At 37.4% G+C, this 112,627-nt stretch overlaps 1 protein-coding gene across 1 annotated transcript; it reads left to right on the top strand.

Annotated features, from left to right (window-relative positions):
* Positions 1-50,187: 50,187 nt before the first annotated feature.
* CARNMT1 (carnosine N-methyltransferase 1) lies at positions 50,188-93,222 on the top strand. The gene is made up of 8 exons (XM_043978155.1): positions 50,188-50,507; positions 56,436-56,631; positions 57,671-57,834; positions 74,850-74,990; positions 76,748-76,926; positions 85,215-85,328; positions 91,551-91,654; positions 92,344-93,222. The coding sequence occupies exons 1-8, from the start codon at positions 50,188-50,190 to the stop codon at positions 92,443-92,445; spliced, it is 1,320 nt and encodes a 439-aa protein (XP_043834090.1). The 3' UTR covers positions 92,446-93,222.
* The last annotated feature ends 19,405 nt before the right edge of the window (positions 93,223-112,627 follow it).

The following is a 112,627-nucleotide window of genomic DNA, read 5'->3' as shown; positions in this document are numbered from 1 at the left end:
TAAATGTCACTTCCTGATGCCAAAGAAAGCTGCAAGGCTTGCCCTCAGACGACTTCTCCTCATGGTAGAGCTTTCCTACAATAACTCTCCAGCAAGGTGGTGTCATTCCAATCGTTACAATTCACAGTCCAATTAGAATTTAAATAGTATTTTATTTGACACTAGGAAAAGTGATGCTAGCTGGTCATCTTGGAGTCTGCTTCTCACAGGAGAAGCCCCCTCTAATTGATTCCAAGCTCATGTCATTCTAAACCTATGTCAATACCTCTGTCTACTTCAGGAGACAGAAGGTAAAGAAACACCAGACCTGTGTTGTCTAGTAAGGTATATATGTAATTAGCAAAAGGAAGTACCCACTCTTCATTCTTCACTCTTCTCTCCCTCCTCCCTCTTCCATTGCAGAGTTCTGTCTTATCTATAATCCAGAATTTCTGGTAAACCGGTCAGGCAAAGTCCAGGAAAACATTCTTTTGTTCCTATCTCCAGTTTTAGAAATCAGAATGCTCACTTAAAATATCTTTCAAATGTCTAGTTCTTAAATCATTGAAACAAAATACATTTTTCTGGCAAATACACTTGCCTCCAGGTTTTTCTTCAATTATTTGGGTAATGTGACATATAGTCATAACCTCAGGCACCCGTATTAAAAAATATAATTATGGAGCAGCTAGGTGGCACAGTGGATAGAGCACCAGCCCTGGATTCAGGAGGACCTGAGTTCAAATCTGGCCTCAGATACTTGACACTTACTAGCTGTGTGACCCTGGGCAAGTCACTTAACCCCAATTGTCTCACCAAAAGAATAAATTAATTAATAAAATAATTACAACCTTTGGGTCAGAGACATCCTCAGCATGAAGGTCCATTTTAAGGATTGTCACATTTATCTGGATCTAGTCCTCACATTGCCCCCGCCCCAGTATTTGGGGAAATGTATGTTCTGGTTTGCTACTTTGTCCTATACAAGATTTAACTTCTCTCTTACAAACAGACAGATGTTGAAGTCCCAATAAAATTTTATTAGAATAGTAACAGTGAAATGTTAAACTAAACATCCTTCTGCTTTCTTTCTTGTCCTTCCCCTAAATGCACAAAAAACCCTTTAAAGCAAGTTCTCCAAATATAAGTTTGATAAAGAGAATTTAGGGTCAAGGGAGACATACCCAAACCCAAAGCCCTGTTGTCTGGGTCTATCAGAAAGCTCCCAAACCTGGCAGACTCCAACCATAAGGACATCCAGAATAAATTCACCCTCCCAGAGTCTAACTTAATCCACAGGAACCCCAACTTTTTTTCTTTTTGATTCTCACTCAAGCCTCCCTCTAATTATCCATCTCTCAATACTAAAAAAGGTCCTTAAGACTCTCTACTGATCCCAAGCACTCTTCTTACCCCACTTCCACCCCCCCCCCAACCCAGTCACTGGGAAGGTTTTTGCAAATCACTCTGGGTCTTTTAGATTCCTTAGTCACTTCCACTCACAACACATGGGAAGCACTATACAGAAAAGAGTTCTGAACAGGTTACATAATTTTCCAAAAACTAGTGGACAGACTGGTTGTTTGTCAAAATGATATCTAGTAACCTAAAGCACCTGAATGAACTCTCTGTAGGTCAACCACAGTTGATTTTTTAAAAAATTTTGGTTCTGAACTTTAAACTCAAAAAAAGGAGAAACATTTTCAAAGAACAAAAAAGAAGAATTATATGAAACTGAATCTCTATTACGGTTTGCCTTTTTTTTAAAAAAAAAAGGTACATAATAAATTTAACATATTTTCAAATCTATCTTGCTTGTCTATTTCCTCTTGAACTTCCTTTTATTCTTTTCTATGAATTTTTTTTAAAAGCTTCAATGATTCTTCTTTTTTTGGCAATACTATCTTCATCTGTTGCCCCTCCCATCTCTCCCTCATCAAAAAGAAAGTAAAAAGGAAAGGAAGAAAGGAAGAAGGAAGAAAAGCAAGAAAGCAATAAAGAAAGGAAGGAAGGAAAGGAAGGAAGGAAGGAAGGAAGGAAGGAAGGAAGGAAGGAAGGAAGGAAGGAAGGAAGGAAGGAAGGAAGGAAGGAAGGAAGGAAGGAAGGAAGGAAGGAAGGAAGGAAGAAAGAAGAAAGGAAGGAAGGAAGGAAGAAAAGAAAGAAAAGAGAGAAGAGAAGAGAAAAATATAGTTCTTACAACAAACAAGCATAATTAAGTAAAAGAAATTCACACATTGGCTGTGCCCAAAAATCTATGTTTCCTTCTGCACCTTGAATCAGTGACCTCTCTGCCAGGAATTGAGCAGCACACTTCTTCATGGGACCATTAATATTCTCACCATTTCATTCTATACTTTGTCTGGGCATCTCATTTGTTATGTTATTTCTTTGGTGAGACTGTAATACAACAGTGATTTTAACTAAGATGACTTCTTAACCTCTTTCAAAATACCTTAATGACATCCAAGAATAAGAAAGATCAAAAATCAAAGGAAGGGGCAGCTAGGTGGTGCAGTGGATGGAGCACCAGCCCTGGAGTCAGGAGTGCCTGAGTTCAGGTCCGGCCTCAGACACTTAACACACACTTACTAGCTGTGTGACCCTGGGCAAGTCACTTAACCCCAATTGCCTCACTAAAAAAAAAAAATCAAAGGAAACAAACTAAATCATCTTATTTTCTTTTTCTTTTCTTTTTTGCGGGGCAATGAGGGTTAAGTGACTTGCCCAAGGTCACACAGCTAGTAAGTGTCAAGTGTCTGAGGCTGGATTTGAACTCAGGTCCTCCTGAATCCAAGGCCAGTGCTTTATCCAATGCACCACCTAGCCGCCCCCTAAATCACCTTATTTTCAATGAATTCTCTCTCTTTTGGTGAGAAGTTGTCTTACCAGGGTTTGACATTGGGACTCACTTTTGACTGTTTTCTTGGAATGTCAAAGCTCCACGAGTCACAGATTGTCTAAGACATTCTCTTCAAAGCCTATCTTGCAACCCCTGGTAAGAGCAGGCAAGAGTATTACTGTGTGTCTTTTACTGTTCCTGGTATGAAGGAGGAACCAGGTTCAGGGAGGTCATTAAGAAATGCTTTCTTTAATGGAAAATTATTGGAGTCAGCGCAGTAAGGAAGAAAAACACTGGTAAGCTCTGTAAAGGTAGTTAGGTTTTTTAAAAGTTATGAAAGCAGGTTTGCACTTCCTGGTGTGAACTCCCTACCCTGTGATTCCACACCCCACCCCACCCCACCCCCCCAAAAAAGCCAGGAAAAGCAAAACTAAAACCCTCTGATAAGGTTTAAATGGCTCTTTAGGAAACAACTGATAACTGATCATCTCTCCCCACTCAGATTTTGTGGTAAAGGCAGGGAGCTAAAGGAAAGAACATGAGAACCAGTGGACAAAGTATGCATGCTCCACACTTAGTTGAGACCTTCTCACCAATGATATTCTCCCTGCCAAGTTATGATCGCAAATTTCAAGAAGGCATTGGAGGCTCTATAGTATTATCTGATTTATTCTGTGTTGACTGCTTCTTCTGGCTTGGATTGCTGCTCTGACTTCTGCTGGATGACTCTTGCAGAGCCCTCTGGGTGATCTCCCTCCTCATTTCCACCTCTTAAAAATATCCAGTTCTCTTCTAGATTTAGCTCAAGTGCTGCCTCCTTTGAGGCCTTTCTTGATTCACTCCCCCTCCAGGTGTTGGTGCTTCTCCTGCCTCCAAATCCCTCCTATTTACTCCTCTCTGTATGTATCACTCCTCCCTGCCCAGTAGGATCTAAGCACTTTGAAAGTCTGCTACATAGTTGGCAGTTGGGTCCTTGCATTTCTAGTGCTTAGAACAGTGCCAGACACATAATAAGTGTTTATTGAGTTAAATTGAGGGATCATGCTCAGGATCCACCACAGCATGGGAGGGAGTGGGCCAGGGGAGCATGGCTCAGCATTTTGCCTTTAAAATAGTATGCCAGGGGCGGCTAGGTGGCACAGTGGATAAAGCACCAGCCCTGGATTCAGGAGTTCCTGAGTTCAAATTCGGCCTCAGACACTTGACACTTACTGGCTGTGTGACCCTGGGCAAGTCACTTAACCCCCATTGCCCCACAAAAATAAATAAATAAATAGATAGATAGATAGATAGATAAATAAATAGATAGATAAATAAATAAATAAATGAAATAGTATGCCATTTTCCTTCTTAAAATTGTAATTAAGTTTTATTTCTTTCAGTTCACAAGGATTTGTTTTTTCTCCTTCTTGCCTCCCCCAAATGTACTCCCATTAGAAAGAAAAAGGACACCCTTATAACCCACATGCAGAGTCAAACAAAACAAATTCCCAAGTTGGCCATATCCAAAAAATATTTGTTTCATTTCGTTTCCTGAGTCCATCACCTATCTGTCAGGAGATGGGTCAGAATGATCTTTTTACCAGAGATTTTGTATGAAACAAACTGCTGTCCACTGTTTTCTACATAGTATAACCTGGACTGCTTTGTGTTGTCCTTTCCACCTGGCTTTGGGTTTCAGCCTTGAATTCTATTTCATGACTCCTGCTGAGCCTTCTTGATTCCCTTATGCCCAGTTAACTCTGACTGAACCTCAGAACAGTGTTATGATTACACTTTGACATCACACTTGGGCCTTACCCTTCTTTCATCCCAGCATGTATTTTTCTTAATCCTTTGTTCTACGATTTGTATTTAGCCACAGATACCTGTAAAATAGGGGTGGGTACTCCATACTTTCCTTTATAGTTCTCCCCCGCAGAGACCTCTTCCTTCTCTGAAGTCATAGAACATATTGCCTGGGCCACTCACTGACAATCCCCTTTCACCTCATGGCAATTGTTGTACACTGTTGTCATTATGATGAGGGAAAACCAGCCACAGAGAACAGGTGAAAGAGTAATTGTACTACTCTCTCTAGTAGATGTGAAGCTGAATGAAATCTTTTGGACAACACTGTGAATTAATGAAAAAAAAATCTTTTAAGTGCTTACTAAATTTGTTTTTTGTTCACTATGTCATGACTTGCAGTGAATTGGATTTAAGTGAGGGAGGACTATGCAAGGTTACCAACCTCACTCTCTCCTCCAGAGCCATCTGGGAACAGTGGCAAGATATACAACAGGACAACTGGAGATGGCCCCAGACATTTAAGGCAATTGGGATCAAGTGACTTGCCCAGGGTCACACAGATAGTAAGTTTCTGAGGTGAGATTTGAACTCAGGTCCTCCTAACTTCAGGGCCAGTGCTCTATCCACTGTGCCACATAGCTGCCCTGCCTACTAAGGTGCCAGGGCTATAAATACCAAATTATATCCCTCAAGGAGCATTATATCCTAATGGAAGAGACAACACATATTGGGGAGAGGTAGCTAAGGAAGGGAGTTTTGGTCTAGATAGACTGTGAATTGATCCAAAGGGCAATCAGCAATTGTAATATTGATTTAATGACTGTACCTGGAGAAAGAGGTAGAAAGTGGGTATGTGTTTTTTGAGGAGGATGGGGAGGTATCACATGAGTCATCAGGGCAGATGGCAAGATAGCCTTGGTAGATAGTTGAATGAGATGTGGGACAGCTAAGTGGTACAGTCGATAAAGTGCTGGGCCTGAAGTCAAGAGGACTCATCTTCCTAAGTTCAAATCCACTCTCAGACACTTACCAGCTGTGTGCAAGTCACTTAACTCTGTTTCCCTCAGTTTCCTTATCTGGAGATGAGGTGGAGAAGGAAATGGCAAACTATTCTGGTGTCTCTGCCAAGAAAACTCCAAATGAGGTGACAAAGGGTCAAACATAACTTGAACAACAGAACAAGGTATGATCATCTGGTCTGTGGCCATCTTGATATATAGCAGGCTAGGTAAATTTAGCACATTTAGTGGCCTGATGTGAAGATTAGTCCCAAGTGGCTTGCTTGACCTAGTAAGGGATCAAAGGCAGCCAAGAAGGAGAAGCAGTGGCTCATACATTGGGAAGTGAACTTGGTGAGAAAATTCTTTCTAGAAGTCACTTTCAGTTTCAGTCCACTCTCCTTAGGGACTTAATAGCATAGGGCAGGCTGTGGGAAAAAATGTTTGTACTTCTTGCTCTATTTTCTCAGGGAATATCCCTTTGTAAAAGCTCATTTATGTTAATTGGTTAAATGAAATGGACACTAATTACTGAGAGTTGGGGAGAACACATTGGAATGAAGACTTGAACCAATTGTTCTCTGCCATGGTCATCCTTAAGGTCAGGAACTGTTTTTGTCTTTGTATCCTCAGCCCTTGGCACAATGCTTAAAACATAGTAAGGGCTGAATAAATGCTTGTCAATTGATTGATCAATTTCTTTTCTGCATAGCATGTTGCTTTGCCTGTAGCTCATGCCTCCCTCGTTTCTTCTCAGTTTCTGGCAGCTACTGCCATCACATTTCTTCATGGTCCTGTGTATAATTTGAGCTTTTTGAAGTTCAGCAGTAGTAGGCCTCCACAAGTCACGGGTGGCCACACGGGTGGCCTGTGCAGTCTGATACAGGAGCCGCAGCTCCCGAGTGACTTATAACCAGTAACTGCTGCATCCCGTGTTGTATCTACCCCATAAGGAGTAGCTGGAGTATCCTCTCCAGGGCGCTGGCCTGGGCAGATCAATAAGGAAAACAAGCTGTTGCCCATGCAGCAGGTTTTCCCTCTCTTCGACATTGGTGGATCCAAAGGAGAGGCAGAGCCAATACAGTTTGGCACCAGTGCCACTGCAGGAGTTGCCAGAGGGATGTGATGTCCAACATCCAACTGCCTAAGAGACTCTGACTCCTGATTTTTCCTTGGGGTTAACTCTCGAAGCCTTTCCCATAAATGGGTATAGCCACAAAGCATCAGAGGTTTAAAATCAGGGTTTCCTTCCCCTAGGGTTGCCTGCCAAGGCTAACAAGCCCCACCTGCCGAAGAGACTGGTTTTAAGGCGCCAGTGACTCGCCTTCACCCCTTCTCCTGTTAGTGGAAACAGTTCCACCACGAGAAGGCCAGAAGTTGGGCTTTAGTTGTCAGAGGCTATTTGAGACGCATGCCATTGGAGCATTTTATAGAGAGTGGGAGCTTATCCCCACTCCCACCCCGGCATGACAAACCTTTGGAACCAGTTCCAAAGGTTCGGTAGCAACAAATAAAAATACATATGGCTATGAGTCCTTTTTCTATTTAGAGCATATCACTCCCCCTGAAATCCTCCTTAGTTCTAAAGAGATGGCACTATTTCCTTTTCCAGGGGCTCAACTCAACAACATGGCCTTGAAGCCATAGCATTTTATTAATTTTTTTTTTGGTGAGGCAATTGGGGTTAAGTGACTTGCCCAGGGTCACACAGCTAGTGTCAAGTGTCTGAGGCCAGATTTGAACTCAGGTCCTTCTGACTCCAGGGCCGGTGCTCTATCCACTGTGCCACCTAGCTGCCCCAAGCCATAGCATTTTAAAGCAGAGGTGTCAAGCACATGGTTTGACTCAGAGTCAAACCACATGGTCCACAAATGCCTTGGGAACTAGATTAAAATATAATTGGGAAATATGTAGCAAAGTAAATAACAAGCAATAGAACAGAGATAATGTTATTATGTGGTTTTCTAAATCAATGTGTCTTAGCATGGATCCTTTGTGTACAGTTGAGAGGCCTGGTTTCTACTTGAGTTTGACATCACTGTTCTAGAGTCCCTGTTGTGCCAGAGTCATAGTTCAAAAAGTAGCTCCATAGCATAAGAACCATCATGTTTGAAGCACTCCCTTGCAGTAATGTATGTTTTCCCCATCTATCCACCAGGAAGAGATATACTTATAGTCTAGAATATTAGAGAATGAACCTTAGGAAAGGATTTTTGAGATGATCTTGCTCCTATTTAACAAGTGAGGTAACTAAAGTCACACAGGTAGTTGGAGAGGGAACTCAATTTGATAAACACTTAAGTTTAGCCAACATTCAAATTACTAGAGCTCCTCCCTTTTATTAGCTCTCTTCCTTCTCTTTGCACCTTCCCCTCCTATTTCCCTGTAGGGTAAAACAGATTTCTATACCCAGCTGAGTATATGTAATTCCCACATTTCTGATAAGACTAAAGTTCAAGTGTTGTAACCCCTCCTCAATATTCCCTTCCACTGTATAAACTGTTTTGAGTCTCTTTTTTTCCCCCCAGGGCAATGGGGGTTAAGTGACTTGCCCAAGGTCACACAGCTAGTAAGTGTCAAGTGTCTGAGGCCGGATTTGAACTCAGGAACTCCTGAATCCAGGGCCGGTGCTCTATCCACTGCGCCACCTAGCCGCCCCCTTGAGTCTCTTTTATGTGAAATAATTTACCCACCTTTTCCCAGTTCATCTCTTTTTCTCACTTTTTAATTTTATTTTATCCTGAATTTGATGTTTTTGATTATTGTGCATTAGAAAAATTCCCATTGAATAATCTCACCCAAACAAATAAACCATGGTATGGGTTGTTTCTTAAAGTGACCACTTCGACCTTACCTGTTCCAACTGAATTCTCCTCTTTTGCTCCTCCACTCTATTCATCCACTATGGTCAAATAAAAATTTAAAGCATGAGAGTAAGGGGTGGTGGTGATGGTAAGGGTCTGTCTTATCTGTGCTTTTTCTTAATCTATGCTGATGGGTGTTTTCAAGCATCTGGTTTTTTTTTTCTCTATATCCTAATAATTCAAGGTAAGCTTTTTCTTTGGGCCTGATCAACCAATAGAAAAAGACTAAAAAGTAAAACTTTGAAAAGACTATAGAGAAGATAAATCCCTTTTCTGTTTCTGTTTCTGTCTCTGTCACTGTCTCTCTCTGTCTATGTGTGTGTGCCTGCACACGCACAGGCATGCCTATGTATGTATAGATGTATATAGATATACAAAGATATAGATATACAAAGATCTAAATCTATCACCATGTATATGGATATATACATATGTGTGTATCTATCTACATCTATACCTACACCTACATCTATATCTATATCTATTTCCAAAACTGGCCAATTGTACATTGCAGAGATGACAGAAAAAGCTAATAGAAAACTAAATTTTTTTTTAGTAGGGGTAATTTCTCTACTGAAAATTTCTAAATTATAATTTGAATATTTTATAAGTATTTTGATGAGTTTTTTGAGGCTACCAGTAAACTTTGCAAAGTTTTAAGAACTCTTTTATTGATTATGAAATCTATTCAAGAAAGATTCAGTAAAATTCAGAGAAATGTTAAGATAAGAAGAACTTAGGAAAATAGGAAAGGAGAAATTACAGTAAAATTCCCCTGAATTTAAATATTTCTACAATTCAGAATTTAAGACCCATCTATTGCTTACTGCTTTTAAAGTCTCATTTTTTCCGCTGAAAGATAATGCTGAGTTTTGTTGGGTAGGTGATTCTTGGTTGTAATCCCATTTCCTTTGCCCTTTGGAATATCATATTCCATGCCCTCTGGTCCTTTAATGTAGAAGCTGCTAGATCTTGTGCTATCCTGACTGGGGCTCCACAGTACTTGAATTCTTTCTTTTTGGCAGCTTGCAATATTTCTCCTTGACCTGAGAGCTCTGGAATTTGACTATAATATTCCTAAGAGTTTTCCTTTGGGGATCTCTTTCTGGAGGTGATCAGTGGATTCTTTCAATTTCTATTTCAGCTTCTTCTTCTAGAATTTCAGGGCAATTTTCCCTGAGAATATCTTGGAAGATGGTGTCTAAGCTCTTTCCTTGAACATGGTTTTCAGGTAGACCAATAATTTTCAAATGATCTCTCCTGGACCTATTTTTCAGGTCAGCAGTTTTTCCCAGGAGATATTTCACATTGTCCTCTATTTTTTTATTCATTTGGATTTGCTTTATTGTGTCTTGGTTTCTCATAGTCACTGGCTTCCATTTGTTCATTCCTAATTCTTAGGCAATTATTTTCGTCAGAGAGCTTTTGTACCTCCTTTTCCATTTGGCCAATTTGACTTTTCAAGCAGTTGACTTTTTTCTCATATCTTTCCTGCATCACCTTCATTTCTCTTTCCATTTTTTCCTCTACCTCTCTAACTTTATCTTCAAAGTCCTTTTTGAGCACCTCTGTGGCCTGAGACCAATTTGTATTTTTCTTGGAAGCTTTAGCTATAGGGGCCCTGATGTTGACATCTTCCTCTGAGGGTGCCCCTTGGTCTTCCTTGTTGCTGAAGAAACTTTCTATGGTCCTCACCTTTCTCTGTCGGCTCATCTTGCCTTTCTTTTACTTGACTTTAAGCTCCTTAAAGCGGGGCACTGTTTCCAGGCTGCAGTATCCCAAGCTTAAGAAGTCCCAGGTGATATGATTTAAGGAGAATCAGGTTCTTCACTCGCCTGGCCTGTTCCCTGGTCCTTAGATGACCCCAGAACAACTTGCTAATCAACCAGCTTTTTGTGTTGTGGTTGTTAGCTGCCTGTGCCCCTTCCCCACCTGGGCCACTGCTACTCGAGCCTACCTCCTGGTTCTCAACAGGGGTGTAAAATCCAAGTTCTGCCTTAGCACCAGCATAGACCCCTGTAGTCTCCCCCCTGCCCAGGGCTCAGCCCACTCACTAGACTGTGAGCTTAGTTCCAGACAACACTGATGCTTCAGCTGATTCAGAGGCTCTGGGGGTCTGCTTTTCTGATGAGGCCTTCCTGGGACTGGATCTGTGTCAGGGTGACTTTGGGGTTGCGCTCAACTCCTGCAACCTTTTGGGGTTGCAGCTCCCTCCTTCTGACCTTACAAGTCGTTCTTGGTTAGAAGATGATTTCAGCACATTCTTCTGTGAATTTTGCTGCTCCAGGCATTTTCCTGTGGTGTTCTGTCCTTCATTCTTGTTGGGGTTTTTTTTGTGTGTGAGGCAATTGGGGTTAAGTGACTTGCCCAGGGTCACACAGCTAGTATTAAGTGTCTGAGGTCAGATTTGAACTCAGGTCCTCCTGACTCCAGGGCCGGTGCTCTATCCACTGTGCCACCTAGCTGACCCTGTCCTTCATTCTTGAAGAGGACCATGACATCGGGGTAATGTCTTGACTTCTGCTCACTGCTTTTAAACAACCAATATGAAGACATCCAGCAAGCCTGGTTATTAGTTCCTACATTGGGACTCCCAGAATAAAGGTAAATCCCAAAGTGTACTGAGAGAGAAAATCTTGTTTTAAAGTGAGGAAACAATTTAAAGGTAAGTAAAGTTTCATGTTTTCTGTGAAGGATAAGTTGAAGTAAGAAAACAGAAGAAATGTATTTAGCCTTTGAGTGATTTTAAAGGAAATAAAGAAAAAGTTACACCTACAGACCTTCAGAAAATTACTGTCTCCATCAGACACAGGTTGGTTTGTTTGATTTTCCAATAGTGCAATCTCTGTTGGCTCTAACTGATCAAACTGTGTTTTAAGAAAAGCAGATACTTTAAATCTAGAAACTATTATGCTACAAATAAAAGGATACTTCAAAGGACAATCATTGTTGACCATCTGTCAATGAAGCAAATCTTAACATAGATCATAAAAAATAATTAGGGGGCAGCTAGATGGCACAGTGGATAGAGCACCGGCCCTGGAGTCAGGAGTACCTGAGTTCAAATCCGGCCTCAGACACTTAACACTTACTAGCTGTGTGACCCTAGGCAAGTCACTTACCCCAATTGCCTCACTAAAAAAAAAAAAAAAAAAAAAAAAAAAAGAATAATTAGGAAAAGTAATTGTGCAGGTTAGAGGTTGGAATGCAGAAATGACTGATAAAGCTAATGAGAACTGAAGCTTCTTATCCACCCTAAGACTGCCTGTAGGCAAAATTTAAATTAAAAGAGTCAGAACCTCTGGGATAGTATTTGATAATATTCGACCTTCCTCTCAAATCTATACAATAATTTCTTTGAAAGGAGAAGACAAGCCATGTGGCCTCGGGGTCTTCATATGTCAATATGTCGCTGTGTTTCCCTCCCTTATAGACCTTGGGAATTCTTGTGTGGTAGGTCATACTGAAAGCTGCATGAGGCCTTAAGAATACTACAAATTTTATGAAAATAAATTGATAATTCAATAAATTGAAAAAGTTGGTACCTTTGGAAAGACCTTCAGAGCCTTTCATTATTCTATATGGGGTACTAATGACAAAAGTTATAGAATCTTCCTCAGACTTGTACTGCTTCCCCAAATCCAATAATGGTACTACCATTATTCCAAGCATTCATATTTAAAATCTTGGTAAAATATCTAAATCCTTCCTCTTCTTTACCATAATACATCTAATCAGTTCCCTATTTCCAATCAATGCTAAATCTGCCCATTTCCCAACCCACAACATCGAACTGAATATGATAAAAGAAATTTAATGAGACAAATATAAAGGCTTATCTAGAGTTCACAAATTTTTACCCAGCATGGCTAGATAAATGTTCATGTGATAAAAACTGGGATTACAAACTTAATATGAGACCATAGCATGATAAAACAGCCACAATAGCAACAATAACAATAACAGTCATTGCTATTATGTCCAGAAGAAGACAATCAGGTTGATGAAAGACCTCAAGATCATGATATATGAGGATTAATAGAAGAGAGGGTTTTTGACAAAAGAATACCAGAGTTAGCAGGAACATGATGGTTTTCTTCCACTTTTTGAAGGACTTTCAAAGGGAAGAGGATTATTCATGTCTTCGCTTGGCAAGAAGTAATGGGTAGAGATTACAAAGAAGAAATTTAGGATTGATAATCCGTAAAATCTCCCAAACAATTAGAGTTCTCCCAAAGTAGAATGGGCTGCCCCCAGAGGTCATAGGTTTCCCCCACAGGCAAAAGTTGAATGATTCTTAGTCAGGAATACTGGAGATTCTCAGGGATTCTTCTTCATGTATCATTTGGACAGCATAGCCTTTGAGATATCTTCAAAGTCTGAGATTCTATGATTTTGAGAATTTCTCCTAACCATTCCTATTTCTGTCATGCCAGATCCAGTTTTTATTATCTCTTGTCTAGACTACTGTAATAGCTTCCTAAAATCTCCTCACCTCGAGTTTTCTCCTGATGTAAACCACCTTACATATGGCTTCAAGACTGGTTTTCCTGATACTCTTTAGTCCAATCCTTCAACTTTTAAAAATATATTATTTTTTCAATTAGAGGTAAAAACAATTTTTAACATTCTTTTGAAAAATTTGGAGCTCAAAATTCTCTCATTCCCTAACAGCCATACAAAACATATTTTTATATTTGTCATGTTACAAAAGAAAACACAGACCATAAAAACCCCAAACCAAGAAAAATATAGAAAGTAAGAAAAGTATGTTTCAATCTGCATTCAGGCACTATCAGTTGTTTCTTTGGAGATGAATAGCATTTCTCATCATAAGTTCTTCAGAATTGTCATGGATCATTTTATTGATGAGAATAGCTAAATCATTCACAGGTGATTATTGTTCAATATTGCTTTTACAGTATAAAATGTTCTCCTGGTTCTGTACACTTTACTTTGCATCAGTTCATGTAAGTCTTTCCAGGTTTTTCTGAAAGGGTCATCGTCCTCATTACTTATAGCACAATAGTATTCCATCACAATCATATGCAACCATTTGTTCAGCCCTCCCCCAATTGATGGGTATTCCCTTAATGTCCAATCCTTTGCTACCACAAAAAGAACTGCTATAAATACTTTTGTACATCCATATCCTTTTCCTTTTTTTTTAATCTCTAAGAAATATTGACGGGGCAGCTCAGTGGCACAGTGGATAGAGCACCAGCCCTGGAGTCAGGAGTACCTGAGTTCAAATCTGGCCTCAGACACTTAACACTTACTAGCTGTGTGACCCTGGGCAAGTCACTTAACCCCAATTGCCTCACTAAAAAAAAAAGAAATATTGACATAGTAGTGGCATTGCTGGGTCAAAGGATATGCACAGTTTTATAGATTGTGGTGTGTAGTTTCAAATTGCACTCCAGAATGATTAGACTTTTTCACAAATCTACCAACAATATATTAGTGTCCCAATTTTTCCATATCCCCTTCAACATCCTTTTCTGTCAAACTGGCCAATCTGATACATGTGAGGGTGTACCTCAGAGTTGTTTTAATTTTTTTTTAAATCATAAAAGTATTTTATTATTTTCCAGTTACGTGTAGAGATAGTTTTCAAAGAAGAATTAGAGCAAAAGGGAAAAACCTCAAAAAAGAAAAAAAAATAGAAATAGTATAGTTCAATCTGCATCTAGATGCCACAGTTCTTTTTTTGGGGATTTGGAGAGCATTTTCCATCATGAGTCCTTTGGAACTACCTTGGACCATTGCATTGCTGAAAAGATTCAAGTCTATCACAGTTGATCAATACACAATGTTGTTGATACTGTGTACAGTGTTCTGCTCATCTGACTCAGCATCAGTTCATGTAAGTCCTTCCAGGTTTCTCTGAAATCCACATGCTCATCATTTCTTATGGCACAATAGTATTTCATTACATTCAGATACCACAACTTGTTCACCCATTCCCCAATTGATAGGCAGCCCCTCAATTTCCAATTCCTTGCCACCACAAAAAGAGCAGCTACAAATATTTTTTGTACATGTGGGTCCTTTTCCCTTTTATGATCTCTTTGGGAAAAAGGCCTAATAGTGGTATTACTGGGTCAAAGGGTATGCACACCTTTATAGCCCATTGGGCATAATTTCAAATTGCTCTCCAGAATGGTTGGATCAATTCACAGCTCCACCAACAATGCATTGGTGTTCCAATTTTTTGCCTTTTTTTCCACAGCTTCTCCAACATGTTTTTCTCCATTTTTGTCATATTAGCCAATCTGATAGGTATGAGATGGTACCTCAGAGTTGTTTTAATTTGCATTTCTCTAATCAATAGGGAATTAGAGCATTTTTTCATATAGCAACATATAGCTTTGATTTCTTCATCAGAAAACTCCTTATTCATATCCTTTGACCATTTCTCAATTGGAGAATGACTTGGATCCTTATAAATTTGATCTAGTTCCTGATATATTTTAGAAATGAGGCCTTTATCAGAAATACTGGCTATAAAAATTGTTTCCCAGCTTTCTGCCTCCCTTCTAATTTTGGATGCATTGCTTCAGTTTGTACAAAACCTTTTTCATTTAATGTAATCAAAGTCATCCATTTTGTATTTCATAATATTTGCTATCTCTTGTTTGGTCATGAACTGTTTTCCTTTCCATAAATATGAGAGGTAAACTATTCCTTCCTCTCCTAATTTACCTATGGTATCACCTTTTATGTCTAAATCATGTACCCATTTTGACCTTATTTTAGTATAAGATGTTGGTCCATGCCTAGTTTCTGACATACTATCTTTCAGTTTTCCCAGCAGTTTTTTTTTGTTTGTTTGTTTGTTTTGGTTTTGTAAGGCAATTGGGGTTAAGTGACTTGCCCAGGATCACACAGCTAGTAAGTGTGTAAAGTGTATGAGGTCGGATTTGAACTCAGGTCCTCCTGAATCTAGGGCTGGTGCTCTATCTACTGTAACACCTAGCTGCCCCTTTTCCCAGCAGTTTTTGTCAAATACTGAGTTCCTATCCCAGAAGCTGGATTCTTTAGGTTTATCAAACCGCACATTACTAAACTCATTTACTACTGCCTCTCCTGTGCCTAACCTATTCCATTGATCCTCCACTCTTTTTCTTAGCCAGTACCAAATAGTTTTGATGACTGCCACTTTATAGTAAAGCTTCAGATTTGGTACAGCTCGCCCACCTTCCTATGCATTTTTTTCAATAGTTCCCTTGATATTCTTGACCTTTTCTTCTTCCAGATGAATTCTGTTACTATTTTTTCTGGTTCTATAAAATAATTTTTAGGTAGTCTGATTGGTATGGCACTGAATAAGTAAATTAATTTAGGTAGAATTGTAATTTTTATTATATTAACTTGGCCTATCCATGAGCAATTGATATTTTTCTAATTATTTAGATCTGATTTTATTTGTGTGAAAACTGTTATGTAATTGTGTTCATATAGTTCCTGGGTTTCTCTTGGCAAGTAGACTCCCAAGTATTTTATATTGTCTACCATTACTTTATTTTCATACTGTCTACCATTACTTTACAGAGTTGTTTTAATTTGCTTTCCTCTAGTCAATAGTTATTTAGAGCATTTTTTCATATGAGTATTGATAGCTTTGATTTCTTCTTCTGAAAACTGCCTGTTCATATTCTTTAACAATTTATCAATTGAATTATGACTCATATTCTGGGGTTTTTTTTTATCCTGCACCTTTGCTTGAGTTGTTAATTATTTCAACTAGCTTATTTAGTTGATTGTTCTCTAAGTATACCTTCCTATCATTGGCAAAGAGTCATAGTTTTTTTTCTTATTGCCTATTCTAATTCTTTTGATTTCTGTTTTCTTTTCTTATTACTATAGCTAGTATTTGCAATACAATACTGAATAATAGTGGTAATAATGGGCATCCTTGCTTCACCCCTGATTTTATTGGGAATACTTATAGTTTATCCCCATTATAGATAATGCTTGATGATGGTTTTAGATAGATATTATTTATCATTTTAAGGAAAGCTCCATACATTCCTATGCTTTCTAGAGTTTTTAAGAGGAATGAGAGTTGTATTTTGTCAAAGGTTATTCCTGCATCTATTGAGATAATCATATAATTTTGGTTGGTTTTTGTTATTGATATGGTCAATTATGTTGATAATCTTCCTAATATGGAACTGCATTCCTGGTATAAATCCCACCTGGGCATACCATATGATCTTTCTGATATATTTCTATGATCTCTTTCCCAGTATTTGATTTAAAATTTTTGCATCAGTATAATTAGGGAAATTTGTCTATAATTTTCTTTCTCTCTTTTTGCTCTTCCTAGTTTAGCTATCAGCACTGTATATGTATATATGTCATAAAAGGAATTTGGTAGGAATACTTTTTTGCCTCTTTTTTCCCCAAATAGTTTACATAATATTGGAATTAACTGTTCTTTTAATGTTGGGTAGAATTCAATTGTGAATCTATCTGGTCCTGGTGGGTGTTTTTTTCCTTAGGGAGTTAATTTTGGGCTCATTCAAATTCTTTTTCTAAGGTAGGGTTATTTAAGTACCCTATTTCCAATTCTGCTAATCTGGGTAATTTATATTTTTATAAATTTTCATCCAATGCTACATATATTGGCATATATTTGGGTAAAAGTGTTCCTAATAATTGATATAATTTCTTCTTTATGATGGTGGATTCACCTTTTTTCATTTTTGATACTAATAATTTGTTTTTCTCCTTTCCTTTTTTTGTTTTGTTTTGTTTTTTGTTTTTTTGGTGAGGCAACTGGGGTTAAGTGACTTGCCCAGGGTCACACAGCTAGTAAGTGTCAAGTGTCTGAGGCCAGATTTGAACTCAGGTCCTCCTGAATCCAGGGCCAGTGCTCTATTCACTGTGCCACCTAGGTGCCCCTCTCCTTTCCTTTTAAAAATGAAGTTAATCAATATTTTATCAATTTTTTCCACAAAACCAGCTTCTAGTTTTATCTACTAATTTTTATTTTCTTACTTTTTGTTTTATTAATCTCTGGTTTTCAGAATTTGCCATTTGGTGTTTAATTGGGGATTCTTAATTAGTTCTAGTTTTTTAAGTAATATTCCAAAATCATTGGTCAGTTCATTCTTTATTTTATTGATTTAAGCATGGAGAGACATGAATTTTCCCATAAGTACTGCCTTGTCTGCATGCCATAAATTTTGGCATGTTGTCTCATTTTTGGCATTCTCATTAATGAAATTGTTTCTTAGATTTGTTCTTTGACCTGCTCATTCTTTAGGATGAGATTATTTAGTTTCCAACTAATTTTTTTGTTGTTTTTTTGGGGGGGGGTGGTTGAGTGAGGCAATTGGGGTTAAGTGACTTGCCCAAGGTCACATAGCTAGTTGTGTCAAGTGTCTGAGGCTGGATTTGAACTCAGGTACTCCTGAATCCAGGGCCAGTGCTCTATACATTGTACCACCTAGCTGCCCCCCAACTAATTTTTAATCTAAGTTTCCATGGCACTTTATTGGATGTAACTTTTATTTCCTTTGGACCTGAAAAGGATGTATTTAATATTTCTACTTTTCTGAGTTGGGTCGTGAGGTTTCTGTGCCCTGATATATGATCAATTTTTGTGTAGGTGCCATGTACTGCTAAGAAAAAGGCATATTCCTTTCTCTTCCCATTCAGTTTTCTCCAGATGTCTATTATATCTAACTTTTCTAAAATTTTATACATCGCCTTAACTTCTTTCTTGATTATTTTTTTGGTTAGTTTTATCTTGTACACAGAGGGGAAAGTTGAGGTTCCCCCATTACCATAGTTTTATTATTTCCTCCCATAACTCATTTAACTTTTCCTTTAAGAATTGGGAAGGGGGAAGCTAGGTGGCACAGTGGATAAAGCACCAGCCCTGGATTCAGGAGGACCTGAGTTCAAATATGGCCTCAGACACTTGACACTTACTAGCTGTGTGACCCTGGGCAAGTCACTTAACCCTCACTGCCTGCAAAAAAAAAATAAAACAAAATAAAAGAATTTGGGATTCTGTACAATTTGGTGCTTATATGTTTATTATTGATATTACTTCATTGTCTATGGCAGGACTTCTTAAACTTTTTCTATTTGTGAACTCTTTTTGCCCAAGAAATGTTTACTTGACCCCAGGTGTATAGGTATATAAAATAAGCATACAAAACTTCTACTTTTGCCAAATTTTTAGCAACCCCCTCAAATTCAGTTACATAACCCCATATGGGGTCAGGACTCACATTTTTAGGAAGCTAGGGTCTATGGTACCCTTTCAGGAAACTGAAGTTTCCTTGCATATCTCTTTTGATTAGATCTATTTGTTTTTGCTTTGCCTGTGTTGTTTTGTTTTGTTTTGTTTTACTTTGGCTAAAGAATAATAGATTCAGCCCCAGTCCCTTACCTCTCCTCGCAGAGACACCCCTGGAAAAATTACTGAAATCCTGGAGACAAGGTAGCCTATAGGCTCAAGTGAGGATAACAATGGCATTTGCTGTTAAACTAAGTGAACACTGGTATAAAACTGATAGTTACACAGCTGATGGATTACTTTAGCCTGAATGTGATGGTTTTGAATATTGTGAGTTCGAAAACTGCCCACTGAACCATCTCACCTAAAACAAATAAACCATGGTGTGGTCTGATGAGACATGCCCACTAGTTCTTAAAATGCCCACTTTTGTCTATTCTATTCTGACTGTCTTTTCCTCTTTTACTCCTCTACTCTATTCCTCTCCCACTATAGCCAAATAAAAATTCAGAGCACCAGAGTAAGGGATGTTGATGATGGTTAGGATCAGTCTTACCTGTGCTTTCTGTTAATCTGTGCTGGCAGGAGTTTCCAAGTGTTTGTTAGTTATATGTCCTAATAATTCAATGTATGCTTTTTCTTTTGGTCTGATAAAACAGTAGAAAAAGAATGTAAAAAGTAAAAGTTTCAAAAGAATTTAGAGAAAACAAATTGCTCTTTTCTCTTGCTTTCTGACATCCATCTATATATCTATATATTTCCAAAACTGGTGGCTTTAAAAATTGCAGAGATGAAAAGACAGACAAATATAATTAGACACTAAATTAATTTGATTTTTTAAATTTATGGAACAAAAGTATTTCTATAACAGTACAATTAAAAAAACATGACTGGACATGAAACTGAAAATCTACTATGCACAACTTATTGTTCCTTTCAAACATACAACAAAATTATCATGTAAATTTTTTTTTCTTTTTTCTTACCTGCCGTAGAGATGGCTATGATTAGCCACAAATAGGTATAAACATGTAGTAGTAGGCTTCCACCAGTTGCGGACGACCATGGATCAGCACCTTGAAGAGCCACAGGCCACAGTGTGGCTGTGCAGTCCGATATGGAAGCCACAGCTCCTGCCACAAGGAGGACATCGGAAAACTGCACTCTCTGTTGCCCGTAGGTTTCTGCGTCTCATTCATTTTTCTTCCTCCCGAGCTTGAAGGCCTATCTCAGCTGCTTCTATATATCAGTTATTTTTCTCTGGATGCACATACCATCTTTCTTCATAGTTAATTTGAGTATTTATAATAGACAAAATAACATTCACTCAAAGTCAGGAATATTCCTGTAACTGTATACAATGTTTTCTTGGTTCTGCTCATTTCTCACTTCATTATTTTGTGCAAGTCTTTCTGTTTTTCTGTTTTTCTAAGATTATCAAGTTCATCATTTCTTATATACACAATCACAATGGCTCCTTCAGCCATTCCCCAGTTGATAGACACCCCTGCAATTTCCAGTTCTTTGCCCCCAAAAAGAGTGCTTTAAACATTTTATAACATATAGGCTATTTTCCTTTTTCCCAAATCACCTTTGGAAATACACCAAGTAGTGGCATTAGGTAGTTTAATAATTCTTTGGGCATAATTATAGATTGCTCTCTAAAATGACTGGATCATTTTACATTTCCACAACAACGAATTGGTGTCCCAATTTTTCCACATCATCACCAATATTTGTCAGTTTCCTCTTCTATCCTTTTAGCCAATCAGGCAGGTATAAAATGATATCTCAAATTTATTTTTCCAAAAACTGGGGAAACTCTAATAAAATTTTTTCAATTATGATTTGAATGATTTTATGAGTATTTTGATACAGTTTGGAGTTATTAGAAAAGTTTGTAAAGTTTAAGAACTCTTATTAATCATGAAATCTGTTCAAGAAAAATTCAGTAAAATTTAAAGAAGAGTTAAGATAAGAAGAACTTGGGAAAATCATACAGGAGAAATTACAGTAAAATTCCTGAAATTTTAAATAACTTCACAATTTAGAATTTAAGGCCTTTCTGTTGCTTACTGGTTTTAAACAACCAACATGAAGACATCAAGCAATCCCTGTTGTCAGCTCCTACACTGGGACTCTCTGATTAAAGGTGATTCCCAAAGTGCTCCCAGAGAGAAAAAAAAAGCTTTTTTTTATAAAGTAAGGAAGCAACTGAAAAATAAATAAAGTTTAATATTTTCTGTGAAGGCTATGATAAGTTAAGGTAAGAAAACAGAAGAAATGGACTTAGCTTTGAATGATTTGAAAGGAAATAGAGAAAAAGTTAACCCTAGAGCCCTTCAGAAAATTACTCTCCATCAGACATAGTTGTTCTTTTCAGTAGTACAATCCCTGTTGGCTCTAATTGATCAAAATTGTGTTTAGAGAAAAGCAAAGACTTTAAATCTAGAAATTGTTATGCTTCAAATCAAAGCATACTTCTAAGGCAAATCATTCTTGACCATCTGACAATGAAGCAAATTTTATTATACATCATAAAGGATAATAAAGAAAAGTAATTGTACAGGTTGGAGGTTGGAATGCAGGAATCCTGTGATAAAACTAATGAGGAATGAAGCTTCTTACCCACTCTGAGACTGCCTGTAGGCCAAATTTAGATTAAAGAGAGCAAAAACTTCTGGGATGGTATTTGCTGATAGTATTTGATAATATTTGACCTTCTTTCTAAATCTATACATTGGTTTGTTTGAAAGGAGAGAGAGAGAAGAGGTGATGTGTGGCATAGTAGTATAGCTTTGGAGTCTTCTATTCCAATATGTCTTTCCTTGTATGTCTCTGTGTTCCTCTATGTTGTATTGGCCCTGGGAATTCCTGAGTGGGAAGTCATACTAAAAACTTCATGAGGTCTTAAAAATATTGCAAGTTTTATATGAACATAACTTGATAATTCTGGATCACAGAGTTCTTTACCTTTGGAAACATTTTCAGAGTTCTTGATTCTCTCAGTTACAGTGAGAGAAGTTAGAGTCTCCTTCAGATTTTTACTGCTTCCTGAATTACTCATTTCTGTTAAAAGAAGTACCATTAGCCCAAGCATTCATATTCAAAATGTTGGTGAAATATCTGACTTCTTCCCTTTTTTCATCATAACACATCTAATCAGTTTCTTATATCCAATCAATGCTACCTCTGCCCTTTTAACAACATTATACTGAATCTGACAATTTAAAAAAATTTTAATGAGGATAAAGAAAAAGGCTTCTCTAGAATTCAAGAACTGACCCAGCATGGCCAGATAAATGTTCACATGACAAAAACTAGGAGTTTTAGTGGATTACAATTGTGTGAGAAAACAGGCCAAAAGAAAGTTATCGTGGGAGCAGCTGGGTGGCACAGTGGATATAGCACCAGCCCTGGATTCAGGAGGACCTGAGTTCAAATCTGGTCTCAGACACTTGACACTTACTAGCTGTGTGACTCTGGGCAAGTCACTTAACCCTCATTGCCCCACCCAAAAAAAATCTAAAAAAAAAAGTTATTGTCATATTGAGCTGCATGGAGATAAAGAATTTAGAAAAATCAAGGTGTAGCTTTCCTGTACTCTCTACTGGTTAGGCTACATCTGGTGTATTTTGCTCCATTCTAGACATGATATTTTAAGGACATTGATAATCTAGAGAGTGTACAAAAGAAGACAATCAGATTGAATTAAAACCTCAAAATCATAATATATGAAGATTAGAAGAAGAGAAAGTTTTTGCCAAGAGTATTAGACTCAACAGGAACATGATGGTTTTCTTCCACTGACTGAAGGACTTTCAAAGGGAATGAGATTAAACTATCTTTGCTTGGTAAGGAGCAATGGGTAGAGATTACAAAGAGGAAAATTTGGGATCGATGTCAGGAAAAGCTCACTAACAACTAGAGATGTCCCAAAATAGAATGGGATGCCTCCAGAGGTCATAGGTTCCCCCACAGACAAGGTCTTCAAAGTAAAGGTTGAATGATCTTAGTTAAGAATCTTGGGGATTTTTGTTCATATATCACCTGAACAGCATACCCTTTGAGGTACCTTCAAAATGAGATTCTATGATGCTGAGAATCTCTCTTAATCACTCCTATTTCTGTCATGCCAGATCTAGTTATTTTAATCTTTTGTCTAGACTAATAATAGCTTCCTAATATCTCCTCACCTCCAGTTTTCTCCTGATATAAACCTCCTTAAATAGAGCTACAAGACTGGTTTTCCTGATACTCTTTAGTTCAGTCCTTCAACATGTTTTTTAAACTTGTTACTTTTCAATTACAGGTAAAAACAATTTTAACACTATTTTTTTAAATTTTGAGTTCCAATATGCCCAAAGGGCTATGGGGCTGTGCATATCCTTTGACCCAGTAATATCACTACTAGGTCCTTATCCCAAAGAGATCATAAAAAAGGGAAAAGAACCTACATGTACAAAAATATTTATAGCAGCTTTCTTTGGGGTGGCAAAGAATTGGAAATCAAGGGAAGGCCCATCAATTGGGGAATGGCTGAATAAGTTGTGGTATATGAATGTAATGGAATGCTATTGTGCTATAAGAAATGATGAGTAGGCAGATTTGAGAAAAACCTGAAAAGACTTAAGTGAACTGATGCTGAGTGAAGTGAGAAGAACCAGGAGAACATTGTACACAGTAAAAGCAACATTGTGAGATGATCAACTGCGATAGACTTAGCTCTTCTCAGCAATACAATAATCCAAGACAAACAATTCCAAGGGACTCATGATGGAAAGTGCTTTCCACATCCCAAAAAAAGAACTGTGGAATCTAAATGCAGATTGAACCATACTGCTTCTACTCTTTAGCTGTTTTTTTTTCTTTTTTGAGGTTTTCCCCTATTGTTCTGATTCTTCTTTCACAACATGACTAATACAGGAATATGTTTAATGTGATTGTACATATATAATCTATATCAGATTGTTTTGTCTTGGGGAGGGAAGGGAGGGAGAGAGAAAAATGTGTAACTCAAAATCGTATAAAAATGTTGAAAACTATCTTTACATGTAACTGGGAAATAATAAAATAGTTTTAAGACTTTTTTTCAAATTGAGTTCCAAATTCTCTCCTTCCCTCACTCAGTTGTGCAACACATATTTTTATATTAGCCATGTTGCAAAAGAAAACACGCATGAAAACCTTTAAAAAATAAGAAAAAATAAGTGAAAAAAGATCAAGATTCAATCAGTTCTTTTAGTGGACAGCATTTTTCATCATAAGTCCTTCAGAATTATCTTGGATCATTGTATTGCTAACAATAGTTTAGTCATTCACAGTTGATTACTGTACAATATTGCTTTTACTGTATCCAATGTTCTCCTGGTTCTGCACACTTCACTTTGCCTCAGTTCATCTAAGTCCAAGTTCTTCTGAAAGGGTCCTCCTCCTCATTGCTTATAGCATAATATTCCATCACAATCATATGCCACCATTAGTTTAGCCATTCCCCCAAATGATGAGCATTCTCTCATACAATGTTTTGCTACCATGAAAAGAACCGCTATAAATATTTTTGTACATATTGGTGCTTTTCATTTTATTTTTTATATTTCTTAAGAATATAGACATGGTAAAAAAAATTTTAAAAAAAGAATATAGACATGGTAATAGTATTGATGGCTTAAAGGGTATGCACAGTTTTATAGCCCTTTGGACACAGTTCCAAATTGTTGTACAGAATGGTTGGACTAGTTCACACCACCAATACATTGGTGTTCCCATTTTTCTATACCTCCACCAACATAATTTTCTATCATATGAGCTAATCTTATATGTGTGAGGTCATACCTCAGTTACACTAATTTGCATTTCTCTAATCTATCGTTATTTAGAACATTTTTTCATATAACTATAGGTAGCTTTAACTTCTCCTTTGATTGTTTATCAATCCAACAATGATTTTTATTCTTGTAATTTTGATTCACTACTCTATATATTTGAGAAATGAGGCCTCCATTAGACAAACTTAATGCAAAAAAATTTTCCCAGTTTCCTGCTTTCCTTCTAATCTTGGCTGCATTGTTTTGTTGTGGTTGGGGGGGGGGGGTTAGTGCAAAACCCTTTTAATTTAATGTAAACAAAATTATCCATTTTACATTCTGTAATTCTCTCTTGTTTGATCATAAATTCTTCTTAATCTAACAAATAAACTATTCTATGCTCCCCTAATGTTATTATGGTATCAACCTTTATGGAAAAATCATGTACCCATTTTGATCTTATCTTGTTACACAATGTGAGATGTTGATCTATACCTAGTTCCTTCCAAACTTCTTTCCAGTTTTCCCAGAAATTTTTGTCAAAGAGGGAGTTCTTGTCCCACAGGTTTGGATCTTTGCATTTCTCAAATACTAGATTACCATGGTCATTTTCTACTGTGTATTCTGTACTTAATCTATTCCACTTATCCACCATTTTCTTTCTTAGCCAGTACCAGATTGTTTTGATGATTACCACTTTGTAATACAATTTGAGACCTGGTACTGCTTCCTGCAAATTTTTTCATTAATTTCTTTGATATTCTTGAGTTTTTTGTTCTTGCAGATACATTCTGTCATGGTTTTTTATAGCTCTATACAATACTTTTTTGATATCTGACTGGTATGACTCTGACGAAGTAAATTAATTCAGTCAGATTGATTGGGTTTTTTATTTGTTTTTTATAATTTAAAAAAATTTTTTGCTGGGCAATGAGGGTTAAGTGATTTGCCCAGGGTTACACAGCTAGTAAGTATCAAGTGTCTGAGGCTGAATTTGAACTCAGGTCCTCCTGAATCCAGGGCCAGTGCTTTATCTACTGTGCCACGTAGCTGCCCCTATGATTGATTGTTTTCTAAGTATACCTTCCAATCATTGGCAAAGAGTCATAGTTTTTTTTTTCCTTCATTGCCTATTCTAATTCCTTTGGTTTCTTTTTTCTTTTCTTATTGCTATAGCTAGTATTTGTAATAAAATATTAAATAATAGTGGTGATAATGGGCAGCCTTGCTTCACCCCTGATTTTATTTGGAAGGCTTCCAGTTTATCCCCATTATAGATAATGCTTAATGATAGTTTTAGATAGATAATATTTATCATTTTAAGGAAAGTTCCATTCATTCCTATGATTTATAGAGTTTATAAGAGGAATGAAAAACTTTCATTAAAGGTTTTTTTCTGTATCTATTGAGGTAATCAAATATTTTTATTGGTTATACTATTGAAGTGGTTAATTGTGCTAATAGTCTTCCTAATATGGGACTGGTCCTGCATTCCTGGTATAAATCCCACCTGGTCATAGTGTATTATCTTTCTGATACATTGTTGTAAACCTCTTGTTAGTATTTGATTAAAAAATTTTGTATCAATATAATTAGGGAGATTGATCTATAATTTTCTTTCACTGTTTTTTGTTCCTCTTCCTGGTTTAGGAATGAGCACCATATTGGATTTTTAAAAAATTTCATTTATCAGGACAGCTAGGTGGTACAGTGGATAAAACACTGGTCCTGGATTCAGGAGGACATGAGTTCAAATCTAGACACAGACACCTGACACTTATTAGCTGTGTGAAGCTGGGCAAGTCACCTAACCCTCACTACCCTGCAACCCCCCCCCCCAATTTTTTTTCATTTATCTTATTTTTAATTTATGTAATAAAACAAGCATTTCCATAACTTATTACACTAAAAATGTGATTACATATGAAACTGCAAATCTATTATGTACAACTTTTTATTCCTTTTAAATATATAATAAATTTATTATATAAATTTCTTTTTTCATTTTTTTAATCCCCATCTTAGAGATGGCTACTGTTAAGGGCTAAAATTCTAGCTAGTCTGTCTAAAATATCCAATGAGTGGTCGCCAATAAATTATGAGCTTTAGCAAGAGTTAGACTTTTAAGCATTTATTAAGGAGAATAAGAATTTGGTAAAGAGAGAGAAAGGCCTAGATTCCTATCTATTAAAGGGAGAGCACATTTCTAGCTCCGCTCTCCACCAGAGTCCCAAGGAAAGAGCGTCAGAGCGAGTGCCAGTTTCTTCCTTCCTCCTCCCACTAGCCCACGTCACTTCCTGACGCCAAAGAAAAGACTCCTGATCTTGCCCTCAAAGACCTTCGCTTCATGGGCGGAACTCTTCTACAGTAAGTCTCCATTACACACACACACATATGTAAAATCTTCCTATTCATACTTGTACGTATCATTTCTTGCTCTGAATGCATAGTGTCTTCCTTCATGTGTGCTTTGTAGTTAATCTGGGTATTTTCATAGTCAAAATGACTTTTTTCTCCAAAGTTGTTCTTAAAACAATGTTGGGGGCAGCTAGGTGGCGCAGTGGATAAAGCACTGGCCCTGGATTCAGGAGTACCTGGGTTCAAATCCGGCCTCAGACACTTGATACTTACTAGCTGTGTGACCCTGGGTAAGTCACTTAACCCCCATTGCCCCGCAAAAACAAACAAACAAAAAACAACAACAAAAAAAACCAATGTTGTCATTACTGTATACAATGTTCTCTTGGTTCTGCTCATTTTGCTTTTCATTATTTCATGGAAGTCTATCCATGTTTTTCCAAGATCACCAAGTTCATCATTTCTTTTATTACCCCTACTTGTTTATCCATTCTCCAGTTAATGGGCATTCCCCTTAATTTACAGTTCTTTGCCATCAAAAAGAAAACTGCAATAAATATTTTAGAACATATAGGTTCTTTTCCTTTTTCCCTAATCATCTTTAGAAACAGAACTACTAATGGTATTGCTAGCTCAAAGGCAGTGTAATAACTGTGGGAATAATTCCAAATTGCTCTCCAAAATGTTTGGGTTAGTTCACAATTTCACCAACAATAAATTAGTATCTGAATTTTTCCATATCCCCACCAACATTTGTCATTTTCTCCTTCAATAGTTCTAGCCAATTTGATAAGTATAAAACGATATCTCAAGGTTATTTTAATTTGCATTTCGTAGGACTGTTTCTTTGCCTCTTTTTGAAAATAATTAACTTTGGGGGCAGAGCCAAGATGGCAGAAGAAAGATAGTGACTTCCCTGAGCTCTCCCCAAGACCCCTCCAAATACCTTCAAATAATGCCATAAGACAATTCCTGGAGCAGCAGAACCCACAAAAGGATGAAGTGAGATAATTTCCCAGTCAAAGACAGCTTAGAAGGTCAGCAGGATGGGGCAGCTAAGTGGCACAGTGGATAAAGCACTGGCCCTGGATTCAGGAGGACCTGAGTTAAAATCCAGCTTCAGACACTTGACACTAGCTGTGTGACCCTGGGCAAGTCACTTAACCCCCATTGTCCCACAAAAAAAAAAAAAGGTCAACAAGAAAGGTCTGTTATACCAGGGTGAGAGTGGAGTGAAAAACCATACAGGCTGTGCCTGCACAGATCCATCCCCAGGCAGGTCACCCCAGAGAACAGGTCTCAGAAGCCCTCTGATTCAGCTGCAGCAGTGACTGCTTCTGGAACTCAGCCCATGGACAGTGAGGGGGTCAAGCAGTTGGCCAGGGGGAGATTATGGGGGTCTCTTTGCTGGCACTGAGGCAGGATTCTGTTGTTTTGCCTGTGCTTGGATCTGGGTTGCAGTCTTGGCTGGCAGTCCAGGTAGGGGAGGGGCACAGGCATACTAGAGCTTGTAGCCACAGTGAAACAGGATTCTATTTTGGGTTAAAGGGCAAGCAGGCCTTTGGTTGCTTGCAGACCAGAGCACTGGCCAGGGGAGTGGTGAACATGCCTCTCCTTAAATTGTACTACCTTGGAGCCCCTGAGGTTTGGGAGAGTCTGCCCTGGAAGCAGTGTACCACTTTAAGAAAGAGTTAAAAGGGGGCAGCTAGGTGGTGCAGTGGATAGAGCACCAGCCCTGGAGTCAGGAGTACCTGAGTTCAAATCCGGCCTCAGACACTTAACACACACTTACTAGTTGTGTGACCCTGGGCAAGTCACTTAACCCCAATTGCCTCACTAAAAAAAAAAAAAAAAAGAGTTAAAAGTCAAGAAATAGGCTGGGAAAATGAGCAAACAGAAAAAAAATGCTGACCCTACAAAGTTTCTTTGGTGATAAGGAAGATCAAAATACACCATCAGAAGAAGATAACAAAGTCAAAGCTCCTACATCCAAAGCTTCCAAGAAAAATATGAATTGGTCTCAGGCCATAGAAGTGCTCAAAAAGGACTTTGAAAATAAAGTAAGAGGGGGCAGCTAGGTGGCACAGTGGATAAAGCACTGGCCCTGGATTCAGGAGCACCTAAGTACAAATCTGGCCTCAAACACTTGACACTTACTAGCTGTGTGACCCTGGGCAAGTCACTTAACCCTCATTGCCCTGCAAAAAACAAACAACAAAACAACAAAAAAAAGGAAAGAAAAAAAGTTAGAGAGGCAGAGGAAAAAATGGAAAGAGAAATGAGAATGATACAGGAAAATCATGAATAAAAAGTCAACAGCTTGAAAAGCCAAATTAGACAAATGGCAAAGGAGGTACAAAAGCTCTCTGAAGAAAATAATTGCTTAAAAATTAGGATTGAGCAAATGGAAGCTAATGACTTTATGAGAAATCAAGACACAATAAAGCAAAACCAAAAGAATGAAAAAATAGAAGGCAATGTGAAATATCTCCTTGGAAAAACAACTGACCTGGAAAATAAATCCAGGAGAGATAATTTGAAAATTATTGGACTACCTGAAAGCCATGATTGAAAAAAGAATTTAGATATCATCTTCCAAGAAATTGTCAGGGAAAACTGCCCTGATATTCTAGAAGCAGAAGGTAAAATAGAAATTGAAAGAATTCACCAATCACCTCCCAAAAGAGATCCCAAACGGAAAACTTCCAGGAATATTATAGCCAAATTCCAGAGCTCCCAGGTCAAGGAGAAAATATTGCAAGCAGCAAGAAAGAAACAATTCAAGTATTGTAGAGCCACAGTTAGGATAACACAAGATCTAGCAGCTTCTACGTTAAAGGAACAAAGGGCTTAAAATATGATATCCTGGAGGGCAAAGGAACTGGGATTACAACCAAGAATCACCTACCCAGCAAAACTGATTATAATCTTTCAGGGGGAAAAATGGGAATTCAATGAAAGAGAGGATGTTCAGATATTTGTGATGAAAAGACCTGAGCTGAATAGAAAATTTGACTTTCAAATATAAGACCCTAGAGAAACATAAAAAGGCAAACATGAAAAAGAAATCACAAGGGATATTAAAAGGTTAAACTGGGGCAGCTAGATGGCACAGTGGATAGAGCACCGGCCCTGGATTCAGGAGGACCTGAGTTCAAATCCAACCTCAGACATTTGACACTTACTAGCTGTGTGACCCTGGGCAAGTCACTTAACCCCAATAGCCTCACCAAAAAAAAAAAAAAGGTTAAACTGTTTACATGCCTACATGAGAAGATGATACTTGTAACTCATAATGACTTTCTCATTATTAGGGGAGCTGAATGGAGTATATTTAGACAGATGGCACAAGTTTGAGTTGAATATGAAGGGATGATATCTTTAAAAAATAAAAATAAGGGGTGAGAGGAATGCACTGAGAGAAAGGGAAAGGGAGAGGTGGAATGCGGTAAAATATCTCACATAAAAGAAGCAAGAAAAAGCTTATGGAGTGGAGGGGAAGATGGGGGAGGATCAGGGGAGTGAATGAGCCTTACTCTCATCAGGTAATTTACCCCATTCTACTCTCTCCCTTCCACTTTCTCCTAGTACAACCTTCTTTCTCACTTCTTAATTTTATTTTCTTAGATATAAATCCATCATAGTCAACTAACACACACCTGTGCCTTCTGTCTATGTATATTCTTTCTAATAGCATGAATAATGATAAAATAAATTTTAGGAGTTGCAAGTATCATATTCCCATGTAAGAAGGAAGACAGCTTAACCTTATTGAAACCCTTTATGTTTTCTCTTTCCTGCTTACTTTTTTATGCTTCTCTTGAGTCTTGTTTTTGAAAGTCAAATTCACTATTCAGCTCTGGTCTTTTTATCAGGAAAGCTTGAAAAGTTCACTACTTCATTAAATATCCATTTTTCCCCCAGAAGGATTCTACTCAGTTTTGCTGTGCAGGTTTTTCTTCCTTCTAATTCTAGCTCCTTGCCTAATTAATCCTCCCTAGGGCCATTTTGTGATCATCTGCTGTTGGTTGCCCATTCAATATCCCTTAAAAGTGTAATGTTGGTGGGGGGGGCGGGGACCTCAAAAGAAGCAGTATTCCTCCAGGGACTTCCTGGAAAAATTACTGAAATCCTGGAGTCAAGGTATCCTGCAGGTTAAAATAGAGATGACAAAGGCATTTGCTGCTAAATTAAGTGACTCCTAGTCTAAAACTGCTAGGAACTCAGCTAATGGATTATTTTAGCCTCAACTTGATTCTTTAGATTATTGTGCATTGGAAAACTGCCCAATCTCATCCAAACAAATAAACCGTGGTGTGGGCTGATGAGACATGACCACTGCTCCTTAAAGTAACCAATTTTGCCTATCCTGTTCTTACTCCTCTTTTGCTCCTCTAACCATTTGCTCTTCCACTATGGTCCAGTAGAAATCCACACCATGAGAGTAAAGGATAAATGGTGCTAGGAGGTCTGTTTTAAATGTGCTTTCTGTTTACCTGTGTAGGCAGGAGTTTCCTAGTATCAGTTATATGTCCTGATAATTCAATATATACTTTTTCTTTGGGCCTGATATACCAAAAGTAAAATTTTCAAAAGACTTCAAAGAAGACAAATCTCTCTTTTCTAGACATTTCCAAAACTGGCCACTTTGCAAATAGCAGTGGTGAAAGATACATACAAAAACTAATTAGAGAATTTTTTTTAACTGGGGGGTAACTTCTGTACTGAAAATTTCTCAATTATGAGTTTAATTATTTTATGAGTATTTTAATACATTTTGGAATTATAAGAAAAGTTTGTAAAGTTTAAGAACTCTTATTAATCATGAAATCTGTTCAAGAAAAATTCAGTAAAATTTAAAGAAGAGTTAAGATAAGAAGAACTTGGGAAAATCATACAGGAGAAATTACAGTAAAATTCCTGAAATTTTAAATAACTTCACAATTTAGAATTTAAGGCCTTTCTGTTGCTTACTGGTTTTAAACAACCAACATGAAGACATCAAGCAAGCCCTGTTATCAGCTCCTACATTGGGACTCTCTGATTAAAGGTGATTCCCAAAGTGCTCCCAGAGAGAAAAAAAAAAAGCTTTTTTTTATAAAGTAAGGAAGCAACTGAAAAATAAATAAAGTTTAATATTTTCTGTGAAGGCTATGATAAGTTAAGGTAAGAAAACAGAAGAAATGGACTTAGCCTTTGAATGATTTGAAAGGAAATAGAGAAAAAGTTACCCCTAGAGCCCTTCAGAAAATTACTCTCCATCAGACATAGTTGTTCTTTTCAGTAGTGCAATCCCTGTTGGCTCTAATTGATCAAAATTGTGTTTAGAGAAAAGCAAAGACTTTAAATCTAGAAATTGTTATGCTTCAAATCAAAGCATACTTCTAAGGCAAATCATTCTTGACCATCTGACAATGAAGCAAATTTTATTATACATCATAAAGGATAATAAAGAAAAGTAATTGTACAGGTTGGAGGTTGGAATGCAGGAATCCTGTGATAAAACTAATGAGGAATGAAGCTTCTTACCCACTCTGAGACTGCCTGTAGGCCAAATTTAGATTAAAGAGAGCAAAAACTTCTGGGATGGTATTTGCTGATAGTATTTGATAATATTTGACCTTCTTTCTAAATCTATACATTGGTTTGTTTGAAAGGAGAGAGAGAGAAGAGGTGATGTGTGGCATAGTAGTATGGCTTTGGAGTCTTCTATTCCAATATGTCTTTCCTTGTATGTCTCTGTGTTCCTCTATGTTGTATTGGCCCTGGGAATTCCTGAGTGGGAAGTCATACTAAAAACTTCATGAGGTCTTAAAAATATTGCAAGTTTTATATGAACATAATTTGATAATTCTGGGTCACAGAGTTCTTTACCTTTGGAAACATTTTCAGAGTTCTTGATTCTCTCAGTTACAGTGAGAGAAGTTAGAGTCTCCTTCAGATTTTTACTGCTTCCTGAATTACTCATTTCTGTTAAAAGAAGTACCATTAGCCCAAGCATTCATATTCAAAATGTTGGTGGAAAAAAAATGTTGGTGAAATATCTGACTTCTTCTCTTTTTTCATCATAACACATCTAATCAGTTTCTTATATCCAATCAATGCTACCTCTGCCCTTTTAACAACTGTAACGATTGAAATGATGCCACCTGCTGGAGACTTACTGTAGAAAAGTTCCGCCATGAGGTGAAGGTTTCTGAGGGCAAGACCATGCATCTTTTCTTTGGCGTCAGGAAATGACGTTTGCTTCTGGGAGGAAGAAGGGGGAGCCTGGCGCTCTGACTCTCGCTCTTTCCTGAGGACTTCAGTGGAGAAGGAAGCTAGAAATAAATGCACTCTCCCTTTAATAGATAGATGAATGTAGGCCTTTCTCTCTCTCTTTACCAAATTCTTATTCTCCTTAATAAATGCTTAAAAGTCTAACTCTTGCTAAATCTTATAATTTATTGGTGACCACTCATTAGATATTTTAGACAGTATAGCTAGAATTTTAGACCCTTACACAACATTGTACTGAATCTGACAATTAAAAAAAATTTAATGAGGACAAAGAAAAAAGCTTCTCTAGAGTTCAAGAATTGACACAGCATGGCCAGATAAATGTTCACATAACAAAAACTAGGAGTTTTAGTGGATTACAAGCTCACTATCAGACAATAGTGTGAGAAAACAGGCCAAAAAAAGCTATTGTCATGTTGAGCTGCATGGAGATAAAGAATTTAGAAAAATAAAGGTGTAGCTCTCCTGTACTCTCTCTTTTTTTCTTTTTTTGCAGGTTGGATAATTTTTTATGTTAACATACACATTTTGAAAACAAATGTGTGATTGGTGCTTACATGTTTCTGCCTAATTATTTTTGTTGGTTTTTTTTTTCTTGGATGCTTATTTGGTTAATGGGGACTAAGGATAGAAGAAAATAATAAATGATAGAACAAAAAGGAAAGAGAAGACTCTTACTTTGACATTTTGCTTAGGGCCCTGGTAGTGGCAAAGGGCCACCAAAAATCCTTCTCTATCAAAATAGACAAAGCAATGCTATGATGATGACAACAACACAACCATGATGACAATGGCTAACAACAACAATTACAAAGCAAATTAATATAGCTTCACGGTTTCCAAAACAACTTTTCCTCTTATGAGAGAGGATGTACATGGATGATGTTACCTTCTAGAGAGAAGACATGCCCAGACACTTTCAGTAACCTGCCTAGGGTCACACAATGGGACTTGACTCCAGTGTTCTGACTTCCAGTCTTAGAAGCAGAGCTGCTTTGGAGGTCTAGGGGCCTCAGCTGCCTAGGCTGGGCTCAGAGTCTCATTCCTGCCACTGCCCCTGGGGATGGGGAAGGACATCTCCTGTACTCTCTATTGGTTAGGCTACATCTAATGTATTTTGCTCCGTTCTAGACATGATATTTTAAGGATACTGATAATCTAGAAAGTGTCCAGAAGAAGACAGATTGAGTTAAAACTTCAAGATCATAATATATGAAAATTAGAAGAAAAGAAGGTTTTTGCAAAAGTACCAGACTCAACAGAAAGATGATGGTCTTCTTCCACTGACTGAAGAACTTTGAAAGGGAAGGAGATGAGACATGTCTTTGTTTGGCAAGAAGCAATGGGTAGAGATTACAAAGAGGAAAATTTGGGAGTGATGTCAGGAAAAGCTCCCTAACAACTAGAGATGTCCCAAAATAGAATGGGCTGCCTCCAGAGTTCATAGATTCCTCCCCACAGACAAGGTCTTCAAAGTAAAGGTTGAATGATCTTAGTTAGGAATCTTGGGGATTTTTGTTCATATATTGCCTAGACAGCATAGCCTTTGAGGTACCTTCAAACTCTGAGATTCTATGATGCTGAGAATCTCTCTTAACCATTCCTATTTCTGTCATGCCAGATCTAGTTTTTTTTTTTAATCTTTTGTCTATACTACTGTGTTAGCTTCCTAATATCTCCTCATCTGCAGTTTTCTCCTGATATAAACTTACTTATATGTAACTGCTAGACTGGTTTTCCTGATAATCTTTAGTCCAGTCCAACATTAAAAAAAATAATAATAAAAAAATTTTATTTAAAGTTTTGAGTTCCAAATTCTATACCTCCTTCCCCCTTTCCTTTCTCTGTTCCCTGAGGCAGTAAGCAATCATCTATAGGTTATACACATACAATTATGTAAAACATTACCATATTAGTGATTTTGTATAAGAAAACTCAAATAAAAGAAAAAAATTAAGGAAATAAAATAAAAAATAGCATGCTTCAGTCTGCATTCCAGTTCTTTCTTTGGAGGTGGTTAGTATGCTTCATCATTAGTCCTTTAGGATTGTCTTGGATGATTGTATTGCTGAGAGTAGTTAAGTCATTCACGGTTCTTTATCAAACAATATTGCTGTCACCGTGCACAACATTCTGCTGGTTCTGCTCACTTCACTATACATCAATTCATATGTCTTTCCAGGCCTTGTCATTTCATATAGCACAATAATATTCTATTACAATCATGTACCACAGCTTGTTAAGCCATTCCCCAAATGATGGACATCCCTTTGATTTACAATTCTTAGCCACCACAAAAAGAGCTGCTATAAATATTTTTGTACAAATAGGTCTTTTTCTCTTTTGGGGGATGTTTTTGGGATATAAACCTAGCAGTAGTATTGCTGGATCAAAGAGTATGCACAGTTTTATATCCATTTGGGCATAGTTCCAAATTGCTTTGCCGAATGGTTGGATCCATTCAGAACTCTACCAACAGTGAATTAGCATCCCAGTTTTCCCATATCCCCTCCAACATCTGATATTTTCCTTTTTTGTTATATTTGCCACTCTCAACTTTTTTAATATTCTATTTCCCAATTACATGTAAAAATGATTTTTAATATTCATTTAAAATTTTTTTAGTTTTCAATTCACTCCCACCCTTACTTAGCCATCCAAAACATATTTCCATATTAGCCATGTTGCAAAAGAAAACACAGTCCATAAAAAACAAAAAGCCAAGAAAAATAAAGTGACAAAAGTACATTTCTTTCTGCAATCAGACTCTATCAGTTTTTTCTCTGAAGGCAAATAGTATTTTTCATCATGACTCCCTTGGCATTGTCTTGGATCATTGTATTGCTGAGAATAGCTGTCATTCACAACTGATCATCATACAAAATATTGCTGTTACTGTATACAATATTCTCCTGGTTCTGTTCACTTCACTTTGCCTCAGTTCATGTATGACTTTCCACATTTTTCTGAAATTATCCTGTTCCTCTTTGCTTATACCACAACAGTATTCCATCACAATCATGTCATCATTTGTTCAGCTATTTCCCAATTGATGGGCATTCCCTTAATGTCCAGTTCTTTGCAACCACAAAAAGAACTGTTATAAATATTTTTATACATCTAGGTCTATTTCCTGGCCTTTTTTTACTCCCTTAAGGATAAAAATGTAATAGTGGCATTGTTCTTTCAAAGGATATGCACAGTTTTATGGATTTGGGTGCATATTTCCAAGTTGCTCTTCAGGATGGTTGGACTTTTTCACAAACTCCATCATTGATACATTAGTGTCCCAATTTTTCCACATTCTCCAACATTCTTTTATATTATATATTTAAATCTGATGGGTGTGCGTTGTTTTAATTTGCTTTTCTCTATTCATTTTCTTTTTTTTTTTCATTTTTTTTAATTGGGTAGTTTTCAACATTCATTTTCATAAGATTTAGAGTTCCAAATTTTTCTCCCTTCCTCCCTCCCTTTCCTCCCCCCTCCACAAGATTGCAATCAGGTTATATATGTACAATCCACAAGTGTTCTTTTTATCAGTTCTTTCTATAGCAGTGCATAGTATGCTTCCTCATTAGTTCCTTGGGATTGTCATGAATCATTGTAGTGCTGGGAGTAGCTAAGTCATTCACAATTACTCATTGAACAATACTGCTGTCACTACACACAATGGCCTCTCAGCTCTGCTCACTTCACCATACATCAATGTTCATTAGTCTTTCAAGGTTTTTCGGGGATCATCCTGTTTGTCATTTCCTGTAGCACAAGTCCATTCCACTACAATCATATAACACAGCTTTTTCCATCATTCCTCAATTGATGGACATTCCCTTGATTCTCAATTCTTAGCCTCCACCAAGAGTTGCTATAAATATTTTTTGTACAATTTTTCCCCCTTTTCTCTTTTTCATGATTACTATTGTTAACTGTTTCCCTCCTATTTCCTTCCCCATGATATTTATTCTATTATCCATCTTCTTTCATCCTATCACTCTTCAAAAGGGATTTGCTTCTGTCCGTCCTCTCTGCTTTTCTCTATTCAATAGTTATTTAGAGCATTTTTCCTTTGATTTTTTTCTTTTCTTATTACTATAGCAAGTATTTGCAGTACAATACTGAATAATAGTGGTGTGGTAAAAAGTTTTTTAACAGTCGGTTAGTGAATACGGAAAGACGCCAGTTTTTAAAGGACCACCCTTTCAGGGAGGAGACCGATAGCACCCATGCATGGGCTACGCACACCAGCCTGGCTGCTAAGCACTCCACTTCCAGGGTACGAGCTTAAAAGGCAAGGAGAGAAGTGGGATCTCTTGCCTGCTCTCCTGGTCCGATGACTGTCGTGACACGCAGACAGACGTGGACTGGAGTTGGACTCGGCCCAGCTCGCCGTGAGCAGCACGTGTTTGACTCGGCTCTCTCTCTCCCCCCAAAGGTGGCCTTGGGCTTTTGGTGAGTTTTATATGGAATATAGACTACGCTTAGACTTAAAACTATTTGGTTTGTATTTCTACTTTCCTATTCCTCTAATCAACATTACCTGGTAACTACCACACAATAAAAGCTCTAACTATAGACCAGAAGCTTCTTCCATTTACTAGTCTGGGAGATAAATTAAGGGAAAGGTTAAAGAAGGGAGATTTATGATCTAATATCCAATTTTAAATCTCACAGTGGTGATAATGGGCATCCTAGCTTCAATTCTGATCTTACTGGGAAATCTTCTAGTTTATTCCCATTACAGATAATGCTTACTGATGGTTTTAAATAGATACTACTTATCATTTTAAGGAAAGCTCCATTTATTCCTATGTTTTCCAGAGTTTTTAAGAGGAATGAGTGCTGAATTCTGTCAGATTTTTCTGCATCTATTGAGATATGATTTTTGTTGGTTTTGTTATTGATATGGTCAATTATGCTAATAGTCTTCCTAATATGCAAGTGTCCCAGCATTCCTGGTATAAATCCCACTTGGTCACAGCGTATGATCTTTCTGATATATTGCTGTAATCTCCTTGTTAGTATTTGATTTTAAATTTTTGTATCAATATAATTAGGAAAATTGTTCTATAATTTTCTTTCTCTGTTTTTGCTCTTTTTGGTTTAGGTATGAATACCATATTTGTGTCATAAAAGGAATTTGGTAGGCTTCTGTCTTTTCATTGCTGTTTTGTGTGTGTGCATATGTTTTGTTTAGTTCTTTTACAAATAATTTATATAGTATTGGAATTAATCTTCTTTTAAAATTGAATAGAATTCAATTTTGAATCCCTCTGGTCCTTGTTATCCCCCTCCCACCACCACCCCATCCCTCTGCCTTTATGGAGTTCATTTATGGCTTGTTCAATTTCTTTTTCCAAGATGAGCTTATTTGAGGATTTTATTTTCTCTTATGTTAATCTGGAAAATTTATCTTTTTGGAAATATCCAGTGGCATTTCTTCTTTATTGGTGGGGAATTTACCCTCTTCATTTTTGATACTGGTAATTTGGTTTTCTTTTTTTAAATAAAATTAAGTAATGGTTTATCTAATTCTTCCCCATAAAACCAGCTCCTAGTTTTATTCATTAGTTTAATGGTTTTCTAACTTTCATTTTTATCATTCTCTCCTTTAATTTTCAGGATTTCCAGTTTGGTATTGTGTTGTTTAAAAATCTAAATGTAGGTTCTAGTCTGTTCCCCCAGTTTTGGGGGAAATAGGCTAAAATCACTGATAAATTCACCAAGAGTTTAGGCTTTTAAGGATTTATTAAAAGATATAAGATAGTAAAGAGAAAGATTGAGAACAGATTCCTTATAGCATGGAAATCCTAGCCTTCCTAACCGCCCACATGAAATTCTGCCACCACACAGAGGCAGATTCTGTCCACTAGCATCTGCTTCCTATTTCCTGTCCTCCTCCCAGATATGGGAGGTTCTTCAAGTTGATTGGCTGAGAGAGGTCTCCTGTTGATGTCAGAGTCCATAGCCTCCAAGAACACACTGACCTCAGTGTTGGCTAGTGGCTAAAATCTAATCACCTATAAGTGGGTACTTAGTAGTTCCTCTTCACACCCAGTTCAAACACTACTAAGTCAATCAAGTAGGACCCCTGGCCGTCTACCAAATTCCATTATCTTGACACAGTATTTAATTGGGGATTTTAAGTTTGTTCTAATTTTTTGATTGCATGCCCAATTCATTGATCTACTCTTTCTCTATTTTATTGTAGTAAGCATTGAGAGATATAAATTTTCCTGAGTACTGCTTTGAATGCATACCATAAATTGTGGTATGTTGTCTCATTTTTGTCATTTTCTTTAATGAAATTATTGATTGCTCCTTTGACTTATTCTTTGACCCAATCATTCTTTAGGTTTAGATTATTTAGCTTTCAAATAATTTTTTTTTTACATTTGCAAAAAATGTACAATTTTATTCAATCGGTTTTTGTATTCCAGATCCTTGAGGGATACACCATCACTTGGATCCTGTGTCCAATGGCCTTGGCAGGAAGATTGCTTCTGAACTTGGCCCAAACCATTCCACTATTACCATGAGCCTGAGTAACTTTCCCCCAGATCACTCTTATTCTGTTGAGTTTCCCACCAGGAGTCACTGGGGGTTTTTTTGCCTTGTATGCATAAGTACATCTCTTGCCCAAATAGAATTCAGTTTCATCCCGAGCATAAACTCCTTCAATTTTCTGGTTTCACAGGCCTCACTTGTTACCAGCAAAAATGGCCTTGAACCACAGTTTTCCAGACATTTTGCTGTTTTAGAAGTCCTGTTTCCAGGATGTCTCCCAGGGTCCAAGATAGAGGAAAAAACCCTAATAATTTTGAATCCATGTTTCCATGGCCCTATATTAAATGTGATTTTATTGCCTTTGAATCAGAAAAGCATGCTTTTAATATTTCTGCTTTTCTACATTTTGTTGTGAGGTTTTTATGCCCTGATGATAGATGGTGATTTTTTTTTACCATAGTTGCTGTGTATTGTGGAGAAAAATGTATGTTTTTCCCATTCCCATTCAAATTCCTTCTGTCATCTATCATAAAGCTTTATTCATTACTCATTAACTTCTTTCCTGGTTAGTTTTTCATTAGATTTATCTAGTCCTCTTGGGGCAAGTTGAGGTTCACCCATTGGTATAATTTCACTATCTTTTTTTAAACCCATTTAATTTTTCATTTAAGAATTTGGACAATATACCATTTGGTGCATATATGTCTATTATTGATATTACTTCTTTGTCCATGGTACCTTTCAGCAAAATGTAGTTTCCCTGCTTATTTCTTTTAAATAGATCTATTTTTGTTTTTTGTTTTTGTTTGGTCACAATAGTAATTTGATATGACAAGGGTTTTTTTGTTTGTTTGTTTGTTTTTTGCTCATTTTTCCAGCCTATTTCATAACTTTGAATTTTATGTTAAAGATGGGTTCTGCTCTCTTAGTGGAGGGGGCACTGTTCTAAGTTTCAGATTTTTTTGTGCTACTGTTTTCAGAGCTAGTTCTGGGGGTCTCTAAGTTTTCTATTATTCCAAGGTGGCATGATTAAGGAGTAGTATGATGACTGCTCTCCTTGCTTATGCTCTGATTTATTCCACAAGCACTCTTTTCTGCCCTAGAGCTGTGACCAGGCCCCCCAATCCCTTGCAACTCACAATCACATATTGGCAATGCAACAGAGTCCTCCACTCAGTGCCATCAAAGGGTTCCCTCTAATCTTCTTCTGACAAATTGTCTGGTCCCTTTACTATATTTGGGCTAAGAGCTCCAAAGGAAGCTGTTGCCTCCAATTCTGCCCCCAAGACGTGCTGGTGCATGGCCTGTGCTCCACTCTTACCCTAATGAGCCAGACCCTTCCCCTCAACCTCTAAGTTGTCTTATGCCGAAAAATTGTTTCACCCAACTTTTTGCTGGTTCTGCCTCCAGAATTCATTTTGAGGCATTATTTTCAAGTTGTCTGGAGAGGAATTTGAGAGAGCTCAGGGAAATCTGTGCCTTTACTCCTCCATCTTGGCTTTACCACTATGACCTAAGTTTAAATCTGGCTTCAGATGCTTTTCAGCTATGTGCCTTTGGGTAAGTGATTTAACCTCTGTCTGCCTCAGTTTCCTCAATTATAAAATGGTGATAATAAATAATAGCACCTATCTCACAGGGTTGTGAGGATCAAATGAAATGTTTGTAAAAGTACTTAGCACAGTGTAAAAGCACATAGTAGGTGCTTAATAAATACTTTTTTCCTTACTTTCCAGAATGGACCAGTTCATAGCTCCACTAACAACAAATTAATATACCTGTTTTTCCACAGCCCTTCCAACATTTGTTATTATCTTTTTTACATCGTTCTTGCATTTCTGTAATTATTAGTGATTAAGAGCACATTTTCACATGACTATTAATAGTTTGGATTACAATTGATACATACAGTAGCTACTCTTTGGAATTCCAGTTTCATATCCCCAACTGCCTTATCAGACACCTACAACTAAATGTCTCAAAGGTAATTCAGATTCAACCCAATATAACAGAACTCATCTTTCCCTACATTCACCCCTCTTCCTAACTTCCCTATTTCTGTTGAGGACACTACCATCCTTCCAGTCACCCACGTTTACAACCTTGAAGTCATGCTCACCTCTTCATTCTCACTCCTCATATCTAGTCAGTGACCAAGTCTTGACAGTTCTGCCTCCCCCACACCTCTCCCATCTGTTTCCTTCTCTTCATTCTTACAGCCACCTCACCAGGATTGTTGAAATAATCTCATAATTTATCTCCCTGCTTCCAGTCTTCAATATGAAACAAGAACACAAGAAAACAAACCCTGCATCTAAGCAAAGAGTAAGTTCTGAGTGGGCCAAAATGATTCTGGGGAAAATTTTAAACTGATAATAATGAAAATGATACAGGGCAGCTAGGTGGCACAGTGGATAGAACACTGGCCCTGGAGTCAGGAGGACCTGAGTTCAAATTCGGCCTCAGACACTTCTCACTTACTAGCTGTGTGACCCTGGGCAAGTCACTTAACCCCAATTGCCTCACAATAAAAAAAGAAAAAGAAAATGATATTCCAGGCCTTCTCAATCCAATTTCCATACAACTGATATTCCTAGAGCATGAATCTGACCACGTCACTCCCTTGCTCAAGAAGTTCCAGGGGCAGGGGGCAGCTAGGTGGCGCAGTGGATAGAGCACTGGCCTTGGATTCAGGAGGACCTGAGTTCAAATCCAGCCTCAGACACTTGACACTTAACTAGCTGTGTGACCCTGGGCAAGTCACTTAACCCTCAGTGCCCTGCCAAAAAAAAAAAAAAAAAGAAGTTCCAGGGGTTCCTTCTTGCTTCCAGGATAAAATACAGACTACACTGTTTGGCTGTTAAAGACCTTCACAGTTGTGGGCAGCTAGGTGGTGCAGTGGATAGAGCACCGGCCCTGGATTAAGGAGTACCTAAATTCAAATACGGCCTCAGACATTTGATACTTACTAGCTGTGTGACCCATGGCAAGTCACTTAACCCCCATAGCCCCACAAAAAACCCCAAAAAAAACAAAAAAACAAAGACCTTCACAGTCTGGCTCCTCTCAGATTTCAAGAATGATTATATATTACTCTCCTTCACATATTATCTGATGGCCTTCTTATTCCCTATACATGATTTTCCATTTCCCATCTTTGTGCCTTGATTCACGCTATCTCCATTCTTGGAGTGCCTTCCCTAACTTGCCTATTTCAAAGTTCAGTTCAAGTTCTACCTTCTATAAGAAGCCTATTTTGATTCTCCCAGCTGACTGGGTCCCCACCTCCCTCACCAGAAATTACTTTGTTTCTATACTGCATATATTTTATGTTTGGTTTTTTATATTTAGGTTATTTTTCTCTAATAGTTTATAAGCTCCTTGAGGGCATTTTTGTCTTTGCGTCCTCAGCACTTATGGTAGTGCCTAGGTACATATTAGGTACTTGATAAATGCTCGTTGAAAGAAGAAAGTTATCCCATGATGGTCTTTTTACTTATGCTCATCACAAATATCATACAGCATACCAGAAAATGACGTGTTTGGGCACATAGATGGTGTGCCTTATAGTTAGGAAGATCTGAGTTCAAATCTTGCTTCCAACAATTACTAGTTTTAAGACCTTGGATAAGTCAGTTAACCTCTCTGTATCTCAGTTTCCTCATTCCTAAAATGGGGATACTAATAGCACCTACTCCAGGTTATCGTGAAGATATAAAATGAGATATTGTAAAGTGTTTTGCAAACCCTAAAAATTCTATTGTTATGGTAAAACCAACTCAGCTGACTCCTTTGTTTCTTTGGGGAGAATTTGTGAGCTGATTCTACATTTACTTATGATCTCTTTTTATCTTCTGGGTTCATTTATATAGAGTGTTCACATTGAGGTAGTTTAATTCCTCTGGTTATAATTATTCACCGTTGGACAAAGAGCTTCCATTTTTAGTATCCACAAATTAAGTGAATGTTTATAGACAGCATCAACATTGTATAATTTTAACACCTCATATCCCCTTTCCACTATTTTATCATGTCACTATGGAATCAAAAGGACTAAGCCATTTTGTATTTTTCTTGTTTCATGGGCCCCTGATGGCTAAAGAACTCATCACTTTGTGGTCAGCTTCTTGATAATGAGCCTTATGGAATATAGATTTACAGCTGAAAAGGACCTTAAAGGTAATTTATTCCAACCCCTTCAGTTTATGGATGAAGGAAATTAAGACTCAGAGAAATTAAATAACTTGCTGAGAATCACACAGAGAGTGTCTGAGGCCAGATTCAAACTCAGGTCTCTCTAATTCCAAGTCAAGCAATCTAGCTGCTTCAAGATGATTTGTTCAAGGTCAAATAACAATTAATTAAATGAACCAGGATTTGAACCCTGTTCCTCTAAATCCAAATCTAATGTTTTGTTTTTCTTTTCCACCATACCTTATTACATCCAACAATACTTAGGCAAGGTCATCCTCAAATAACACGTGCAGTCTTTATCCTGGACCATACTCAAAGCCTTCCCAGCTTTGTAAAAACCTGTCAGAATGTGTTCTCTGCTGGCATTACCTTCAAGAATATGGGGTCACTTGTGTGCTAGAATTATTAGAAAAGGACTTTTGTGGAAATTAGTAGATTAAGAAAATGTCCATATGTCTGGATTAACAAAACTAGCCAAAATCTCTCATTATATGTTCCTAGAGATGATAAACACGTACTGAATAAATTTACTGAGGTACATTCAGAGGTGGTTGAATGACTGGAACAAAAAAAAAGCTCAACAACAAAATCCCGCATTGATGAACAAGTAATTGAGAGATGTCTACTCATGTGCTATAAGGCTGTATTCATTCACGATTTTTATCAATGACTTAGCTTGCCATATTTTTAGACACACAGTTTCTAATATGTTAGATAACAGGTATCCAATGATGAAATGATGGAAGAAAAAAGATGAGATATATTTGTCTATTTATTTATTGATGTCTGAGTCTCCCTCTCTCACCCAGGCTGGAAGCGGAGGCGTTAGTCCCAAGATTAATCCCACTACTGACTGTAACTAGAGCTTTGCCCTGCTTCATTTCTGACTTTTCTGAGTCAGTTCATTCCTCCCTACACATCAGCCTCATCACACCTGGAGGTTTATTGTAGAAACAGACAACTCAGTGAGGACACATAGTTGGCACAACTTACTACTGTCTCAGAACTCCAGAAATCAGGAAATCCACTAGCCTTGGCCTTCCAAGTAGCTCCATTACAAGGGTGCACCACCATACCAAGTAATAAAATGAAATTTAATAGAAATATATCCAGCACTTAAGATTTTTATTAAAAACCTGCACAAAGACAGCTTGGATAAAATATGACTTTACCACATTTCAAGGAGAAAGAATTTGGAGTTTTGGGCAAACTACAAACTCAAGATGCTGGACTGGGGCGGGGCAGGGAAAGAATATATACAATCCCTTTGCTTCTTAGTTTCCCTATCTTCCTTCAAGACAGCTCAAATTCCACCTTTCTCAGGATGTCTTTTACAGTACCACCTCTACCCCAGCCTCCCCACCCCCATCTGCTAGTGTTTTCTCATCTCAGATTGATTACCTTACATCTTCTCTGTATATATTTTGTATGTGTCTAGCTCCCCCCATTATAATGGGAACACATTGAAGGCAGGGATTGTTTTGTGCCTTTCTTTATAACCCCAGCCTAAATGTTTGTTGATTGACAAAATTTATTGACTAATAGAAGTATCATGTACAGAATGAGAGAGGAGATGGTCCCACAGGTAGTCTGACCTGGTCAGACCACATACTGAGTACTGTTTTCCACTCAAGATGCCAAAGTTTAGGAGGGACATTAACAAGGTGATGCAAGATCAAAGGAAAGTAACCAGGAAAATGAAAGGACTTCAAGATATATTCAAAGATAAGTTAAAGCACTTGGGGATGCTTAGTCTCAAGAAAAGAAGATTTAAGAAATCATGTTCATTTGAAAGAATATTATGTAGAAAGATATCAGGCTTATTCTACTTAGCCTTGAAATGTAAAGTGAATACTTAAAAGACAGAATTTGCAAGAAGGAAAAGTTTGGCTTAGTATGAGAAAGAACTTCCTAACAATTAGCGCTGTTCAAAAATGAAATAGGCTACATGGAAAACTAATGAGTTGCTAACCACTTAAGCAAAAACTGGGTGACTACCTGTAAAATGAATGTACCTTCAACTCTACCTGATGCTACAGCAGTGCCTTTGCACATAGTAAGCACTTAATGTTTGCTTAATTTAATTTATAGTAAAAAAAAATTATAAACTTTTAGAAATGGAAAAGATTTTAGAAATCATTTCATCTAACACCCTCATTTTACAGTTGAGAAAACTGTAACTTAGAGATGTGTTCTGATTACCAAAGATCAACTGGTTAGTAGCTCAGTTAGATCTCCTTATTCCTTACTTGATACTTACATGATAATAACCTTATTCAAATTTAGAACTCCTCTTTTAGAATTACCAATCAACAGGCATTTGTTAAGTGCCTACTATGTGCCAGGCACTGTGTTAGCCCATGTGGTTATACATGCAAAGAAATGAAACAATCCCTATTCTCAAGGAGTTTACATTGTAATGGGGAAGACAATAAATACATATTAGGCATATAGAGAATAAATGCAAGTAAATAGAAAATAGCTAAATACAATGAAGTTTGGAAAAGCAGACACTAGCAAGTGGGAGGATTAAGAAAGCTTTTGATTTAGAATGTCAGGCTTGAGCCAGGTCTTAAAAGGAGAAGGATTCTATAAAGCAGAAGTTAAGAAAAAGTGCATAGGGGGAGAGGATATCAGGCAGTCCAAAGATATACTGGAATGATGTTTGAAGAACAGAGAGAAGGATGGCTCAGCTGGATAGAAGAGTACAGAAAGATAAGTTGTGGCTGGGTTGTGAAGGGCTTTAGAAACTAAATAGCAACATTAATACTTAACTACAGGTGCAGTGGATAGAGCACCCGCCCTGAAGTCAGGAGGACCTAAATTTAAATCTGACCTTAGACACTTAACACTTATTAGCTGTGTGACCCTGGGCAAGTCACTTAACCCCAATTGCCTCACCAAAAAAAAAAAAAAAGTTGACTATAGAAGCAACAAGAACTCACTGGAGTTGATTTTTGTGAGAGAGTGACATCCTCACATCTGTACTTAGGGAAAATCATTTTTGGCAATAGTGTGGAGGGTGGACTGAGGCATGGTAGCCAATTAAGAGTCTGTTGCAATCTAGCCAAAGAGTGATGAGGGCCTGAACTAAGTGGTAGTTGTGTGGTGAGATCATTCAGACTTAGGAGCCACATAAGAAAATTAATTTCATATTACATCTATATTCTCCCCTACTTCTTAGCATTACCCAATTTAGTAATCCTCTTCATTCACTAGACTTAGCTACACACAATTTTTAACTGTTTCCAAAAAAGAAAATTATATATTTGGATATGTTTTAGTATGGTCTTTAAAAATCACTTGATTTTTTTAATGTATATTTCCATTTTTAATTTCTTTGTTTTGTTCATTCCATTTTTACTTTTAATACCTTGGGGCACATTTGCTTAGTTGGATCTATTGCCAAGTTTTCTTTTAAAAATCACTTACAGGGGCAGGTAGGTGGCACAGTGGATAAAGCACTGGCCCTGGATTCAAGAGGACCTGAGTTCAAATCCAGCCAAAGACACTTGACACTTACTAGCTGTGTGACCTTGGGCAAGTCACTTAACCCCCATTGCCCCACAAAAACAAAACAAAAAAACAAAAAAAAATAAATAAAAATCACTTACTTTCTAGTCACAAGTTAGGCAGTACCTCCTATTCCTAGTAGTTAGCTGAAATTGGGAATATTTTAAAGTGCTTTGCATCAAGTAAATGATTGCGCAAAATGTATACTCTGGGAAGTGTAGTTATATATTGAAGTCATATATAATTACCAGATGCAAAGATGAAAAATAAATTAGTAGGTGCCAAGAGTCTATGAAGCTGATTGTTACATGAAGGAGGGGCCAAGGGAAAGGGATACAAACGCAAAAATGAAACAATCCTTATTCTCAAGGAACATATTCTAATGGGAAAGATAAGAATTCATGTTTATATGCATATGTTATAAAGAATAAATATATGGCAGATGCATATGACCACACATACTTCACTCACTCAATTTCTCTACACTTTTTTTAAGATTTGGAAAAGGGAAATATATGTATTAGAGGTCACCTCACAGGGATGTATGTACAACACTTTCTACAATGCAAAGGGCTACATGTATGTTATTTTGGTATGTCATTTTTTATTTGCTTTAGTTTTCAACAAAGTCCCTAGAAGGGTACTCAGTGCTTAGGAAGGCAAGTAAATAAGGCTTCAGGTAAGTAGGGTAACATAAATGTCAGCCATCAAAAAACTTTTTAGACCTAGACCAAGAAGGAAGAAAGGAGGAAAGAAATATTATAAAAATAACTTACTTTTCTATATGACTTTAAGTTTTCCTCACAGCAATTCTAGTATAAGTACTCAAACTAATTTAATAGATGACACTTAAGCTTAAAGAGCTAGTTAGCATGAGAGCTGGTAGGGACCCCTAGATCTCTAATACCAAAGATCTTTTCACTATATCACACTGAGAGAGATGTGATAGAAAGTGTCAGGAGTTCACATGTCTAAGAACAGATAAACAATATGACCCAAGACCTTCTGACTCTAAATCTAGGCATCTTTCCAAGGCAGCAAATTAGGTTGCAGGGTCCTTGGTGCTTGTTTCCAAGGAACATAGACACTGTAAATAATTTGGCCGTGATCATCCAGGAGACACGAAACCTGGGCCCTAGTGCTTACATAGGAAATCTTGGCAAGGTAAAAGTGCCTTGTATGGTTTAGACATTGAGATTCTTTGCTAGTCTGAGAATCTGGGAAATAATTTTTTAAAAATAAGTCTTCCAGAAAATCTTGTGGAATATGAAGCTAATTTAAAAAACCTTTTAATTTGATGTTTTAAAATCTTAAATTAGTATAAACTTTAGGTCTTCAGGGGACCTATGATAGCACATTATGTTCCAAGGTATTTGGTGTTTGTTCCTGAGACATAGACACTTTGTCCTCATTATTATTAACCTTATTAGAGCATCAACCACATGTAAGGCAGTTTCTTACAGCCTCTGCGTGTGTTAAAAATAAACAGCTGACATTTATATAGCACTTGAAGGTTTGCAAAGTGTTTTACATGCATTATCTCTTTGGATTCTCATTAAACCCTTGTGAAGGAAAACTTCACTTTGTGAGGAAACTCAGCTACAGTGACTTGCCCAGGGTCACACAGCCAGTAAGTGTCTGAGGCAGGATTGGAATTTAGGTTTTTTTTTTATTCCAAATCCAGCTCTCTTAGGTCTAAGATCATTTTTTAAAAACTGCCTGTCTTTTAAAACCCTTCACAATCTAGAGCCCTCTCTTATATGTTTCCAGACTTCTTACACTTTAGACTCCCTCCTCTCCACTTAGTCTTCTATCCCATGACAATCATCTCCTAGCCCAAGGCAGTCCCGACTCAGAGTCTCTGCAATGGCCCTGGCCCAAAACCTGGAACCCTTCTCCCTCTTCATCCCCCACCTCCTGGCCTCCCTCAAGTCTTAGCCTTGAAGGAGTCTCTACCTCCTTCAGGAAACCTTTCCCAATCCTCGCAATCAATGCCGTGAGTATTTCCCATGTATCCTGCTTTATCTCGTTCACACATAAATTGTATGTCCGTCGTGTTCCCCCACCCCCACGCACCGTGAGCTTCTCGAGGTCAGGAGCTGTCTTTTTTTTTTTCCTCTTCTTTTTATTTTTCTTTGCATCCCCGTGGCTTAGCACAATGGCTGCCACACAGTAGGCACTTAATCGATGCCTGAGAGAGAAGGCGCGGGGTTCCACGCTGGCAGGCTCACTCGGTGAGTGACCTTGGTAATGTCATCTTCCCCACCCCCTCTTCCCCGGTCTCCCCCTCCCGGCCTCAGTTTGCCCATCTATAAAAGGAGGGGTTGGGTTAGTTGAGAAATATTGAATCCCTTTACAATTTTATAAACAGAAGCCACCTCTACCACCAGAGCCGACACTGCCCAGGCACCTTCCCAGGCCCGGAGTCTCCCACGCTGTCTCCGCTCCCCTCCCCCCTCAGGCCCCGCCCACCGCACGATGCTCCCTCCTCCCTCGCTCCTTCAGTCCCTCCCAGCCCGCGTGCAGCTGTCGCCGTGACGTTGGCGCGGCGTTGCGGACGCCGAGTTCCATAGAAGGGGAAGGGGGTGGGAGTGGGGGCGGGGGAGGGGACCCTGGGGCACTAAAGAAACGGGCGGCTCGCGGGGCGAGCTCGAGCCCGGCAGACCGCCCCACCGTCCCACGCGCGCCTCCGCGACGGCCAGAGGGAATCGCCACAGCAGCGGCGAGGGCCCGCGCGGGGGAGGGGCGGAGGGCGGGGGAGGAGCGGGAGAAAGGGGCGGGGGGCGGGAGCAGGGAGGGGATGTCAGCCGCGTGCGCCGTCTCGCAGAAGGCTCAGCCTCCGCCGGCGTCTCAGTCTCCGCGGGAGGAGCGGGCCAGGCCGGCGATGCACCGGCGGCGCCGCCCTCCGCCTCCCGCCACTCAGCCGCCTGAGGGCGGAGGCGATGGCAGCAGTGGCGTGGGGGGAAGAGGGGAGAGCGAGGATGTGGAGGTGCTGTTCTCGGCCGGGCGCCGGGGGCCGGCGGCCGGGGCAGCGGCGGTGGCGCACAGTGCCGAAGAGGAGGAGGAGCGGCTGGAGCGGGAGCACTTCTGGAAGATCATCAACGCCTTCCGCTACTACGGGTAAAGGGCTCGTCCTCCCCACTCACACCTTCCCCCCCCCCCTCTCCGGTCCCCTGCGCTCCCTCGGGCCGGCGGGCCTCAGCCAGGCACGCAACAATGCCCACTTCTGTCCGCCGTCCCGCAGGTATCCGCTCCGCTCCCAGGCATCCCTCCCCCCGCTCCCAGTCAGTCACCGGGCACAGTCCCCTCCTGTTTGAAGTTGGCTTCAAACTTCCCAGGGTGATGAGCTAGCGCCTTTGCACGTTAGAGATGCTGGATAAATGTTTGTTGAATCAGGTCGCACTCCCGTCGGGTGTAACCAAGGTCTCTGCCTCTCCTTTAATCATGGAAGTCTGTCTTTTGGTCAAGTCTAGAAGCAACAAGCGTTTATTAAGCGCCTACTAATGTCCCAGGAAATGTGCTGAGAATGCCTAGAAAGGCAAATCCAGCCCCTGCCCGCAGGGAACTGACGTTCTAATGGGGAAGATTTGGGGCAAAGAACTTTTTACTCGCGAGATAAGTACTAGGTAAATTGGAGCTAATATCCGAGGGGAGGCACTGGATTGTTATCTCCCGCGTTAAGCGTCCCTCTCCCACCTAAAGTAATCCTACCTCCTCACATTTTCTCATTAGACTTTGAATCTCTTCTTAACACCCATCTGTCAGTTGGTCAGTCCACAAATATTTAATTAAGTCATAACTATGTGCCGGCACCGAGCTACTCTTGAAATATAAAAGTATGGCGGTGCTAATCACCGTCTACTTTGCATAGCACTTGTGTCAAGGGCTGAGACTTTTAAAAACCTTTTCTATCCCTAGCACTTTATTAAATTCAAGCTAAATATTTTTAAAAGCCTGATTTTGGAGGGTTGTGGTTTCTTTCTTTTTTTTTTTCAGTTTTCTGATAGTTCATAAAGCCAATACATATGATAGGTACTTGCTCTCTTAGCAAAAACATTTGCTTGTTTTTATGCAAGGCTGTTCATAAACTTTTTTTGTTTTGTTGTTTAATATAGAGAGACTTAATGTTTTCCTACCGGTGGCATTAAGTCTCAGGCACTGCTTTTGCCATTGTTTTGGGGTTTTTTTAAACTTGTGGTTAACTACATTAGCCCTTACAAATTGATTGAACTTTGAAATATGCACCCTGTAGGAATGCAAACTGGTGAAATGTTGAGTGTTGCTACATTTGTTGGTGTGTTGAAGATGTGTGAGGAATCATTTGAAAACTTAAACTGAACTGATGCATAGTTAGTAGAAATTTACTAAAGCCAAGGCCTTTAAAAATCTGCTACTGTTCCTAAGAAAAACTGGAACCAAATTAAATAAGTAAGATGTGATCTTCCATCTTTCCCATCGGTACTCCCATTCTTCGGTCTTCATTTGGGATCCATCTGTAATGCTTAATAGTTTTAGGATGGATGTGTGTATATTGTTAATCTACCCCTATATGCACAAAGAACAAATTTGTTACTGAAACCCCCATTTAAGATAAATGAATTGGATTAGAATTAGGGAAAATACAAAAGATAATATGGATAGAAAACTGAGTGGTTTCTTCAGAAAAGATAAAGATTCTGTAGATGTCAAATAGTATCATAGGATTGTAGATTTAGAACTAGAAGGGGACTAATACAGCTCCTCATAAATACAGAAATGATGATGTTTAAGGTGGCAAGGGGATAGAGTGCTGGGCTTGGAGGCAGGAGGACTCATCTTCCTCAGATCAAATCTGGACTCAGACCATGGGCAAATCACTTCACCCTGTTTGCCTCAGTTTCCTCATCTGTAAAATGAGCTGGAGAAGGAAATGGCAAACCACTACGGTATCTCCCAAGAAAACACCAAATAGGATCATGAAAAGTCGGACATGACTGAACAGCAACAAAAAAGGACAATGATACAAGTGTTAGAGGTTTCCATGTTACGGTAAAATAAATCGTTACTACCATGGAGGCATGATTTAACTAGTATTATAAAAAGTCCATAATGGGGGGGGGGAGGGTAATCTTAAAATGTTCTAGTCCTTTATCTTGGGATTGGCCCCCTTATATTATGCTTTTTCTTACCTTGTTTTCAAATGACATAGCTGACAGATGGTTCTATAAAGTTAGGTACTACAGGCATTATTATCCCCACTTTACAAATAAGGAAACTGAGACTCCAAGAGATAAGGTAATTTCTCCATGAACAACACCTCATAAGTGTCTCAGTCAGTATTTTAACTCAAATCTGGCACTCTCTCTACTCTGGTACTGCATCTGAAAATAAAGCAGCACTCCTTCCTTTGCAGCATGTTGCAGAATACCAAGTTAGACACTGTTATTGGAATGGAAAAATATTTTTAGGTATCACAAATGTCAACAACCAAATGAGGCCCAGAAATCGGAACTATAAACTCTGTATGACATTGTTCAGACAGAAGGCTCCTAGTATTTTTAGGGGAAGAATTAGCGGCAATAAATTTGCCTCATCTTCCCCACACAAGACAGTTCTCACCTTGATCAGAGATATTAGATATAATTTAATCTAGCCCCCTTGCCTTTGACCTAATTAGATAATATTTACCTCCTTTATCCTCTTTTCATAGATGAGTTAGGAACTTTCCTATAAAAAGCTAAAAGTGCTCTATATCCAAAAAAAACCCCAAAACCAGCTAGGTGCGGCAGTGGATAAAGCACTAGCCCTGGATTCAGGAGGACCTGAGTTCAAATATGGCCTCAGACACTTGACACTTACTAGCTGTGTTACCCTGGGCAAGTCACTTAACCCTCATTGCCCTGTCTCCCCCCCCCCAAATACTCCATAGAAGAGCTATGGAGTTGTATTACTTTAGAGCAGATAGTTTATTTCACTGATTTGCGACATTCTTACAGTTAGTTCTAGTAATGAATTACAGTTATGCTTATCAAATGACTGACTAGACCTAACAGCCCTGTGACTTGGAGATAGTGTTGCTTTCTAGTTGTTCCTTCAGATCAGTCCTCTAACATAATTTCTCTTCAATATATTTTGAATAAATTGTTCTGTCCCTGTTGAAAATTTCTCCCTCTATCCTTCCTCCTCTCCCCACAAAAAATGTTCAAGGATGGGAGGGGAGAAATTTTAATTAATTTTTCTTAGGGTGTCATTTGCATTATTGTCACTGTCACACTTACCTAACTACGAAAGAAGCATCACCCTGTCCATAAAGACAGAGTAGCAAATAGATCTCCCTCCCCCAAACGCTTCTTTATATACTTGTTTTTCCCTCTTTGTAGTCTATTTGTCTTTAACAAATATAGTACTTTTTCTTGGTTTTCTTACAATGTGTGGTCATTTTTTAATTTAATTTCCATGGGCAAGAAATGTACTTTGATTATTCTTTTTCTTTTCCCCAAATCCTGAAGTTTTGGGTTCTGCAAATAAATCATGCTAAATAAATTACTGAAGTTGAAAAGTTTTGCATATCGCTATAGCAATTGTTTTTAAAATAATAATCTAGCATTTAGTATTAAAGCATCACCTTTTTTTTTTTAAATGTCTTTTTACCTGCCAAGGAGCATCACATGATCTTAGAGCTGGAAGGAACCTTAGAGGTCAAGTCTAGCCCATATCTGAATAATCATTTCATCTCCTCCTTAGTAATCTTCCACATATAGCTAACAGTGGAGTCTTAGATACCTACAGTAACAGGAAATTCAGACAGACAGGCAGACAGAATTCTGTGTTTTAAGAACCCTTAAGGAAATTGTCCTTCTGGTTGATTACCTCTAGATAGGATTTGAGAACTGAATTTAGATTTGGAGATTTTCCAGACTGCCATTTTACATAAGAGAAAACTCAGGGGCCAGAGATATTGACTTGTCTAAGATCACTTAGCTAGTTGATAATATACCCAGGAATATTGAACCCAGGTGTCCTGGCTCCCAACTCCCTGGCTTTCAAATTTTTCTGCTCCATAATTATGCCTGTCAGCAGAACCACTAATTATAGCATCCTGTGATTTAGAGCTAGAAGAGACCTCAGAGGTCATCTAATTCCAACCCTTGCAATTTTACAGATGAGGGAACTGAATCCTTAAAAGGTTGTGACTTCCCCAGATAGTAAGCACAGGTATTGAGTTGCAGAGTGAAGATTCAAATCCTGATCCTCTGAATTTAAATCAAGCACTTGTCCCATTACACCACAGTAGTAAGTAATGGGAGGAAACTATCTCAGTTCTTGATAATAAAGATTATGCATCATTAATTTTTTTCCTTGGTAAATTTTCTAATTGCTTAAAACTTGTTTAAAGTTTTTTAAATTGCGTTATTGGTCATAGAAAAAGTAAGTACTTGAGTCTATATAAATAACTAAAAATATTACATCTATATGTAGAAAAGGTTATTATTGCTTGAGTAGATTGAGAGAGGAGAGGGTCTTAAGGGGTTAGGATAAAAAAGGCCTGATTGAATAGGGAGGAAATTGAAATTTTTTGCAATTGCCTGGACTCCAGATGGTTTTTAACTGCCTCCCTGATCGAGCCAGGTTGTTGTCAGATTTTTGGCAAGAGCTTCAGCTAAAGTTCTTTATAACTGAGATAGTATAAAAAGCTCATTTGGAATCAGAAGACCTATGGGTACCAGTTATCATTTATTCAGCTATGTGACCTCAGGCCAGTCACATAGCTTCTGAGAGCCTCATTTGGTTCATATGTAGAATGACAATAGTTGCCCAACCATCACTTTTATTTCCTTTTTTTCCCTGATTTTTTGAGTTGATTATAAAAGTCAGTTTTAGGAAATAGTTTTCAGGAAGCTTGGAGTGCACATTTGTTCTATCAAAAATAACAGGAATTGGGGGCAGCTAGGTGGCGCAATGAATAAGCACTGGCTCTGGATTCAGGAGGACCCGAGTTAAATCCGGCCTCAGACACATGACACTAGCTGTGTGACCCTGGGCAAGTCACTTAACCCTCATTGCCCAGCACAAAAAAAAATCAAAACAAAAAAAATAACAGGAATTTCTCATAAGATTTAACTTCAGGGGTCAGCTAGATGGCGCAGTGGTAAAGCACTGCCCCTGGATTCAGGAGGACCTGAGTTCAAATCTGACCTCAGACACTTGACACTAGCTGTGTGACCCTTGGCAAGTCACTTAACCCTCATTGGCCCAGCCCCCCCCCCCCCCAAAAAAAAGACTTAACTTCAGTTACTAGATCATTTTAACTGTGGTATTCATTGAAGTATTTCATGTGACCATTAATGATGTAACATTAAATATTGTACTTAACAGAGAATACTTTGGTATGGTATAAAAAGAGCCTTGGATTTGGGGATCTGGAGGCTTGAGGTCAAAACTTGTATGGCCCTGTGGAAACAGACCCAGAGAAGTGTAGTGATTTCCCTGTTTCCAAAATAGGGAATAACAATCCTTGTACCATCTAACTTTAGAGCAAATGAGATAATGAATATAAGTATTTTGTAAACAATTAAGTGCAACACAAATGTAAGAGATTATCATTAATGAAATATTGGTGAAAAGGCAGTCCTCTGCAGAATGAGCTGGTAGAAAATTTTGAAACATTTAACTACTTTGCCTAAATATTTTATATAGATTAAGATGATTAAGTCTGTAACATTGCAATTCTCTGTGATTTTTGTTTTTGAATCCTCTCCTTTTTTCTTCTCCTCCAATGTTTTAAAAATGGTTAGTGTTCCAAAAGATTCCAGACTACTTTTTGTTTGACTTTTGTGAACAGAAACATTCAGAGCTTAGAAAATGTTTAATGAACTAAAAGTTACAACCAAAAGTAATCATCTACAACATGGTCTTTAAAATATTTGAAAATTGAAATGGCTTCAACTGAACAGTATTGTGGCATGACTGAACAGTTTCTAAGAATACAATTGAACAGCTATGTAAAAGAAAATGAAATTACCCTTTAGGGTGAATTCTTGTGCCACTAACTTTTTTTGTACTTTCTAGAACAAGCATGCATGAAAGAGTGAATCGAACAGAAAGGCAATTCAGATCACTTCCAGCTAACCAACAGAGTCTGCTTCCTCAGTTTCTTCTTCACTTGGACAAGATTCGGAAATGCATTGATCATAATCAAGATATACTACAAACCATTGTGAATGACTGCATACATATGTTTGAAAATAAAGAGTATGGAGAAGATGTATGTAAAGCCAAACTATATTATTTTAAATGCAAAAATTCCTCCACTTCTTAAATTCTGAGTATTTGATGACCTATGAATGCTCCTCTCTCCCTTTCTTGATTTCATACTAATCATACATCTTATTGTGGTCATTTATAACATAAAGTTACCTTCAGATAATGAAACCAGAGTTAGTAATGTATGTGTGTGTATATACACACACACACATATGTGGGTGTGGGTGTGTGTATATGCATATTAATCATTTCGATCAATATATGTGTATTTGTTTGTGTGTATATATACATATATGTATATAAATCATTTTCCCGAAAAGCAACCAGCTTTTCCTAATATGCTCAGTCACATAGTTGACACTAACTCTAATGGGGGGTATCCAGCTTTTTAAACCTTGATTTTTATTACTAATTTCATCATTCACATTTTAGATGGCCTCTTCACTTGATTGCTATTACCCTGCTATAACATTAGTCATTTCTCAGTTTAGACAGTTTAGTTATTTTGTTATTAATACTTTAAATTAATATTTAAGAACCCCAAGCACTTTTTTTTTTACTAATATAATGTATCCATTGATATACTATGCTTTTAAAAGATATTTACTCTTATGAAGTTTAAGGGACTGACAGTGTTGGAAACTGAAGACCTCTTTTTGTATTCACAAGATAGGTACTGGTAGGCTACTCTACTGTGAGCTTCTCCATCAAATGAACACTACTCTCACCTGTAGGATCTTTCCTCTTGTTAGGTCATATTGTAGCTCAAATTTGGTCCTCTACTGAGTAAAGATGACTGCCCAATTCTATGGTAGTTTTTTGATTAAGGACCTTAATCTGTTGAGGGCTGAGTTGAGACCACCAAACTCATTTCACTTAGGATCTCAGGCTGCATTAAACATTGGTCATAGGAATGAGAAGCACGAGCTTTATCCACTGTGCCACCTGTAACTTAAGCTCTCCCAGTTGTTTTTTGGCATGCCTGTTGAAATTTATTCAAAATTACTTTAAACTGTTTTATTCACTGATATTTTAAACAGGGGACGGGAAAGATTATGCCAGCATCCACATTTGACATGGATAAGCTAAAATCTACATTGAAACAATTTGTGAGAGATTGGAGTGAAACTGGGAAAGCTGAAAGAGATGCCTGCTACCAACCAATCATTAAAGAAATTGTAAAAAATTTCCCAAAGGAGAGATGGTAAATGTTTTTGTTTTTAGCCAGTTTTGTTGAGATTAACGTGGTGACATGTTTGTGGTTGTGGAGTGTTTGTCAGTAATACTTTAGCACTAAGGCACATTCTGAGTACCTTCTGCAGTATTTTTTTTTTTTTTAGTGAGGCAATTGGGGTTAAGTGACTTGCCCAGGGTCACACAGCTAGTAAGTGTTAAGTGTCTGAGGCCGGATTTGAACTCAGGTACTCCTGACTCCAGGGCCGGTGCTCTATCCACTGCACCATCTAGCTGCCCCCTGCAGTATTTTTTACAAAAAATTATGCTGCTTCTTGAAATGAATTAATTGGATTTTTGAACTGTTATGGCTGTGATTTTTCAAAACAACCTACTTTATGGTAGAAAATTTAAAAGAATACTTTTTAAATGTTTTAAATAAGTAAGTGAAGGGAAAGTATGACAAAAACTATTGCTATTTGGTTGAAATTTATATTGGACTGGTAATTATTAATATAGTATTCATCTGAGATTGCTATTTAGTGAATAATATTTCATATTATCTCTTCTGATTCATAGAATTTACTATATTTTTAGTGGTGACAGTTTGATATCAAAAGCTTTGAATATTTAAATTCAACTTGGAAAGAAAGCATTTCCAACCTTAATGAAAATGAAATTTGTGGTATACACAGTTGGTACCCATTGCACAAATGCCTTCTGTTGGTGTTTGAGTTGGCTATTTAGAACCCAGAATGCATTTTCTCATCCTAACGATGTTACTAGAAATAGTGTGGCCTGGTAGATAACAAGCCAGCCTTGGAAGCAGGAGGAGTCTCTCCCCTAGACATGAAGTTTCAGAACAAGTGCTGCAGTGTACACTTATGGAAGAAATATTCTTGCCAAGAGCTTGCCAGTCAAAGGTCTGAACAGAAATTACATGTTAAAAGTAAACGACGGGTTCTTATATCAGTCTGTGAAGCTTATTTTATCCAGGAGCATTACATTACTCTTTTGTGGTTGGCCTTAGAACCTAATGTATGGAAAATACATTCAAAACTTGGGGAAAAGCAGCATAATATAATGGAAACCACAAAATTGAAGTGAGAGACCCTATTCAAGTCCTGGGCCTCTGCTACTTACTGTTGTGTGAACTTGAGCAAGTCATTTGTGCCTTATTTTTCTCATGTCTAAAATAAAAGGGTTGGACTATCTGACCTCCAAGGTCCTTTCCAATTAAATCTTATGAGCAAGGAATGTGAATTCTCTGGTCTTTTTTAATCTATATGTGCCTCATAACAAGAATGGGAAATGGCGGACTTGGGCAACATAGCTCCCTCTGAGGAATCAGTTAGTCAGAACTATCTGGTCTTACAGTTTGTACAAATGCCATATTCCTAACAAATTCATCTGAGTAGAATTTCATTTTATAGTTACTTTTATTCTGTGTATTGAAGTATATCTATTTCCCTACCATTTTCTAACCATAGAAATAAGTTTTGGTATAGAGAGTCCAGGATGAGGAAACTCCCTCTATCAGTGATGATCAGCACCTTCTCTGCAATTTATAGACTTAGAGAGTTGCCTAAAGTACTGAGAGATTAAGGGATTTGCCTAGGAACTAGACTGCCCAAATGTATCAGAGGCAGGCCTTAAATATTAATTCTCAGTCTTTTGTGACTTTGATACTAGATCTCCACTATTCCTTTTCTGACTGGCCTTAATTAGGATAAAATAATTCTAGCTTGTACTTTTTAAGAGATATGAAGAGACACTTGGTTTGACAGTATACATGTAGGATTTCTTTTGGGGGTGCCTCATCTCCCCATACTCTTGAGATATGACAACTGAGCTTATATTATGTGTGAGCTCAGACCAGTTTGGGGATACCCAGGCCTCTGGCCTAAAATCAATACCCACTCCCCCAGTTCTAACCCATTCTTTTTATTTTTTAAAAATTATTGAGGGGGGCGGGGCAATGAGGGTTAAGTGACTTCTCCAGAGTCACACAGCTAGTAAGTGTCAAGTGTCTGAGGTCAGATTTGAACTCAGGTCTTCCTGAATCCATGGCTGGTGCTTTATCCACTGTGTCACCTAGCTGCCCCTCTAACCCATTCTTAAAAACAAAAAATGTTACTTGTTCCTGGCATTTTCTCAGGCTCTAGCTGTGTATTTTGTTGCTAAAATCCTAGATAGAATCCATATTCATTTCCTCAGTTCCTTGCAATCTGACCTCTGAACCAACTGCTTGACCTGTACAGCTCTCTTTAAAGGTTACTAGCAGTTTCCTAACTGCTCAGTCTAATGACCTTTCTCAGTTCTTATCTTTCTTGAACGCTATAGCTTTGTTTCTTGTCCTCTTAGCATAAGTATTCCCCTGGACTCTGCCCTGGGTTCTCTCTAAACACGTTGTCTTGGAGATTTTTAAACTATTTATGGGTTCAAGTATCTTTATGCAGATGACTCCCAAATCTATTGAGAAGATCAAAATTAATATTACCTTTAGTTTCTACTGTGTTGATTCTACAATGTAATTGATTTTATGCTGTATGGATTTTTATAATTGAGTCTACACCTGCTTAAAGCCTTTCTATATTCTTGAGTTGAGATCAGGAATTTGGCTTTCCTTCTGAGTTAAAGTTATCTTTAAGCTCCACAGGTCAACTTACTACCATCCTTCAAAGACATATTGTCTGTCCTTGCTTGTCTTTATGAAATTAGGAGTTTTTATCTCTTCCATGGAGACAGAAAGTCTGGTAATTTGGGTCCCTTTGCAAAGATTTTATGATTTAGATGGTTCCCATAAAACAATTAACATTCCTTAATTGTTATAGAGGGGATGGTTATTAGTCCACTTTCTTTGATGGAACCCTTCATGTTATCCCCATTCCTGTGATGCCTTTTATCTTGTAACCAATCACATTATCTTCCTTGCCTACCCAGCTCTGTACTTCCCAAAACTATATGATGGCTGGTGAGCCCCACATTGGGGTCTTTGGTTATTGAGAGGCCATATACCAAGTTTATTGGTTACTGCTCAGACTATTATATCTCAGTTTGCCTTGATTTTCTAACTCAACACTATATAATCTCGTGCTGATTTCTCTCTGAAACTAATACTTCTTCACATGCTTGCTGATATATTTTATTTGTGGATTTTCACATAAACATCTCAAACTCAGCATGTTATTTTCTTCTTGTAACAGTATTCCTCCAAATTTACAATTTCTGTTGAGGGCACTATTATCCTCCCAATCTTCCTAGACTCTTCCTTCTCTGTTGCCAATGAGTTGTCAAGTCATGTCAGTTCTACCCTATGAAACATTTCTCTACATCTTTCCTCTTTTTCTCCAATCACACTGCCATCACCCTTAACATTTAAAACCCTTATCACTTCTTGTCAGGACTACTTTTACCTTAACTAGGCACCCTGTTTCGAGTCCCTTCCCCTCTCTAATCCATCCATCACACATCTAAACCAACTTAATAATGTTCCTAAGACATAGAGGTGACCGTGTCTCCTCTACTCAAAACCCTTCAGTAACTGAAGATAAGATTCAGTAAAAATTTCTCAGTCTGGCATTTAAGGTTCTTCATAATCTGAGTTCTACCTACCTTTCAAGCCTTTAATTATACTAATCCCCTTTCTGAACTTTATTCAGGCCAAACTACCAGCATTTCTTTCCCATTTATGCCTTTTGGGATATTTTAGGATCCTTTTCTTTCAAGACTTAACTATGGTTAAGAGGAAGCACAGCTCAGAACATCTCATTTATACTTTAAGATTTCTGTGAATTTTCTAACAATTTCCCCCTTCTTCCCCTCTTCTCTTTCCTTCCTTCCCTCCTTCCCTCCCTCATGCTTATGGAAAATGGTAGTTGGTTTTTGTTGTTCAGTCATTTTTCAGTTGTGGCCAACTCTTTGTGACCTCATTTGAAGTTTTCCATTTCCTTCTCCAGCTTGTTTTACAGATGAGGAACTAAAGCAAACAATGTTAAATGATTTGCCCAGGGTCACACAGCTAATAAATGTCTGAGGCTAGATTTGAATTCATAATGAAAAGAAAGGGCTGAAACAGAAACTGTTATGTTTCAGCAGAAATAAAAAGGCAGCCTCTTATTTTAACTCTCTATATATCTTTCTGTTTTGAGTGTATTTCTTGTAAAACAAAATATTGGATTCTGATTTCTAATCCATTCAGCTATCTTTCATTTTATGGGCGAGTTCATCCCATTCATATTCAGTTATGATGCTATTGTGTATTTCCTTCCATACTATTTGCTTAGGTTTCCTTCTTTTTCTTTTCCACCTGTCTTGAGTTTATTTTGCCTCTGATTGCACCCTCCCTCTTAGTCCCCTACCCTTACCTTAACCTTTTTCCATTTTGTTTCCCTTTGGGGTGAAATATAGTTCTGTATATGTGTGTATTATTCCTTCTTTTGATCAGTTGAGACAGAAGTGAGGTTCAAGTGTCATTGCCTCACATACAGTGAAGATTGTATGCACCTCCTCCTCGTATAGTCCATTTATGTAAGATAATTTTTCCCATTCTTATCTCCCTTCCTGCCTCTCTCAGTGCATTACTCTTTCCTATCCTTTCCATTCTTACTTTACAGTCATCTAAACATAATAGAATTATTCCCAGGTCTTCTGTCCAATTAGATTCCCTTTAAAACTTCTGGTGCTGATAGAGAGTTCTGCAGGACCCTCCTATAAGAATGTAAACATTTTAACCTTGTTTAGTCCTTTATGGTTGCTCACCCATGTCTACTTGTTTATTGTTTCTCTTGTATTGATGTAGCTTGTGACAGATTTTTAACTTGGCTCTTGTCTTTTCATCCAGAGTTCTTCAAAGTCTTCTATTTCATGAAAGATCCATTTTTTCCTCTTGTAAGGTTGTATTTAATTTTACTGGATATGATATTCTTGCTTGCAAGACTAAATCTTTTGCCCTCTGGAATACTGTACTCTAAACTCTCAGCTCCTTTATAGTGGTGGCTGCTAAATTGTATATAATACAGACTGTAGATCCTTTTCACTTAAATTCTTTATTTCTGACTTCTTTCAGTATTTTTTTCTTTGACCTCTGACCTGTATTTTGGTGATCTTTTTTTTTTTTTTTTTGCAGGGCAAAGGGGATTAAGTGACTTGCCCCAGGGTCCACACAGCTAGTAAGTGTTAAGTGTCTGAGATCGGATTTGAACTCAGGTACTCCTAAATCCAGGGCCAGTGCTTTATCCACTGCGCACCTAGCTGCCCCTCTGACCTGTATTTGGCCTGGAAATTTTCATTTTGGCATTTCTTTTAAGAAGGGACAAATGAATTCTTTCTATTTTTACTTTGCCCTCTGTCTTAAAAGATCTGGACAGTTTTCTTTTATGATTTCTAGAAAATTTGATTCTAGGCTCTTTTTTTTTTCTTGGTCATTGTTTTCAAGTAGTCCAATGATTATTATTTCTCCTAGGTCTGTTTTCTAGGTCAGTTTTTGCTATGATATACTTCACATTTTGGGGTTTTTTTTCCCTATTATTTCAGCCTTTTGACTTTGTTTTAATATTTCTTGATGTTTTGCTGGATTCATTAGTTTCTTTTTTAGTTAGTTTAATGTTTACAGAGTTATTTTCTTGGGTAAGGTTTTTTTACATTTTGTTCCAAGCTGTTAATTCCCTTTCCAAATCTTTCTTCCAAAGCTCTCATTCTCCCTCCCATTTTTTTCCTCTGTCACTTTTATTTTGTTTTTTAAATAATTTTTAACTTTTAAAAATGTGCTTTAAAAAAAAAATTTTTTTTTCAGGAATTCTAATTGGAATTGTGTCCAAACTGCATTTTTCTTTGAAGAAGCATGTAGATGTTTGGGGTCATTATCATCTTCTGGATTTGTTGTCTTGAGCTTTCTCTGTCACCAAAATAGCTCTTTATGGTGGATTCTTTTTTTTTTTTAAAGCTCATTCTTTTTTTTTTAATAGTCTTTTTTCTTTAATAAAATTTTTTTAAATCATAAAAATATTTTATTATTTTCTAGTTACATATAGAGATAGTTTTCAACATTTGTATTTATAAGATTTCTAGTTTCAAATTTTTCTCCCTCCCTCCCCAAGACAGTAAGCAATCTGATATAGGTACAATTACATTAAACATATTACTATATTAGTCATGCTGTGAAAGAAGAATTAGAGCAAAAGGGAAAAAAACTCAAAAGAAAAAAAATAGAAATAGTATGGTTCAATCTGCATCTAGATGCCACAGTTCTTTTTTTCTGGATTTGGAGAGCATTTTCCATTATGAGTCCTTTGGAACTATCTTAGACCATTGTATTGCTGAGAAGAGTCAAGTAAGTCTGTCACAATTGATCAACACACAATGTTGTTGATACTATGTACAATATTCTTTTTCTACTCATTTCACTCACTCAGCATCAGTTCATGTATGTCCTTCCAGGTTTCTCTGAATTTTGCCTGCTCATCCTTTCTTACAGCACAATATTCTATTACATTGATATACCACAACTTGTTCAGCCATTCCCCAGTTGATGGGCATCCCCTCAATTTCTAATTCCTTGCCACCACAAAAAGATAAAAGCTCATTCTTCTAAGCTTTTTCTTGACTTTGAACTTTATTACAGATGGACCCTGAATACTTTTGGAGGAAAATGTCTATCTTGAGCATCTGTACTCTTACACTTCTTTCTGCTACTTTCACACATTAGGCTGGGAAAAATCCCACTCACCGCACTCTCCTGGTCTGAACTCTGTACATTCTTCAGTCAGGTTTGGGTCTGCCCCTGGTTAGGAATTTCAGTAGAGTATTTGTGGACTCAACCACTATTATTAGCCCACTCAGAGACTGTAGGTTCAGAACAAATGAACTGTAGGCTCCCCTTTGGCCTGGGACTCCTTCTCTAGTTATTCCACTACAGACTGAGCTGGTGACTAGAAGTGAGACCCCTGCTCTGCTTCTGAGATCAGAGCCACACATTTACTGTTTGCTTATAAAGTTATTTCTTACTCAGCTTGGGCCCACTAGTAACTGCTACTCTGCTAGTTCAAGGATCCCTTGGGATCTCTTATTTTGATGCACAATGGTATCTTTTACTCCCTGGGCTCTGTAATGCTGGCTAGACTCTGTTCCCAATGTCCACAGACCTCCCTGTCTCTCTAAGCCACTCTGGGCTGGAAAAATGACTTACCAGGACTTTGTTTTTGGATTTTCTGAACAAAAATTCTATCTGATAAATTTTCTAGGTCTTTTTTGAAGAGTTTTGGTGAGGGAGATAGACTGTATTTCTTGCTGCTACTTTGCTATCTTGATTCCATCTCCATTCTTGAGCTTTTTGCAGCATTGACACAATGTTCTCCTCTTGTGCATATTCTTTCATCGACCCTTCTCTTTGTCCATGTCTGACCATTTCTCAGGTTCTTATGCCAAATCTTCATCCATATCACTTCCATTAAGTATGAGTGTCCCCCAAGGTTCTGTCCTGAGCCTTCTCTTTTCTCTACACAGCTTTCAGTTGGCATTTCACTTCAAGCTCCCATGTTTTAGTTTTCTTTTCTATGTTGATGATTCTAAGATCTATATATTAGCCCAAGACTATTCTCATGAATTCTAAATTGGTATTACCAATTGCCTTTTAGACATTTCAAATTTGATGTCTCTTAGGCATCTCAAGACTGAACTCATTTTCTGAATATGTCTTTAATGAATTTATTTCAATATATGTTTTTTTGTTGTTTGTTGGTTTGGGGGTTTGGGGGTTTTTTTGGTTGGTGTTGGTGGGTTTTTGCAGGGCAGTGAGGGTTAAGTGACTTGCCCAGGGTCACACAGCTAGTAACTATTGAGTGTCTGAGGCTGGATTTGAACTCAAGTCTTCCTGAATCCAGGGCCAGTGCTTTATTCACTGCGCCACCTAGCTGCCCCCCTGATATATGTTAACTGTAAAATATGTAATCTCCTTGAGGGCAAGGACTGAATTTACTTTTTCTTTGTATCCCTAGTGCTTAGCACAGGCCGGGGCACATAGGAAGCACCTAATAAAGCTTGTTGATTGATTTTTGATGACTTGGCAAAGGAGCAATTACTAATAATTAGGGAAAGGCTTTCTAGAGGAATTAGCACCTTAGGGGCAGCTAGGTGACTCAGTGGATAAAGCACTGGCCCTGGATTCAGGAAGACCTGAGTTAAAAATCCAGCCTCAGACACTCAACACTCAGTACTTACTAGCTGTGTGACCCTGGGCAAGTCACTTAACCCCCATTGCGCGCGCCCCGCCCCCCCACCCCCACCCCCCCTGCCAAAAAAATATAATCCCACAAGGAATTAGCACCTCAATTGAAGTTCAAAATTTTAAAGGGTAGAGGGACTGGACTTGTGGTCCAGGTACCTTCTATGTAACTTACACATTTAGAAAATTACCTAGAGCACTCTGGGGTTGTCAGTGATGTCAAACTCTTATAGAAACTGGGGACGCTAAATTCCATATAAAGATCCCTGAGGACTACATATTAATATTATGTGTTCTATTATTTGGTTTTTCTTTGTTTTGTAAATATTTCCTCCAAAGGGGTTGAATGACTTAGTGCCTAGTAGCAGAGATTTAAAAGTGACTGTTGGGGCAGCTAGGTGGTGCAGTGGAATTAAGCACCAGCCCCTGGATTCAGGAGGACCCCTGAGTTTCAAATCCAGCCTCAGACACTTGACACTTACTAGCTATGTGACCCTGGGCAAGTCACCTCATTGCCCAACAAAAAACCATCTAACAAATCACTAACAAATGTTTGAAGCAGTATTCAAATACAAATTTTCTAAGTCTAAGATCATTTTCACTATGCCTAACTGCCTTGAATGAAATCAACCAATAAGTATTTATTTAGCAGCTGTTAAAACTGGCCAACACCAGCAGAATCACCTAGAGCGATTCAAATATAAATCCTGTCATTAGTTAACATGTCTTGGATCTCTCCAAAGTTCATTCATCTGACCTAAGTAAGTTATCTGATTTAAATATCAATAACTGTGAATGCTTCCGATGTTTAGGGTTCCTTGATATGTGCTATGGAGGATTTAGAAGCTTCATGGACCTTCCATCTTAAGTAATGATTGACCATAGAGTAACCTTTACCTGCTTGGTTCCATTTGCTGGTCTAGAAAGTGAAGGGATTGAACCAAACAAACAATACCTACTTGAAAGAAGTTTACATTACACTGGGGGAGGAGGAAAAGAGACAAAGTAAATATATAAGCATATAAAGAATAATTGTGGAGGGGGTAGGCACTAGCTAGGAATCACTTAGGTCCTTTCTAAACCTAATATGCTATGCAATATTCAGAATTATGATAGAAGAGATAGTATATTCTTTGAGCTATGAGACTGTTTTGTGGTGGAGAGACGAGCCGCCTTGGAACTAGGAATATACTTGGGTTCTAGCCCTGCATGTAGTTTTGTGACCATATTCAAGTCACTTATCCTTATCAGTGCCCTAGCCAAGTCTATAATAATGATAATAATAACAACTAGCATTTATACAGTCCTTTAAGGTTTGTAGATATATAGATCAAAAGCAAGGGTCCTTAACCTAGGATCTATAGATCCCCTAGAGTCTTTTGTTGGTGGTGATTTGTTTTTTTGGTTTTGGTTTTGTTTTTTTGTGAGGCAATTGGGGTTAAGTGACTTGCCCAGGGCAGGCCAGATTTGAACTCAGGTCCTCCTGACTCCAGGGCCAGTGCTCTATCCACTGAGCCACCTAGCTGCCCTCCCCCAGAGTTTTGTAAATAGATTTCAGGGGGGGGTCCATGAATTGCGTTTTTAAAAATATTTTGATAAGTATATGTATAAATTGTTTTCTTTGTAATTATATATTTTTTATATTACACAATTAAAATATTAGTTTGGGGTTGTTGGTTTTTTAGTATGTTAAAATTTAGCACAGTAACAGAATTGTTCTCTGTGTCTCTTTCTGAATTCTTGTTTGTATATTCTCCTTGCTATTTTCTGTTATTTAAGGAATTGAAATAAAAGTGTTCCTTTTTATTGTGAACTTAACCATCATCAACAAACATGACTATTTCAGTATACAAAGAGGATCAAAAAAAAGATTGTAGGGGCAGCTAGGTGGTGCAGTGGATAGAGCACTGGCCCTGGAGTCAGGAGGACCTGAATTCAAATCTGGCCTCAGACACTTAAAGCTTCCTAGCTCTGTGACCCTGGGAAAGTCACTTAAACCCAATTGCCTCGCCAAAAAAAAGACTGTATGTGAAATTTGACTTCTATTATATAGTTTAGATTTTTTTAAATTTGTGAACTTAACCATCATCAACAAACATGATGATTTCAGTGTACAAAGAGGATCAAAAAAAGATTGTATTTGAAATTTAACTTATATTATATAGTTTAGGTTTTAAAAATTGAACACAACACAGTTTTTGTTGTGTATTCCCTTCAGAGCTTCTTGTTTTCACCTGTATATTATTTTTATTTTCATATATATATATTATATTTGTTTTTGGCAGGGCAATGGGGGCTAAGTGACTTGCCCAGGGTCACACAGCTAGTAAGTTGTCACGTGTCTGAGGCTGAATTTGAGCTCAGGTCCTCCTGAATCCAGGGCCAGTGCTTTTATCCACTGCGCCACCTAGCTGCCCCCTTTACATGTATATTATTAATGGTTCATTGATGGTTTTCCTTTTCTTTTCTTTCTACACCTGTCTTTACCAGCTGAGGAAGCTATGTCTCACAGTAGAAAGAGTCAGACAGGTCTAGACTGAGGAAGACCTGAATTCAAATCTGTCCTCAGACACTTAGCTGTGTGACTCTAGGCAGGTCACTTTACCCTGTTTGCCTTTGCTTTCTCATCTATAAAATGAGCTATAAGGGGCAGCTAGGTGGCACAGTGGATAAAGCACTGGCCCTGGAGTCAGGAGTACCTGAGTTCAAATCTGGCCTCAGACACTTAACACTTACTAGCTGTGTGACCCTGAGCAAGTCACTTAACCCCAACTGTCTCACTAAAACAAAACAAAACCAAAAAAAATGAGCTAGAGAAGGAAATGACAAACCACTCCAACATATTTGCTAACAAAACCCCAAATGGGGGTCACAAAGAGTTATACTAGATTAAAAATGACTGAACAACAACATTACCCATTAACTTATCTTGTTGCTCTTTTCACAAGTAAATGCATGGACTATGTCTAAAACTTATTCTCATTTTACACCTTTAATCCATCACCTCTTACAAGAAGTGGGTGGCATGCTCCAAAGATATGATCAGTCACTGCATTTTGATGAGATCTTTAATGTTTAAAAATTATTTTCCCCTATGTTTTTGTATTCATCGTTTAAATTGTTTTCCCAGTCACACTTATTTCACTTTGTCACTTTATATGAGTCTTTCTTCTTAGGTTTCTCTGAATCTATTCTTGTCCATTGTTAGGATGTAATAATACTTATGGGCTGCTAGGTGGCGAAGTGGATAGAGTACCAGGCCTAGAGTCCTGGAGGACCTGAATTAAAATCTGACCTCAGATACTTTATTAGCCATATGACCCTGTGCAAATCACTTAACCCTGTTTGCCTCAGTTTCCTCATCTGTAAAATGAGCTAGAGAAGGAAATGGCAAACTGCTCCAGCATCTTTGCCAAGAAAACCCTAAATGGGTCATGAAAAGTCAGGCATAACTAACCCACTAAACAACAATAATACTTATAAAAAGATAATAAACTTATGGAGAGCTCTCTTTGTCACTATAACTGTGAACATAGTCTTATTCAGATAATACTTATTTTGTCTCAAAAGATAGTAATTTTTTTTCATAGTTGTTTCCTACTTCATATTTGTCAACCCTGTAAAACAAACATTTGAACAAAAATCTTGCCTTTGGATCCCACATGGTTGACTATTGTCTTTTCTGCTTCACTGTTCTGTTTACATATTTATTCAGATAAGTTTTATTGATGTCTTTTGTTTTTAGATCATAATGTTTTCTGAATATATCCTGCCTCTTCCTTATAACAAACAGTTAAATAAAACCAGTCTGCAAATTGACCCATCTAATAGTATGTGGCTGAGGCTCATTCCTTTGCTGCTTCTATGGATCTGTGATTCTTAGTATTTGGATCCATTTGTCTGCTCTACACATAATTATGCAGGTGTGCACTTTTGAATAAGAGCTTTGAAGCAAAACCCTTCTAAACTTGTTCTTTGATGTGTTTGGATTTTGAATAAGTTGCAATGGTTTATCGGTTCATTCTCCCCTTGCACATTTGGATCATGAAAAGCATTTTTTTAAAATGTCATTAACATAAAGATAGAATCAAAGCCTTGAGGAAAGGGTAGAAGCTCTCTCTCCCTATAGTAATGTAATGTTCATTATCCTTATGATCACTTAGGCACATAGTAGATATTTAAATACTTCTGGGCTAATCGAATGACTATAAATCTTGCATAGACTTAATCCTCTTTTATTGTAAAAGGAGGGTTCTTATTTCCACAGAAATGAACAGTGATTCGCTAAAGTAATCATCTGTGACCCTTGCAGAATTTAGAGATATAAAATTTAGTTGTTCAAGGAGAGGAAAAACTGTTGTTCCCTTGAAATATTTGAGTTAGAACTGAATAAAGTAAAATCTAGTGCAATGCTTTTATAGGAATAAGTTTCCTCACTGAAAAAAAATCTCTAAAACCTGTTGTTGCTTTTGTTTTTAAAGACTTGATTTTAGATGAGAAGGAGGTGTTGTATTTAGTAAACTACAAATATGACTAAATTTCAGTAACCAGAACTTAAAACATACTGTTAGTGATTTCCTAAATACATAGTAAGGACCAGTAGAACAGATTACTCCTTTGGTAGGATGTGTGTATACTCCTCATAAGAAAACTAATTTACAACATTCCAAAGTAAGATAACAGATTCAGTTATCTATCTCCCCCTTCATCTGAAGGACTTTGGGGTCTATGGCATCAAAAGCATATAGTTTATTTCAGTTTTGTCTTTTAAAACAAGGATCCAAATGTAATCTTGAGTGTTTTTTCATAGTTCATATTATTGGGGGCAGCTAGGTGGCACAGTGGATAAAGCACCGGCCCTGGATTCAGGAGTACCTGAGTTCAAATGTGACCTCAGACACTTGACACTTACTTGCTGTGTGACCCTGGGCAAGTCACTTAACCCTCATTACCCCCCACCCCCCAAAAATCATAGTTCATATTATCCCAGAGTTAGAAACCTGCACTTGAAAGGATTCCCCTCTACAATATCCCCGATAAATGGCTTTCTAGCCTCTATATAACAACCTCTAAGAGGGAAGTCCACACATTCTGAAGCAACTTTTGTACTTTATATAGAATTAACTATTGGCCCGTTTTTTATGCCCCACCCCTCTCCCATCACCAAAACAAAATTAAAGATTTTCTTTTTCTTCCTTTCACATTTCCTCCTCTCCCTTCAGATTGTCCTTTTCTGATATCTTTTGATTTTCAGAGCTACTTGTTATGTTCATTGTTGATTCAGAAGCACATTTTTCTGCTCACTAGGTTTAAAAAAATTTTTTTAAGACCTATGATAAACTTAGGAAATCCAGGTTTAAGGGAGTATTGAGGGAAAAATAGAGAATGGTAGCTAAATGTTTCATTATGATTCGAATTCATTTTCTCCTTAGTGTCAAAAAAGAGTCTCATACATTTTTTGAGCTTTTATTTTTTTTAATTAAATTTTTTTTTCAGGGCAGTAAGGGTTAAGTGACTTGCCCAGAGTCACACAGCTAGTAAGTGTCAAGTGTCTGAGGCCAGATTTGAACTCAGATCCTCCTGAATCCAAGGCCTGTGCTCTATCCACTGCACCACTTAGCTGCCCCTTGAGCTACTATTTAGCAAAGTATCCAATACATGACAAATTGTAAACATTTTGGAATTTTGTTTGAAGTATAGGCAAAACAACTATATCCAAAAGGGAAGAGCAAGGAAAGTTAGGCTATATTAGATTGTTCAAAAGAGAAAATATTTCTTTCCAATTACATTGAATGATTAAAGTAAGTTTGACATAAAATGAGTTATACCTCTCTCCCACACAGGAATCTTTTCCAACTTATGTTCTAAAAATTGCTTTGTGCAACTTCCCACCTATTTCATTCTGAAAAAAGGGGAATCAAGGTGACAAATTATGGCCTTTCACACTTTTTTGGCCACTGCTTTGCACAGTGTCTGCCACACAATATAGGTGCTTAATAAATGTTTGCTGACTGACTATTTCTCTTTAGTGCTCTTTTCCTTTTGTATTCACTGTAGTATAAACTGAAGGTACTCAGAAATATTTAGACTAGGGAAGTTGGAAGGAAAGACCATAGGGAGGAAAGGGTAGATGTTTAGGATGATTGTCTTCAAGGCTTTCATGTGAAAGAAGGATGAAGGTTTTCAAGGAAAGGTCTTATATCAACCTAAAATCTGCCTTTTTATAACTTTAGACCCCTTTGGTCCTAGTTCTCTCATTTGGAGATATTAATTGAATTTTAATGCATTTTCTATATGACGTTTTTCTGTCTTCCTGCTAAACTGTGCAGTTTATGGCATGATTTCAAGTTATAGAAATGTATAATGTTAACGCAGGAAAGGACAGGACCTTAGTATCAATCATCCAGCCCAACCCCCACATTTTATAGATGAAGGAGCTGGCTCATATAGGTAAAGTGAGTCTCTTCATATCCTCTCTATCCCTCATAATTTAATTACCAAGAAACTTACTCCCATTGGATATTTAAGCCCTTCCACATTGGAGCTCCTGACCTTACCAACAGAATTGGACATCAATGGTGCAGGATAGGTTGACCTGCTAAGGATAGGAGGGAATTGAATTTGCCTAGCCCTTCCACCCACTATCACCCTAGGATTAGGAAAGGGGCACTGTGAAGCTAGTAGATGGGCTGAGTATGGCTGAGATGGCTGAGGCCTCTTCTGTCAAGTGGTAGATGCCTTTTTCTATATTCCATCCCTATATCTATATCCCTACCACATAGATAAGTAATCACTTTCTGCTATTCCAGGATTATTATGTTCCTCTGCTTTCCCTCTCTACTACCGTCCTATTTTGCTTTTAATCAGAGTTCTTCTCTTCTAGAACATAATCCAGTAACTTCTTTCTTTGGTTTTTAGCCATTTAAGAGATTCCTTTCACCATTTTTCTCAGCCTTCCCCATCCCATTTTCTTGTTCAGCTTAACTTCTCGAGGGAAGTTACACAGAAGTGCCTTGAGGAGGCTTGGGTAGACAAAGGACTAAAGTAACATTCAGTTAATGTTTGAGAGAGAAATGTGGATTCTGATGGTCCTAGTGCAATGGGTTTGAATCCTAGTTCTAATAACTATTACCTTTGTGACCTTGAGCAAGTCACTAAACCTTTTGGGCCTCAGTTACAAAAGGACAGGCTTAGACTAGATGTCTTTTAAGTTTCCTTCCATCTCTGTGTCTTTCATCCTTAAAGTCTTCTGGAAATTTCATCTCCATGTCTATTAGGACAGTGAGGGTGGGTAGAGTTGGGAAATATGAGGCAAGGTGGACTTAAGGTTTTTCTCTTTTTTCACTTTTTCCTCTTTTCAGTTGCTGGCCTTCAGTGAGAAAAGTAAGAACAAAGTACTAAGAGAAGGGGCAAGGGAAGTTCTGTGACTTCCTCAAACAAAACCCTTATATTCCCTAGCTTGGATTTTCTAATTTGTAAAGGATAAACATGTTAAATGAAATTATTTCTAAGATTTTTTTTTTACAGCTTCAAGATGCTGTATTATTATTCATGTGGATGGTGGATATACTAAATGCAAGACCTTTTTAAATATATTTTTTAAGAAGTCTTGTTCAGTAATGTGGTATATAATGGGGCTTTAACACTAAAAGCTTAAAGTAATAACTAGAGATGACAGGTTGGTAAGAAACTCTGTAAGCTTTGTTCAGATTCATTTGTCTCTTTAAAAAGCTGATTTCTCTCACACACATACCCACCAAAAAAAAATGGATGGAAGAGAAACCTAAATTTTATTTAACTTTATTTTTTAGCAAAAGTTTATTAAGTGGCAGCTATGTGGTATAGTGGATAAAGCACCAACCCTGGATTCAGGAAGACCTGAGTTCAAATCTGGCATCAGACACTTGACAGTTACTAGCTGTGTGACCCTGGGCAAGTCACTTAGCCCTCATTGCCCTGCCCCCCCCCCAAAAAAAAGTTTATTAAAACCTGGATGTTTGCTGATGATTAAGTTATTTTAAAATTATTAATTTATGGAACACTAAGGTAGGTTTTATTTTAATACCTGGTGTAATCTTTTACTTGTTTATGACTCAGATATTTCATGTTATTTAACTTTTATGGTTTACTATATTGGCTATTAAACTGCTATGTGTAGTGCTAACTTAGAAGTTGTAAATTAGTGTTCTTATGCCTCTTGGGATATTTGGGGAAGTTGGAAGGACTTGAATTATAGAAGTGGTACCTTTGTGGGGGGGGAGACTACAGTGGACTGAGCATTTGTATCATCTTTGGCATCAGTGCTGTAGTTGGTTATCTGCTGTTTTATAGTAGCAATCTTATTCATTCCTTTTCCTTATTTACTATTGCTTCCTGGCAACCTTTCATTAAAGCCCTAGTGCAGTTATGGGGGGGTCACCCTAGGTTCTTGAAGTTGGTGATAGTAAGCTCTGGCAGATCCTACCTAAGTTGGACAAGCTTTGAGCACATATCCAATGATGACCTGTATGCCTGATCTGAGGACTAATTTAACTAAGTTTGGAAAGACTTATCAGGTTGGCCACATATTAATTTTTTTGCCATATCCACCCCCAGAGATGATCTATTGATGTAGATTACCTAGTAATTTCCATAGTTCAGCATCTTAAAGTACATAGGAGAAATATTTTACAGAAAATCACTTTCTTAGGGAAGCATAATTTTGGACGAGTCTACTCATTCTTTTAATTAACAGTTTTTAATGGGAATGGTTTTTTTTTTAAAACTCTCTTGTTTTACAGCATTAAGTGTTTGGACATAATTGCCATGTTTTTATTTAATTTCAGGGATCCTTCCAAAGTAAATATTCTGGTTCCTGGTGCTGGACTAGGAAGATTGGCCTGGGAAATAGCTATGCTAGGTTATGCTTGCCAAGGAAATGAATGGAGTTTTTTTATGCTCTTTTCTTCCAATTTTGTACTCAACAGGTATTTATATTTACTTTTTACTTGAGATGTAAAATTCCCAGAGAAAAATAACATTTTGCTTGCTTATATGAACTTTCGTATGTATTTTAGATGTTCCTTATTTTAAAATCACTTTGCATATAAAAATAACTTTTACCCACACACTTAAGTACCTAAATGTTGGGGCAGAATAAATAACTGTGAAGAAATGAATAGGATCATAGATCGAGAAGAGACCACAGATCATTGTGTCTTAATAACACTCATTTTGCGAATGAGGAAATCTGAGATTTGGAGAGTTTAAATGACTTGCCCATGTTCATATGGGTGGTAACTTAGCAGAGCTGAGATTTAAACCCTAGTCCTCTGACTCGAGTCCTATAAGCAGCCTTTATTCAGAATAATTGAGACTGCCTCTTTTTTTGTTTCAGAAATTAGCATGTTCTCAGTGCTTCTGTGAAATTCCAGTGGTCCCTGGATTGTTCTTTTGCAGCAATGAAAAACGTGAGAAAAAGTCAAGTTCCTTAGGATGGTTTCCCAGTCACAGAATTTCAGAGTCAGAAGGGACCTTGAAAACCATCTAGTTCAGGCAGTACCTGAAAAAGGGTGTCTCTATATGACGTACCTCATCAGTGGTCATCATTTAGCCATTGCTTGAAGACCTTATGTGAGAAGGAACACACTACCTCTCCCAGTTGACTAGATTTACATAATCATCCTCATTTAGTTGGGTAAACCCACTGGCCAGGAGAGGCCATTGGAGTTAGAAATGCTACTTTCTTTTTTGGAACACTAGTAAATCTTAAACTATTTTCTTCAAGACTTAGTTAAGAGCGGTATTAACTAAGAATCTTGGAATTCTGAAGGCAATGGTTAGTCTTATTGCATCCTAGAAATTTGTCTTATGGATCATTGCTACCTTTTAAAAGAACAAGCTATGCTACTTCAGTCTAAAGAACAAGCTGTTAGGGCTGGAAGACAAACGATATAGTACAATCTGTGAGACTGTGTGGCATAGTAGATGTAGGGATGGACTTGGATTCAGGAAGGCATCTATGTTCAAACCCCCTCAGATATTTACTAGGAGTGTGACCATTGACAAGTCACTTAAATGTCTCTGAGCCTTAGAGCCATATGTTTAAAATAAGAGGATTGGACTTAATGGCCTTTACAACTCTTAATCTGTAATCCTATGATCTTTTCATTTTCTTGAGTGGTCATATTTCCAGATTTGTGTTTTTAAGTAGGAGTATAGTTTTTAGTAGATTTTTTTCTGTTTTGTTTTTGTATCACATTTTAGAATAATGAACAGAGCCCTGGATTTGGAGTCAAAGAATTTGATCTTAAATCTTACTGCTGCTACTTGCTACCTTGTAACCTTGGGTAATTCAGTTAAGCTATAGTTGCTTCATTTATTAAGTTAGGAGTTATGACTTAAATGGAGGGAGCTAGGTGACTCACGGGTAGCACTCTGGGACCAAAGACGGAAAGACCTGAGTTCAAATCTGGCCTTGGATGCTTACTAGTTGTGTGACCCTGGGCAAGTCATCTTGTTTAATCCACTGGCAAAGGAAATGGCAAATCACTGCATTGTCTTTGCCGAGAAAACACCCATATGGGGTCATGAAGAATTGGACACAACTGAATAACAATTTAAGGGCTTTCCATTTAAGTTATAATTAAAATATATCTAATCAAAAACAATATTTTGGCATTTAAGAAAATTCCTTGAGTAAAATATTTAGCTAAAACTCAATTTGATTTTCATGTTTTTGCAGATGCTCCGAAATTAACACACATAAACTTTATCCTTGGATTCATCAGTTTAGCAATAACAGAAGATCAGCTGATCAGATTCGACCAGTCTATTTTCCTGATGTTGATCCCCATAGTCTTCCTCCTGGTTCTAACTTTTCTATGACAGCAGGAGATTTTCAGGAGATATACTCAGAATGCAGTAAGTTCAAATCAAATAATTAAAATAAATTATTTCCCTAATCTAGGTAGAAGGAATCAGGATAAAATTTAGAGCATTCTGTTTGCTGTCAAATTTTAGCTCAGTAAGTGTTGTTACAGTGCTCTTTACAAGCAATTTGCCTAGACATTGTTGGATATGGAAAAATAAAATAAAAAAACATTCTTTGCTTTCAAAAGCCCCATATCCAAGGTGTGGCGCTAAGAATGAACAGGGCATCTGAGAGATCATGGACCAGACTGTCCAGAAGAGTTGTTTTCGAGTACAGTGGTAAATAAGTTTGGGGAAAGGTCGGGTAGGGTCACATTGTGGAGGACTTTAACTTTTCTTCTAAAGGAATTTTGATTGAAGAAATGTTATGAAATATCTTCCATGTTTAAGGCAGTGACAAGGTGCTGGGTCGACCAAGACAGAAATGGAGCTGTTTCTGCCCTCATGGAGCTTACATTCTCCTAGGAGGATATACAGTGTACACAGATGAGTATTACAAAGTAACTGTGGAGAGGGGAAGAGAAGTGTCTTGGAGAAGAATAGGAATGGCTTTTGTGGAAGCTGGCAACTGAGCTGAGCCTTGAAAGAAACTAGCAATTCCAAAAGGAAGTAGCATAGGAGAGCATTCTGGGAAGGGAGGTATCTTATGCAGAGCCATGGAAGCAAGAGAAGGAATGTCATGTGTAGGAAATAGCAAATAGGCCAGTTTGGCTGTAGAATTAGGAAAGAGGCAAGTTTTAAAGGACTTGAAAAGTCATACAGAGGGGCTTGTATTTTATTTTAGAGGCAATAGAGAGCCAGCAAAGATATTTTTTTTTTTTTTGTGAAGGAACAGGGATTGTTTAATGGAAAATAGAGAGAGGATGGGTGGGAATGCTAGCAGACTTCAAGTATGGAGCTGTCCTGCTGAGGAAGAATTAAGTTCATACAAAGTTGAACTATGAGCACTAGGAACTAGTTGACAGTTTCAAAGAGGGAAATTCAGGCTTGGTGTAAGGAACAGTTGAAGGCGATTAGAGTTAACCCTAATAATTACCGGTTGCTTCTTGAGATAGCGAATCCTCCTTCAGTGGGGATCTTCAAACATAGTCTGGTTGACCATTCAGCAAAAGTACTTTTAAGAAAGGAGGATTGGTTTTCCTTGTAGAAGCATGAGTGGATCCAGTGTTTGGAGATGCCAATATTCATATTAATAGTGAAGAAAATGTTGTTAAATTAAGCTTCAGTGAAGTAGTGGTTCAGTCGATCTGGGCTTTGTAACTGAAAAAAGAGAAGGGTAAGTCAGGGAAATTTAAGGGCAGAATCCAGAACAGCTATTTGTCAGTATTTGGGTGGTAATGAACAAAAAACATTTTAGATTTGGAACAAATGGTAAAGTGGAGACCTTACTTCTTCAATATCCAGGGAAGTTTAGCTCTAGCTTGGAATTAGGATGAAAATATGAGTGAACTCAGAAAAGGAAATGAAAAATATATATATAAAAGCTGGAACTGTGTTTAAACTTGTGCCAAGCCAAATCAGGAAATTTAAGACTATTTTTTAATTTAATTTGTACTTTGGCCTGGTAGCAAGATAGTTTTATACTTTAAACTGTTGTGTTGGGAAAGATGCAGTGGTATGTGTATTAAAGAGAGGATAGGAAGAGGAATGAGAAAGGGGTTGAGTTACCATAACAATTTAGGAGCAAAATCTTTGACAAGCTTCCCAGGGTAAGGGGAGCCTTCTGTTTAGAGACCATTCTGGACCATATAAGTCCATATCAGGGATGTGTAGAGCACCAGTGTCAAACTCAAATAGAAATGGGGATCAATAACCTCTACATAGGGATCACTAAACTGTACAGTGGGATCCAAAAATTGTATATCAGCATTATCTATGTTGTTTTGTATTTGTATTTATTTTATTAAATATTTACTAATTATATTTTAACCTGGTTGGAGCACTTTGGAGGGGGGGGAGGGACAGGGGATGGGGTGTTACCATGTTTTACACCTCTGATGGGGGGGATATAAAGATGAATATAATTAAGCCCCTATCCACACAGAGTTTGGATAAACTCATAGAACTAAAGAGTTGGAAAGGATATCAAAGACCAAGTAGTTCAATTTAATCTGCACAAATTTATTAAGTACCTACTTATCTGCCAGGCATTGTACAATACAAGGCATTATGGATGCAAATACAATGAATGAAATCATCTCCAGCCATCATCCTGGAGAGCAACCTTGTGGAGATGCAGCTTCTGGAGGTGCTACAGCCTTATCTGTTGAAGACCCAGAAAATCAGTTTCTCATCACTAAAGTCCTTGGCACTATCAAATGGTTCAGGATTAGAAATTGATATGATTTTATCAGAAAAATGACTTTTAAGAAGAGGCATTTCCATTTGCTTTGCTGCTGTAACCCAAGATGGACCTTTCCATCTGACTTGCAACTGAAACCTTCAATATATTGCCCCCATTAAAATGTTAATTCCTTGAGAGCAAGGACAGTCTTACTTTTCTTCTTGTATTTACAGTGCTTTGCACATTGTAAGCACTTAATTAATGCTTCATTCATTCCATAATAAGAAATTTACTATTCCTTGAAGCAGTTTATTCTATTTTTTAAGTACCTTTTTTATACCATTTATTTCGTGATTAACTGAACCACTATCCCATCAGTGCCATCATTCCACCCATTCTTGTAGTACAGGAAAAAAACACAAAAAATAAAACATTGTACAAAACCAACTGACAAAATTACTATGTGTAACAATATTTGGAACATTTAGCTTCTGTATTTTCCCACCTCTCTACTAACAGAAGGAAAATGTGTTTTGTGAGCTCTTCTCTGAGACCAGGATTAGTCATTGCAATTTCTTGTGGTGGAGTAGTATTCTATTATATTCATGTATCACAGTTTGTTCAGCCTTTACTCGGTTAATGATTTTATACTTAATTTCCAATTTTTGCTGCCACTAAGAGGACCACTACTAGTATTTTGGTGTATATGAGGTCTGTCTTTCTGTCTTTGACCTTGGGTTATGTGCCCTGCAGTGGAACTGCCACATATGAACAGTTTAGTGACTTCTTGGCTTAATTCCACTTTGTTTTCCAGCTTTGGTTGCACTAATTCACAGCTTCACCAACAGTGTATGAATGTGCCAGTTTTCCTGTAGCCTCTCCAACATTTATTCTCTTTTATTTATCTTTTATTATCTTTGCCAGTTTGAGTTTGAGGTGAAACTTCAGCTCATATATACCATTTTGGAACAGCTCTATTAGAAAGTTTTTCCTTTTTTTATCCAAAATCTGTTTCACTGTGATTTCTACCCATTGGTCTTAGTTCTGCTGTTGGGGGGGGGCGGAGGGGCGGAGGGGGGAAGAGCAAGCCGAACAAGTCTTATTCCCCTTCCGTGTGATAGCCTTTCAGCTATTTGAAAACAGATCTCTTGAACCTCTTTGCCATCAAAAGAGTTCTCTTCTCCAAGTAAAACATTCCTATTTCCTCATTGATCATCATCAGGCTAAGATCTTAGCTTTATTGTTACCTGAAATTGTTCCAGTTTGTCTGTGTCTTCTAAACTGTGATGCTTTAAATAATATAAGGATTGAAGGTAGACTGTGGTAAGATCGGAGGTTGATTTCCATGGAGATGGTAGTTTGCCAGGGGAGCTATAAACAGATAACTTTAAAACAAGATATAATGTAAAAGTTTAAGAAGAGATGTATTAATGGGAGATCAGTGGAAAAAGAAATTACTTCCAACTGGGAGAAAGGGGGAATGTTTCATAGAGGAGATGGCATTTGAACTAGACACTAAAGGGTAGATAGAAAGTTTGATGTGTAAAAGCATTGGGAATTTTACAGAAATACAGATTCCTTTTCCTGGCATTCAGTCTGGCATTACCTGCCTCTTTTTTCATTGCCTTACTTCCTATTGTTCCGATGTACTTGGTTTGTCTAAGCTAAACTATGCTCTGTCCCCTAAACATAGCCTGAACTCACATCTTTGCCTTATTTCACATTTATACCTTTATCAGAAATGCCCTCATTCCCTTGCTTTATTAATTGAATTTCTGTCCATCCACAAGCTCACTTGAGTTTAAAAATTACCTTAATACCACCTTTTCTATGAGGGCTTCCTTGAGTTTCTCTGGTCAGTAAACCTTTCTCCCTTGTACCTTCCTGATCTCTCTTTATTGCAACTCCTCTACATTTATTGTGTAATATTGTATAATAAATTCTGTTTCTTATTATATCCTTTTTTTTTTAAGTGAGGCAATTGGGGTTAAGTGACTTGCCAGAGTCACATAACTAGTAAGTGTTAAGTGTCTCTTATTATCCTTTTAGATTATAAGCTCTTTCTGGGCAGAGACCATTTCTTAGCTACATTTGTACCTTACCTAACTCTTCCACATATACAGTGTAAACATTTACATTTAAAAAATAGTACTTTTTGGATTGTTCTTTGTTTTTCCAAAGCATTTTTCATGTGTATTATCTTAGTTGATCTTTATAATAGCCCACAAGGTAAGTAGAGCAGGGTACCTAACACTATTTTACAGATTAATAAATTGAGGCCCAAAGTGGTTAAAGTGATTTGTCAGCCCTACATCACATAGGGGTACGGTCAGGGCTGGAACATAGGCTTTCTGGTTCCTACTCCAGTGTTAGTTACATTATATCCAGTATTTGAGTTAATATTTAAGACTCTCCAGATAGCAATATAACATTCTTTTGGATATATTGTTTCTCTCCTAAAAATATTTTCCACCCAACTGGTCCTAAAATTTAGCCTGTGTAATACAACTAAGCTATATGCCATTTTTAATATTATGCCCATACTATTCAATTCTACCTTTCTCATTGATCTGAATTGATAGGTTCCTTATATACTATGCCATAGCCTCCTAAGAGTAGAATTCCATTTTCCCTGTGGTAATTTTTGCCCACTTTCACTTCTAATTACCAGAAGCAAAGGCATATGAGTATGTTTTCAAAATTATTTCTGTTAAGGTTCAGTAAATGCATTATTACTTTTCAGTCTCTCTGAAATTTGCTCTGAATCAGTTGTTAATCTTAGAATGAATCAGAATTTTAAATGTAAAATGTCACTTTTTCATCTTAACTGATTTTAAATAAGAGGTAAGAGTGAATGGGTTAGAAAACAATTTTTTCAAAAATGGTATTTTAAGACCACTCATTGTACTTTGTAAAAATAATTTGCACATTGATTATCTTATCACAGCTCTAATGTCTCTATTACAGATGAATATCATTTATATTAATCATTTTGACACCTTGATTATAGCAATAGTAAGATTTTAGCTTCAGTTGCCAAATACTATCAGTTCTACCATTATAATGTCTCTCACATGTCCCCTTCTTTCCTTTGACAATGCTACCATCCTGGTGCAGACCTTCACCTCATACATGGACTATTGCAATAGCTTTCTGGTTGGTTTCTCTAACTCGGGTCTCTCCCCACTCCAGTACATCTTCTATTTAGCTGTCAAATTGATCTTCTTAAAGTTCAGGTCTGACTATGTCATCTCCCCCTTCCCCCCCCCCCTCCCCAGCCCCATTCAGTAAATGCTAGTGACTCTCTATTAGCTCCAAAATCAAATATAAAGTCCTCTAACTCTAAAAACCCTTTTTATAACCTGGCCCCTTCCTACCTTTCCAGTCTTCTTACACTTCCACTCCCCTCCATGTACTCTGTTCCAGTGACACTGGCCCCATTGCTGTTCTTCACACAAGATGCTCCATCTCCTGACTCTGAACATTACCAGTGGTTGTCTGCCATACTTGGAACTCTCTCCCTCTTCAGCTCTGCCTCCTAGATTCTCTGGCTTCATTCAAGTCTCAGCTTGTTTAACCTTCCACAAGAATCCTTTCCTGATTCTCCTTAATGCTAGTTCCTGCCATCTTTTAATTACCTCCTATGTATTATATATGTCTTGTTAATACGTAGTTGTTCACATGTTGTCTTCCCTCTAAGACTTTGAGCTTCTTGAGAGCAGGGACTGGTTTTTTTTTGTTGTTGTTTTTCTTTGTATCCTCTTCACTTAGCACAGTGCCTTGCGCAAATTGTTTACTTTGAATTCCCTTCTATTATATAAAGTATTAACAATTCTAGAAGAGATCATTTAATAATTGATCAAAAATCTGTAGTTTCATAAAAACAAGGCAAGTTCTACAACTCAGCTAATGTAATTTTTGTTGGATTTTGGAAATATAGTCTCAGACTGCCTTTCCTTAATAGAGGAAATACTTAGGTCCTTGTCAGCTACAGGGCTTGGATCCTTTGATAAATCATATCCTTAAGGGCAGTATTTTATCTCTTTTTTCTCCTTTTCCCCTTCCAATGGAAGGAGACTTCCACTGAGGCCCTATCTTGCTTAAAGGACTGTCCCCAAAAGCTACTACAAAACTTGCCAAACCGTGGTCTGGGTGTTATTGGTTTTGCCCTTCTATAAATGAACTTAGAAATTGGGAAACACAGAAGGGATGCCAATTCTTTGGTATGTAGTTATAGCCCTGCCTCCAATTTTTATCCCTGTTCCTCTGTAGCCAATGAAAATGCTGCTTCCTTGCTGAAGTGACTAAAGTTGCTAGATCAGTCCAAAGATTCCTGAGATGCATAGTATGCAGATAAGATACATTTTAGTGCTGCCCTTTACTGAGCCTCCCACAGAGCAAGAATGAGTCTCAAATAAAATTGGTAATCCCTTCTTTTTTCCCCATTTATTTTATTTTTAATTTATGGAATAAAACAAGCATTTCTTTAATATAGCATAATAAAAAAATATGATTGCATATGAAATGGCAAATCTACTATGTACAACTTGCTGTTCCTTTTAAATATATAATAAAGCTATCTTGTAAATTTTTTCTCCCCCCTTCCCCACCTTAGATATGGCTACCATTGGACACAGATATATGTAGATATATATCAAATTATTCTCTATAAACTTAATTATTGGTTCTTTTGTTGGATGAAGAAAGATGCTTGTCCTTTATAGTTAATTTGAATATTTACAATAGTCAAAATTACTTATTTGCTCAATGTCATTCTTAAAACAATATTGCTGTTACTGTATACAATGTTTTCTTGGTTCTGCTTATTTTGCTCATTATTTCATATAGGACATAGTCAAAATGGATAGGTCACCTAGATATAAAGAGAGCTATTATAAGAAAATGAGAAGAACATGGAACATATTACTTATCAGACTTATGGATAGGTAAACAATTTATGAATAAACAAGGTATAGCGAGAGCAAAGTTAGGTATAAAATGGATAATTTTGCTTACACTAAATTTAAAAGGTTTTCTACAAATAAATGTCTCCAAGATCTGAAGGAAAGCAGGAAATTGGGGGAAATCTTTTATAGATCATTTCTCAGATAAAGGTCTCATATCTCAAATATATATAAAGAACCATTGTCAAATCTATAAGAATATGAGTTATTCCTCAATTGATAAATGGTCAAAGGATATGAACAGGCAGTTTTTCAATGAAGAAATCAAAACAATTTATAGTCATACGAAAAAATGCTCCAAGTGATTATTGATTAGAGAAATGCAAAATAAAATAACCTTGAGTTGTCATTTCACAGCTACCAGATTGGGTAAATTGATTGATAAGAAAAGCAACAGTTGTTGAAAGGGATGTGGAAAAATTGGGGACACTTATTCATTGTTGGCAGAATTGTGAGTTGATATAACTATTTTGGAGAGCACTCTGGAATTATGCCCAAAGAGTTATTAAATTGCCTAACCCTTTGACCCAGCAATATAACACTAGTAGGTCTATTTCCAAACTAAAATGTTTATAGCCGCTCTCGATGGTAGCAAAGTACTGGAAGTTGCAGGGATGCCCATCAATTGGAGAATTGTGATAGGATAACACTGTGGCAATCCCTTCTTAAATCCTAAAATCATGATATAAGCTTGCATATACGTCAGATGACTTGTGATTGATAACAATAAGTGTTAATCATTGTATTATGTATTGATCTGACTAGATAAAGCCTACAAATAATTTGATAAAGATAAATGCTTAACCTTATGAATCTTCATTGGATATTATATTTGTCTGGCCTTTTCCCCCAGCATTATCTTCCCATTCTCTCACTCCCAAACTCATCTATTTGTGGAACTTAACATTTTCATCTTATTATCTACTTCAAGCTGATTGTATTGTCTTTTACTGATAGATTTGTAGCCATGATCTTTCCCCCAGACCTCAGCATACCCTGAGTTTGATTTGTTTTGTTTTGTTTTGGCATAGATACTTGGGATTGTATTGCTACTTGTTTCTTCATAGACACAGCCCATAATGTCATTGATTATATTGATACAATATGGAAAATACTGAAACCAGGAGGAATTTGGATAAACCTAGGTAAGTTGTTCTATGCCTACAGACTTTTATGAATTGTTACATATCGTGTTATATTGGATAGTGCTAGGTTTGGATTTTAGAGGATCTGTATTTGAGTTCCAGCTCCACTACTTAATTAGCTGTGTATCTGGGACAAAGGTTATTTAAACCCTCTAAGTTCAAGTTTCCTCATCTTTAAAATGAATATAATAATCCTTATCTTATTATTATTATTAACTTATTATTATCAACCATCTACAGGATTGTTTTAGGGGAACACCTTGTAAGCCATAAAGCACTGTATTTGAGTGGCTATTAATCTCTTACACTCTTTTTTTCTAATTTTTTTCATGCAACTTAATACCTTAAACTTTGTGTCTAATCGTGTTACTATATTTTTATTTAAGGCTATTATAATTAAAATTTTGCAAATCCAGCAAACATTCTCCAATTTTTATCAGCCTTTCCTAAACAGAGCTATAAAAACTTTATCAAAGATATTAGGATCCTGAAAAATTGTATGGTAATACTCATTCATACCCAAGATAATCAGTTACTGAGCTATCTTTTGTATGGTTTGAAGCCTTCTTTGTGAAATTATTTATGGAACGAACTACTCGTAATATCTGGGTCTGTTAGTGAAACGAGCACTGGACTAAGAAGCAGAACTGAGTTCTAGCCCCAGCTCCACCACTTAGTAATTGTGTGACCTCAGGCAGGTCTTTGAAATGAGAATAAGACACCTGATCTGTCAGATTCACTTGAGTGTCTTCAGGATCCAGTGAGTTCCTTATGTAAAATGTAATTTTTGTGCCTTCTCTTTCCTTCCATGACTAGTCAGACATTAAAAACCAAATGAAAAAAAAATTGAGAATGGGGATGGGGGTTCATACTGTAATTTCTACTTTTTTTAAAGTATAATAATAAGTTGTCAGCTATTTCCTGGTCAATGGGAAGAGAATTTCTGGACATAATCCTGATTTTTCTCAGCCCTTAGGGTTGTATTATAATAGCTATTGGGATTAATATTTCAGCCACTTAATGTGGATCTCATCTAAGACTCTGTGGCTCTTTTACTCTGTCTTTTCACCTGTATGCATAAGACTCACAGATTTGTGTCTCCTAAGTGCTTTTCTGAGAATCATACCCACGCATTTACAGATGGATATTAAGGTCTTCTACCAGCATCTTGAATTCAGCCTGCCTCAAATCAAGCTTATTAGCATTTTCCCATAACTGTTTCTGTGGAATCACCATTCACCCAGTTTCCTGTGTATCTTTGACTCTTTACTTAATTCTTTTATTACTTACCACCCACCTGGCCAACTACAGTACTCTCAGAATATCCTTTTGTCCAGATTTGATCATGCTGTTCTCTTCTCAGCACTCTTCAGTGTTACCCTTTGCCTCATGGGTGAAGTTTATACTTCTCAAAGCCCCTCCATAAGCTAATGCACACTTCCTTTCCAGCCTTATAGCTTATTATTCCTCTGTGTATTGCATGCTTCTGTTCCTTTCCTCAGTTTGTTCTCTTTGCCTGGAATCCTCCTTTAAGGAGCAGTACTCAACCATTTCCTCTATTCCCAAGCATTCCCTCATCCTCTCTTCACCCCACATCTTTAGCTCTTTGCTTTGTAAATTGCTTACTCACGTAATAGTGCATTATAGTTAACCATGTTGGTATCTTAGCCCTCTACTGAACTATAAAGATTATGAAGTTGGGCACCAAGTCTTATTTAAACTTTGCGTTTCCCCCTAAAACCTAGTGTTGTGCTCTCTCTATCGTAGATGCTTAGCAGCACGTGTTTGTATTATAGTGCATGCTTAATAATTGCTCAATGAATGAATAAATATTGCATACTACTATGTCTGAGGATAAAAGAGAATTGAAGTTCTGTGCTGATCATGTAATTGGCATTTCAAATATCTGTCAAATTTTTTGAGAATCTACTGAAAGGACCATTTGGCTTGATAAAAGCCTAAAAACTTCCTAACGGAACTGGCCAAAAGTGGATTAGGTCAATACAATCAGCTTGAAGTAGATAATAAGATGAAAATGTTAAGTTCCACAAATACAGGAAATTGTAAGTTTCCCATTACTGGAGGCTGGATTATCATGTTAGGCTTGTTATAGAGGGTATTCCTGTTCAGATAGGGGTAGAGTAGATAACCTCTAAGATCTCTTCCAACTTTGACACACCATAATTCTCTGCCATTGTATAAAACCACTTCGGAATCTCTAGAGCTCTCTCTACCCCTGTGAGACAGGCGTAGGGACTGGACCTGTGATTTCATTAGTATGGGGAACTTTCTGGTAAGGAAGCTTCCTTTGCCAATATAGGTCACTTTCTTCTCTGAAACATAATCTTAGAGAGTTGAGAGCCCTGAGCATTTAGTGTTCAAGAGGCAGGGCTTCAGCACAAGTTGTCCTAGCTTGAAGACCAGCTCTTTATGCATTATGCCACACTGCTTCTTATATGCAAGTATAGGGTTATTAATTATTATATTTATGTTCTCTTTGGAATCACATATTTGTTGATTCAATTTAGCTTCTTTACAGTTTTTTGCCATATTTTCCAGCAGAGTCTGCTGTAGTTTATTTTTGAATAAGACATGTTGAGGACTTGGATTTTTTTTTCCACTTTCTAGCTGTTTTTCTAACTGGGTAACTGATGCATTGCCTATATATAGGTGCTATGTTCTCTTTCAGTTTTGGTGCCCTGTGAAAGAGCCTTAAGTCTGTTTAGCTCTAGTTAAGATAATTAAATGTTAAGCTATATGTAGTGCAGCTAGGTGACACAGTGGATAGATTGCTGGCCCTGCAGTCATGAAGACCTGAGTTCAAATCAGCCTCATACACTTTCTAGCTTGTGACCCTGGGCAAGTCACTTAACCTGTTTCCTTATCTATAAAATGAGCTGGAGAAGGAAATGACAGACCACTGTATCTTTTCCAAGAAACCCCTGCATGGGGTCATGAAGAGTCAGACATGAATGAAATAAAGGAATGAAAAACAAAAAAGCAATATGTAGGGGGCAGCTAGGTGGTGCAGTGGATAAAGCACCAGCCCTGGAGTCAGGAGTACCTGAGTTCAAATCCGGCCTCAGACACTTGACACTTACTAGCTGTGTGACCCTGGGCAAGTCACTTAACCCCAATTGCCCCGGAAAAAAAAAAAAGGCAATATGTAACTGGATCACAAAAAATCAGTTATCTTTTAATGATCATATATCTCTTTCCATGGCCCCTCCCCACTTCCAGGAATGCTAAGGACATATGTAGAGGGCTGGTTTTGTGTCTTAGTCCTTTGACATATGCATATTACATGAAAAACACTGATCTAGATGACAAAGTTATTTTGTTTTTGTTTTTTTTTAATGATAGTCCTTACCTTCAAGTAGTTTCTGTTATGCTAAAGGGAGATGACATGGCATCATAGATGTAGAGTTCCCCCTTATTTTACAGATGGGTAGACTGAGGCCTACAGAAATTAAATGATTTACCCAAAGTTAAATGGGTAGCAGAGGCGGGACTTGAACCCCAGGTCTGTAACTCCAGATTCATCGCTCTGTTCACTACATCATGTTACTTTTTTTACACAGATAAATATAATACAGGGTAGGAGTGAAAAGGATAAGGGCAATGTTTAAGAATATTTGAGGTATGAGAGAGCACCAGTAGCTAAGGAATTCAAGGAAGACTTTACAGCAGAGTTGGCACTTAAGCTGAATCTTAAAAGATAATGAGGATTCTGAAAGGCAGAGATGAAGATGAATGTGTTGTAAACTTGGAAGTGACTTAAAAATTCACAGGGATAAACTCCTGTCAGTTTCAGGGATCAGCTAGTAACCTGGTTTGGCTGGAACATAGAGTGTATAAAGGAGGAATAATGTGAAATAAGATTAGATAAAGGGGTTGGTTAGAGCTACATGAAGGAGTCATTTGTATTTTTCCTAAAGGCATTTGGGAGCTGCTAAAAGTTTCTGAGCAACAGTATTGTCTTTAATGGGCATCTAGGCATTAAATTTATTAAAGGGTATAAATAAGACAGGTTGTCTACCCAAGCTTCTGTCTTAAGGCTTGTTCTAGTTCTTAAAGGTGGCATCATTCATTTGAATGTCTAAATTCAGAAATATTTGTTAACAAGGTGGTCTGATTATTTTTAAAAAGTAGTTGCAATAGGGGGCATCTAGGTGGTGCACTGGATAAAATCACTGACCCTGGATTCAGGAGGACCTGAGTCCAAATCTGGCCTCAGGCATTTGACACTTACTAGCTGTGTGACCCTGGGCAAGTCACTTAACCCTCATTGCCCTGCTCCCTCCCCCCCCCCCCAAAAAAAAAGTAGTTGCTGTAGGAAGGATTAAAGGGCAGGAGAAAATGGAGTCTAGTGACCTCCTAAAAATAATTTTCAGTAGAATGATAGGAATAGAAGCCAAACTGCCAGTCAAGGGAAATAGGTAATAAAGAAATGCAAACAGAAAATATAGATTAGTCATTTGAGATCTTTGGAAATGAATGCTACTTCAGTATTTCAAAAATTCATGATTTCACCGGAATTGTTACCCCCACAACCAACCCAAATTGTAACTCCACTAATTTTTTGCATATGATCTTTGAAACATTTGATCCCCTTGCAACTATCATGGCCATAACCTTTTCTGAAGATACTAGCCAGGCTGGTCCTCGAGTGACATTTATGGCTCATCACCAGACCCATATTCTAAACCTTTCCTCTTTGCTGTAGTGCCTGCGTTTCTCTGGCATGGCCTTCGAGCAAGCATGCGGTGTCTCTATACTATGATGAGGCAGAGGAATAGGAATTCAACAGTGAAAAAGAGAAAAATAGAATTGTAGATAAAAGTGGGGCTAAATGGTTAAAGTTGTATTACATTTTGTTGTATGGTAGGAAAGAATTGCATATATAAAAGCAAGGGGGAAAAAAAGTCTAGTGAGTAGGGGAAAAAGTCTAGTGAGTAGAGAGAGAGAAAATAAAAGATGCTAAAAAGTGAAGGGATAAATATGGTAGCATTATCTTTTTAGAGATGAAAATAGATTGAATCTAAGGAGTAAGTAGAGTTGTTAGTTTTAAAGAGGTCAAGGAAATACCTGGCCAGCCCTCCCTATTTCCTTCTTGTCAGCATTATCCCTCCTATTGTCTCTATTTCTTTTGTACCCTATCTTTCCCATGGAATGCCTTTTCTACTGGTAACCATACCTCCCCCTGGAAATTTCTCCCTTTATATCTCCAGTGGCCTACCACAGGGTCTGGCTCTTAGAAGGTGCCTAATAAACATTGAGTTGAATTGTTGGATTTATCAAAGACCTGTGAGAAAGGTATATGAGAGAGTTCATGTGGCATAGATCTCAGTGAAATAGGAGGAAGTGAGATCATCTGTTGAGTGAAGAAATGGTGGTTGAGTAGAAGTGAGATGATTTTAGAACTATTCTTTAATGGACCCTGACAAGAAATTAAACTATTGTAGAATAGTGTCAATACCAGGTTGCTGTTGGAGAGTATGGATTAGCAGGTCAGAACTGAGAGGTTCTGTCTTCCTCTAGAAGTATCTATGTAAGCAAGAGTATAGAAATCATGGTTAGTGTGACTCAAGGCTGAGAATTGGCCCTGAAAAAGGTCAAGGTGGTGCAAAAGTTGGTAGTGATAATGAGGGCAGCCTTGAAGTAGTCAATTCTGAAGTCTTTTGTAGTTAGAAAGGCAGCTAATGGATTAGGCGAGAGTATGAGGGATCAAGTAAGAACATAGTTTGTTTAAAGCAGTTTATTGTTTGGTTTAGTACCAATAATAGACTGATTACTTTCCCTTCTGATAAATTGAACAGTAATTTAACAGTGGAATAAAAAGCCTTCAAAATTTTTAGGAAAAAAGGGAGGAAGAGAATGGGAGTAACAACTTGAGAACATGGTTTGCAGAATTAGAGATATTTTGAAGTTATGTAGATCTAACATTCATACTGTTTTCCAGACCTTTTTGTTTTCAGTTAATTTCACTATGCCTGTGTCCAAAAAAGTAGAAAGTGCTTTCCATTCTTATCATGAAGCTAAGTATTCTTTTTATCCCTTATTCATCTTCAGATTTTTAACCTAATAAAACATTTAATTTCTTGTTATTAGCTGAACTATCATAAACCTATACAGGTGCTGTTTCAACTTCTATTTTTTATGTGCTGGTAATGTGCATGTTTACCAATCAAGTAACTGATTCATTTTATTTTTAAAACATAGGTCCTTTACTATATCACTTTGAAAATTTGGCAAATGAACTTTCCATCGAATTGAGCTATGAGGATATAAAAAATGTTGTTCTCCAGTATGGATTCCTTATAGAGGTAAGGATGGAATACAGAGTAAGAATTGTCAGTGCTTATAAAATTTAGTTTGTAAAGTAATTAATGGCAAATAGTATGAGTTAAGGAGTAACAGGAAAATCTTTTTTTACTAGTATTTTCCTCCCAATAACAATTAAAAACAATTTTTAAAAAAATTTTAAGTTCCAAATTCTACCTATATCCCCTCCCTGAAATGGTAAGCAATCTGACATAGATTATACATGTTCAATCATGTAAAATAGAGTACTAATATCAGTCATTTTATGGAAGAAAACTTGAACCCCCCCAAAATGAAAAATACTATGCTTCAGTCTGTATTCAGATTCCATCAGTTCTTTCTCTAGAGGTAGATATCGTTAAGTGGAACTGCAGGGCATTTTTCAAGGATGTTAGCAAATTATGTGTAAATTATGTTGCTAATTACAAATGGGATATTGCCTTTTCATTAAACGTAAGACCTCCATTTTGAACTTGAATGACATTTTGTTCCTTGTTTTGTGTATTTGAAACGGAATTTTAAGAGATTTTAAGCTAATTTGTTTGTCTTTTCCCCAGTTAGCCTTAAATTGTAAGACTTTAAAACTGTGTTGAATTTGAAGCCTTACAGAACTTGAAAGCATGCAACTTGTGCAAGATAAATGAGACATTTAGCATCAAAAACTTCATAACTTTATCATTTTCTACTGTAGGTAGAACAAGAATCTGTATTGTCTACATACACTGTGAACGATCTCTCTATGATGAAATACTACTATGAATGTGTACTGTTTGTGGTTCGTAAACCACAGTAATTGTCTCCTGTGAGATCTTCAGGAAAAAAATGATTAATGGAGCAGATGTTGAAACAAACAAAGCAAAATCAGCTACCGGTGGTGACAGGACACAACCTCAAATCAGTGGTGCCTTCTTTATTCCTAACAGGATTGAGATATAGTGTCTATTTTCTTACTATGTGTCTGTTGCTATCCAGACATGCACTATGCCATGCGTATTTGTACTCTACGAGTGAGTGGAAGGGAAGGGAAGATCTTCAAATGTCCTTTTTCCTTGAAGTGCAGAACTCTTTGTCTCAAGTAGAAAAAACGATCCTTCTGGGTCTTTATGAGGCTGCCCTATAGTAAGGCTGCTGCACTGATGACTCAGTAGTATTGAAACCCTAATACACTCTTGGCCTTGATATAAACATGTGCACATTCAGCTCAAGAAATGTCTAAACCATCTTCATCTCAAACTGGAAATTTTTCTTAATTTGGATCTGAGGCAGGATATCTAATGAGTTTCCTTTATCATTAAAATTAGTTGAGCACTTCATTTCTAGAGTTCAACTTGATTTAGAGTAGTAGTATTTTTAAAATTTTTTTCTTGGAATATTGAATTGGGTCATCAACAAATAATGCATTTAAGTGATCTGTGAATTTTATTGAATCTTTTGGTCATACTACAAACTTTTATTAAAAAATACATACTAATCATTGACTTGTTTTGAAACATTTGACAAGACCTCAGAGACTGAAATGAGGCATAAAGCCCTGTCTTTAAAATGTAATAAATTTGGAAAATGGGAATAAGACTTTGCCCACTTATTACTTAAGACTTCAAGCTATAGTCACATATGGAATTCATCAGTGTAAATGTTTACGTAATGTTTTTTTCCTTTAGCTAGGTTATCTGAATTGCTAATAACCAGGCACTCTGTTTAGAATCATTATACACTAAAATAAAAATAATTACACAGTAAAAGCTGTACCATGGTAACATAGGTGTGGTGTGATGTGGGGAAATTGTGAATGTGAAAATCAGGGTTACATTTCTGCCTATAGTATACACCTTAAATGTTGTTAGCAACAGCTACTAATGTAATTTTGGATTAAGCAGGTCAATTCTAATTATTGTTGGCGGCTTTAAATTTCTACCTCTAGTAGTTCCTTTTTTGGAGGACATTTGCTTTGTGGAAATTGTAATTTGCGGGATTATCGCTTCCACACTTTAAAATTTATAGAGGGGAGGAATTGCTCTTGTTGAAGAATTTCACAGATTACAATGTATTGTATCAAAAAACTTGTGGTGAAATGTATTAGATAAACATATTGATTATAATAATGTGCTGATAAAATGACATTTTTATTGGTAAAAAAAATTCTGGGAAAGTTTTAGTTTTGTTTTCAATTAAGTTAGGAAGTCATAACTCCATTAAGATGTCTTATGACCCCATTCACTGCTTTCCTGTACTTGCGTATTTTTAATAGGGCTTCTGTGACCTTGACAACAGTAGAAGTAAGAAAAATCCCCTGACTTGCCTTATTCATTGGAATATGAGACTTGTGAGAATTTTACCTTATTGAATCATTTTTTTCTCTTTTTGATCCCTCAGTACTTGCAGTTTTGATGCAGAACACCATAAATCATTACCTCCACAAACTAATTTGAACTTATTTTCAGGAAACAAGAAAAGTATACCTTCTTTTTAGAAAAGAAAAAGGAAGCTTTAAAGGAACTTTACATGTCAGTAAAACCCTTTGAAAAGTTGAAGCATGATAAATGGGGATAATTTAGAAATACTTCGCTTATATAATCAATTTACTTCATTTTCATACCCTTGGGTCAAAACAGTTGATGATCTTTTCACATAGAATTAAAGTAAGAGTATATCAGCATGTGTGAGTCAGCTTTATTACTGAACTACATTTTTTTCTATTTTCTGCATCTATCATATAATAATGTAGCAAACTTCCAAACTATATGTAATATTTTAATTGGTTAAATTCAGAACCAGTTGTTTCATTTTATTTTTCCTTTTCCCGTCACAATCTCTTTTTTTCACATTCTATAATGCACATTTTTGTTTGTCTTTTAAATATTTGCATCTGGGATATTCTAAACTTGAAGAGGTGGCTTAGATCAATAAAAGGCTCCAATGGAGGTTATGATTTAGTATTTCTTATATTTAATTATCCCTTATGACTAAATTGCATGTTCTTCATTGTTACTTTCTGAAGTATTCTATATGCACAAGCATTTTCATTCATGTTTTAATAAAAGGGAAATAAGCACGTAACTTTGCTTAATTTTTCTTTCTATAATCTAAAACAACACAAGTTGATCAAGTGTGCAAGATGGAAAGTGTAAAATACAAAGATAAGATGTATAAATCACAATATAAAACTTCAAATGAAGTTGTTTGGCAACTATAAAATGTACTGTATTGATATGTAATCTTCATTCTAAAGCAGCTAAAATTGCTGAATTGGAAGCTTCATGTCTGCATGAACTTTCCTATATTTTTAATTGTGTATGATGGACTTAATTTTTCTTGAACATTAAAATCTGCAATTGCTATGAAACTATATGGGCTTGATCATTTGCTTCTAGGCAGTGGGGTCAGTGTAAACAATATGGGATTTGGAGTCTGAGGATGTGGGTTCAAATCCAACCTTTACTACTTACCTGTGTAACCTTGGGTAAGTCATTTACCCTCTCTGGGTCTCAGTTCCCTCATATATAAAAATGAAGAAGTTGAATTAAATTACTTCTAAGGTTCCTTATGGCTCTAATTATTTGAAACCAGTAAGGTTCATAATCATCACATGACTTATGACTTAAGTGCAGGAATAGAGGCAGCATGTGATAAAGCAGAAAATGAATTGGGGTCTTGGTGTAGAGAGATTTGGATTCTAGCTTTGACTCTGACACAAACTCACTGTGTAACCTTGGTGAATCACTCAATCTTTCTGGACCTCATTTCTTTCATATGAGGAAAGACCAAATGATCTAAGTTCCCATTTTATGGGGGTTTTTGGTATACTTAATGGCTCTGAAGATAGCCTCTAAAAGTTTATTCTTGTTTTTATGCATAGACTTCCAAAACCTTTTATGAAATTTAACAAGAGGGTAATCTGAGGCCATTCTCTGAGCAAGGTAATGTTTATTCACAGGAGGCATAGTACTGCCTGCCAATAAATAAGTCAGTGGCTTGCCCTGTATGCCAAAAACCCTAAGCAGATGGACAGTTTCCCCTTTTATAGGTTTTTGGGGAGTATGGAACATAGAACAGAACAGGGTAGGCAAAAAGGTGGAATTGGGGAAAACATGACTGGTCACAAAGCTGAGGTCCAGGGAACAAAATGACTGATCAGAAGTATGGTAATGGGGGGCTAGCAATGTGTGTCGTCATCCCCCCGCCTTTCTTTTCTCATGAGAGTAAGTGCTCATTCTTTGAATACAGGTGTGAGATCATGGGCCCAGACTTTTGGACAGCAAACCAGACATCCTTGAAGTATAACTTGGTGGTGTAAAGATATCAAGTTTGATTTCCTTGTGTTTACACACATCCCCCAAGGTCGGGTAAATTCCTTGAAGCAAGATTAGATCAGTGCTTGATGGGAGAGCTGAATTTCTAAACTTAACCCAGTACAGGACAGCTGAATCTCTCAACCAAGTTCAGAGACAAAGAGCTGTGACTTAAGCAGTAATGAAACAAAAGCAGGTACAGGACAAAATCAATTGCTTGTAAACAGAATTAATTTTAATCTTTTCAATTCCTCCCTTTAATCAATGAAAGATAAATATCTATCGTAGATCACTTAGCTATAAACAAATCCTATAAGGTCTTTAACATAATCATTATCAATAATAAGGGTGCACTAGCACAAATTTTGCCAGTGGAAGTTCCAAACAGACTTTAACATAGTAACTAATGTAAAAGTTGAAAAGGAATAAGATTGATTAACCATAGTATAAGCTATAATTAAAAATATCTGAAACCATGGACTTAAATTTAGAAGGGAGATTTACCACAAGGCAACAAAGAAAACTCATCAAACAGATATTTGTGAAATAAAAAGCCAAAGCAATACAGTAATGATTAGTAACATTAACATCGAATTTCCTAGTATCCCAGTAACCTACTCCTAAAGTCTATTTAATCAGCATATATTTCATCTTGAATCTCAGATGTTCTATGAAGCCAGTTCCTCTGTTAGCATCTCCTTTTATCTCCTCTTGGGCATTCTTGAATAGGGCTCATCCGAAGGGACTCCTCTTCAGTAGAGTTGTTTCTCTGGTTCCATATCACTTGTAGATTTTTGATGTTCCTGCTGGAGTCTTACAAAACATCTCAATACCATATAGTACACTTTCTTAAATTTTACTTCTCCAATAAGTAGTTAAAATCAGTTCAAACCTTGTAGTTCTGATCTTACTGACAATAGGGCTACAAGACAAATAGCAAATTAAGAAACCTTTCAAATTTCTCAAAACTTAAAATTACATACATAGTCTGATCTTGTTGTCTAAAAAAATACTCAATTTTTTTACTACAGTTATTTAGAACTCCCTTTTAAAACTCCAGTTAATTCTCCCTTCTTAGGAGGAATAGAGACAGATAAGGATCTAGTCCTCACATTAAACATAGATAGCAATATTCTTCATAAGTAAATGGTCTCTGTTACACAAAAGAATTTACTTAAAAGTTGCAAACTGTACTCCAATGGTAGCAAATAAGTTCTGGGATGGGATGGGATGAGCAAACTAAGTAAATTAACTCCAAATTGTATACAAAGAACAGTGTGTATTCGGTAAGTTGTATAGTAAGCATGATTGTACTTGAGACATGCTCCACAAATAGTATTAATTCCGCATTAAATAATAAACAAGTAAAATTGACTCTTCCTTTGAGGTAACGAGCTATTCCATAAGTTATTCTCCTCAAAGATAACATTACACTGAAATTCTTTTCCTTACAAAAAAATTGAAGATGTTTCTGATTTAACCTTACTGAGTAATTTATACATTAGTCCCACAAACTCCTGCAACATTGTCTAAATGATTCTCATATCATCCTGAAAAAAATCTATGGACCTTATACACAAATATATAACTATAAACAAGCAGGTAGCAAGCCCAAATACTCATTTACTTAATTGTTTGTATTGCAAGCAGCAAGATCTCATGTGCTTGAATCCTATAGCAATGCAGAGGTGCTAAAATATTGCATTGAGATATTTAAAACAACAATAAGACAGATCAAGAGATTTGCTATGAAAGGAAAAAGCAGGTTGGGACCACTATAGTATCAGCAATACTGGTCCTTCATGTCTAAGCCCAAGAGCACAGAATGACTCAACCCATGTCATAGGATAAAGTTCATTTGATTTCAGATAAGAATAGCATAAACAGCCAAGTGTGTGACAAGATACCACAGCCAGGCTTGGAATTAACAGGTTGGGGTTGGGGCAGCGAGGTGACGCAGTGGATAAAGCACCAGCCCTGGATTCAGGAGGACCTGAGTTCAAATCCAGCCTCAGACACTTAACACTAGCTTTGTGACCTTGGGCAAGTCACTTAACTCTCATTGCCCTGCAAAAAAAAAAAATACAACAAAAAACAGGTGGGAAGATTTCTTGTATGGGAACTCGAGTCAAGAGGGTTCTACCTTAGCCTTCACAAGGTTGCCCTCCCAATTTTTTCCCCGGTGATAGATATTCACTGGCTGTAGATCACTGGCTGCTGGTTTTTTTCTTGAAGTGATGAAACATTTTCTCAAGGACACAACAAACTGAAAATAAAGCTGAAAAAGAAAATTTGAGTCCCAAAAAGTTTCACCCTAAACAGGAAAGTCTCACTAATGACAGCAGAGCTCTACACATTTGTTTTTAACACCCTCAAGTTGTTGCAATCAATTAGCTAGCTTATCAGTGTACTCCTAACTCTTTATAACTTTTCTCTATTTACTTTTTTTTTTTTGCAGGGCAATGAGGGTTAAGTGACTTGCCCAGGGTCACACAGTTAGTTAAGTGTGAAGTGTCTGAGGCCAGATTTGAACTCAGGGAGTCCTGAATCCAGGGCTGGTGCTTTATCCACTGTGCCACCTAGCTACCCCCTCTCTATTTACTTTCATACCAAGCTGTAATAGATATTACTGCAGTTTCCATAAAATAAAATAAATACATTAAGTGTCTATAAAATAAGATAGTTTCTTATTGGAACAATGCCAAAATTTCCCTCAACCCTTCTGTCAACATACTTAAACTTTCTTTTGCTTTTTATACTTCTCTCCTATGGTATGAAAACCCACATTTTTTTTTTATTATTTTCACCTTCCTTAAATTTCATTTTGTTCACTCCCTAAATTCTCATTTCAATAGTATTTTAGACTATTATTCTTGAATCTTTACTTCATCAAATTTTTCCACTATAATTGTAGCATGTTGTTAAAACCAATGAAAAAAGCTTTCACTATAGTCATTACTTTGCCAGTACTTATAACAATTAAAATCTGTTGAATCATTGCCAATTCTGTTCTTCCCTAAGAGATGGAAATACCATGTGAAATTTAACAAAAGGATAAACTGAGGCCATTCCCTGAGCAAGATAACATTTAATAAGGGCTCACCACCTGCCAATAAATGGGTCAATGGCTTGCCCTCTATGCAAAAGACCCTGAGCAGATGGACAGCTCCTCTTTTATAGGTTTTTGGTGAGCGTAGAACAGGGTAAGACAACATCATGAGATTGGGGATAACATGATTGATTACAAAGCTGAGGTCCAGGGAACAAAATGACTGGTTGGAAGTAAATGGTAATGGGGCTAGCAAAGAAATGACACCCCCTGCTTCTTTTCTCACAAGACTAAGAAGTTCTCATTATTTGAATGCATGTGTGAGATACTGGGCCCAGACTTTTGGACAGCAAACCAGACATCCTTGAAGGATAGCTTGGTGAAGATATCAAGCCTGACTTCCTTGTGTTCACACACATGCCCCAAGGGCAGTTAAATTTCTTGAAGGAAGAATAGATCAGTGCTTAATAGGAGAGCTGGATTTACTACCCACTTGGCCTATTCCCTTCCTCAGCTTCATTTCCCTCATCTGTAAAATGACAGGCTGTAATTAGTAAGCTCAGAGGTTCTTTCTAGTTTATAATCTATGACTCAAAATTGAGTAGTGTTAATGTGAAATTTACCTCTTTTGTTCTGGACCTTCCCATTTGGTCCTAAACTTCCTAATTGAAGAGTAGATTAAAGTTATATTACTATTTTAAAAAATAGTCCCAGGAATGTGAATTGCTAGAATCAAGTCAGATTACCCTGTTGTTTCGATACCAAGGAATATTTTGTGCAAAGAAAGGGTTCTCCCTCCTTTCAAACTTGAAGAATTTAAAAATATGTTATTTTTACAATGGGGTCCTATCTAGTACAGGGATATTGATCTAGCCTTTGAACACTTCCAGTGATGTAACTCACTGTCAAGCAACTAGCATTTATTAATTACCTACTATATGCCAGGCATTGTGCTAAGAATGGCCTCACATATCAGATGTTTGGGGGAGACTATACCTTCAGCCTACATAACTTTTTTGGGGTGATAGAAGTTCCATTTAACACCCTACAGTGTAAAGTAGAGCTTTGTCTTTGATAATTAATAGATGTGTTGATTTCATTGATATAGAGATCCCTTTTACCACTACAGATCACTATCCTCTCTATATCATAGTAATGATATGGGGAAAGCGATAGGAGAAAGCACATGGGTCCTTAGGATTCCTCTGGAAAGAATTACACTCTCGCACAAGACCTAATCAGGAATAAGAGAACAGGTTTATTGGGGTACAAGAGAAACCGGCCGGGAGGAAGGTTTTGCCAGAACAAAACGCTTCCCCCCAACTGACTTGTGGGGTGCCATTTTATAGGGTTTAGATGGGGGGTGGGTAAGAGTCTCTTATTGGGTGAGGGGCTGGTGGTCTTCCCGCGTTGCGCTGTGGTAGGAAGAATCCCTCGTGAGAGATCTGGTGGTGGGTGTCAACTTTGTCCTGATGGGTCTAAGCAGTCTGCTGATGGGCGGTTCCAGGTGGTCTTCTCCTGGATTACCTCATCCAGATGCTTAGGAGGACTGGAATGTGGGGTGATGGTCCTGGAGCATGCTCGGTTCAATCTGTGCCGCTTATCTCCGTTAGGTGGGTGTGTGTGTCCTTGATTGTGTTCAAGGAGAGGCCTACTTGATTTCAAGGGAAAACCCCTGAGGTTTCAAGGAAAAGGTTCCTTGAACCCCCCAGAGAATTGTTGGGGTGACCGGGGCCCATAATCCTCCCATGACAGTAGAAAGGTCTTAAGAGACTGTGACTGAAGAATTTCATTATTTCATGGTTATGGTGAGAAGCCTTTCAAAATTAGCTGAACAGCATTATGATGTAGTGTAAAGAACAACTGGGTTCTGTAGAGACTTGTATTCAAATTGTGGCTCATTTTACTTCCTGTGTATAACTCTGGGGTGCCCCACCTCTCTGAACCTTGGTTTTCTCCCCTGTGAAATGGTGATGATATTGCCATTACACATTTTACAGGTTTGTTTTGAAGAAAGCACTTTGTAAACCTTAAGTGTGAATCAGCAATATTGTTTTAAAAACCATTTAATTTTATTTTTTAAAGCATTTATTTATGTGTGAAGCACTGTGATAGGCATTTGATCACTTTATTACTGTTCAATTGCTTCAGTCTTGTCCGACACTTTATGGGTTTTCTTGGCTAAAATACTGAGGTGGTTTGCCATTTCCTTCTCCAGCTCATTTTACAGATTAAAAAACTGAGGCAAACAGGGTTAAGTGACTTGCCCAAGGTCATAAAGCTAGTAGGTGAAGATAAAAAGCTAAGCTGTTTCTCTGATGATGCACCTTGATGCCAACTACCTCAGGATTGTTATAAGGAAAGCATTTTGTAAACTTTAAAGCACCATCTTAATTTGAATAGTAGTATTTGCCAGCAAGCTGATAGTATATTGGCCATTTATAAGGTCACCTAAGACACTGGAATATTTCAGTGACCTAAATGTAACTCTCAAGCTTCAAAGAATGTTTCTTAGTTCTAATAATTAAACTAATTGCTTAAGAAACTTAGTATAACATGGTTCTATGTCCAGTAGACTTTGTGGCTCCCCCTCTGCCCCTTCCATAACCCAAATATTTTCATTGGTATATCAATCCCATTACTTTAGGAGGGCCTGGAGGTGGAGAAAAGGTCTTCTGGGCATCTGTGCTAGGTGGGCTGAATCCTGATGTGTTTGATAGGAAAAGAGAGAATTTGTCTACGGTACCAGAGGATAAGGCAAAATTTGAAGTTTGTGATATCTGTCAGAGTAGTTACAGAGTAAGCACTTATTGCTAAAGACCTTATGGGAGTAATTTTAGGGTAGAGCAAGTGTTTGACTTCTGGGAATTCTAGCACTAGGTATCAAGAACCTATTCATAGATAATGGAGTTTTGAAACAGGAAATTAGTCACCAACAGGACAGTGGGACAAGGCAGAGACCCAGTCCTTGCTTGAGGAGTAAGGTGCATAATAAGGCAAAAAAAAGCCTCGTTATTGAAGAAGGGGAATTTAGGGCAGGGAATCAAGGTACAGAGAGAAACCCAATGACTAGAGAATTGTGCCATAGCACTGTGGTACAAAGCAGAAAACCAATTTTAGGAAAACTAGCCACCATGGTCAGAGCAGGATTAACAGGAGAGCTCTAAACTGCCCTCTCTTGATCCCTCGATCCTCACTATCATCTTAGATCTCGTCTTTCTTCTGTGACTGAACTCTTTGAGGCCACCCACAATCAGTGCTTCCCCTTCCTCTCCTCTCACTCTCTTCTTAATCTCCTACAATCCATCTTCTGACTTTATCATTCCACTGAAACCACTGTCCCAAAAATTACCAATAATTTATTAATTGCTGAAGTCAATAGCCTTTTCTCAGTCCTCATCCTTCTTGATCACCCTTGAACTATTGAACACCCTTCTTCATTCTTCTCTCTCCTCATTCAGGTAATGCCCACTAAATGTAGATGTCCCAAAGGGCTGTGCTCCACTGCCTTCTCTTCTCCCTCTATACTACTTCATTTGGTGATCTCATCAGCTACCATGGACTCCATGGTAATTCTCAAATCTTCCTATCCTAGCATAACCTTTTCTGCTGACCTCCAGTATTGCATATTTACCTGCCTTTCAGACATCTCAAACTGGATATCAAATAGAAATCTTAAACTCAATATGGTTAAAACTGAACTTATCTTTCCCTTTAAACCATGCCCCCTTGCAGACTTCCCAATTAATATCAAGGGCATCATGTTTCTCTCAGTGCCCCAGCTTCACAACCTAGGTGTCGTCCTTGACTTCTCACTCTAACCCCCCACACCTAATCTGTTGATTTCACTGTTGCAACCTTCCTCGAATATGCACCATTCTCTTCTCTGACATTGCCACCACCCAGATGCAAATCACCTTACACTTGCTGCCTCAGCTTTTCTTAAAAGGGTTTTTTTGTTTGTTTTGTTTTTGTTATAAGAAAGGATTTGATTGGGGATGGGGTAGAGAAGGTCAAAGGGGAAACTTAAGGGGAAAAAAGAGTGTGTGAACTGATCCAACAACTCTGGAGAGCAATTTGGAACTATGCCCAAAGGTTTATGGGACTGTGCATACCCCTTGACCTAGTAATACAACTACTAAGTCTCTATACTAAAGAGATCATAAAAAAGGAAAAAGGATCTACATGTAAAAAAATATTGATAGCAACTCTCTTTGTGGTGGCAAAGAACTGGAAATCTGGGGAATGTCCATCAATTGAGGAATGGCTGAACAAGTTGTGCAATATGAAGGTAACGGAATACTATTGTGCTGTAAGAAATGATGAGCAGAAAGATTTCTTAGCCGTGTAACCCTGGACTAGTCACTTAACTCCCATTGTCCCACAAAAAAAAAATTATTAGAAAGATTTCAGAAAAACGTGGAAAGACTTAAGTGGACTGATGCTGAATGAAGTGAGCAGAACCAGGAGAACATTGTACACAGTAACAGCAACATTGTGTGACAATCAACTGTAACAGACGTAGCTCTTCTCGGCAATACAATGATCCAAGACGTTCCAAAGAACTCATGATGGAAAACGTTCTCCACATCCAGAAAAAAACCTGTGGATTCTGAATGCAGATTGAACCATATTGTTTCTATGTTTTGTTTTTTTCTTTTTTGAGGTTTTCTTCCTTGTGTTCTGATTCTTCTTTCACAACATGACTAATGCAGAAATATGATTGCTTTCTGTTTTGGAAAAGGGGGAGGGAAGAGAGGGAGAAAAATTTGGAGCTAAACATCTTAAGAAAATAAATGTTGAAAACTATCTTTACATGTAACTGGAAAATAATAAAATACTTTTATGATTAAAAAAAAGAAAAAAAACACAGCAGAGGAAACAACCATATCTATAAAAACACATTCACAAAAAAGAAACTCAATCCAAGAAGGATGGGAAGAGCTCAAAAATGAGATTCTAGATACACAAGCAGAAATTACTCTAATGAGAAGAGGAAAAAGAGATGACTAAAGAGACATATGAGGCTGCACAACAAACTCAGCAACAAATTCAGATTTCAAAGATAGAAACAAGGACCAGTAACTGAAATGGAATATAAAAACAGAGCATGGTCATCTAAGTCTTGTGTCAGGAGAGTTAATGCCCAGAAAGAGGTACTGGTTAAAAATTCAGCAAAAAAAAAGGTATGTATGTTACATAAGGGGACAGGAGGATCCCAAAACAGACAGGATCACCGATTGGGATTGATGAAATGGTGATAATGGGCATTGGTAAGAAGAGTGAACTACCATATTGCCACTTTGTTTCTGTTTTCCCTTCTAAGAAGATTTTTGGACTGGGAAGGATATGTTTAAAAGTTATATATTTTTCTTGCTGCTCAGCCATTTTTAGTTGTGTCCAACTCTTTATGACACTATTTGGGGTTTTCTTGGAAGAGATATTGGAGTGGTTTGCTATTTCCTTTTCCAGCTCATTTTTCAGATGAGGAAATTGAGGCAATCTGGGTTAGATTACTTGCCCAGGGTCAAACAGCTAGTAAGTGCCTGAGGTCAGATTGGAATTCAGGAAGAGGAGTCTTCCTGACTTCAAGCCTGGCACTCTATTCAATGCACCATTTAGCTGCCCTATTATTATTATTATTATTATTATTATTATTATTATTATTATTATGTTAGTACAAGGTACAAAATCAAGGTAAATGAGGAGATGGTAAGACCATGTTCAACTGCCTTCAATAAATTCATATGCAGGTATGCTTTATATTATAGGGTAGTGAAGGAATTAGCAGTTGTGATTCTTGAGCTGCTGCTATCAGTAATCTTTAAAAGATATATAGATAATACACATATGCATAAATAATTGTACTCTTGTATGTATATATACTTGGGTTCAAAAAATAAAACAAATAGGGTAGGGATGTCACTAGTCAAAAGTTACTGTGAATAATATCTAGGGGTTTTAGTGAACTAGACAAGTATCAACAGCGTGAGATAGTAGTTTATGAATACTTGAGACAAAGTAAAATAACTATTGACATATAATAAACTTTGTAACATTTTACAACTTTTAAAAATTGTAATATGCAAGATCTTTTTGGTATAATCATTTGTTCTTATAGGATTTGGTCTTGAGTTCACAAGATTTTGATACTTCTGAGCCTTCAGAGTAATATCTATCCTTAAAAACCAAAATCCTTAAAATTAAAATCTCAACAACGACAACAAAAAATGAAACAGGTATGAATGGAATGAAATCCTGCACTCAACTGATAGAGAATTAATGCAGGGAAAATCATCCTGATACACCTTTATCTAGTGAAGGTCAGATGTTCTGATTCAGTCTAGTGTCAGTAGAAGTACACATTCGGGGCCGCTAGGTGGCGCAGTGGATAAATCACCGGCCCTGGATTCAGGAGTACCTCAGTTCAAATACAGCCTCAGACACTTGACACTAGCTGTGTGACCCTGGGCAAGTCACTTAGCCCCCATTGCCCTGCAAAACAAAACAAAACAAAACCAGAAGTACACATTCATACTCATTATTATTACAAAATGAAATCATGTAAATGATTGTAACATAATATTCATTTGGAATTTTTTTAAAGTTAATGTTATTCTAATTTGTCCTACCAAATCCTAAAAGATTTGAGTCCAGAATGTGGGAGGTTATAGTTGCACTTCATTTTGCCCTGGTTGAGGCACATCTAAAGTAGTTTGGTTCTTTTCCCCCCTGTAATTTTCTTTTTCTCTCTTTTTTTAAATAGTATTTTATTTTTTCCAATTACATGTAAAGGTAGTTTTCATTTTTTATAAGATTTTGAGTTCCAAATTTTTCTCCTTTCCTCCCTCCTCTCTCCAAGACAGCCAGCAATCTGATATAGCTTATACATGTACAATCATGCTATACACATTTCCAAATTAATCATGTCGTGAAGAAGAAACAGAAAAGGGAAAAAACAACAAAAATCAAATAAAAAAGGGAAACTAGTTTGTTTGATATGCATTCAGAATCCATAGTTCTTTTTCTGGATGTGGAGAGCATTTTCCATCATAAGTCTTTTGGAATTGTCTTGGATCGTTGTATTGCTGAGAAGGCCTAAGTCTATCATAATTCTGTTACTGTGTACTATGGTTTCCTGGTTCTGCTTACTTCACTCAGCATTAGTTCATTAAGTCTTTCCAGGTTTTTCTGAACTCTATCTGTTCATCATTTCTTATAGCACAATAGTATTCCATTATATTCATTTGTCAATTGGGGAATGACTTAAATTCTTATAAATTTGACTTAGTTATCTATATATTTGAGAAATGAGGCTTTTATCAAAAACATTGGCTGTAAAAACTGTTTCCCAGCTTTCTGCTCTCCTTCTAATCTTGGTTGTATTGGTTTTGTGTAAAAACTTTTTAATTTGATGTAATCAAAATTATCCATTTTGCATTTCATAGTACTCTCTATCTCTTCTTTGGTCATAAATTCTTCCCTTCTCCATAGATCTAGTAAACTATTTCTTCCTCTCCTAATTTGTTTTTGTTATCACCTATTATGTCTAAACCATGTACCTATTTTGATCTTATCTTGTTATACAGTTTGAGGTGTTAGTCTATGCCTTGTTTCTACCATACTATTTTCTAGTTTTGTCAATTAGTGAGTTCTTTTTTTCTTTTTAGTATTTTACTTTTTTTCCAGTTACATGTGAAGGTAGTTTCCAACATTTGTTTTTTGTTTTGTTTTTTTGCGGGGCAATTGGGGGTAAGTGACTTGCCCAGGGTCACACAGCTAGTAAGTGTTAAGTGTCTGAGGCTGGATTTGAACTCAGGTACTCCTGAATCCAGGGCCGGTGCTCTATCCACTGCGCCATCTAGCTGCCCCCCAACATTTGTTTTTATAAGATTGAGTTTCAAATTTTCTCCCTCCCTTTTTTCCCCTACCCAAGACAGAAAGCAATCTGATTTAGGTTATACATTGTGGGGACCAATTTTTAATTGGGGAGTGCTAGCTAAGTGGCTCGCCGCAATATTGGGGCAAGGAAGGAGACGCCCTCAAAACAGAACAAGATTTATTTTAACAAGAATGAACTAAAAAAAAAAAAAACACAAACAGGATCAGTAGGATCAAGGGAAAGGAAATAAAATGGGGAAAGGGAAATTATAATACCTGAAAAAATACCACCGCCCAGGAATCAGCTGAAAATAGGCAGCAGAATGCCTATTGCTTCCCAGCTTCCACCAAGAATGCCCAATTCTCTTCCCCCAAACCTAGAAACACCCCACACAGCCCCAGTCAATGGGATGGCCGCTCTGACAGTCACATGACTGCCTTCACTAGGCTTACAACCATTCTAATTTTGCCAGGTGCATGTAGGCATCAGCGAATAGTAATGACTTGAGGTGCCAGAGCCCTGGCCACGGCTACAACCAATGGGTTGAGCACCGTGCCGTTTGCGGAGCCCCAGGCCAGTGTGCGCCGAGGCATAAAAACCTCAAATAACAATTAATTTTTTACAACATATATAATCACATTAAACATTTCCCACATTAGTCAGTTTGTAAAAGAAGAAACAGAAGGGCAGCTAGATGGCGCAGTGGTTAGAACACCGGCCCTGGATTCAGGAGTACCTGAGTTCAAATCCGGCCTCAGACACTTAACACTTACTAGCTGTGTGACCCTGGGCAAGTCACTTAACCCCTATTGCCTCACTAAAAAAAAAAAAAGAGAAGAAGAAACAGAACAAAAGGGAAAAACCTCAAAAAACAAAAACAAACAAACAAAAAAGTAGAAATAGTATGGTTCAACCTGCATTCAGATTCCACAATTCTTTTTTGAGTGTAGAGAGAGTATTTTCCATCATGAGTCCTTTGGAATTATCTTGGATCATTATTGTATTGTAAATCTATCACATTTGATCATTGCATAATGTTGCTGTTAACTGCGTACAATGTTCTCCTGGTTCTGCTCACTTCACTCAGCATCAATCCACTTTCCAGGCTTTCCTGAAATCTGCCTGCTCATCATTTCTTATAGCACAAAAGTATTCCATTACATTCATATACCACAATTTGTTCAACTATTCCCCAATTGATGGGCATCCCTTCGATTTCCAATTCTTTGCCACCACAAAGAGAGCTGCTATAAATATTTTTGTACATGTAGGTCCTTTCCCCCTTTTTATGATTTCTTTAGGATAGAGACTTAGTAGTGGTATTTCTGGTTCAAAGTGTATGCACATCCCCATAGCCTTTTGGGCATAGTTCCGGAATGGTTGGATCAGTTCGTAACTCCACCCACAATGAATTAGTGTTCCAATTTTTCTACAGCTTCTCCAAAATTTTTTATTTTTCTTTTTTGTCATATTAGCCAATTGGATAGGTGTGAGGTGGTAGCTCAGAGTTGCTTTAATTTGCATTTCTCTAATCAATAGTGATTTAGAGGCATGCAGAAGCTGGGTGGTGCAGTGGATAGAGCACTGGCCCTGGATTCAGGAGGACCTGAGTTCAAATCTGGCCTCAGACACTTGACACTTACTAAGTTGTGTGACCCTGGGTAAGTCACTTAACCTCAATTGTCTCACCAAAACCAAAAACAAACAAAATAAAAACCCCAAATAGTGATTTAGAGCATTTTTCCTATGGCAATAGATAGCTTTGATTTCTTCATCTGAAAACTGCCTGTTCTATCCTTTGACCATTTCTTATAGATTTTATTCTCTACATATTTTAGAAATGAGGCCTTTATCAGAAACACTGGCTGTAAAAACTGTTTCCTGGCTTTCTGCTTTCCTTCTAATCTTGACTACATTATTTCTGTTGTACAAAAACTTTTTAACATAATTTAATCAAAATTATCCATTTTACATTTCATAATATTTCTATCTCTTGTTGGGTCATAAATTCTTCTCTCCATTGATCTTAGAAGTAAACTATTCCTTCCTCCCTTAATTTGCATATGGTATTACCTTTTGTCTAAATCACATACCCATAATTTAGTAATTTAGTATATGGTGTAAGATGTTGGTCTATGCCTCGTTTCTGCCATACTGTCTTCCAATTTTCCCAGCAGTTTTTGTCAAATAGTGAGTTCTTACCCCAGAAGCTGGAAACTTTAGGTTTATTGAACAGTAGATTACTGTAGTCATTTATTGCTGTCTTATGTACCTAATCTATTGCACTGATCCACCACTCTATTTCTTAGCCAGTACCAAATGGTTTTGATGATTGCCACGTCATAATATAGTTTTAGATCTGGCATGGCCAGACCACCTTCCTTTTTTTTTTTTATCAATTCCTTTGATATTCATGAACTTTTGTTCTTCCAGATGAATTTTTTTCTAGCCCTATAAAATATTTTTGGTTGTTTGATTTGGCACTGAATAAGCAAATTAATTTAGGTAGAATTGTCATTTTTATTATATTAGCTTGCCCTACCCATAAGAAATTGATATTTTTCCAATCATTTAAATCTGATTTTATTTGTCTGAGTCTTGTTTGGTTGTAGGTATAAGATTTTAGGAAGAATATAGACAGACTACAGTATATACAGAAGATAACCCAAATGGTGAGAGAATTGGATAAATACCATATTAGAATCACCTGAAAATTTTGGTAATGTTTGTCCTGAAGACAGGAGCTGTCTCCCAAGTATCTGAAGGCCTGGCATGTGGAAGACTTGTTCTACTTAGCTCCAGGAGGTAGAACTAGGAACAATGAGTAAAGGTTGCAGTCAGATTCAAGTTTAACTTAAGGAAAAACTTTCCAACAATTAGAGCAGTTCAAAAGTTGATAGGTGTGACCTCAGTTAGTAGTAGATTCCTGGTCAACAGAGGTCTTCAAGCAGCTGCTGGATGACCACTCACTGGGGATACTGTAGAAGGAATTCTTATTCAGGTGCTTGACTAAATGGTCTGAGGTCACCTCCCAATTATAGAACCTTTTATAATTCTGTGATATCATTGGTAATCTTTAAGAAAACTGTTTCAATGAAGGTGGGATAGAAACAAAATCATAAGAGATTTTTAAGGGAATGAAAGGATAACAACTATAAACTGTAATCCTCAGAACTCTGTCAATAAAAGAAAAGAAATGGCTTCAATAGTACCATAAAATGAAATTTTGGTCTTTTTTTATTGGGGGGTGGCAGAAATGGATGTTTAGGCAAGTTTCATTCTATTAGAGTGTGAGCTTCTTGAGGACAAGGACTGTTTTTGCCTTTCTTGTGCCTGGCCCATAGTAGGCATTTTTTGACTTCTATATCCAAGAAGACTTTTTTTTTTTTTTAGTGAGGCAATTGGGGTTAAGTGACTTGCCCAGGGTCACACAGCTAGTAAGTGTTAAGTGTCTGAGGCGGATTTGAACTCAGGTACTCCTGACTCCAGGGCCGGTGCTCTATCCACTGCGCCATCTAGCTGCCCCCAAGAAGACTTTTAATTCTACTGACAGCATAATAGAAGTTCAGCAGAGCAGCATTTTAAGAGGAGGCAGCAGTCATCTTGAAAGCAAGTCTGATATAATAAACGCAGTGTATATATATCCATCTATAGATGAATTTGCCCTTGAGAGAATTAGTGTCCCCTTGGAATTGTAAATTAGCAAGCTCAACTTTTCCCAATATTTGTTTTCACCAGCCATCAGATTTAGCCAGATCCTATATACCAAGAGGATATGCAAAACAGAAGTATTATCCTGACCTTAGTTCATACTGAAGAGCTAAATCTGAAAGAGGCCTGGGAGAAATAGAAACAAGGAGAACAAATGCTATATAGAGAGATGGAAAGTTTTGTTGTAAAACTGGAGTTTTCTATATAGCAATAGGAATGCAAAAGTGGATTGTATTTCAAATAAGGATGAGAAGTAATAAAATGTCTGTTTAAAGTAGCACCAACTTGTGTGAGCTGATGATGAGTGAGATGAGCAGAACCAGAAGAACATTGTACACAGTATCATCAACATTGAGTGTTGATCTACTGTGATGGACTATATTCTTCTCACCAATGCAATGGTACAGAAGAGTTCCAGGGAACTCGTGATGGAAGAGGATCTCCAAATCCAAGAAAAAAAAAAAGAACTGCGGAGTATAGATGCTGAATGAACCATACTATTTCTTTTGTTTTTGGTGCTGTTGTTTTTTTCTGTTTTGAGGTTTTTCATCAGTGCTCTGATTTTTTCTCTTATAACATGACTAATGCAGAAATAGGATTAATGTTATTATGTGTATATATATATGTGTGTATATGTATATGTATATGTGTATATATATGTGTGTGTGTATGTGTATATGTGTATATATATATATATCAGATTACCTGCTGTCTAGGGGAGGGGGAAGGGAGGGGAGGGAGGGAGAAAAATCTGAAATTGTAAAGCTTGTATAAACAAAAGATGAGAACTATCTTTACATGTAATGGGAAAAAAAATAAAATATTTTATTAATTAAAAAAAATAAATAAAGTAGCACCAAACCCACTAAGCACTAGTTGCTTTTCTTTTTCTTTTTTTTTTTTAGGCAGGGCCATGAGGGTTAAGTGACTTGCCCAAGGTCACATAGCTATTAAGTGTCAAGTGTCAGAGGCCATATTTGAACTCAGGTCCTCCTGAATCCAGGGTCAGTGCTTTATCCACTGCACCACCTAGCTGCCCCTCTAGTTGCATTTCTTAAAGTTGGAAAGTTCTTTGGGGTCTCAATATTTGGTTAGTAATGTCACTAAACATTTCCTAAGCAGCAAGTAGCACCTCAAACAAATGAAACCTTAAGAGCAATGTTTTTAAAAGTGGACAGTGGATCTCTGCAGTTCCATGATCCACAGAAAAAAATATAATAGAGAAGCACAAAGCCCGTTTGGCTATGTTGCTGTTCTTTCTGTTGGTCAGTTGGCCAGGTGCTACTGCAGTTACATCTAATGTATATAAATGTGCTGTGGCAGCTAGTGGACAGCAACCTCTTTGTGGTGGCAATTCCTACTTTAGCCAGTTACTGCCAGGCACAGCAACCCATGTGAGGTTAGGGACTAAGGTATGTGGGACAAGTTAGGAATTCCAATGCTAGCAGCAAAGTCAGCAGCACCATGATTTCTTCTTTCCTTTGGCACATTTTTACTAGTGTGACCTTGTAAGCATGATATAGGAGCCGTCCTCACCGCCTCCACAGAATCACAATCTTAGGGTTGGTAAGGGTCCGAAGTGGGCATCTAGCTTAACCAGTAACTGAACAAAAATACCTACTACAATATCATCAACAAGTGCTCATTAGGTGTTATTTTTTTTTAATTAAATTAAATTTAATTTTACATATAAGGTATTTTATTTTTTCCATTACATGTAAAGATAGTTCTCAACTTTTGTTTATACAAGCTTTACAATTTCAGATTTTTCTCCCTCCCTCCCTTCCCTCCCCCCTCCCCTAGACAGCAGGTAATCTGATATAGGTTATATCTATATATCTATATACATATAAATATAGATATAGATATATCTATACACACATATATAAACACATAATAACATTAATCCTATTTCTGCATTAGTCCTGTTATAAGAGAAAAAATCAGAGCAATGGTGAAAAACCTCAAAATAGAAAAAAAACCAACAGCATCAAAAACAAAAGAAATAGTATGACGTGTTATTTATTTATTTATTTATTTTAAA

This window comes from Dromiciops gliroides, chromosome 1, assembly GCF_019393635.1.
Source record: "Dromiciops gliroides isolate mDroGli1 chromosome 1, mDroGli1.pri, whole genome shotgun sequence".
Classification (NCBI taxonomy): domain Eukaryota; kingdom Metazoa; phylum Chordata; class Mammalia; order Microbiotheria; family Microbiotheriidae; genus Dromiciops; species Dromiciops gliroides.
The sequence above is the reverse complement of the archived record's forward strand: the minus strand, read 5'-3'. Positions and strand labels throughout refer to the sequence as shown.

What these genes read in the sequence shown, in the direction of transcription:
- CARNMT1 (XM_043978155.1), top strand. Translation starts at nt 50,188, where the DNA reads ATGTCAGCCGCGTGCGCCGTCTCGCAGAAGGCTCAGCCTCCGCCGGCG. An exon ending in AACGCCTTCCGCTACTACGG is followed by an intron (nt 50,508 to 56,435) that starts GTAAAGGGCTCG and finishes TGTACTTTCTAG; the next exon opens with AACAAGCATGCATGAAAGAG. An exon ending in AGTATGGATTCCTTATAGAG is followed by an intron (nt 91,655 to 92,343) that starts GTAAGGATGGAA and finishes TTTCTACTGTAG; the next exon opens with GTAGAACAAGAATCTGTATT.